We start from the raw sequence: 144,179 nt of genomic DNA, 5'->3' as shown, positions 1-144,179 counted from the left end.
ACACCTTCCCGAACCCCATGAGGCTACACACCACTCTATATACCCCCTGTGCGGCTACTGCGGCAAACGCGCTTCTCTATACCATATGGTGTGGTTGTGCCAAAATAACCAAGACTTCAGACCAATTCGTAGTCCTACATACGAGCAGTGGGAAAGTGAGCTTGGCAGCTCTCACCCGAATAGACAGTTATGGCTGACGGAAAGGGCGAAGACAGGAGGTATGGCGAACGAAGTTCTGGACTGAGGACGGCGCCCACCTACCAGCTCTTCTGTTGAATTAAGTTTCTCCTCCTCCACTCAACTCAGACACAGTCTGCCTGGAACCCTGCAACAGTACCCTAAATAGAAAAGTGCGGTCGGGGAAACGTATCTAGAGCTTCTAGCACGTAGAATAGTGCTATCTGCGCTAAACGTTTTATATCGTCAGTTATTTATCACGCCAAGCAACATCGAACGCGGTTGGAAAGTAAAAGGAGCTGACAAAGATTCTACAAGAAATGTGTTACCAAAAAAACTTAACTAATGTGTTTTTTCAAACAGGGTTTTTCACAATTTTTTACTGAAAAGCGAAAGCCCATTTCTTCCTACTATAAGCTGAAGGAATTCTGGCAACGAATCTTTGTTCTTAACGGCTTTTGTCGATGCTGCTGGGCCTAGCGATAATAGACCAGCAATTCGCTTATGTGCACCCGGAGCACAATACCAAACACAACAGAATCAAAACCACCTCATCAGGTTTCTGATGATCATGATGATTGTTGGATTTATTTGGCGCAAGGCCACCGGGGGCACAGAGCGGCAAACAAAAGTATATAACAGAAAATAGTAGCTACTAATATGTGTAAGCCACAATAACAGTAAAATCAATTAAAAGCAATGGTGATGGCTGGTGTATAGGGTCTGTTTTGATTACGCATGATAGGAAATGAGGCTTAAAAAGTTAACATCAGACACATATTTAAAAACGCGTTGCACAGAAACCAGGGCATTGCCACCCAAAAACAAGGAAGGGTGTAGCGTAATGTGTTGTCTGTATAGTTCCTTGAAGTGTCGGTGTCTTGTTGTGTCGAGTGCCTTGGATGTGATTAAGATGTGGACTACGGATAGGCCCTCCCCACACCTGCTACACCCAGGTCTTGGAGAGCTAGTGAGCAGGTGTGAGTGTGTTACATGTCTGTGGCCTATCCGCAACCTAGCTAAGGTAACTTCAATGCTTCTTTTGTATGAGTCAGTAGTGTATGATCCCAAGTGTGGTTTTATTAATTGTAACTTGTTACCTGTGTGTTCACTCCAGTGTATTTGCCATGTGTTGCCAGGTTGGTGTCTGAGGTGTGGCTTCATATCTGTGTACGGCACTGTTGCTATGTCCACTGTACGCAAGAGTGTAGCAGTAGTGGCCATTTGATCTTCGGTTTTATACCTGGATATTCCACAGTGGCCAGAAACCAAACATATTGTGATTTCAAAAATTGAGGCGTATGCCGACATAAAGACCTTGAAACCAAGATTGATTACATAATTTTGGGAACGTTTTCTTGTGAAACGTGCACGTACAAAGCTAAGAAAATCCGTGTACACTATGGACTCGAAAAGTTGATGTTGGACAATGTAATGTAAAACAAGTAAAGTGCCGTGTGCTTCACCCGTAAAAATGCTGTTGTGGGAGTTCATTTTTTTTCTCACGTTAAAGTTCGGTCCGTCCGCAGCACAAGACACAGTATCAGCTGTATTTGATGCATCGCAGTAAAACTATGCACACTGGTGCTTCTCCTGCAGGAAGAGAAAATTTTGCATAATAGCTGCCCTTGGTGCCCTGTTTTTGTCGGATTGCACAAAGGACAGATCACAAGAAACAGACCTGAGGTGCCATGGTGCAATAAAATCAATCATGGGTGTCTTGTGGATGTGTGAAAATGACACTGCTCGATCAGAGGCTTCTGCTCTCACTCTGAGAGGGTACGGCATGGGAATAGATGGACGGTTTGAAAAGAGCTGTTGTGAGGATGCGTCATGAATGGATGAGTAAAAAGGGTGATTCGTCATACACATGATTTTAAAGGCATACAACAAGTCAGTGTACATCCTATAGTGATACAGGAAACATTTGTGACAGTCTGCATAGAGCCTTTCAACAGGGCTGGTGCGAAAGGCGCCACAAGCAAGGCGAAGCCCCATATGCCGAACAGGGTCAAGCATTTTACGAGACGCTGCCATAGTCCAAGCTAGATCCTACCAGTGCACTACAAAGACGCAAGAGGAGCTGCTTGTCTGCAACGTACTATTGGTGAGATGACTTTAAGGATATTCATAGTTTTTAAGCATTCTTGCTTAAGCATTTTAGATGTTGGGCAAATGTTAGTTTATTGTCAAATAGTAGGCCTAAAAACGTGCGCTTCTTTTTAACAGGAATCGACAGGCTGTTTAGAGTAATGTCAGTGTCCACATGGATCCCGTGCACACGGGTGAACACAATACAAGTACTTTTTATGGGGTTCGGTTTAAAACCTTTTCTGTCCAGCTAGCCAGCAATTTTGTTAACGCCGAGCTGGTCTTGACGTTCACAGATTGACATATTAAATGATTTAAAAGATATTTAAACACCATCTACATAAACTGAACAAGAAATGGTTGGTGGCAATGCCTTACGGAGCGAGTTCGCCACCTTGAGGCACGCCATTCTCCTGATCACGTACATTACAAAGAGACTACCGATTCTTACACAGAAAGTTCGTTCAGAAATGCAGCTAGAAATGGTGTTAAATGTTGCCCGAACCACCCAATGACTTCAAGTCTCTCAAGATGCCGTTCCGCCATGCCGTGTCGTACGCCTTTTTCATATAAAAGAAGATTGTAATGCAGAACTGTTTGTAAATGAAGGCATCTTTTATGTAGGATTCAAACGCAACAAGTTGATCTTTGGTGGAGCACCCCGCCCTGACGCCTGCTTGGGAGCTCTCGAGAAGACCATTGTACTTCAGGAAGTACACAAGGCTCCGGTTAATCATCTTATCAAAAAGCTTGCACAACCACTTTGTCGCTGCCCCGAAGACTTTTTAAGCTGCCCCGAAAGCCAGACTTTGTTGTATAAATGAAGGGGTGCTTCAAGTGTGTGGGCGTCTCAGTGTTGTATTATTGTGTACGTAAGTTTGTTTGGGCCTGTAGCTGAGTGTTTACATGTGTTCAGAGCAGACCGCAGCTCATGTAGTGAAAACAGGGAGTTGTAAGAAGTCTGTGATTTGTTGTTGTGGCGTAGGAACTTCTTTTTACAAGAGGCTTTATGCTTCAGGAAGGCGTTCGTGTAGTGTGCTGAAGTGGACACGTGTTGGAAGTGTTGTGCGAGTGTGTTAGCCTGATCTTCCAGTGTGTTCCCTGTTGTACTAACCCCGGGCAGGCGATTTGTCTGTTGTGAATTCAGTTTGCGTATACTTGTCCACACCTTACGTATGTCCGTGTATGAGTTTATGGATGTTATGAATGAACGCTAACTATTACTTTTTGCCTCATGGCGCACACGTTTTCCAAACGCCTTTGCCCGTTTGAACAAGAGGAGGTTACCCGACGTGGGGTACCGAAGAAGGATATCCCACACCTTGCTCTGGGCCTCTCGGGCCCGCCTAAAGTCCTCATTCCACCACGGCCTCATCTGGGTGCGTGGGGAATGGAATTTTCCGTGGCGTTGAGGATATGCGCCGTGAGTAGTTCGGAAGCTTCTTCAATGTGTAGGTGTTCTATTGTTGGGCAGTAGAGTTTAGATGTTTCTGCAAATGTATCCCAGTTAGCTCTTGCTTCCTTGAACCTGTTTTGGGAAGGTGGACTGCTTGGGCTTTTTCTATATATGTTAGTGAGCTGGGAAAGTGGTCGCTACCATATGGGTCAGTGCCCACACCCCACTCCAGAGAAGGAAACAGAACTGCAGAGTGAATAGCCAAGTCAAGAAATGAGTGTGTGTTCGGTCCTATGTTATGGAATGTAGGCTGTTTTTTGTTAAAAAGGCATGCTCTAGAGGATGTTAAAAATTCCTCTATCAGGCGACCTCGGGCATCCGTGCAAGAAGACTCCTAAAGAGAATGGTGTGCATTTAGGTCGCCTGTGAGGATGTATGGTTCGGGCTGCTGGTCAACCAGCGCCTTGAAGTCAGAGCTTGAAAGTACGAGATCAGGAGGAATGTATATGAAGCATAGCGTTATCAACCTAGTAAATATTATTTTTCGAATTGCTACAGCCTCAACGACAGTATTCAGAGTGACAGGACGGCATGCTAAGGATTTCTGGTTCTGGGTTATTATGGCCACACCGCCAGAAGATGTGTGCAGCCATACTTGTCCTTTCTGAACACCAGGTAACTCTTCAAGAAATTTCTGTGATTGGAATTGACATGTTTCCTGCACACGAATTACACTTGGCTGATTAGCTTCCAGTATCTCGTATACATCGTCAAGATTATTAAGAAGGTCTCTGCAGTTCCATTGAACAATATTTTCTCTTCCCAGTATGATGTGTTAGAGCTACTGTTGTGTGAGATTTATGTAAGGTCTTTCGGGACTTGCACTCCTCGGAGGGGTTTTTTAACCTTCTCTTGAGGTTTAGATGAAGGGACCCGCTCCTTCCGCTGCGAAGCAGACAGGAAAGGTCCCACATCTATGTCATCGACAGATTTGGAAGGGTTACCTGGCGGACCAGACCCCCAACACTTGGCACCTTATCCGGTGCTCTTCGTTCGAGCCGCGACCACCGAGGGCGTCAGGACCGCCCCGGGAGGAAGAGGCGGTGCGGGGGGGGGGTGTGAACTGCTGCGGTTACCTCCGTATTTATCTCCTCCGGGCCCTCGCGTGTGCTTTAGGCCGGTGGAGAGGAGGAAACGGTGGGTGCAGCAGGATCCCCACTGGGCGTGGATGCCACCACAGCCGCTGCTGGCTCAGCGAGCGGTTCGGAGGGGGGTTGGGCTACAAGAGGCAACCCAGGGGGGGCGGGGTCGGGAACAAGTTCGACTCTCTTTACTGGGTCCCCGCCGAAACAAGACGCCGCTCCGCCACCGGCGAGCTGCGTCGGCGTACTTCCCCAAGGGGAAAGAGGTGAACATCTTTCGCACCTCCGAGAAGGTGATGATCTCTGTGACCTTGATGTTTATTATTTTCTTTTCTAGCTTGAACTTCTCGCATTTTCTCGAGTACGCCGCGTGTGGGCCCTCACAGTTAATACAGAGGAGTTGTTCTGAACTATGATTATCTGAGGGATGACCTTGTTGCGCAAATTTGGCGCATGTTAGTTGGCCCCGACACGAGTTGGTACCATGCCCGAACCGCTGGCACTTGAAACAGCGCCGCTGGTTCGGGATGTACGCTCGGACGGAGCGCCGGATGAAATCAGCATTGATGTGGTCTGGAAGTAGAGAACGATCAAATGTCAGGATGATATGTTTTGTGGGTAATAGCTAATCGTCTCTCCTTATTGTTATGCGCCTGACAGCCGTCACACCTTTACTTCTGAGGTCTTCAAAAAGATCGGCCTCGGTCTGGTTTGCAAGATCTGGCTCAGAGACCACGCCCCGCGAGCTGTTGAGGCTGTGGTGTGGCGTGACCCTGATTTCAAGATCGGCAATATGGGTCTGCTTCAAGCGTTTTGTGGCCTGCTGCTCACTGTGTACCTCGACCAAGATTTAGCCGGTTCTTTGTTTCTTAGCTTGATGGGATTCACCTACAATACTTTCCAAACACTTCGAAATCAAGAACACAGACTGTGAAGCGAGATAGGCCTGGCCTGTTCAAGAGATTCAGTTACCAAGACGTGGGGGTAGTCATCAGGTTTTCGGATTTTCATGGTCGGAAGGGGTGGAAGTGATTCTTCGATGCGGCCCCTTTTAGGGCGCCGCCCATTGGGTCTGGGGAATAAAAAAACAGTACAGAGCATGTATACAAGGAGGAGACAGGGGTACTTTCTTCGCTCTGGGTACCCTAATACCGAGAGAGGTCCCGGAGCTACCTGCCTGGTAAACAGACACGAAGCCCATCCGCCGGATCTTGACCTGGGCTCCGCCAGCCACCGTTTGAGGTTTCTACCCTTCACCTTAAAAACACATCGCGATGGTTGGTTCCAACTTATGTTGGGGGCTTGGGGTCCGCAGTGTCGCCAACACCGTCTCCAAGGTAACTCAAGGTGTCCCGTGCGGGACACCTCCGAAGAATCTTGAAACAGGAAAACTGCATTTCAAAGACTTCCTGGTTAGATCTCTACTTGTTTTGCTATGTAATCTTAGTTTTGTTGATTTGTGTACATAGCAAAAGCTATAAAAAGCTGTTGCTTAGCGTGAAATACACCGGCGAGAATGTCGCGCGGAGAGGGTTTCATGATGAAAAAAAATTACACCATCTTCTCGTGGGGAAACCTGATGAGGATGCGAAGCATCGTGGTGGTTCCGTGTGGTTCCATTGTGTTGCCTTTATGTTGAGTGATCTGGTTTTTACTAGCGCCAGAGGGAATTCCGCGTCCGGGTCCACACCGGTGGCAAAGGCACGCAAGTGCTGTTGTGTTACGGTGAGGAGGCGGTGGTTCTCGAGGCGCCGAAAGTCGTCCATCATGTTCTTGTCGATGTTGTCTCTGTGGTAGAATCGGCAGTCTCCGTCAGATTTGGTGAGGTAAAGGTTGTTGGCTTTGGTGCACCGGCTGAGAGCAATGTATGCGCCCTCCTCTTCGCAGCTTTGTCTTCTCGTTCTTCTTCTCCTTCGGCGGTTCCCCCACGGGAAGATGACGATGGTTGTTGAACGCAAACCTATCTCGTGATGGATATTCTTTGGTTGGCCAATCCCTAGGGGCATCCTGCTGCAATCAGCATCAGAGGCGCTGCGGACGGGCCTGGTTGAGCTGCAAGGCGCGTGGCGCTTCCCGCCACAGCTTTCCCACGGGAAATTCAGCATCCCCCTCTAAAGTTTTCAGTTCGTCGTTTCCGTTGACGTTCAGCTTCACGTGCCTTCGTTGTATCAGGAGCTTCTTGACGTAGTTTGAATGAGTCAAGGACATCAGGCGCGTTCGTAGCACTTGCTCCTGTCCCGGATTTGTAGCGTAGTGGGAAGAGCACCACGTACCTCCCGTTGCGGCCAGAGAGTCGTGGAATCGAAGCCGGGCTCCGCTAACTATTTCTTTTTTTTATATAGTGTAGTATCGCGCAGCTCTGGGTGTAAGGAGGAGAGTTGCGTATGCGCAGTGTGATCGTGGAGGGCGTCGCCATCAACGATGGAGGGCCAGGCGAGGCTAAGAAATGCTCCGCATTTAAAAGAATTATGTGCTCAAGCCGTCGTTCAAAGCGGGCAAGTGGCCCTGGTAACGCCAAACACAGGCGCTGCCGCATTTATCAGCCCATTGCGCAGCTTGTGAAGGAGGCATTGTGGTGTGGCGCTGGATAACAGTTAATAAAAGGTTGGTTCCAGCTTATGTTGGGGGCGCGGGGTCCGCGGTGTCGCCAATACCATCACCAAGATTATTCAAGGTGTCCCGTGCAGGGTCATTAGGTTTCTGTTCCCTTGAGTTGAGATAACGTTGTAGAACCATTTTACGTAACACGCCACATTTTGGTGGAGGGGAACCTTGAAATACTACAAACACGGTTTACTGCGAAGTAGTACATGTATTCCACCCCTCCCCCCGGTTTTATTTTGCTGAAGCCGATTTACTCGGCGCCGCTGCGGCGCTCCTTCTCGCCACCGGCGACACCTTGACACCTTTTCTTAACTATTATCCACCTCGACACCACCAATGCCTCCTTCACAAGCTGCGCAATCGGCTGATAAATGCGGCAGCGCCTGTGTTTGGCGTTACCCGGGCCACTTGCCCGCTTTGAACGCCGGCTTGAGCCCATAATTCTTTTAAATGCAGAGCATTTCTTTACCTCACGATGTCACCCGTTCTAGTTGTCCGTAGTAGTCCGCACCCCTCCCCCTACACTATATAAAAATAATACACCAGCGCCTGGTTTCGATTCCACGACCCTGCGGGCGGAACGCAAGGTACATGGTGCTCTACCCACTGCGCCACAAAGCCGGCACAGAATGGAGGACTACGAACGCGCCTTATTTCCTTGACTCATTCAAACTACGTCAAGAAGCTGCTGATACAACGCATTCAGTACCAGTGGGCGGAACGCGAGGTACATGGTGCTCTTCCCACTGCGCCACAATAATCATACCCACCTGCTAATAAATGATGTCACGTGACCACGTAATTACGTCTCCTCATTTAATTACAATACAACAACCAACAGCAACAAGTGCAACAACATTAACGTAACGCAAACTACTTAACGTCGTGCTCTCCCGGAAATGCTCTGCATTTGATCGTGCCCCTCGCGAGGGGGATGTTTAGTTTCCTGCCGCAGCAAGAACCAGGCGGCCTCCTGCGCTGACATTTTTACCGCGCCTTCGTCCTGGCGTCGTGCTTCCGAATTTAAACTTTCTCAACAGATAAATTTACAAGATGGGCCTGTGCGTCCGAGGAAGATATCGCAGCATTTTTGATGCGATGTAGTACTTGTTTTTTTTTCGGGAGGTTTCGGGAATTTATTGGGAGATAAATGGTCTAGTGCGTTGGATCAACTGTACAATAATACCTTTGTGGCTGGATAGAGTCGTTACATGAGCCTTGAAACTTTACCCTACAACTTGCAGGTAGTGTTTGTGAACTATTGATTTTAAACCTAGAAAAAAGAATATGAACGAAGTTGCAGCCAGAACCATCGCAGTTATATAATTTGAAAATGGGGTGTTTCATCGTAAAAGGCTCTCCGCGCGGCATTTTCGCCCGTGTATTCTACGCTAAGCAACAGCTTTTTATAGCTTTTGCTGTTTACACATACCAACAAAACCAAGGTTACACAGCACAACAAGTAGAGTGCTAACCAGGAATTCTTTGAAATGCAGTTTTTCTGTTTTAGGATTGTTAGGAATCTCAAAGAAGAGGAAGAAGTTGTGGGTTCTGACTCGAAGGCTCCCACTGCTTGGTTTCCTAGCGGCGACAGGCAACGAAGTGGCCGATCCGCAACATTTGGTTCCGAACCCCAAGGGCAAACGAGCGGCTCCCAACGACGTAGACAACGGGTGATGGCGACGACGAGTTTGACAGAAAAACGACCGCCGCAGGACTTCGTCCTCAGACAACGCGCCGACCGCGCTGCCTGCAAAGCGAGTAAGCCGGACTTTTTCGTTTAACAATGGACCGGCTGAAGGCGAAACGCGCTGCCAGGCGAGCCCGAGCAACAAAAGTTCGACCGAGGCGACAGCGCTCATCGAGAGTGGCTGCTCTGACCGGCTCGCGCTCCTAAAGGTGCTGGAGAAGCTTAAGGCTAGCCGCGAGGAGCTTAGCAAGATCGGCGCCCAGGTCGAGGACGCGGTTCCTGTCGAGGAGCTGGAAAGAGAGTACGAGTCGGTGGCCCATTACAGCGACCAGACGCTCGAGGCTCTGGCTCGCCTTACGTACCGGCTCGAGGAACTCAGCCTCAGCAGCACGGCGCAACCTGCCCCCTCGGCTGCGATTAACCCGCCACCCGCCCCAAAGACGGTTCCATCTTAGATCTCTGGATCCCGTCTGCCCATGCTCTCCATCCAGCCTTTTTATGGAGACGTGTGTTGCTGGACATCGTTTTGGGAGCAATTAAACGGCGCAGTCCACACAAACCATGCTCTAACAACCACCTACATGTTTCACTAACTCCGAAACTACCTGGAAGGTGACGCTGCAGCTGCCATCGCCGGACTGCCAATAACGGAAGCGTGCTATGAGAGTGCCATCCAGCAGCTCCAGAACAGGTTCAGGGACAAGAGCCGGATCGTAAAGCGGCATTTGAGAATGCTCCGCGGGATCCAGCACGTGCCATCTGCATCTGATACGAGAGAGCTGCGCAGTCTATATTACTCAGTTCAGCTGACCATCCGCTGCCTGAACGTGTTGGACGTCCCAACGAGCAGCTTCGCCGCGATGCTGTACGACATTTTGCTCGAGGTTTTGCCGGAAGAGATCGTCTTGGCGTTTCACAGGCACGTCCGCCTCCAGAAGATATCAACGTCCACGACATCATCTTCGTCTGCGGACGAAAACGTAACGGCTTTCAGGCAACTAGAGCACTCTTGCGGTACACGCAAACCGAGCTCGAGGCAAGAGAGCAATGTGCTCCAGTAGGGACTCCTACCGAACCGAGCAGCCCTCTCCAACGTAACGGCCAGTCAGCGTCGGTTCTTCACGCCTCGCAGGCTTCGATGCCCAAACAAAACGAGTGCTTTTTTTGCGGATCGGCTAAGCACTGTACCGAGGCTTGCGACGCTTCTCTGAGCATCTTAGAAAAGAAGAAGCGACTGGCAAAATCTATGCTGTGCTACCGATGTACGTGGAGGGGCCACCGATCGAAGGAGTGCCGAAGAAATTCAACATGCATAACATGCCAGGGAAGGCATGCAACTGTCATGTGCGACCTAGGCTATGCGTGACCAGTGAAAACGGACGAGGTGCACGCTGACCCCGCATGCAATGTCCCGGTGCAGACGCCAACTCAACATCAACTGCCCTCACTAGCTGCCAGTTGGACGAGGACGTTTACCTCCAGACCTTTTGGTCGTGGATTATCGGTCGTAAAGGTAGATGTTACATACGAGGCATTTTGGATGGTGGCGGCCAGCGAACGTTCATTAAATGGGCCCTGCCCTCCTGAAACGTTCCGTATATACGGAATTACGGGAATGCGGAGTACATTCCTAGCATGACACAAATCCGCCGCAAATCGAGAAAGATTTCTCAGAAGCCCAGGAAAATCAAACACTGCATGCCTATTGAAACATTTGACACCGGTTTTAGGTCTCTATGATCAATAGAACCGCGAAATCATTGTCCGTATGAATTCCGTATATACGGAGTATACGGAAATCATACGGAGAGTGATTTTGCTTATTATTGAAGATAAAAACACGAAAACAGTGTTAAACGTTCATATTGTGCAAACTCATATAATTTCCGTGTTTGTAGGACTAATATCTACATTCATTACGCTTGGGGCTTAACACTAAGTATGAACTCCGTATTCCCATAATTCCGTATGTACGAAACTTTTCAGTAGGGTGAAAGGCGTTTTGAGCACACTAAATGAACTAGCGCAATCGTTAGATTGAGTCGTCAACGTCATCTGTGCCACGTATTATTCTTTCACGCGCAGCGGAAAGCTCACACTTTTGTTGCAAAGTTTGTCGCTTTTTTCTCACCCTTTCCTTCGTGTTTTTGGACGTCGCCGTCTTCACATGTCTACATCATCGATTCCCAGATGTTCGTCATGACCTAGACATCCTGCTATTGGGCGGCTTTTTCACGCACTTCGGCAAAGAGATGAGTCGTCTGCTCAGCGTCGGCTCACCGGCTGATCTGCCGGCGGAGTGCCGGAGTGCTTGGACATTTTACGACAAACGAAACAAGTGTAAACAAGCGTTTAACCGTTTGTATTAAATGCAGCACGGCCATAACACGACATGGATATTCTCTTACCTGAGTACGTTCCATAAATAAAGCGTTGAAGCACCGTGGCCCTTCTTTCGTGCAATTGCACTAACGCCCTGAGCCGAATGCCGGGTTTGACGCATACATTTTATTCTACTTCAAAATAATCCAGAGATGGGTTTCGAACGAACACAACGCCACAACATGCGTTGCAAGTCTGAACCCCAATTGAAAGACGATGGGTTGTCTCCTCCTGCCAGTCGTAAATTCGGCACTCACCTCGCGCGCGGTTTGCGGGGACGAAGAGCAAGTCACTTAACTCCTGCGCACAAGCCGAGATGGCTTTTAGCCACGCACACTGCACATACCCCAGGAGAAGTTGAGTCGTACGTCGCTCGAGAAAGATAATCCAGACCATGGGAAGCACTATCCACCCGCAGAAGCATCACATCGCATTGCATCGCGAAACAAAGGACAAAGGCGTCCACAACACACACACACCATCGCCTCCTGTAATGTGAAACGCATCTCGCACTTCCCAATGGGAGTGCGTAGTACGCCTGCAGTACCAATATGTTGCGAGGTGGGGCCCCGAGCTGAACCGGGAACACGCAACCGTAACTGAGTTCTACAGTGGTTTGTGCCTTGTTGCCAAGGCAACCGATGTTTGAGGTACTGAAAGAAGTGGCGCTCGCTCCAGCGCTAGAAAGCTCAGAGCCGCGGTGGAGCACGTTTTGCCAACGTTGCCGCTCTCCACCACGCGTCGCCCGAAGCTGAACTGGTCGCATGATTGAAGGGTTTTGTGCACGGGTTTAAAATGTCTTTTTCACATGCCGCCGGCAGGAATTACGACCGCCGCAAAATAAGACCCGGCACGAGCGAGGTCACATCTGATACGGCACTTTTTGGATAAACAGTGTCGGTGCATCAAAGGGAACGAGCGCACGATGTTCCCCGTACGGCTGCGACTTCGCCGCCGATAAAAAGTCGCGTGCTGCCGATAGCAACTGGACCAACAAACACCGCGAAAGGGCAAGGTCAGGCCGCTGCACACATGCGGCCAGATTTTTCTTTCGCTTTTCCATCCTTGAGCGGAGTGCGGTATTCACGGTGCCAACAAAGCTTGCTCGTAGCAGACGCCAGTCGGAGGAGCGTAATAGCGGAAGTACGTCACCGCTGAGGAGCGCAGCATCATGGGAGGGAGTGCTTGCGCGCCGTCCACAGCGAAGAATGAGTAGAAAGGAGAAGAAAACGCGGCGCGACGATAATGCTCGGTTCTTTGATTTACGATTTCTCAGCTAATACTCATCGCTTTGACAAAATTCTTGCGGGAGGAGATTGCTAATACATTGCTTTATTTGGTTACATGTACACCCATGCATCGGCGGAAGGTATTTCAGGACCCCTTTAAGGAAGACCTCGTGGCCAAATTGCGACTAAAAGTCGTTGGAGAGACGAGCCTAGCTGTAACTTCATTTGCGCCGACCGTCCCTCCAGAAGTACGACGTTATGGAATAGTCGAACTGCGACTGCGTAGCCAGTTTGGCGACGCAGAGCATCCTCTCCAGGCAATTTCTCTACCAACGATTTGCCCAAACGTCCAAAATACAGAAATGAACATTGATTTCGTTAAGCATCTACGGAAGATGGGCTACCGACTTGCGGACGAACAAACCGTTCCCGAGGGAAGTGCGGACGGAGACATCGACCTGCTCATAGGAGCCGACCAACTGTGGACAGTAGTGGCAGGAGAATTTATTAGAAGCGAGCAACATAAAGAATTCTTGGCGATAAAGACTTCGCTTGGGTGGACGCTGCAATGCCCTGCCAGCGAACCGAGTCGTGCGCTTCAGAGGACGGGAGTGACTTGTGTGCTGAGTGCCCAAGTATCACTAAACAACGAATCAAGACTGAACTCTGCGCAGCATCCAAGGATCGACAAAGCAGTACTGCTGCCTTATCGCCTGATGTTGCATCCGTCACAAAGTGCTCCACAAGAAGTGCGGGAGCAAAGGCACTAGACGGACTCAAGAGATATCCGCCTATCAAAGAGATTACTTGGTCAGCGGCAACACTCCAGACTTCGCAGGCCACAGACATATACGATGTGCAGAAGACTTCGACTGGTAATGGTGTAGCCAGTGATGGACCGCAATATTTGCCAAAGACAGGAGATCATTGGCTAACCCATAGAGCAGCGCGGAAATACCTGAGCGGCTACCTGAACGCCTGCAGGCACTGTTTAATGATAATCTGATCCCGTCAGAGGATACGTGGTTACCAACCTGGGTACACCGAAAGAAAAGAAGAAACCGCATCGAAGGGAAAGTTACCGGAAAAAAAGAACGGTCTGGACGGAACTGGCATGCACGTTAGATTTTTACCGATTATGATAATGCGATGCTTAGGCCAGGAGCCGCTTGGTACATGTGGACGTTGTTCCACTTTTTTGTGGCCGGGAGAATGTTGGGAAGTGCGAAGATGAGGAAGAAGGTGTGGCTCCTGGCTCGAGGGCTCTCACGGCTTCGTTTCCTAGCAGCGCACCCGCAACGATGTGGCCGATCCGCAATGAGGATCTTGGGTGCACGCTCTCTAAGAATCCAGCGTAAGTGAGCATCTACCACATCAGAGAAAGGTACCTGCGAAATTAAAAGCCTCTAGGTGTTCCGCTTTCGACTGGGCGTTGGTGAATACGCGCGTGGGTAAGGGAATGGGCCAGTGAGTGAGTGAATCAATCAGTCAGCCAGTCTGTCAGTGAATGAGCCAGTCAGTCAAAAACATCACGTTATAAATTCACTAGACTCGTGATAATTCGCACGATCCGGAGGATTTGGTCTGAATTATCAGAAATATTACTTATCAGTAGTGCTCATAAATATGATTCGTGGAAACATACCAACTTGAGCTATAATGAAACATTCACATATATTTAATGATGTCATATTCACACACAGTACTGATGCGCTATTCAGAATTGGATGACTGCTTTCTCTTCGAAAAATGTGTAGAAAACAAAGTTTTTGTTGCAAGCAGAAAGTTAAAGTGTATACAGGTAATCGGATTTATTTGTCACTGTTAGTTAAATAAGGCTGTAATTGTGCTGCTAGAAGTGTCATATGCGGCGGCTGTTTTCTGGCGAGGACAAGAAAAAATGCCAATTAGGCAAATATATGCAATAGAGCTGCTAAAACGAAGCGGCTTTGAAATAAATTGTAAACGTACTAGGCCAACAAAAATTTTGAAATTTGTTTGAACTAACCGAAAGTCTGAATTGTCCAAGTTCATTTTGCCTCGAGTCTAGTTTATAGACATAGCGCCCTGCGAGTTCTCAATAAAAATTACAACTGTGGTGCGCAGCAGGCACCTGTTCAATCGATTGTGTTCTTAGGAAACGAATGTGATAAAGGACGAAAATAAAACAAGTTCATATTGATTGCCTGGAAGCTTCCGTCAGGTCATGTTTCACTATAGCTTGCTGCTGTTCCAATCTTGTCACTCTAAATCTGTAACTGTGCTCCGCGATAAAAAATTCAATGAACCATTAGTGTAATCTTTACTAACCTTAAACAACTTTACATTACAACTTAGGAGAAGATTTCGAAGCTGTTTACCTTTCAAGTGGATGAAAGGGCTCGAAACAGATGATTCAGCAGGCAATGTTGCTGGTCGTGTAAAAAGAACGCCCTGTTTTGCGACGTAGTCACGCACAAGTGTGCTCACGGTGCTTTCTGCGGGGACGTTATATCGCCGTGAGCGGTGCAGCGGGATCTCATATCAGGCTCTTGTGTGTTATCAACGGCTCAAATATCTACAAAGGAAAAATGCGCAATATTGTAACGGTTTTCTGGCTTAGATGTTTGGGCAAAACCGTCAATGTGAAGCAACCAATTTCAGGCCCATAATTGTTTCTCACCATATTTTACCTCCGGAAATAGCTCCTCACCAGTCGTGTTACGCTATAATTTCTTGTTTAGTGTGTCGGTAAGGAGCCGCCGTCAACAAGCTTGGTGCGTTTGGTTATTTATTTATTTATTTGTTTATTTATTTTTATTTAATTAATTAATTTGTGTTTGTTTATGTAGTAAGTTATTCATTATACCGTACCTAATTATTTATTATTTATTACCCGTGTCTGGGACGAAGAAGCTTAACCTAATGAACATGCTGGTTTTTACTACGCTTTAGGTACCATGAACAGGCTGTCAAGTTCACAAAAGCGACCATAAAGGTATGATATACGCACAAGACGACTTACCCATACGCGCCACAATCAGCGAAAAATGTCGGCCTGCCCTTTCGCGCTTGTCTTGTGCTTATGATTTTACAAAACAAATGGAATGTACAATGTGCAGTATGAGCTTTTGGGATTATGTTTTGGCAATGAGTATTGCGTCTATAGAGCGGACCGAACTCTCCACCACCATTTGCTCGCACTTCTACTCAAATTGAATCGAAATCAATATTTCTTATCTCCCACTTCATTAAAAGTTTCACAGGTTGGACCTACAAACCATTGGCTAGTTAATGTCGACGGAAATACGCGTTTAGGAGATACCGTAACAGTCAGACTGACCTCAATGTGTACAGTATCGGTAAAACGCAATGAAGTCAAACCCCCCGTTTTCTTAACGCATCAACGTATAATGTTGAAATTTTATCTTAACAATAATGTCACGCTCGCCACCTCCAGCGTCTCCGCGATTAGGGCTTAATCCCATGTATAGAGCGCATAACCCGGAAGAAACCGACGAATTCCAACAAAAAACATATTTGAGGTATCCGGCCGGAGTCGCCACATTACCCTCTGAATAGTTGAACGCACGCTTCATCCGCTAGCCTCTATAGCTTAAGCTCCAAGAGCATGTTATGGCTACGGCTTTAACAATCGCTTTCCACGAACATTATCTTAGAGGCTCTAAACCAACAAAGCGAAAGACAATGGCTACATTGATAACTTCAATTGCCAGCATTGCAACAGCGCGTGCCCAGTGTACTCAGTAGACGAGTAAAAAAAGGAAGGAAAAAAATTATGAAAAAGGAAATATTCACGGACGTAAAACGTTGCAGAGGACATCTACGTTTTATCTTAACACGTATGACGCGCATAGCCTTACTTCAACTCCCAGAAAGCATTTCGGAACTATATTGCTGCATTTACGATGTATGCTTAACGAGAACTGAAGGACGGCGAAGACAGGACTATCAAGAAGGGTGTTTAATTGCCGTGTGCCAGAAGAGAGTGAGACGCTCCATGCTTTTGTGTCTTAAAATGTCACCGTGAAAGGATGCGGCTGCAAGGTTTTGGTAAGTGTGAGGGAGAAGGCAGCAGTCAAAGTTTTTCGAGGTGTTTAATTTTTTTGCCGGTCTAGGCGTTTTTGCTTTTTTTTTGCGAATTGAGAGACAGAAAAATTGGAGATTTTTGTTGTGGAAGAAATACTAGACGGGTTTCAGAAAAGGGGGTAAACAAATATGAGAGTCCTCAGAGGTTTCACCTGATTTCTAAGCCATGGGTGCAAAAGGTCCTTTCCTGGCCCTTCCAAACAGCTCTCGCTAATCCTTAGGTAATGAGCTCGTCAAAACTGCCCCCAATGTTTCAATGAAACTAGAACGTGTGATTTTCAGTTGTGCGACCGTGAGCATACCCCTGTACATGCCTAGGTTACAGAGAAGAGGGTAAATGTTTCCCCGAATTAAGGACAGTTTAAAGTTAATGTCTGATGTTAAAAGGCTGATGTTGAAAATGGGATGTTGAAAATAGGTAAAGGCACGGCTTCCACGTTATCGCAATCCCTACTAACGCCTTGACATCTGAGAACATTTTGTTGCCTTTAGACTTTGCGCAGGCAAAGTGGAAAAGTGCTGCACTGCGCAATGCATACTTTGTCTCGCCAGGTGAGGCCAAAGCGTTACGAATTATTGCCAAGAAAAGTTTTCCGACGCGCCTTTTCCAAATGAGAAAAGGAAGAACAAGCAGGGCCGTCCTTTGTGACCAGATGCTCTTGTCTCTGTTTTGCTTAAATGGTTGTTACAATACCTCCTCTATGAGCATGGTTCTATTTCTTATCATTTCAAACACGCGATGCATCAAACGAACTGCTTATCTCATCAAAAACACTCTTCGACAACTAAATGCCGCTGGTTTTGCTTATGCTTTCATGACGTGAACCACCACGTGTGCATTGTGCTAAGAAAACAGGCATTGTTATTTGCTGCTTCTCCATGCCCCCTTTTAGTCACAAGGTACGCTGCAGTTACCGTATAGTGGTTTGGCAGCAAGTAGGTGGCGCCTACTTTCATTGTGTCAAATTATATATAACTTAGGCATGACATTTTTAACTTGGAACTATACTGCAATTCGTTCCCTCCTTCAAGCTCGAGAAGCACATCGACCTGTTCAAAAGAAACGATTGCTTTGATGTTTTGTTTTTTCGCTACATCTGCCCTCATCTCTATCTTGTGGCCGTTTTTCAGGTACCTTCTGAGATTATACAAAACCTGTGACCCGCGTGCGAAAAAATTCGAATGCCCCAAGACCTGTATATGTTTTGTTATGAGAGCTTTTCTGCCACTGAACCAGTCTATCGGGAAAAGCCTGCTTTTGGCAGGACACCATCAGTCTCAGTGACAAAGCTTCTGCTTTAAAAAAACAAGACAAACTACGTTCCCTGCAAAGCGTCCGCCACCGCAGACGCGCATTTATAACAGTGACGCCGGCTCTCGCGCGCATGCTTATTGCAGCCCTTACTATGCTATTTGAAAGGGAATAGCCCTTTTTGGTCTACTGAAACGCAAAACATGGCCCAGCTTGCCCTAGCGGTGCAAGGCTGGAGAATGAGAGGAGCTGGGAATGGGCCTAGCTTCTTTCGCCCTGTGATCCGCAGTCAGTATCGGGGAACGACGACAACGGCTTTGTAAAATACGACTAAACTTGTCTTCGCTCCTCAACACTTAGGGTAGCCTAGCAAGAACATCGCAAAGCCTAAACAAACTTATGGAAAGCCTAGCAAAACCAAGCAAAACTTCGCAATACCGGAAGGAGCTAGGTCGACCCCGAGGTAACTTTTTCCTCGAGCCTTGCACCCCATGTGCACGATGCGCCATTTTTTCAGGGTTAGGGATATTTTATTAACCATTTTAATATTCGAAACAGATATAAAAGCGATTTGGTCAACTGTTTGGTCAATATGCCTATACATGATACCAGTTATATTGCACACAAGATGAGACCCACACATCTTACGAATGAAAAAAGATTGCAGCAAGTGGAATATTGCAGCTAGTGCAAAGGGGACACCATTATAAGAAAAGCCTACACGCAGGCTCTGAACCTACCATTCAGCACTTCGACAGACAAGTTGCTTGGTTTCGGACTCAACACCGCAGCTGATGAAATCATCGAGGCACATCTATCCCACCAGAGGGTAAGATTAGGCACTACAGAAACCGGCAGATCCTTTCTTTCGAGACTTGGTCTATCGATTCCGCTTCAACACCCGACACCCCAAGTCACAGACATCCCGCATGATATCAGGCTCCACATTAAAGCACCTGTACTGCCGCGAAACATCCACCCAGTGCATCACGCCGACCGCAGAGAAGCAAGAGCCCGTGCTATATCAAAGCGGTATGGAAGCCATCATGCCATGGTGTACACGGACGCGGCCCTCTATCACGAAAGGCGGATCTCAGTAGCAACAGTTATTGTAGGCCAAGAGCATTGTACTAGCGTATCACTGAACCGAGCCAACCCTCTACTCGCCGAGGAAGCGGCCATTGCCTTGGCGACTACGCGAACTCAAGTAAAGACCATAATTACCGACTATCAATAGGTTTGTCATAACGTTTCCTGCAGGAGAATACACAAAACTACACTTAAAATACTGCAACAGAAGCCACTATCAATACCCGCCAAGATATTATGGGTGCCTGCGCACATTGGAGTTTCAGGGAACGAGATTGCCCATCTCACAGCTCGAGGATTGACCGGCCGAGCACCTGAAGACGAAGATCTGCGTCCGCTTCCTCTAGTCTCGTTTCATAAGATTACCGCGCACTATCGGCTACAGAGACAAGCGTATGCCCCACCGCAGAAACAACTAAGCAGGTGCCACGATATAATACTTCGTGCCCTGCAAACTAATACTTACCCCCACCATAACAGAAACCACTACATAGCCCCAACCCTGTATCCCCGTTCGTGCTGCTTCTGTGGGGAATTCCGAACACTTTTTCATATGGTCGACGGCTGTACACAAAACCCACTTGACCAGCAAAATTCCTTCCACACTTATGAGCTTTGGGAGAGCGGCTTGGCCAGCTCTTCCCTCGACGTCCAGCGCAAGTTGGTGGAGAGGGCAGAATACGCTGCCCCTGCCAATGGACTCCGGGAATGGGGAGGCCACCCTAAAGGCCCTTTACTAGGAAAAAATAAATATGTTGACACTCTCACTTTAGTCGGATGGCTGTTTGCTGAAACAGACAGAGAAACATCGCCTTTTAAATTCCTGGCACTTAAAGCTTGATTGATAAGTCGTGTGCCGCAGCACAAATACATAACACCACGTTATACATTTCGCTTGATCTGCTACACGTTAACTAAGCTAATATTAGAGCCATTTTTTTAATTTGAAGTTGTGCACGTCAGTGCAGTGTAGTGCAGGTCAGAGATGGCAAAATACTTTTAAAAAGTAGTTAAATTACATTACTCATTACTTTCCCTAAATTTGTTAAAATATAAATAATTTCATTAGAAATTACAGGTTGCCGAAAGTAGTGGCATTACATTACCATTACTTTCCAAAAGTAATAAAATTACTTTGAAATTACATCCACAAAAATTCATCACTCATACACTACCAACTCATATACACTTATATATACCAACTCACTACCACTATATACACTACCAACTTATATATACCAACTCACTACTCACTATATACACTACAAACTCGTATACACTCATATATACTCATATCTCAAAAATACGTGTACATACACCAGTTTATGTTTAGTTTTTAATAGCACTATACATTGATATGTTAGCTATCTTTATTACATCTCAGAAGGAGCTGCGATTCAGAATGGGCATCGGAAACGTGTCCCCTTTTGTACGACAGAGTGTGTTTTGCTATGCTAAAAATACGCTTCGCCGGCGCGGATGAGGGAAGGGTTGTGTTGCACACAAATAAGAACCTTTTCATTTTCGGGTACCCTTCGCAAACAGTAATATCATCGATGCTGCTGCTTCCCCAATGCTCGAGTTCATCGCTTGACAACTGAATGAACATGGTCCTCCTGATCTTCCTAGCAGCGGGCTTACACCAGTGACCAGTGCAACGAAGCCTTGAACACAATCAGCATGTTTTTGTTTAACACGACCGACGGTCGCCACGGCATTCCCGGAACGCATGGAAAGAGAACGAAGAGGCACGAGAAAACAGGCAGAGCTCCCATCGAAGCGTTGTTTCCTTCGCGTTTGTGCAGTTCCAATGCCCAGAAACTCTCTGGGCATTGGAACTCTACTTGGTCAACTTTGCTTGGTCAACTTTTTATGCCGTAAGACAAGTGACCAGCTATATCGTAGTCAAAGTTATTTCGGAAGTAATGAGTACTTTCCATAAAATTATTGGCCTGAAGTAATTTATTAGATTATAAATTGTCAACAGACATAGGTAATTCATTACATTATTAATTACAGCAAAAAGTTATTTAATTACTGGCTTTTATTTACTGTAATTTCACCACTGCCAAGTATGGTGCAGACCACTCCGGTAAGGTCGTGACGTGATGCTTCACTCGGAGCTTGTCCAATCAAATGAAAGAAAGCGCCCTCTCGTAAAACATAGACGACGGCAATAAATTTTGCCACCGCAGTCAATTTTCTTCAAATAAATAAAAAATGCAACCATTTTAAAATTGTTTGTTGCTTGTGATTAACGAAATACACGCACAAAACACACAACACACATTTAGAGACGTCACCCTTATCTCGCGTATTAAAAAACCGAGTGTGTCATCTCAGAGACAAACATGGATGCTGTAACCGCCCTCGCTGCAGAAATTGTCGACGACAGTTCCTCTTCTGACGAAGAGTCGGGCTCGGAAACAGCTATGCTCATTCATAAGCTTTTGATGTTGCTGTACAGGATGCAGCGCAACCGAGTGCCCCTGTACATGGAAACGATGGTACAGCGATACATGGGCTTTGAATTCCAGCGACTTTTCCGGTTACCTCGCGACGCGGCCAGTCACGTCATCAAATGTTTCGAGGCGCCTCCTTTTAATCCCAAGGCAGTGCATGGAAGACCACGAATGTCGCTTGGGAAAACTTGTTTGTTTGGGCTGATGTATTTGGACACGCAGATGACGATGAACCAGATTGCCGTCAAGTTTGATGTGGCCGATTCGTCGGTGCGCAACAGCCTCGACCGCCTGCTGGACTTCCTCTTCGGCATTTCAGAGGAAGTTATCCGCTGGGCGAAAGAGACCGAGCGCGAGCGCAGCCCTCGAGCTGTCTGAACCATTGCAAAGACGAAAAGCGGCAAGCAGGGGTTGCCGAACGTCATCGGCTGCATTGATGGCTGTCACATGTAAATACCGAAGCCAGCGGTGTCCGAACATTCCTACTACAATCGTAAGAAATACCACTAGATCCATCTGCAAGGAATATCTAGCGAACAGAGCGAGTTCATCGATGTGTTTCTCGGCTATCCCGGATCGGCGAATGATGCCCTCGTCCTAAGGAAACGTTTGTTCTATGAGGATGCTGCTGCGAAGTGTGCAGGTGAGCGCTAAAAATTTCTCTGTTCAATTGAAGAAAAGTTTAGAAATTAAAACGACTAAGTTGAATTGTGTACGTACGTGCGTCTGCCCATTCTCGTCTGCCCATTTTAGAAGCCCGCCAAAGGCCGGCGTATAAAGTGGGCTCACGAAAAATGCCTTTAAGGTAAATCCTCAAAAGAGCACGTGTGTCTTATTTTCGAAAAGGCGTAGTATTCACCCTGAGCCCATCGTCCACCTTAGTGGAATAGCTGTGCCTGTGACGAAGGACCACAAGTTTTTAGGCATTGTGCTAGATGAAAAGCTGTAATCCGTTACACATATAAAACTACTCAAAATAAATGAGAGGCAATGGATATCCCAAACGTCCTAGCCCACCACTCCTACGGCGCAGGTAAGATGTGCCTGCTGTGTCTCTACAACAGTTTAGTAAAGTTGCGTTTGGACTTTGGGGGCGTAGTATACGGCTGAGCATCGAAAACTGCTTTAGAAACGCTGGAACCTGCACTGCACCTGGGAATTTGCCTTTCGTCAGGAGCCTTCCGAACAAGTCCTGCACAAAGCTTATACGTTGAATGTGACCAGTGGTGCTTGGAAGACCAAGGCTTATATACAGAGCTATCGTATGCCGTGAAGACAATATTCATAAAAATCCCCTTCCTTCGTATATAATCAATGACACATGTCCCATGCACTTGTTTTTCAATTGGCCCTCTATATCTATGCCCTCTTCGTTGAGGAGATTGAAATGCACGGTGCGTGGCGAAAGCTGAGCACCACCAAACTAGGTGTGTGAGGTCTGATGGTGTTGTGGTACGGCAGTAAGGACATCGAGGGGGCAGGTGAGGGGTATACCACTTGCGAAGCGTTTCAGGTGTGTACGCTGAATTTGCAATATATTTGTTAATAAAAATTTCGCCTGAGCGGGGAATAGGAGGTAGGCGGCTGAGGTAGCCAGCTGGAGTTAGGGCTTTTAGACGTGTGCGTCGGTCCTTCTTGTGCTGGTGAATACGCATCGCTGGGGAGGGAGAGGGGGACCGCGACGGCCTTACCCCAGGCACCAGTGGAGGATAAGAGGGGGAACTCTCCTGAGCGGCCATATGAGCCGCCTGGTTGCCTGAAGAAAATGGTTCGTGGCCAGGTACCCAGTCGACGCGGATGTTGGTGTTGTTCCATCCCGATCCACAACAAACTGATGCACAACTATTATCTGACATAGCGGTTTATTCAATCAAAAGCGGTCTGGCACGGGTTGTTTGAGCGGGTCCTCCCCCGAACGAACTGGTGCATGTGCACAAACCCTATTGCGATCACCATGAACTGGCCCATGAATTGCAGGTTCCAAGAACTGGCCCAGTTATTGACTACTGAGACCGACCAGCATTAATTTGTTTATTTTCTCTTACCCTCCCTCCCCATTCCTTTCCCCACCGTGACCAGTGGTCATCCTTTTCTATTAAAGGTTGTCTCTCTCTCTCTTCGTTGAGAGTCAAAGGGGAAACTGAGGAGATTGGGATTTCTCTCCGCAAGACTTGCAAAACTTCGATCACGGACCTTGTTGCTTCTTGGGAAATGTCTCCGGATTCTTGTGATTTTTTTAGAGTTATTAACAAAGGAACTGAACCAAGAGAATGGAACCTACAGCCCCTTCTACACATACGACACAAATATCCTCACACAACGTTTTAAATAGGTGCCTTGAAATCCACCACTTCTGTGTCATGTGCTGCACATGACCCAAACTTTACCATCACAAAGGCAGTGAAAAAAATACAAGACGTTTTGCAGGAGAGGCACACGGCCTTTTAACCACTGTGGAACACACTACAGAAAGCAGAATACACAGTCCCGTTATTTTTACAGACTCCCTAAGCGTAGTACTAGCTCTTCATTCAGGAAACCCAAGGAAGAACTTCATTTCAAATCATCTTTGAAATATATAGTGTCTACCTGCGCTAAAAATTGACTTTATTAGTTTTCTGGGTACCTGTTCACAGCGGTATTTCGGGAAATGAAATCGCAGACAACAATGCCGCTATGGCGGCTCTCCGCAGTGTTGTAGATATCCCTCATGTTCTCTACATAGACGTGAAGCCGGATTACCCTTCTACAAAAATCGAAAACAAACTGTCCATTACAAAAACACAAATAGGAAAATACAAAACAGACAAACGGAACGGGTTCACAAAAATATCAATATGCAGATTAAGAATAGGTCACACACACGCTACACACTCATATCTTTTTCAACAGAACCCCACAACCAGCTTGCAAGAAGTGCGGACAACGACTTACAGTTCTCCACGTACTGATTGAACGTCTGGCATTCCATGATATAAGGAAACGATCCTTCCCCGAACTATAGGCCTACACGATACCTTTACACCCTCCATTGTTTGTATCTGATCAACTGCCGGTTAGATGTAAACGCCGTTTAGCCTACCTCGCTCACGTTCCATTTTTAGCACTCATCTCATACCTTGTGTGACATCAGAACCACCCGATGTGAGTTGTTACCCCTCATTTGAAACATATCCACTTTTTAGAGTAAGGGAGCTTTACAGCTAAAGATACACTATCTTTAGCAAGTACAGAGGGCAACACCCTTGTCTATAACACAGGTTTCGAACTTATAGCCTTACCTTGCCTCTGCCGAAAAACATTTGAAGAAAACTATTGCGTCCTTCTGAAGTCTTAACCATATATTTTGACCTCAATGTGTTTTGTGACAAGTTTGAGTCCGCAGTTTTGAGAGGTAACCATTTGAAGTTGAACTCAGTGTTATAGACAAGGGTGTTGCGCACTGTACATCACAATATACGTCATTGCATTTTAACGACAAACGTAAGAAAAATAACATTTTTTTGGCGCTCTTTGTCCTCAGACGCCCTTGCGCCAATAAAACACACGTAGTAGTAGCAGTCCATTTCCCCGGTTTTTTCTTACGAACGAACGGGACGCGTCTGTCCATAGGGTGTTAAAACAATGAAGGACTCGAGCTTTATTCTATTGGACAAACATGTGGCTGTCCATTTCAGCCCTGCGTCGTAGGCATGTCACTGTCTGGTAACAAACCAACCCAAACTCGAACCGCTCGACCATTGAGGACAGCTGACAGGGCGCATGAAGTCGCCAGACTTCCACGTTTAAATTTCCCGCCAGCACAAGGCGCATGTCATCGGTAGCGGCATGAAGACTAGCTGTGCTTGCGCGCATAGAGTTTCTTAGTAAGTATACCAGAGAGGACAGTGCGCCTGGGAATCCATGTCGGCCTGGGGGTTACGGTAATGCGCCAGCTTCTGGCTTGGGCTTGGCGTGACAATTGGATTTTTAAGTGTTTTGGGGGATTTGCTTTCTTCACTACGCATTAACACGTCTACGAGCTACGAGGAAACCGAAATCCTCCCTGTCGTGTGCTAGCCATGTAAGCCGTGTTCGCTGAAAAGGCAGGCAGTGCGTGACCATACTTGACGTTGGTCATGCCGTAGTCGAAGAGCGTATGACTGAGCGGGTAATATGCCTCCTAGAGATTTGTACCTGACGAAAAAAAGAAACAAAACGTACTTCGAAGAAGACAAGATACGACAGATAAGGGCGCCTGTGTCAGTCCTCTCTTTTCGTTCGCGACTGTGTAACGCCACGTTTTTTTCTTCAAGTATGAACCAACTGTATTAGCAACAAGTTTTGTTAAACTGTAGCTGACGGCCGGTGCACCGGTTCACCCCGAAAACGACGTTTTCTTAGGCACGCTCAAAAAGCTTTCCATACTCTGAAACCTACTTATTCTCTGAAATACTGGTAAAAGTAATAGAATAATACTCTCTAATGAGTTTCCCCAAAAAGATTAACATCGTTGTTAACTACCAGCTTGGCCTGCAGAATAGTAGGCACCAGTGCTTCTGTAAAAATACGCTTTACTTCCTTTTTCCTTATGTTTAAAACAGCGTGTTTTATTTTGCACTTATATAATAGCTCCCCATTCTTTTTATTTTTTTGTGCAACTGTGTTCGAATATAGGGCCACTAAAGGGCTTACTTGCAAGCCAATGATGAAACTAAGGCGAGCGCATGATATAATGGCGGTCTATGACTACACAGATGACCTTGATGTGAGCCGCATAGACGGTAGCGCCAGATTCCTCTCTAGTGTGTATTGTAAGAAACTCTATGCTTGCACGCACGCCTGCGCTCCACCCCTCAACAGTGCACGTGTAAACTGGCAACTGGTGATGAGCTCGTGCTTAGGCGTGAAATACACTAGCGAAACTGTGGCGCGCGGATTCTTTTTTCTTGAAAAAGAATTGTGGGCTCACGTCTGCGTTGAAAGCGGGCACGTTCTCTGGTAACGCCTGATAAGGTCGCTACCCCCATTATCAGCTGATTGCGAAGCTTGTGAAAGATTGATTGTTTGCTGGATCAATGCGCCGACGCAACGCAGGCGATGAGGTGCGCCGTAGTGGAGGGCTGCGGATTAATTTTGACCTCTTGGGGATCTTTAATGTGCGCCGAAATCTGGTACGCCACGGGCGTTTTTGCTTTTCACCTCCATTAGAAAAGTGGCCGCCGGGACCTGGAATCCAATCCGCGTCGTCGTGCTCAGCAGTACAACGCTTTAGCTACTGAGCCACCGCGGCGGTTGAAATAACAGTTTTTAAAGCGTTGTCGGCGGTGGCGAGGAGGCACACTTCAGCGGTGCCGCGAAAACCTGGGAGAGAGGGCGGCCGGGGTAAGACATACACTGCTTTGCAGTAAAGTATAACGCGTCGCGGTGTTAGAGTCGTCGTACCAGCTATTTCCGTATGATTAGTTGCGGGATAATTTTGATAAAACTATAAATCGCCTCCTCCTGCCATGCTCAATCCGTAGATGGCCATTCAACGTTTAGAACTTTACTGTGAAATAATTATGACAAGTGAACACAAATCGTTGTAATAAGACACTCGCCCTTGCAGTCATTTTTAGCATCATTTCAAGATGCGTGCACTGTAGTCAGCCCTACAGAGCACTTACGACAAAGTTAACTTTGCCGTAAAATGTGTCGCCGCAACTTGCGTAGACGCACGCAGTCTTGGTCACAGACGCGGTGGTCAGAACAAAGCCTATAAAAGATATAATCTGAGGTTACACCACGTGGTCGGTACGCAAGGTTTTCTTATGTTAAAGCTTGCCCGGTGGCACTGAAAACCGACTTTGTTCATACGGTACAAGAAGGTGGACTTGAACAGCCTCTGTAGCATCACGAACAAGTAAAAAAAAAGATGGCAACTCGCAACTTCACCACAGCATCGATAAAAATAACTTTAGTGGGAACGACTTATCGTTCATTCTTTCGCAACGTCCACAACTGTGCGGTGCAATCCGCTTATCGCTCAAGGTTACTGCAACACTTAATGTGCGCCGCACGTGCGATATGATTAGACCTTGGCGGCAGGCTTCTATTGTGATTACAGAAGCGCTTTAGATAGATACGGGCACAGTGTGAGGCAGTCTATCCTGCTGTTCCATAATACATTATCAGCTTGAGTCCCTTGGAAGCAGAGTTATTGCCCTTCATGGCGTTTGCTATGTATGAAGAAACGTAGGCAGCCAGCCACACGTTTTTCTCTGGTGTATATTACCAAAGGTCCTTGGTAGCACACAATATCCCCGCTTTTGAGTTTCATGAAACCTTCTCCACTTCCTCCAACTTCATTTAACCCTCCAATATTCCACCTAATGAGAGCTTCCCTTTTAGTACAGCTAAGCTTCCTTCGTTAGACAGGGTTCACTCGGTGAACATTGCCATGTTCACGTTACAAAAGCGGCTTGTCCGCCGTCACCGTGGTCCGGTGCTCTACAGCTGCTGGGGGCTGAGATCCGGGAGTTGCATTGGTTAGGCATGGGAGGTGGGGGCTAACTACTACACCAGGACAGCCTGAGTGTTCCGTGGTGACAGAGATTTCTTTATGCACGAAACAGGATTTCTGCGGTGGTTGCGGCTATCTAGTTTCGCATCCTACGTGTCCGGGATGACGGTTACTTCAGGAGCAGACAGCACACCGCTCGCGCAAACTTTTTTCTCTTGCGGCCACGAGAGAAAAAGAGAAGCAAGATGTGGAAAGAGAGAGCAAGAAAAAGAAACAAACATGTACCCACCGCGAATTCATGAAAGACACGTTTGAATTAATTCGCGTGTTCTGCACCTTTCAGTCTCTCTCCCGCGCAAAACGGCCACTCACGCAATGAAATAACAACGTAAGATTCGAAGCTCCGTTACCTCTCATGTTTGCCTTTCATTGCTATGATCGCGGAGAGAGAAGCCACTGCGCGATTGCAGCAGCTGTATATGTATGCGTCAAAAATGCGGGTCTGTTCGCAGTTGATGCTCGCTTTGTCCCCACATCTAATACGGCAAGCAGGAGGAACGCTTTGACCTTTTTTACCCGGCTGCATAAAGGGAGACAGAAGTTGAACACGGAAATAAAAATTTCTCCATCTTCCCGTAGGGGAACCCTGAGTAGTATGCGAACCAGCCATGGGGTCGACTCAAGTTCCCATTAGTTATCAGTTCGACCGCGTCGTTGCAAGAGGAGAATGAGGGGAGCGTAGCTCGCGCGTGCGTCATTTATAGCGCGGAGCTACAGTGGAGCCCCCAACGGCGTATGCAGCGGCTACCATCTCGTCTCTGACACTAAGCTGCTTCGCATTATCGTGGGCGGAGCGGCAGGTCTTGCCATTCGTCGCGCAATCCCGAAGAGGAGAGGAACTTCGGAGAGGAAAGGAAGAATGCCGAAGAGGAGAGGAGCGTCGAAGAGGGGAGGAGGAATGCCTCGTATACTACACAGGGTTCCACTACGGGACGATGACGACAGTGGTTAAACGCAAAGCTATCTCGTGATGGATTCTTTGGTAGGTCAATTCCTAAAGGCATCCTGCCACAATCATCATCAGCGCTGCCTGGCCAGGCATGCGCAATGGGGGGGCGGGCGCCGCACAACGGCGCCCACACAACAGGGGGGGAAACAGGCTCGACCATAAGCTTCTTCGCATCTAAAAAGTAAATAACAGCTGTACTCGTTGACAGTGTTCCGTCACGTTGCGCCACTCATTCATTTATGCGTATACTACTCTTGCGTATACTACTCTTGCATTATACAGATGTATGTCAACAAGACAGGTCTTTTCACTTATAAAAGAGGCCTAAAAACAATTGCGGTGCGTCTATCTTCACCATACAAGGGCTCCTAAATGGCCCTTTCAAATCGCAGGAGGTGCCTGTTGCTGCTTGTACCAGGGAGGCGTCACGCTGTACGAAGAAACCTTTCTGGATTCCTTTGGCAATTTCAGGTCAGCGTGGGCTGCAGACGTGCTTTGCGTTCGCCCCCGCACGGAAGGGGCGGTTCCTGATTTTGTCGGCCACACGTCGCAGGCCATGGGTGTTTGTTTTGGGCGTCGGGCGCTCTGATGCGTGGGGCCGTCGAGCGCAAGCTCCGGCTCACCACTATCCCCGCGTCTGCTTGCACTTTCACCCAGGAAGTTTTCCTGACTTTGGACTGCCGTTGACAGTTCATCACAGCACAGCCTCCCCTCTACGCTACACCGTTCCTGTCGAATTCTTCTTCCGGACGCAGCATCGGGCCAGGATACTGTGTTTGTGATCTGTTTTGTGCGCGGTGGTTCCAGTCACAGTGGCGACTGTTTTTTCTTCTTCCGCGGCGGGGGAACTTTTTCTCTGTCCTCTCTTTGCCTATCTCTACTTTTTACTCTACCCTCCTATTTTCCAGTCCTATTATCCCCTACCTCCACCGGACTGGGTTGAATGCAGGTTAGTGCCCAAATGGGCTAAATAATATCCCCAGTTCATTTTTTTTCTTTTTCTCAACTGAATCACTCACCACCACCACCATCATTGTAATATTTTAAGCGGTCGCTGCGCGTAAATAAGCAGCAAGAGCGGGCAAGAAATAAACAGCCAAAAGTGGTGTCCGCAAATAAAGCGAACTCGCAGAAAGAGCGCTGCGGAAACCGCTCTTACATAATATAAATTGGCTGACAGCTATTGTTACTGCCTTGGAGGGCGATGAAGGCAAAAGGTCATTTCAGGAGCACTCATTTATTGCCGGTGGCGGGACAGACGCACCCGTAGCGGAGGGTGATACTATATGGCATTTATGCGCGAGGCTTTCTTTTTTTTTCGAGTATTGGAGGCTGACCGCCGAAACTTAAAAAAAATTCTCTCATCAGTATCGAACAATGATATCCATAGGAGAAGAGGTGGGGAATGCCCGCGCCGGGAAAGTGTGGCCGCGGCTACTCCTTCGGGTGCAGGCCAATGCCCTACCGCGGATACGACTGCCCAAGGTATGTGGCAGGAACCCCCTACCACACTAGAGCTTCTCTTTTGGCGGATTTGCTTGAGGTCACTCACTTTCGCATCCAGAAGGCCACATTAGCCGCTAAGAAACTAAAAAACAGAGATTGACTGCTTTTGTTGCAGTGATGATGTTTCAAAAGCCAGCTTGGCTGTAGGTATGCGCTGACGATCCGTACAGCGTGTCTAAAGATCTAGATCATTCCATTCCTCTTCCATTCCGGACCATGGCGTGTAATTCTATTCTCATTCTATTTGTCCTAGTCTTGCTCTCATTCCAATCCCATTCCATTTCGGGATATCGAAAGAGTGAACTGATTGTAGAGTCCTTCAAATTCCGAAGTGGTAGCTGCTCAACAGTGGGTGGGCTGTATATAACTCAACGAGTGCGGTGACGCTTGCGGGCTGTGAGTTGTACGTTCAGTGTGGAGCTAAAAGCATAGAATCAGCCGTAAGACAAATGACGCACCACACCAGCCTAGTGTGTAAAACGTTACTGCTAATTTTGAGGCAAAACATAGAAATTTATGAGAGTTCTACGCACCAAACCTGCTCCTGGGATATGATGCGCGCCGCCGCGTATTCATTTCAACGGCGCAAAGACATTTAACGAGCATCGCGCATCTCAACGCCCTGGTGTTCTTGTTTTTTGTGCCTCAATGAGAAAAACGGCCGCGAGGCATGGATCTCCCACGCTCCGCTGTGCAGCACATTACCAGCCCAGATATTGCGGCAGAGGAAGGTGTCAGGCAAGATAGCCTATATGGCGGTGTTATAGGGACCGGGCGGCCGTTGTATGGCACCACCTTCGCTTCAGCCAAGAGCGCCGCCGTGAGGAACCACTCGCCAGTGGAATGCCGGTCGTGTTCAGCGCAGCGTAGTTGCGCATGGCTTTTTGCAGCTCTGCTATTTCGCGGTTTGCAAAGTGGATTGCCACAAGGTCCTTCTTCAGATTTGTAAATCCTAAAAGTTGAGGCGACCTTTACGAGGCATGTCATTTGTGTGATTTACGCCCATACTCAGTAATTACAAATAGCAGACGACGCTCAATGCGCCAAGCTGGAAGTGAAACTGGAAATGAAACTCCGTTCGTTCGAGGCAATTGTTTATGCCTGCTTGCAGTTTGGCGCATCGAGGAATATGTTGCAGCTGAATGCTCCTACACAGCCCGTGTGTGCAGCCGATTAAAGAACGCTGGGGTGTTGGCCTTTGGCAGTTGATGACAAAATGGCGTCATGCACAAGCGAAAGACAAAGTTAGGGGGTGTCGTCTAAGATTTACCTCAGAACAGAAATGGTGATGGACGACACTTTCGTAGTTTCATTACCTACGGTAGAAACGAGTTTAATTTCACAGAAATACGTTTACTACAGCCATCGGGAATCGCTTACAGAATAAATTCCATATGATAGTAGAACGTTATTGCTTGTAGTAGAAAAGCATTGTTTTATTAGGCTTGCAATTGTTGCTGGCTAGTTGGTAAATGGTTTAAAAAAAACAATTCCTGCTTGGGTGAAGGACTAGATACAGGAGGGTGCCAAATACCTGCCCTCAGTTTCACAACTTAATGTTGCGGTGGAGCTTTACAAGCTGCCACGTACGCTTGAAAAATAATGCACTCCTCCGTCTAACGACTATGATGGCTTATCGCAAAGCTTTCTCGTGTGAGCTTCTTTGGTTGCCTTCTGGATTTAAACTTTGGCTACTTGAGCTTTGAATTTGACCAGCACTCAGTTTGCTCTTTTGATTGCAAAGTCTTTGACTTTGAATTTTCTCATTCTATCTCGCTCGAAGAAAGCTTCGCGTTCAACCATCGTCGTCCTTACACGGAGGGGTGGATGATTTTAATGTTTAATTTTGCACTTCAATTACACCTCTCCAAATCGTAACTGCTTCCAACGTGTCATGAAATGCGTATGTGCTGGAGGACTCGGGCTCATGCTCCCCTATTTGAGGCGACTAGTCGCGCGTTTTGGTTTTCTTCACAGGGCATTGCCCGATTTTCTAGGTACTCCGCCAAAATGGTTAAGCAATAAAAAACACTGGCTGAAGTTAAAACTGCCACATTTTTCAACTGTCGGTACCACCCTTTATTCCCCGCAGGTAGTAAAATGGGAAGGGAGGGGGATTGTTTGCAGCTTGGGCCGTTGAATGGTTGAATAACTTTGCCTCTTGATAAAATTACCACTACGAACGTGGGAGCTCCGCTTCAGCTCCCAGGCTGCCGTGCTCTCCCTCTCGAAAACCGAAGGCATAAAACTCACCGTTACAGAAAGAAAGCGTAAACTACGGCGACGTTTCCACGGCCACTCGGTAATAGATCTCGTGCGTAAGTGCCTTTCTGTTCAAAGCACCCTTATGGTGGTATTCCACACGTTAGGGTTGGCGCAGAAACCATAGTCGCTGAAACCAGGGAAGACAATTTAAGTGGTAGAAATGAATACTAATGATAACAAAAGTAGCCCCGCCGGTAGCGTAGTGGTCATCGCACCAGACCGGTATTCTGGAGGTCGTGGGTTCGGATCCCAGCTGGCGGGCATTTTTTCTCAACTTTCTTATTTTCCAAATTCTTTATCTTCAGCTACTACATCCTCCCCTTTGCTTTCCGAGGTCTTCTTGATTGCCAATTCTTGTTTTTGTCTTGTTTTCAACGAGCCCCTCATTTCCTATTTTGATTCGCTACATGCATAGCGAGGGCCTCTACTCTGGCAGTCTTGGTACCATAGGGAGATTAAGAGGGTTCTACGCTGGTCGACCACTCTCGACATGTCGTAGACGCTCGAGTCACGGCCCGGGGGTTAAATAGAAGGTCCCCTTCACCCCGAGTAGTCCGAGTGGCGCTGGCTACCACCCCCAAGCTCAGGAAACAAAAACACGTGAACATAAATACCCCAGAAAGTGGAGGCTAAAGTAGACCCGCGGGTAGCGTAGTGGTCATCGCACCAGACAGGTATTCTGGAGGTGGTGGGTTCGGATCCCAGCTGGCGGGCATTTTTTCTCAACTTTCTTATTTTCCAAATTCTTTATCTTCAGCTACTACATCCTCCCCTTTGCTTTCCGAGGTCTTCTTGATTGCCAATTCTTGTTTTTGTCTTGTTTTCAACGAGCCCCTCATTTCCTATTCTGATTCGCTACATGCATAGCGAGGGCCTCTATTCTGGCAGTCTTGGTACCATAGGGAGATTAAGAGGGTTCTACGCTGGTCGACCACTCTCGACATGTCGTAGACGCTCGAGTCACGGCCCGGGGGTTAAATAGAAGGTCCCCTTCACCCCGAGTAGTCCGAGTGGCGCTGGCTACCACCCCCAAGCTCAGGAAACAAAAACACGTGAACATAAATACCCCAGAAAGTGGAGGCTAAAGTAGACCCGCGGGTAGCGTAGTGGTCATCGCACCAGACAGGTATTCTGGAGGTCGTGGGTTCGGATCCCAGCTGGCGGGCATTTTTTCTCAACTTTCTTATTTTCCAAATTCTTTATCTTCAGCTACTACATCCTCCCCTTTGCTTTCCGAGGTCTTCTTGATTTCCAATTCTTGTTTTTGTCTTGTTTTCAACGAGCCCCTCATTTCCTATTCTGATTCGCTACATGCATAGCGAGGGCCTCTATTCTGGCAGTCTTGGTACCATAGGGAGATTAAGAGGGTTCTACGCTGGTCGACCACTCTCGACATGTCGTAGACGCTCGAGTCACGGCCCGGGGGTTAAATAGAAGGTCCCCTTCACCCCGAGTAGTCCGAGTGGCGCTGGCTACCACCCCCAAGCGCAGGAAACAAAAACACCTGAACATAAATTCCTCAGAAAGTGGAGGCTAAAGTAGACCCGCGGGTAGCGTAGTGGTCATCGCACCAGACAGGTATTCTGGAGGTGGTGGGTTCGGATCCCACCTGGCGGGCATTTTTTCTCCCCTTTCTTATTTTCCAAATTCTTTGTTTTGAGCTACTACATCCTCCTCTTTGCTTTCCGAGGTCTTCTTAACTGCCAAATCTTGTTTCTGTCTTATTTTCAACAAGCCCCTCATTTCCTATTCTGATTCGCTATATATATATATATATATATATATATATATATATTGCAATTGAGATTGCTTGAAGTGCTCTCGCCGTCCAATCCCTCTTCACCCACCGGTCAATCCCCGAATGAGCATGTAGCAAGGATCAACGGCTGTCATAACCTGTGCGTGATCGCGCGGCTCGAGTCGAATCCTCTGGCTGGTTCACCTTGGACGGTTTTGCGTCTTGATCCCTGTCCAGCGGACTCTGTCTTCCTTCCAATAAACCCCTTTGCAATTGGTGGAGGAGCCGGGGTTTGAGGAAAACCGTCTACAGCCTGGAACTCCGCAGCCGGAAGCTACCAATGCCCGTCACCCCCATGGCCGCTGCCGACCAACCGCCTCAACAGGTGCCATCGGTCATCTGCGCTGGGGCGCTCCGTCAGCGCGACCTGCCGTTTTTCAGCGGTAAAGGTGACTATGACGTTGAAGATTGGTTGTCTTTTTACGAGCGAGTTAGCGCTTACAACAAATGGGACGACCCTACCAAGCTGCACAAGGTCGCATTTTCACTCGAAAAACCCGCGATCTTGTGGTATAACAACAACGCAGCGACCATGAAGACCTGGTCTGATTTCAAGAACAACTTAACTCGCGACTTTGATCGACCCGCCGTACGGAAACTGCACGCTGAACAACGCCTGCGTACACGTGCGCAACTACCGGGTGAGAACTTCACCAGTTACATTGAAGACGTTGTGGATCTTTGTCGGCGCGTCAACTCGTCCATGTCCGATGATGACAAAATCAAACACATCGTGAAAGGAGTGGACTACGACACGTTCCACATGCTTGTATCCAAGAACCCTCGATCCGTGACTGAAGTGATTGGCCTGTGCCAGAGTTTTGAGTAACTGCGCCGGCAAAGGGCCTTGGTTCGCCATTCATTGCCGACGACGGAATCTCTCTCGAGCCTCACGTTCTCTTCGAACCAATTGCAGCTCGAGGCGAAAATCAAAGAATTTGTCCGCGAGGAGGTAGCACGTCAGCTATCGCTGGTGCCGTTTACTGAGCAGGCTTCGTCCAGCCTGCCTTTTGCTCTGCAGGCGACCATCCGCGAACAGGTTGCCGAGGCACTCCCGCCTGCTAACGTCGCTACCGCAGCGGTCGCACCCCTGGCCGTTCCGCTGGTGGCAGCTACAGTCGCGGCGCCGCTCACAGCTACAGTCGCTGCAGCTCCAGCAGTCATGCCAATGACGTACGCCGACTGTCTCGCGCAGCCAGTGCACCCATCTTTCCGGTCGTTTCGGCCAGCGATACCGGCAGTGGCACCTCCCACTTTACAGCCCGCTCCCCAGTTTCCACCGACCAGACCCCGAGCTGTGCCGTACGGTAATCCCTGGCGCACTCCCGACAACCGGCCTATATGTTTTTCTTGCTGCTGCCCCGGTCACGTTGCCCGTTACTGCCGCCGCGTCGCTTCATCTCCTCGTGTGCCCCAGACGTCCGCCTACGCCGCACGACCACCACATCATAACGTGTCCTCAGGGCCACCTCCAACCTCGTTTTCCGCCGACTGTCAGATCTTCGAAGGCCGCCGATCGCCGTCACCCCGTCGCCGCTCCCTATCCCCCATGCGCCGCCACTCCGCCCCCACTCCAGAGGGAAACTGATTCGCGCAGTTCCTGAGGCAGGAACTGCGTACCCGTCGAAATACTGAAGCCCTCACCAACCTCCGCAAAATGTAATTGACGTGTTAATAGATGGACTACCTGCGCTGGCGCTTGTTGTTACCGGAGCAGCCGTGTCAGTCATCAGTGCTAAACTATGTCGGTCGCTGAAGAAAGTCACGACGCCACTTCTGGGACTTTCTCTCCAAACTGCAAGCTCAGAACATCTTGCACCTTTGGCTGCGTGTACTGCTCGGGTCGCCATTCAAAATATTCTCTACACGATTGAGTTCGCCGTCTTGCCCATGTGCTCACACGACGTTAATCTTGGGTGGGACTTTTTGTCGAACCAGAACGCCGTAATTGACTGCGCCCGCGCCGAAGTCGAATTGTGTTCGCAAAATGACGCTCCGACCCCGAACAATTCCTCTACTAGCGGAGAAAAGCTGGCCGTAGACGAAGACGTGGATATCCCGCCGCAAAGCTCAGTTCTTGTCGCCTTTTCCGGCAGTACTCTGGCGGATGGACCTGTTTCATTTACGCCATCAAGCGTTTTCGTTCCTCGCAAGGGTTTGCCGCTTCCGTTTGCTGTGCTGATAATTCTATCTAGCCGCACAGCGATGTTTGTTTGCAACCAGACGACCAGCCCTTTCAGCTTGCTTCGTGGGGAAACTGTCGGCAATATTGAACTTGTCGAATCCGTCTTCAGCCTCGACGTTTCCGACAACGCACCTTCACAGCAGCTACATTCGCTGAACTCGATTGGTCCCACCGATACGCCCACCTCTAACGACATCTTCCAGAAGTCCATCGTTTCCGATTTAGACCCCCCGCAACGCAAAGGCCTTCTGGCTCTTTTTAGGAAGTTTCAGTCTTCCTTTGACTGCAAGCAAGCTCCTTTGGGCAGAACATCGAAAGAAACACCCTTTCGATTAGATCTCGAATGCCTTACCAATTCGGCCGAATTGGTAAAGCATTCGAGATCTAATCGAAAGGCGTGGGTTCGGTCCTTACTCTGGGCGCGTGTTTTTCTTTCTTTCTTTCTTTCTCGCTTCAATAATTATGAAAAAAAAATATAACTTCACTAACGATAAAAAAATATAGTCCAACCATTCCCCTATGCCTTCTTTGGTGTTGTAGACTGCCCGCATTTCTTTCTGTATTTTCCTAACGAGCCCCTCATTTCCCAACTATATATATATATATATATATATATATATATTTATATATATATATATATATATATATATATATATATATATATATATATATATATATATATATATATATATATATATATATATATGGAGGAACATGAGCAACGGAAGATGGACACTTTTCTAGTGGCTCTGTGCTAACATAGGATAGGTGGACAGTCCTTCGTGAAGGGTATGATCAATGCAGTGCTTTTTGAAGAAGACGAAGTGTGTTCTCGCTCATGTCGAACCTCAGGCCCGGTTTTCTACGCTCGCTCCGACTATGGCCTAGCTAGAAGACGTGACCGTTTGCAGGTGAACCTGTCAAAAAACGTCACCACGTTTTTGGTAGAGGTTGCAGGATTGCGATCCCCCCAAGACCTGACGGCCTGAAATTTCTAAGGAGGCAACCGGTCAGCGACGCATAGGCGCCTGCACCCCAGCAAGCCATCATCTTCTCCAGTGAGCTCCAGCAATGATACCCGCCCTTCTTTTGCGCCACCGTTAACCGCAATGCGGAAGCCTGGCTTTCGATCTTCGAACGGGTGTACACCTACAATATATGGAACGACACGCCGAAGCTCAATAACGTAAAATTCTATTTACACAAGTGGCCGAGATGTGGTTTAACAACAACGGATCAACCTTCAGTATTCGGCCTGCCTTGAAATCTGCCTTCACGAAAGTTTTCGGACGTCCAGCAGTTTGTAAGCTGCAGGCGGAGCATCGGCTGTGTGGGTGAGAGCAGCAGACACGTCAATCATTCCCAAGTGCAGAGAGGACCTCGTCGGCCTCTGCAGACGTGCAAATCCAGCCATGAGCGGAAGTGACAAGATCAAGCACACTCTCAAGGGCATTGAGCACGATGCGTTTCAAATGCTGCTGAGCAAAAAGGGCCGCATCTTCACTCTGTGGATTATTGCGAGTGTGCGGAGTACTGGGACACGAAAGGACACCCTAGTTGTGTCCCGACCGTCATTCGATTTGAGCGGTGACTTGCACCTTGATTATTCCCTAGATGAAACTGCAACTCACTGCTCAAATTTCGCTTCATTTTTTCTAGATGGTGGTGTGCGTACGGATGTATGCGGACGGACATTGGGAGGTCCTAAGGTACTCCGCACCGTTACAGGCCAGGGAGTAAGCCGTTTCACTCTCGGGTACTAACTCACGGTCGCGTACTACCTCACGGGTACTAACTTACCAAATGGGTAAGATGACTGACACTAACTCTCTCTGGTATACCAGACACAGGCTCGAATACTGCCAGTGTCTGTGTGATTTTTTGCGATTGTAAATGCTTTGGGCTTGAACGCGGACTGACAATGTGCGGTCTTAAGGTACTCCGCACCTAAGACCCGCAGGCTGTTAGTGAAGTCATCCACTGGCGTCAGTGATTTGATGAGCTCCTCAAGCAACGCATTTTCCCCCGCCAACGCCGTTTGCTTGAAGAACCGCAACGTGGGTCGCTGTCGGCATTGGCTGCTGCTCCTGACCTCTCGCCTCTTCTACCTGGGTTTCGTGTCGGGACAGCTGTCCCTGCTTCCCTGCTTACCTGCGCTCCACAGCCCCATTGCACGCTGTCGCAGGACCATGTTGCCGAGACGATCCCTTCAGTACGCCAGCCGCCAGTTGTGACCGCATACATTCTTTCGCCAGTGGCCCCGGCATTCGCACCCCCTGTCGTGTCGCCTATTCAACCACCCGTCGTCGCCCTGATCACCCACTCTTCCGTCGTCCCAAGGCCATTGCTATCATCATTGCCATCAGTTGTATGGAATAGCCAGCGGCGCCGTATCCTCGAATGGCAACTCCCGGACTGCGAATCTGCGCCGCACCCTTGACAACCGCCTAATCGTTTTTGCTTGCCAACTTCCGCGGCATGTGGCGCGTTTAGTTCATCGTCGACCCCGCCTCTGGGTGACGCCTACCAATTTCCAGCCTGTAGATGCCAACCCCTCTTCGCTCCCGCTACTTCTAGCGCAACCCCAATTCGTACTCTGCTGACCAGTGGACCTCGACGTCTTCAAGCCGCCGTTCCTTTCTCCGTTTCGCCGCTCAGTTTCCCCGATGCGCCAACGTGTCAACCCAGCAGCGGACGGAAGCTACTTTCTGCAGTTCCGCAGGGAAGAACAGCGCCTGCGTCTAATTGCTCAAGTCCTCCGCTTTCGCCTAACAACGTGATTGACGTTACCACATAATGTGTTCCCGCATTTGCTCTTACCGTTACTAGTGCCGCTGTGCTTGTAATACGTGAAAGTCTGTCGCTTTTTTAAAAAAGTGACTGCTCTGCTTTCTGGCCTCATTTTCGGGAGCATGAATACTCAAGACTTAAAACCACTGGCCCCGTGCACCTCCCGACTTACACTCCAAGAAACCGTGTATATCATTCAGTTCACGGTTTTGCCTTTGAGTGCGTGCAATATCAACCTCGGTGGGGACTTTTTGTCACGACATCACGCTATCATTCGCTGTGCTCGCGCTGAGGTCGAAATTTTCCCGTTTGATGATAGCGCTGCACCGTAACCTACCGCCAAAGTGTTTGCTACCGGTGATATCGACATCCCACCCGTCCGCTCAGTGCCTGTTTCGTGTCTTATGTCTGTCTGTGGGAAACCACCGTTTTCTAACGCCATCGACACACTTCAGCAAGCGGAAATGTTTGCCTCTAGCCTTCGCCGTCCTTGAAATTCACTCTGGTCTCCGTAAGATACTCATTTTCAAGCACGTCGTCATGCCCCGCCACAATGGTTCGCAGTGACACTCTTGGCCACGTCGAGCACGTTGAAGATCATCTCATTGTCGACGTATCCGAGAAATTTGCATCTCTGCTCCTCGCTGCTTTTGGTCCTACTCTGGAATGTGACCCCGATGTCTTTTTACGTTACCTTTTACGTTAACGAAACGAGCTTCTGGTCCTTGTACACCGATTCCGAGAGTCTTTCGATGGCCAACACGCCTTTTTGGGCTGGGACCCCAGTGTGTCGCACCATACTGACACGGGTTCCCACGCACCTCTGAGACAGCGACCATACCGGGTATCGCCCACTGAGCGACAAGTCATTGATGAGCACGTGACGAACATGCTCAATCGCGACGTCGTACGCCCTTCCCAAAGCCCCTGCGCCTCTCCCGGGGTACTTGCCCCGAAAAAAGACGGCTCATTTCACTCTTCCATGGACTACCGGCGTCTCAAGAAGATCCCACAAAAAGATGCATATCCGCTTCTTTGCATACATGACGCCCTCGATTGCTTGAAATGAGGTGAGCTCTTCTCTTTATGGGATTTAGGATATGGCTATTGGCAAGACCCTATGGCAGAAGGGGATAGTCTGAAACAGCCTCTGTCACACCTGATGGGCTGTGCGAATTCAATGTCATGCCCTTTGGGCTGTGCAATGCGCCAGCGACCTTCGAAAGGATGATAGGCAACATATTGCGCATAGAACTGTGTTGCCATAGTGGGCCTGCAGTTAAACTTGAAGAAATGTCGGTTTACACTTCGACAACTTACTATTTTAGGGAACGTAGTTTCAAAAGTCGCTGTCCTTCCGGACCAAGAAAAACTTGGCGTCACGGCGGAATTTCCAAAAAGACGACACTTAAACAACTTTGCAGCTTTTTTGGACTTGGGCAGCAATTTGGCCACCATGATTGCGCTTTTACGAAGCTCCTTGGTGGTAACAACCAGATTGGCGATTGGTCACCCGCCTGCGACGAAGCCTTCAATATGCTGCGCCAACTTCTTATCTCGACCCCGGTACTACGACATTTCGATCTAAACGCTCCCACGTAAATTCATACAGATACCATCGGTGTTAGCCTAGACGCAGTACCAGCACAACCAAGACAGGATTTCAGTAGTGCGTCGTCGCTTATCTCAGCCGCACCCTTAAAAAAACCAGAGGTCAACTACTCTGTGACTGAGAAGGAATGTTTAGCGATTCTTTGGGCAATTAGGAAATTTTGTTCGTACCTCTGCGCACACCCTTTTGATGTAGTGACGGACCACTACGCCATTTGCTTGCTCTCTTCGCTAAAGGATCCCTCTATCCGCCTCGGTCGATGGGCTCAAGGGCTGCACGAACATGACATAAGTGTTGTACACCGGTCCGGCCGCAAGGACACATACGCAGACGCCCTTTCTCGGTCTCCTCTAGTGCCCGCCACCGACGATTTATCTTCTGTGGAGTGCACTCTGCCGCCCCCCCCCCCTTGATACTACCGACATGGCTGCTGAACAGTAAAAGGATCCGTGGAGCACTTCCAGTGTGTGATGTTTATCCCGACCGACGGCAGCAGTCACGCCCCGCTCTCGCCGCTGTCAAGCTGTCCATTTTGCTGTACGTGACCAACTCCTGTACCACCGAAACTATTTGTCCGAAGGTCGCAAATGGCTCCATGTCGTCCCTCGCCGTTTACATCTGCTCTTTTTTCTACAGGGACGCGCAGTTTGCCCATGGAGGTGTCCTGATGACATACTAAAGGCATCGCCTTCACTTTTCCTGGAGAGGAATGTACATTTTCGTCACGAAATATGTTCGCTCCTGCACAGACTGCCAGAGCCGTAAGTCTCCTCCGCGACCAACAACGAACGAACTCCAGCCTCCGCCGTGCCCTGCGGGCACCTTCGATAGATTGGGCATCAACCTCCACGTGCCGCTACCGCCACATACAGTGAAGGGAGGTTCCCGTTTGAACCCGTTCACATTTCAACCTTCTCGTTTGTTCCTTCCCATTTCAACCCGAGGCGAAAGAACCTTCCCGTTTCGCATTTTCCCGTTTAGCCCTTTCCCGGAATAACGTACCCAGTTTATGAAACGTTATAAAAAACATTTTCATATTGTTTGTTCTTTATTTCCGTTTGTTCGCAGCCGCTGCGATAGCATGCTCAGTACAGCCAGAGTCTTTGACGGCTTTTCAAACCTGGGCTTCACTTTTTGAATCTACAGACGACGACAGTTGGTTACAATTCAAGTCATACCAATTAACAAATATTTAATTCTTTTAAATTAACAAACCCTAACAAACAAATTAACAATTATCAAAAATCTTTTAAATTAACAAACCAATTAACAAATTAACAACGAATTCACAAAATACAAACACGTCGCTTATGAAAACGAAAAAGGCGAAATACCTAAATGCACTCAACTAAAGGTATTTAGGTCGCGAGGGTCGCCCTGCGTCTGCCCTCGTTAGCTCTTGTTCGGTCGACTGACTCTCGTCTGTAGATTCTTTAGATCCACCCCCAAATCACCGGGCACTAAGGTTTTATTACATTAAAACGACGCCATCAAGGCCGTGTCCCGAAAGGGTGTGAGGAGGAGCTACTAACACACACGATCAACCACAGGTTTATACACAAACATATATTTTATCCACACCCTAGAGCTAACTCTACCTCAAGCTTCAAGATATTCATCAAAGGACGAGTAAATAACTAATAAAAACCAACCGACCCATAGCAACTCCGAGCGCTGGCCATCGACCCTCGGGCGGCCTCTATAAGTATTGTTCCTACGACGCGCGCCTAAAATATGCTCAGCGCCGAAGGAATTTCGGCCTTTGTCAACCAGGCGTGTCCATTTCAAAAGGAGCTGTCAGTCCCTCGTCACATATGCCACATCTTGCTATAAAAAATCGCCGTCATGAGAAGCGGCGAAAATTATAAACTTAGCTTTGCGTTTTATTGATTCTGTTTACTCCCGTCACTCTAGTGTACTCAATTTGCATAATAGGACAAACCTTCAGAAAATTAAGCAGCGCAGGCTTGTCTCTAGCCTAAATTTTCTTTACTACAGAAACTTAAAAATTGTCGCGGGTATACAACCTCCACGGGCCTTTCAGACGTTCAGCGAGAAGACATCATAGTAAAATAATTAGGAAGCCAATCAGCTTAATTACTACTCGAAAGTTCTCTTTGTTTCCTCGTGCAATTTCTTACTGGAATAAGTTAACTGAACAAACAGTGAACTCGGTATCGTTAGAAGTATTTTCCACACGTATTGGAAATATGTGTTCCGGTTGAATCGTAGTGTTTTAAAATTGGAATACATTACGAATGCATATCCTTGTTCGGACCCCTTGGCGTCTATTACAATTTATGTTTTTTACTTATTTGTGTTGGGCGTTTTTAAATTACGATAACGAATACTGAGGTGTTTTATGTTCACTCCGGCATGAACCCGACCAGGGCGTAAAGTATCGGTAAATAAATAAAAAAATATGCGGACTACTCACGTAGGAAAGGCATTAGTAACCAATTCTCAGATTTCTGCAAATGGTTTTTCGTTTTTTAAAGTCTCTCTTACGGACATCTTTGATCTATAGATCTCTCGAACCCGAAGACAAAGCTACGCTCCAAACAATGAGCATAAGCGTGGCTGATAAACAAATTTCAGCCGCACGTACGAACACCAACTGCAGAAAAATCCAATGCGTGCATTACTCAGGATATTGGGTATCTTTCTAGTACAGTTTCGCCGCTACAAATTTTGTGTCAAGAGGGCAGTATCGGCCTAAGGTATTCGGAAACTTTTATCGGCCGGAAATATTGGTCGATTCTGGAAAATTTGGTGCATACAAGTTTTTAGTGCATGACCCGTTGCTCTATGCACATTTTGGGGAAAAGTTTCGAAGACAGTAACGCATGTTTTAGAAATTTAAATGGGTTGGAACGATTCGCGTTCAAATGAGAAGGGGGCTTTGGGAGCGGGTTGTAACGGGAAGGGCGTTTAGGGAACCGGCTGAAACAAGAAGCGCCAAAACAGGAAGGTCATTTCGGGGACGGGCGCACACGGGATGGGTCAAGAGGGAAGGGCGTTTCGAGAATGGGTTCAAACGGGAAGAGGTCAAACGGGAATGGGTTCTTTCGGGCTACACCCACAGTGAACACCACTGGATTATCGTTGCGGTCGACCATCTCCCGCGACATGCCGATACAGCAGCCCTATCACCCGCCACAGTGAGGGACGTGGCATCCTTCCTTCTCCGTCGTTTCTTCCTTCGACACGGAGCGCCACGAGAGCTGCTGTAGGACAGAGGTCGCGTCTTTTTATCTGAAGTTCTCACAGCGCTCTTGGCCGAGTGAAACATCGTTCATCGCACCACCACAGCGTACCACCCGCAAACTGACGGTCTAACCGAACGCTTCAACCTCACTCTTGGAAATATGCTATCTATGCATATTTCATCAGATAATTCAAACGGGGATCAGGTCCTTCCGTTCATCACAAACGCGTACAATACCGCGACACCGAGGACTAACCATATTTTCAACGCTTTTTCTCCTCTACGTACCACAGTCAACCTTTACGCTCCACACAGTGCTTCCATACTGCCCTAACACCTCCGAGTGCACACCGAGTTCCTTGATTTCGCAGTTTGCCGAGGAATGCTGCCAGCTCGCTCGTTCATTTATTTCTGAACACTCGCAGCTACAGAAATCTCGCCATGACGCGTCCAGTGCGCCACGCCATTTCTCACGGGGCTCCCTTGTTTGGCATTGGGTGCCACGATCCACGTCAGGTATATTACATCATAATACGCTTTCACATATTTATGAAATTATTTCTGGCATTCGACACGATTGTAATGCGCATTGCGGTGGTCGACAGAAGAGGTTTACGTGCAATATAACCGTCAGGACAATACCTGGATAAATCAGATCCCTATCCTAATATTCTCAAATTTAAAGCCACGTGTAGGTCCGAGATTGTTACAAACAGAAGTAATCTTGTCATTGTTTTTTCACTAAGGTGTTCCGCAGTACCTGAAAACCCACAATTCTCAGGTTTTGACATCTCGACGTGTTGTGAATAAGGGCGAGCCAATGAAGTTAAGTACTTGGCTAGGCAAAAACCTAATCCACCTCGAAAACCAGCAACCTTGATGGCACAATGTCGCAACCTGCAACACAAAGCCAGCTCGAAAACGTCGTCCATGTCATCCATACAGAACTGAGTTTGGTAATCGGGAAATAGCCGACCGTTACATAAAAATCGCCTGCATAACTGGCGCTTATTGGTTTACGGTTAAGAAAAACAATGCTCCAAGTGGAGCGAGTGTGCATTGTTTAGGTCGCAAGTGCAAAACAGCCGGTAACTATACAATCGCACAAATCATACAGAAGGGGGGAACCAGGCTTGAACAATGACTTTCAGAAAACGGCAGATAAAAGCTTTTGTGTACTTCTCCTCTCTGAAATACATTAGTTGTATATTTTTAACATACATTTTTTTTTTTAGAAAGGGCCGGTCACGAGATCAAACCAAGACAGAGCGTATAGAAGAGGCTGGAAGACTGACGTTAGGAGATCAGTTTCTCGGTGTAACAAGTCAGTGTACCTCCTTCCAAATGAACTGTATTTTCTCTCCGATTATAGCTGACAGAAGTAGATAAGACGGGGGTTCGCAAGACCAATATATAGGGTTTTTCTTTGAGCGAACACTTTCTCTGTGGGACCGACGGCGTTCTGTCAGAAAAACTAACGCATTTTCACATAGACCGGCTGGTCAAACAAAAAGCTCGATGAGATCTGTCGACCCACGGCGCGTGCGTGAAACAGCGCTTCTATTGTTTAAAAACGGTTACTTGAAAAATCATAAAAAGTAACAGATTTAAATAAGCAATATTCGATCATGAAAAAAAGAGTAACAATATACCTTTATCTCTTAAACCACATATCGGAATGCATTTAGAGCGTTCTTAGTAGATGCGTCTACTTAAAACGCTAAAAATAGTCGCATGTGTTCGTTTGTTTAGGTTTGGCTCTTCGAGAGTTTCACGATCTACTGGATGCACTTTCAGCCAAGTTCGGACGCACTTTTAGCCGAGGTTTCGACGCCCTTTTGATGGGAGAAATCTCTCGCGCTACTCTCAACTTTGTGAAGAAAGCAACGATAACGTTTCTCGTATCATTTCTGAATTACAAAGTACGTGCCAGTGTTTATACAATTTCTGTACCCCGAAAATATTCAACTGTTAGTAGCGCAATTTATCCTAACCCTCCAGAGTTGATTTTTCCGTCGACACTGAGCGCTTTTCAGTGTCATCAAGCCGTAACGTTTTTGCATTTACAGTACGAATGCAAGCTTAACTGGCGCAAATTTTTTTTTAGTTCCGTTAATTCGCCTTGCTACACCACTCCTACTTAGTACCTTGCTCCACGCTCGAACATTGCTTTGGGAAGTACTTTTCACAACGCAGTTTAAACCAATAAATCATTCTCTGATACGTTGTGGGCAATACACGTTTTCAATTTAAGCGGCTAAACATTATGGAGATTCGTTAGATCTGGTGCCGTAAATTTAATAATGCTTCGTGTATTTTATGAGACCTTCAAACACATGAATGAGTTTTCATTGCGACAGCAGAGCAGGTCGTTGACACATTACCAATACGATATGACCGTTCTACAGTTATGAGGGAAAATCCCAGTGATATCTCATTTTTTTTGTATAGCTGTTAGTACGGGCAAAAATACGTTTAATATGCAATAGAAAATGGCGTAAGCAGCATTTTTAGATAGGATAATATTTCACTAAGCTTATGAGAGGAACTAACCAACCAAAGATGTTACGATGGTCCACTGAACGTTTTTGCACGGTGCGAGTGGCGCTTACGTCGGACTGCATTGTCGAATATGCGTGCAGGTTAGGTCGTTGTTTATAAACTCTTTTCTCGTTTTTAAAACTGTGTCGATGCAACAGTTAGTTGCTTTATAGTATTAGGTGTGTCCAGGGCAAGCGGTTCATGTTTTTAGACATTCTGTCAGTGTTCTTGTCTCTTTCAATTATTCCGTTTGTACAGCGACATCAAACAATCACGTTATTTTTAATGAACAACGCTTAGTGACGTTTGATCTAATGACAGACCATGAAGAAGGCACGAGAAACGTCAATTTGCGCCGTGCCTCACACAGAGGCGTGTAGCTGTGGGCAGAAAACTTGCAGGCGCACGCTGTCCTATTTGCGCTGTGTATACTTTCTCTAATAATGAAACTACACTGGTGGAAATTATCGAAAACAATTTCCTTTTCCAATACCGGCTCTTCGAATCAAGGACATCGGATAGACAACTTTACCTGAAATAACTCGTGTTCGTTCACGCAACAACAAACAACGGAGGTGAATTGTGCCATACCTGCCCTCAATACTCACAATGGTTTGCTACTCGCCAGCAACAACCCTAACAACACAGATCACTGCTTAAAAAGCAAAAACCAGCGCTGATTGAGAATTTCTTGGAAAATAACGTTAGGTTGAATAAAGCTGACTCACCTTGCCTGAGTGAACGCTTTTCCCACCGCTGTTGTCGTTGTCCTTCACGGCGAAGCTACTGAGAAGTGCTGGCTTAGCGGTACTTGTTTGGGGGACTCTACTTGGCGGGGTATTGGGTTGTTGGAGAAAGACGGAGGGACCGAGAGGGAATGATATCGAAAAAATGTGAGGCAATACGCTCCAGATAAAGAAGCGTACAAGAGCGCTTAGCTGGCGTACGCGCCGACGGGCGCTTGGTCACGGATGGTAATAACACGTGGGCTCTCAGCGCATCCAGCTCAGAAACGCTTTCGAAAGTCCTCTCGCTGCACTCATGATATATCAAGGCGGAGTTCTATTCCTACGTGCTAGTTCCTCTTTTAGTCATGTCTCCTACTTGCCTCTTCCCTTTGGAACTTTTTTCGCAGCTTTTTTTTTTAGTCTAGCCATGGACGGTTCTCGACCGCACTTATCACTCGAAAGATGTCTTGCCAGGCGCCGTTGCAACAAAGAGCTCCTGGCGGTGGTGATCGGACGGATCGAGCAGATCACTCCCCGCTGATGAGCCTTACCGGCACCGCCATCACTTGAACGGCAATCGGAGCTTGGAGGAGACCGCAATGGTGATTTCACCCTGTCGTCCACCCTTCTATGTGAACGCATACAATGTGTTTTCCAAGGGCGTGGCACGCTGTTGCAACAAGAGGCGTGAGCGCTCCTTGGTTTCTTAGTTTGTCATCATACAGGCTCTTCCGCGCAAGGAATCCGTCTTGGCGTTAACAGGGTCTTGAAAAAGGAGGCGCACGCACGCAGACCACGTCACGAGTTAAACCGAAGACCACAACTAAAAAAACAGCATAGAAAAGAAGCTACACTGAAAACCTTGTCCTTCGCGACAAGTGAGTTTAGGTCACTGGATGAGCCCCGGTTTTGTGGGCAAACAAATACCTGAGCCACGGCCGCTCGATGGAACCTGAGCGTTAGTAGGTCGATGTAATGAACATATTGGTGAAGGCATCCACCTTTGGCATTGGGATAGATAATCCGCAAGGCGGTCAACGGGTTAATTGCTCAGCGCTGCGGAAGGTCAATCAATGCCTCAAACGAGGCCCTCGAGCCTTTTAAACATGTGGGAATCGGGCAGACCGCAACCCATGATCCCGACACGGTGCGCACTCCGGGGGGAGAAGCAATTCGCTGAAAACCGGTCCAGCGCTCCGCTATGTCTAGTTATGGTTTCCTCGTAGTCTGTGTCCATGACGTTATGAATGACGCCTTTCACAGTACCCTCGGGAAGTGTTCTGTACGCAATGATACGCACTGATTCCATGCGCAGAGGTGTCGAATCGTTATCTGCGTGATCCTGTCGTATATCTTCGCTTTGGTAATGCTTGGGGTGCTCGCCACATGCGCCTTCCGGGGAGTGTTGATACGTGGAGCGTCCCCTGGCGCCGCCCGACGAGGGATACCAGCTGTGTAGCAGATGCTATCGAAGAGCATCACCTGGCTGGTCTTGTTAATGTCAAGAATATTCTTGGGGCGCATAACTACATTTATATCAGTAGGAGGGAGCTCTAGGGCCTTGCCAACTCGGCCGCACCCTCTGTTGAGTGATGGGGGAACGCCACCTGGGCCCTTCCTGGCAACAGCTGTGGTGCTGGCAACATGTTTCTCTTTGTTGTCAGCTGTTATGTTTAGCTCAAGACGAGCTTGTTGTCTTCGCCGGGTGAAGCAGTCCAACCAACCACGCCATTGGGATACTCTTCGGGAGAAATGGACTCACCGGGAACATCAACGGTACTCATGTTGCTGCAGGTAGAAGTGAAGCCGCCGGCAGCTGCGCGTCCCGCCGCGCCAGATCGCCCGGTGTGCCCAACTCCTGGCGAGTCTTAGCGGTGGGATGTTGGCGTGTCCAAGGAGATAACTGGATGGTGGCGTTTGGAGAGGCACAGAAACATGAAACTGTCATACCATGAAAACAGAAAAGTTCACGGAGCCGATACTGAGGTGATTTACCTCGGTGGAGCAGTTATAAAACCGGATGGTCGATAAAATGTGTAGCCGACGTAGAATGCATTTCTATTGCTCCGCCCTCTAGCAGCCGTTTCCTCTTGCCTGACATTGTTACATAAAAGCCACTGCGCATGGTTGGTCGTGTTTGCAATTTCCTTAAAATGTTTTTCTTTTGGTCTGAGAGCGTGTAGGGTCATGATTTTGTCGCTTCCCTACTCACCTCTCATGCTATTCCTTTCCCCTCCCGCTCCTACCAAGATAAACACGCTAGAGGTTTGCTCAAGTCAAATTAAATATACCGAGTTGCACTGCTCCAGGCCGGGTAACCTGACGCCAGCGCTGCCGTACGGAGACGCGTGTGAATCGGGGAGCCCTACTCCAAAGTTAATAAAACCATGTTGCCGTACTGCACGTGCGTTCCAGCCGGAACGTGGAACCTATGTAGTGGACCCTTTCGTTACTCTTACCATTTTATTTGTTAAATTGCGGCCAGGAGCTATAGAGGCCCGGACAAAAGAATCCGACGTAGTGAATTTTTTCTGCAGTGGATGGAGTATTTCATTTGCGATTTTAAAAATCAAGCGTCGACGACTTTGTTTTAATATAGCTGTCTCTCTCAGATTTCATTTCTGTCTCATATTTGCGTAATGCTTTGTTCTTGTTCAATAATGGTGACAGGCGTGAACATTTCCACCTGAACAAGACGTTTAGATTTAGCTGTAGGTATATAAACCCACAGCTATGTGGGGGAAGTAACTTGGAGGCTCACTAAAAGGGTTCAACTGAAATTGAGGGTGACTCACGTAGCAATGGAACGGAAGATGACAGACGTACCATTAAGAGACAAAGAGAGAGCGGACTGGGCCAGGGAACAAACATTTGTTACTGACATTATAGTTGAAATCAATAAGTAATAGGTGTAGGCAGGACAAGTACCGTGAAGGTAAGATAACCGTTGGTCATTAAGGGTAACATAGTGGATCCCTAGAGAAAGCAGGCGCGGCAGGGGGCGTCAGAAAGTTAGATGGGCAGATGAGATGAAAGTTTGCGGGGATAAATTGGTCGCAGTTTGCACAGGACGGGGATAATTGTATATCTATGGGAGAGGCATTTGCCCTGCAGTGGTCGTAGATGGGCTAATGATGATGATGATGAAGATGATGGTGATGATGATACAAACCTGTTCTGCAGCTGCTATTTCATTTTGGCTGGGTGGCTGAATCGAGGGGCAAAGAGACAGACAGGCCGATAGACCAAACGTTTTGCGTTACGGTAGCCCAAGAAAGACTGTCGTCTTTAAAAATAATGCCATATAAGAACGCGATTGAAAAGTCGCTTGCCGCAACATAAATACCTACACCACCGTGATACGTCGTAGAGCGTGGCGTAGGGATATATGCTGCGGCAAACATTTATCCTCTACACATGCACTAAGATAATATTGTTGTAAGTAGTGTCACCAAATAAAGTATCATGGTAACACCACTTAGGCAAGCATCTGAGCAATGTTGGCCATTTTGTTGTTGATCAATGTTTGCACATTGCCGCTTCTGTGCCTCACCACTAAGTTTGACGAGGTTGTTGGTTAACAATACTGCCGATTACTCAGCACAACTGTATCTTTAGACACACTTCTGCAGATGATATGCTGGATGCGTTACCTTTGACTTGCCTACGGAATGAAGGAAGTGGCGCGCCGCCGCAGAGCACAGATGACAAGCTAAGTCTACCCGAGTTGACCGACTAAAACGTATAAACAACAAAGTGGCGGCACCCATGAACCGTCGCAGTGTAGACAAATGTCATGTGATGCGAAGTGACCAATGATCATTGCGGCGGCACTGAACGATAGAAGAATGCCGATACTCTGCACTTTTTTGTGGTGACACTAGTTGCACCTTGCTAAACAGAAATGCAGGATGCCTGCACGCAGGAAGAGTGCTATGTATTAGGTAATGCGCCTAACTGGAGATCAGAGGTACGGCGGTACATCAGAGAGGTGCCTGGGAAGATTGCGTACAGCCCTAAGCACGAGCCACAAGGCAACGCGTTTCGTTGTCGTCTCCTGTACCATATAACATGGCAGATACCTGCACAGGGAGTAGAATGTTTCATAATCTTAGCGGTATTATGGTTTTGGAGGGTCACAGTTACACGCGTGACAAAACTGACAAGAACAATCCTGCAGCGGGATGCTTTTGTGACATACGTATGCACATACTAATTGCCGTTGTGTGGCATTTATTGTATTATGTTACTTACAGAACATAATCAATAGCCACCAGCAGCAGAACACCGATAAAATGACGTCTTTATGTTCTGAAATATTGATTTTATTTCCTCCTGCACAAGATTTCCATGAGTCGCGTATTTGTGCCGCCACTTCCGTCTAGCCCTCTTGTTCTTCAAGTCTTCCTTCACCTGAAAGATATTTGAAATAATAAAGGGCGATCGCAGGTTTAGGGCAAGTTTACGTTGCGAAATTTCTGGAGGCCCCTTTTGCATGTAGTAGCCGCAGATCAAGAATATACTAAAGCGCACAAAATAATCTGGGGTTGTTGCAATCTGTTCATATGTACAAATCAGACAGATGGAACGACACACAAGCAAAGGCTAAAGAACTGCTCAAAGCCAGCGGAAGACGCAATTTTCTGGGAGGTAAAAGATGTATTGGGGCGAACGTGTGCTCCGCCATGAACCTAAACCTAAAAACTGCACAATATCCAACAACAAGTCGACAAAGTGACGCGCGCACATCAGCGTCGCCGCATCGAATGCCGCGGTGCTTCTTCTGCATGCAATTCTATCGGAGCGTTCCACTTTTTAGACTAATCTAAAATCAACCAAAAACACTTAAGTTAGTTACAGCAAGGTCACACCAGTTCCTATAAAATAAAATTGTACGTCATGGCATACTTTAGAATCAGTCAAAGGGCGTCCCGATTAAAACCCCGGAGAAGATAACTAGTCGCGGCCTCGCGCCGTTAACAAAACAAAAGTAATTTCACAGAAATTGTTCACCGAAATAGAATTTCCGAATTAGGACTTTAAGTAGCTTTACAACTTGACCGGTGATGTAGCGGAGACTATAAATATCACCACCTTTTCCGTTCTTTGTGTTGCTTGTGAAGGTTGGCATTGGCGGGATAGCCCAGTCGCTTCCTCGTGAGCGCACGTCGGATGGTCGCACGAACGCAACCTTGTTTGATCGCGTTGCACAGTGAAATGGTCGTAAATACTATTTTGGAGAATATTTCCAATCCACCAGAGGGTTTTCTGTACGAAGTGTGTAATGCAGCGGCAAGCTAACATCGCTGGTATGCCTCAGAGTCGTCGGAACACAAGCTGGCTGTTATTTGTTCTACAGCAGGAACCGCATACCGCCCAGCAGGCAATAACCATCAGCAATGGATCAATCTCGGCAATGTTGACATATCATTTCAAGTTAATGTAAACTACTAACAACCAGGTACTGAGAAAGGTGATATATTGTTTTTTAAAATAAATATCGCTACGCCAATCATTTTGAAACAAAAATAGGGTAATGCTTTGGTGGTTGTGAAACTAGTTCACGAACGCATGACTGTTGAAACTGCAAACGGCATGAAAGGACTATGTAAGAATTTCAGGCAAATATTTTTACGAAGTCTATGTTGGGATCATCATCAGCTAAACCTCCCATTGTCGTCCAACCACTCCTGATTAGTGCCGCTCCAGTCCACAGTTTACCCCCCAATTTCTCTATTTCATACCTCCATCGGGATAATTAATGGCCTTCCCCTCTTTTTAAGCCCATCTCTTGGTATTCACTCTGTTACCCGAAATGTTCTCCGGTTGTGAATTCATCTAAGTGGCCAGCCCAAGTTCATTCTTTGTCTTTATTTAAGGCATGATATCTTCTACTCCTGTTCGCTCTCTGATGCAGGTAGCTCGTGTGCTGTCCAAGAGTGTTGTTCCCAACATTATTGGCTCCACAGCGTGTTGAGTCGACATAGGTTTGCTTCCTAGTTGTTTAGTAAAGGGCCAAGTTTCAGCTCTGTAAGTCATCACCGGCAGCATGCACTGGCTGTAGATTTTTTCTTTTGAATGACAGAGGTACTTTACTTTTGATTCTTCGGGAGTGCTCGCCGAGTGCTCCCGAACCCATACATGTACTGCGCCGGATTTATCTCCCGTGGTTGGGGTCAGCGTCAGCCCTAACCATTAGGTCTGAACAAACCATTTGTTGGGAGGACGAGAATAGTGGTGATTATGTGAAGCTCCATCAAATTTTTGTAACTACGCGACAATGTCGAGCCAGTTTAGAGCAGAGCTGCCTAAGGTGGACATGCAGGCAAATACAAGTTGTTTTATTCGAACGATTTTGTGTTTTATATTGCCCCCAGACCTTGTCCAGAAGCAAACGATGCTTTATTCTCTGAACAAATATCCAATTGAAGTTAAAGTTTTGGTTCTCCCGCAAATCATGTGTTTTTATGACGTCTGCAATGACACCACACGAACAGGCCTTCAAGCTAATCCTAGTGTGTTGCGTAGCCTTGTTTACCGTTAGTCAACTTACACGGCACCACCAAACCGCGGCGGGTCATTCTCTGCGTTTCCTTTGTTTTTCACCGTAACACACTGATTCACAACTATTATATGAAATAGCAGTTAATTCAATTAGAAGCGGTCTGGCACGGGTTGTTTGTGCGGGTCCTCCCCCTAACGAACAGGTGAACGTGCACAAACGTGATGGGTGAACTGGCCCATCAATTGCAGGTTTCAAGAACTGTCCCAGTTATTGAGTCTACTGAGAACGACCAGCATTTGTTTATTTTCTCTAACCCTCCCTCCCCAATCCTTTCCCCCATCTTGACTACAAGGTCATCCTTTTCTATTAAAGCTTGTCTCTCTTTTTCTCACCGTATTTGTACCTGGCGTGTTCTTGTTAATGTAGAAAATATTTGTTTTCCGACACACGGTGTTCGCTAGGCAATCATGATATCGTAAAACACCATGGCCTCCGCCAATCGGCCAGTATCGTCTGAGGAAACACCAAAGCGCCGCAGTACTGTGCAGCTAAAACAAGCATACCACGCGCAGTACCATCACCAGTACGCGTCGGCACATCTAAGTTTATGTGCACGTTCGTAACTTCCACTGCTTACCCCACCATTCTTACTTACTTGCTTTTTCCAGCCTCAGCCAATCGCTGAGCTCTCACATTGACATCATAGGTTCTGCTGTGACAGATGAGCTGGTGACTCACATGGCCAGCCTCTGTTTTCCTAATCATGCAGCTTATTCGAGCGATGTTTATGTTCAAAATTATGTTAGTACTATTCAAACGAGGCAATCTTTAGAATGAACCAAACGTGCGTTTTGTCTGTCCCTTCAATATTTATTCTAGCCGTGAGGGGCGCTGCTCAGAATTGGTGCAGAAAGTGAAATGCAGATAAACGCTAGGCTAAGAAGTGTGAGAGGAAGTGGCGAGGAGGCAAGGAGCTGACAATAGGTGGAGGGTCAGTTGTGCGTTGCGGCGATGTTCGGGGGGGGGGGGGAGCGGCAGGCGCGCATTGGCGATTGGCTATGCTAAGTGATGACGTAAGCTCCGACGTGCTGGGGTTCTTCTAGTTGAGAGAGACGGCGTGCGCTCGTCAGCATCAGTATACAATCTACGGATGAAATAGGCAGCCCGTAGGGTGGATATAAAAAAGCCAAGTTAACCGCCTTAAGAAAGGCCACGTTAACGCTAAGAAGAACAAAGTTGGAGGTAGACAAAAGCAAAGTCATAGCTATGAAAAGCCCAGTTAAGCCCACAAAAAATCCAGCTCAGCTACAAACATGCAAAGATAATGCTATAGCAAACGCCAATTTGATGCTAGTGAAGACCACAAGCTCCGCGGCCTCTTTAGTTTTGGCATCTCGATAGCGAAGGAGACCGAATTTAGTTCTTATGAAGTAACATCACAAGTTTATAATTCTCTTCTCTTCTCTCTTGTGACATTTATTTTGAATGAAACCAGGCGCAAACGTAACAGGACGCAGAAAGGAGTACACAGGACAAGCGCTGGTCTAACAACTGAAAAATTTATTAGGCAGAAAAGAAATATATAGGCAGAAGATACCACACCCCCAAACACCAAAAAACAAACAAAAAGCGCAGAACACTGCGCAAACAAGATGAAACATTGCCATGCCAAAATGGAAAAACAAACATGCGCCAAAATCAACTCACGAGCCCCTGAGATACATGATCTCTTTTGCATGAAGCATTACACTTGCTTGGCTAACGCACTTATCTGCGTCCTGTTACGTTTGCGCCTGGTCTCATTCAAGATGCATTTCCAACTCGCCCAGCTTGCAACTCTTCTGTGACATTTATTGTAGGGATCTGGGGCGTTTTTTAATTGTTAGCCTTTTTGCTTTGAAATTTTTGTCAAACGCTATTTTGCGCTACTCCTTAATGAAAAACAAAGACGTGAATCACAGAAGAGTATTTTTTTACGCAATTATTTTGTTGGCCAGAAAAATAAAGTTTCCAGTGTTCTTATACAACGGGAAAAGTATTGTTGGGGTAAAACTTGTCGCCCGCATTCTCTTTTGCGCCATATCAGATAAAAGAAGCAGGCACAGGATAATACTTTGGCTCCCTGGGTGCTGGTGTAACTGACCCGTCTTCTAGGGAAATACTGTGGCGGCGAAGACACAGGATGGAACAATTAAGTGACGTCCAAGTGATTTCCCGCAGAAACGTTATTGTTTGTTACAGCAGCAATAAGGCAAATTTGACACTATAGGGACATTTTTACACGAGCGATAAGTTTATATTCACTGAGCGAAACTTACATACATGAGCCCAGTTTCGAATTATGCTTCCGTGGCATGTCTGGGCGACTTTGTCTACGCAGCTTCTGTGCACGTTGAAGTTGCACTGGGAGCACTGCAGGCCTTGCCAGAACAGCCCGACAAGCAAGCGCTTGCATTAGAGGCACACTGTCGGCCGGCCGTACGAGTGTACCTGAAAAGTGTGCGGGGTGCAGGTGCGCCCGGCCAACTCCCGCTCCACCCATGCCGGGCGCCCCGCAGGCGGGAAGGGAGCTGCCTCACGCTGCACACCAGTCGCCCCTCTGTTCCCCCGATGAAGCAGCTGCATAGAAGAACCCTGTTAGTGAACTGTATGCAGCAGCATATGGGTTGGCAAGCATTCTCACACCCCCCACACCGAAGTTTTTAACTGCGCACGAATCTTCACGTCAAGTTTTCCGCTATGCGCTGCATTCATTTGAAGCTGTAGTGAGTAGGGAGATCTCTGTTGCGTGAATGGGAAAATTGTTGGCTCCTCCCTCGTGGCTTAGTCACACAGGGGCGGTGTATTTGTGTTCTTTTGTTTTTTCTTTTGTTTCAACATATTATTTAGCTCTGCGTTTTCCCACGAATTTCCTCTTTTTTAGGAGGTGTAATTGCCCAAGAGAAAGGGTGTCGCAGAAGTAGATTATCAATCCACCAATTAATACTCCCAGTCCAGAAGTGGAGCACACAAAAAACTGTCAGATTTGCCACTCATTCCGAACAACGACCCTAAGCTACATCGCTCGATCATGTCGCGCTGTACAACCAATCATTTCAAGCATTTCCCACCGTCCTGCCGGTAGAAAATGACCAAACGCTATAAGGCTGTGTTCGGTTTCGGCTTTATTTGGCTCAAACATCATTGCCGAACATAAAAACGGCAGGTTGGCCCTTCGAAATTGAGTTGCTGCCTTTTGTTCCTAAGTACCTGTGATCTCTCCTTTTTTTGTCTACAGCACGGCAGACCCTGAGAATACTCAAGCCGCAGTTGGAAAAGGACGTCACATAGCATTCTGCTGGTATAAGAAAGCCCCCAAATACCTCGTCTTGTATATGCGACAACGTCAGTGTCAGCAATGCAGTTTCCCCACAGTCATTACAGGAGGCAAATGTTTCATCCAAATCGTGTTCCGTCTTTGTAATGATGTGTGGTCTGTGAATGAAGTTGAAAGCTGCTGCCTGGGCATTATACTAGAGAATGGACCGGTCGTCCTGCAATGATTGCTATTTTGATTAGTGACCTTCGTTTACCATGAATTGGCTGACGGATGTCTTCCTATCTCCCTGTCCGTTAATTCGAAGCCGCAGTGTCCAGTGTGTAGAATACAAGTGAGCTAAACCAAGGTGTCTCCGTTAGCCCCAAAAAAGGCATGCTCGTGCCTTTCAACACGAGTTGTTTAGCGATGGTTAGCCGTTTGGCAGCATGTACACATCTAATTGGTGGAGCACAGGAGCATGCACAATCTTCATCAGGTATTTGTGCACCTATATATTTTGTTACTACGGATGATACCTTGTCTGCCGGCGTAGGTTAGAAGAAATGAGAACCTTTGCCAACGCCGAGCATTACACCAGGTCAAACAAATTCCAGCTGCATAAAGCTGCTATGCCTAATTCTCCGCGGACAAAATAGTTCATACTGAAGGAAAGAAGAAAACGCGGCGCACAATAGACGTGGACGAAGAAAACAAGGTAAGACAGATGCAGGCGCCATCTTCCAACTGCTTATTCAAAGGTAGCCACACGAATGTATACATGACTTATCCAAACAGAAACAACAACCACAATAAAAAACAACACAAAAATATCAACCAAGGTATAATCATGCTAGCTAGTGTAGAAGGTGATGGCAATGGCCAGAATGAATAAGTACAACAATGCTGAAAGCATGAGAACATATCTACTCCAGCCTCAAGAGGAATCAAGACGGTACTAAAGCGCGTGCGTGCATTCCAGGCGCAGACCAAACAGAAAAGACGGAAGGACAACTGCGCGTCTTAATCTACACACTGTGATTTAGAATGACATTGCTTTGTAACTTAACGCTAGTTACGGCGTGCTCACGCACTTGTCACCTGGTCTTTCGATAAAAACCACCTCAACCACCTACCTGTCCGTTTTGTTCCTTGCTCTCCTCTTGGTTGTCTTGTCCTGGAGTGGGTCACAACCACAGCGCTTGCAGTGGTCTGCAAGGTGCACACCCATGTTGCTGCTGACGGCCAACCGGTGTTCTCTGGCACGTTCGTTGAAGTAACGTCCAGTATGACTCATATACACCCTTTCGCACATAAAGGGGATGCTGTATATTACGTGGTTAACACACTCGGTGTAGAGGGTAGCGTGCTTCTTTGACCTTGACTCCGGTATCTTATTGGCCATCATAGGGAAAACTTTAGCCAGCTTGCACGAGGCGGAACGCACAGCGCGCACTTTATAACTGGATGCAACCTTCTTGGCGTTGTGCGAAAGTCTGTGGATGTACGGTATAACGTGCGTCTACATTTTTTTCTTCTCCTCCTGCACTTTTTTACGTGTTTTCATCTTCGGCAGGATGCTTTCAAACACACTTGTGATAACGGTGGCTGGAAATCGTGCGGCTTCCAAACTGCTGATCTCATTGCTAAAACTTGCAATCAGATTTTGCCCGCAAGATTTTGTTAAAGCCGAATTAAAGCATGTGGTGCCTATTCCCCTCTTTATCGACTTGAAATGCGCGCTTTCGTATAATGTCAGTAAGTGAACAAGAAATGTCACTCTGAAATCACAGCGTGTAGTTAAGCACGCGCAGTTGTCCTTCCCTCTTTTCGGTTTCGTCTGCGCCTGGCATGCACGCACGCGCTTTAGGACCATCTTGATTGCTCCTGAGGCTGGGCTAGATAGGTTGTCATACTTTCAGCAGTGTTGTACTTAATAATTCTACAATTGCCACCACCTTCTACACTTGTAAGCACGATTATACCTTGTTTGATAATTTTTTGTTTGTGGTGTTTTTGTTTAGAGAGGTCATGTATGAATTCGTGTGGTTACGTTTGAATAAACAGTTGGATGTGGGCGTCTGTATCTGTCTTACCTAGTTTTCTTCGTCCACGTCGAGTTTACGCCACGTTTTCTTCCTTTCAGCATGAACCAACTAGATCAGAAACAATTTTTGTAAAAATAGTTCCCTCACGCTAAAACAGTAAACGACTGTCGTCGTCTGCTTAGTGTTCGGCGGTTTGCTTGAGGAGTTAAGCGCCAACCGCCTTAATTGTAGCCGTCTTACTCCACGCGGAGACACCTGGCTGAATTCTGTGGCATTATTCTTCCAAGGCATTTCTCTCATTGAATCTGTCACTAACAGGAGGAAAATCCGGTGGCCACATTTTTACAGCCTTTATTTCCTTCCTAGCTGTTTTGGGCGAGGGTTAACAGATGTAATACGCCTTCTCTTTCAAAACTCGACCACTATTTTGTTTTCAAGCAGGTCAAAGAAATTGTTACCTTTTCAGAATATCAATTTTTAAAGGCAAAATTATTGTCCCTGTTTTCGGAACAACAAAATGATTTCCGTAGCTTTACAACCTTCGCCAGCCTTGCAAAATCGCAACTAGAAAGTATTTATTGTTCTCCTCAGAGCACACACCCTCTTCGCAGTCACGTATTTTCTCAGGGCGGATTCTTTTTGATGTAGTGAGAAGACGGTCACCATCAGCACTGGCCTATCTCTAAGAAACGAAACAGCGATCGAAATGCTTCTTACACATGAAGTCGAGGGTATGACGGAAACGCGACTGGCCGGGAGACATGTTGAAGCAAAAGGGGGACTGTAAAAGATTGTGAACAAGGCTTCCGTATCGAAGCTGAAACATCTTGTTTGTCGTTGTTTTAAAGCTTGAAAGTTTTTAACAGATTCTTTTGGTCGGTGTCTCCCTTTTGCTTCAGCTCCTTGCACATCTATTGTTGTTTTATTGTCTGGAGTGACATTAGAGTTAACTGATGCCATTCTTCTTACCTGATTGTTAACTGATTATTAAGGTACTTAACTGATTATTCGCTACAAATGTTTCTAACCTGACTTAAAGTGACAACGTCAAAATGGAAAGCAGCCACCTTCACGCAGCAGCCGCGAGCGCCAGACCATGCGATGGGTTTTCTAAATTTTGGCTACCGATGTACACCGCATTCATGTGAGAACACTGGCCTCATGAACGCGTCTGTAAGAATTACGAGTAATGCGAGAGAAGCCGCCGAATGTTCTTTTGCACCTTCTGTTGCACCTTTGCACCTCCTTTTGCATATTTTGCACCATTGCTTACTGTAAAGACGATAACACATATATAGAAATCCCCAGCTGAAATTTATTTATTTCTATTTTCAGTAACACAATCTTGCAGCCCCTATTTCAGGGCGTAGACTTAGAGAGGCATATGAAAATATAGAGCCCCAGAAAAGTACCAATTTCTGGCCAAAACAACGCTACAACAAAATATGGGCTGTGAAGTGGTTCAAGGTACAAATTTTATTTAGTATCTAATTGAAAAGTGTTGTCAGGTAGTAAGCAAGCCCGTTTCGCCACTGATCGCATATACGTCTGTGCGCATGCTTCCCTTAGATGCCGGAATCCCTACGAAGCTGCATACAATTAAAACAGGCCGATATATTCATGGGCAACGAAGGCCATTAGGGGCTGCATAAATGACCATTGAATGAAGAGTGCCTATGGCTTGTATGACGCAAGCATATGGAGCACATTTTGCCGCGCCTATCTATCAGGGGGCAGTCGCTAAAATTGATCACCCTTTAAAGCGCCGCACGGCTGTTAAGAGTTCTTTTCATCTCTGTTCTTCCGCAGTTGGCGTATTCGACGTCTCCTCAAAGATGTAGGTGAAAACTCACTTGCTACGCCAGCCCGCACCGTAAACGTACCTTTTCGATACACCCATAATCCATTCTTTTCAAGCGTTTGTTTGATCTGTTCACTGGTGCGACATTTCATGCCAGTGTCATGTCGCAAGCTTCACGTGGTCGCGTTGCAAAATAACGTTAGGCAGCATACTCACCGCATTGTCGTCACCCAGTGCACAACCTCTCTGATGATTTCTCTGTTGTACATGGCTACAGTTGTTGGGAATAAGATGGGCGCAACGCTTGTGGAAGTTCAGGCCGCATCCTGCGGGAGTAAAGGGACATAATATGTGGTTCCTCAGCGAACCTGTTTTCCGTAAACTGTTTTTTCGTGGCGTTGGTGTTTGTGAAGTTGTCTTTTACAGGGACATTATATTTGGGACAAACAAAAGTATGTCTGTGATAAGAATGAGCTGCTTCGTACAAAAGTGAGGTGGCTCGTACCAGAACATCACGTCGGTAACCATACAGAAGTAGTAACCTCTCCACCTATCATGTGTAACCGAAGAGTGGGAAATCTCGAAAATGGACACTCTTGTACGGTACATTTTTCTCCACAATAACAGGCAAAGTGAGGAAATGTTAACTGTGAACTAGCAGAACGTGTCTTATCTCTTTTTCCTTATCAGTAAGATGGGAAGGGGGGAATGCAAAGTAGGCGTATATGCAAATTTCATTAGGCACACCTTGCCAAACCAGCAGTCTCAGGTTCTGGGCGAACGGGATATCTCGCTTAAAAACTGTGAAAGAGCATTGCCTTTGCATAATTGAACCCTGGGCGTGTTGAAATGGATGCACGAAGAAATTCCAAATGCGCAACGGGACGAAGACAAGAAAGGGCATAAACGAGCGCTCGTTCGTGCCTCTCTTGTTTTCGTCCCGTTGCAAAGTTAAAATTTCGTCAACATTCCCTTCTTGCACGTACAACACCAACGCGAACTTTTACAAAGGGTAATGCGCAGAATATCTCGTGTCTTTTTACGGCAAGAGATACATACGATAGCAAGGGCAAAAATACTGCAGTAAGCTGCGCCCAATTACCCAACTATGCGGCATACATTATTCAGGACAAAGGTAGAGTACGCTTTAACTTTAACGCTGTTGGCATTTTGTAAGCCTGGTCACTGTTCTTTTGGAAACATATTTTTTTGTTCCCCAAAGGGATGTGAACGAGAAGCAGTACCGACCACTTTTGTTTAATTATTCCGAAAGATGCAAATTGTTGTTAATGCAAATCTCGAACTGCCCCATTAATAAATAAACCCGTTCCACCTCCGTGTAGCCGAAAGATGGTCATAAAATAAGAGGGGGATTCAGTATACATACAAAATTTAAAGAATAATTTTAGTAATGTGGGGTCGTAATGCAAATCTTCGCAGGGAAGCACAACGTATCACTGACTGTAGTATGTCAATTCAAAGTAATTTTTTTGTTCGTTGAAAGACATTTCTAAACACTGCAGACCCTTGCCAGTTGAGGCTGACTGCAGCAGGGTTGCAGTGATAACTTCTACGTAGCGCTAACTACGGCGATTGATAATACCCCTTATTGGTTTACCGAAACAAATACAGCAATATACTCGTATTACTAGGGGACTCTAACTAAAACACAAAAACAAGTGACAACTTTTCAACCAAGATTTACGATAATCTTCGAATTTGCTACCAACATCACGAAGACCTAACAGCCCACACAGGGGAACACGCATCGGCCTTTTATTCCACCAATGAATACGGGGAAATGCGGAGTCTTCAACGCACTTCACAATCTATGCGACAATGGTCGTTTTACTCGACCTCAATCCGGTTCGGCCGACACATTCCATTGCTCGAGTAATATTCAATTATTGTATAGTATCTGAACTCCCTCACTTTTTCAAGCTTGCGTTACGATTAGCGGGTGTTGGAAAATGCAATAAGCTATCTGTTTTTGTCAGCTAGGGACCACCCGCTGACCTGGTCTCGTTTACTTTGTAATTCGGTGGCGATATACATATAGCGTAAACACCCATTGTGCTCTCCCATTGTTATAGTTAAAAATTTGCAGACAAATAAGGGCTGGGAGCTTCAGGAAGGAAAGAAGCAGAAAGGCACGCAATATAACTAGTCACAACCGTGGAGGAGTTATCGAAGATGTAGCAAAATTTTGTCTTTGGAATACGTAGCACCGTTTCGTTATTTGGTTTTGTGTGTACCTCCCTTCGGTGCACGTATGCACTCGCAAAATCAGCAGAGGCGACTAAGCAAGCTAAGGGATTTTTTTCGGTGTTTCTGACGTTTAACGATATTTTATTTGCTTTCATTTTATAGCTAGTATTGTTTTTTTGCAGTACAGAAGCTTGGAGGATATCTTTCAAAAGCGCTGGCCTTAAATTTTTACTTACGGTCACACATCAGCCCCTGTCGTACAAAGCCAAAGAGCATTTCACCGCAGTGGTCGCAGAAAGCGGGTGACTTGTATGAAAACACCGTAAGATGGTGAGGACGAATCTGCACGTCGCAACCGATGTATTCGGCTACAGAGGAGAGAAGAGAGAGAGTTGTTTTATCAGTCATTCCTTTTGGCAAAACAACTATTGCAGGGATTCACAAGCCTGTTAAAATACTGCAATTAAATACCTAAAATACAATTCTTCAAATATAAATATACTTCACAAGCACGCTATATTATTTCAAACGTTAATTAGGAACTCAAAAAATATGAAGTAATTCGTGTGGTCCCTTTACGGGACCTTTATGGGACCACACATTGGTAGAGTAAAAATTCCCGGCGAAAAGGAGCAGAAATTTTGGCGGCCTGGCCATGACCCGAACACCCATTGTCTAAGAAACGCGCCTTAAACTTTACTGATTGCATTGCAGAAGCGGTGGTATTCGAACTTATGCGCTTTCCCAACGATATCTATTTGACGCATCCTGTGTTTTAGAAGTGGCAAATAGCGCCGTTCCTGCACTTCACGTTGGAATCATTGGTTTTCAGGTCGTGCCCATGACGAGAGAGCAGAAGAAATTATGGAAATGGGTCCGGCCACATTTTACCAGCAGCTTTCTCTGTAAAACTGGCCATTTTTTTACAGTGTAGGGGTATTATGCAGGTCTCCTCTATTACCTTGTCATTTAACGCTTTCAGCACCGCTGTGACGTCTATTGAAGCAGACTCTTTTTATAGTCTCTAAATGCTATGTAAAGGGATTAGTGCAACCTGGCAATTTCAATTACATGATTGACGAGATGTTTAAATTCGACTCTTGAGTATCCTTTCTGTAAACCCGCTTGCCTTCGTGCTTGATTGGGGTTCTAGGCTGTCACTTATGCGGTTAACTACTGCTATGCCAAATACCTTGTATACAAATGAGAGCAGGCTGATGGTCTGTAATTCTTAAGGTCGTTGGCATCTATCTTCCGGCGAATTAGAATTACGTCGGCGGGTTTTCAGGCTATGGGCATAAGTAATCTAGAATTACGAAAATAGTGCAGCGAGCTTTTGTGGTCCAATGTCTCCTTTCTCCCTTTAAAGATCCACGGTTATGCCGTCCTGGCTTGCAGTTTTTCCTCTTTCCAAGCCCATAACAGGCTTTTCGACTTCCTCTTTAGTTACTAGTTGGACATCATAAACTACGCTTCTCTGCTCAATTGTTTCCCGCGGTCTAACGTCTTTGGCGTATCACCTTGTGTACAATCGTTCCACTACTTTATCTCGTCAATGATGTTGTTCGTAATGTTACCCTGCTCCTTTATGAGTGCGCACATATTGTCTTGCCCGATAGCTAGCTTCCTCTAAATTGCTTTTAAGCCCCCTCCTACTTCATGCGTTTGCTCGACCACTGCCATTCTGTACGCACGAATGTCGTTCGTGTTGCCTCTGTTATTCCATTTTGACAGGTCTTCTGATGATGTTGATATGCGGCACTCGATACTCCCATGCTCGTGTTCCATAGCTATTTCTTTTGTGGGTTATTTTTCCAGTTTGATTTCTACATGCAGCGTCTCCCACAGTTGCGGTTTGTAAAATTGGCGTTAATAGGTTTTATCTCCTAAATAAGCACGATCTTCTTTCCAGTGGTAATTTTATATTGCTGCGCCCCCCCTCTGACTTACGTGATACGTGGTTTCTTACTTTTCAGGAGGTTTCTTCTCTCCCGTATTAGATTTAGCCTTACTCTGTACCTAACCATGGTATGATCACTGATGGCAACCTTGCCTGGAAACCCTGGTGGCTTTTTCTACAAATTGAACGGCTGTCTATTATACCCTGTGCCTGTACCTAATTTGACCGCACACATTCTTTAAAAATCAGGCATTTTAAGCGCAGTTGCACAAAACTTCCACCATCAATCCCACAAGAAATTTCATTTCTACTTTTCGTGCAAGAATCTCTTGTACTTTCCTGAGATGACGGCCTCCACCAGGCATCCCTCCGTGACGTCGGCAGCCGAGGTTACAGGAAGGAGTATGTTCGCGTTGCCGTAGTCATGCCGAAACAAAATTAACCGCTCTTGTAGGCGGCTGAGGCCGTGCTGTGGTAGCTGCGTAAGAAACCAGAACGCCAATGGAGAGCTACTCAAAGTCTTTTGAGAGAAGCCAGTACCGCTTTGAATGCAGTGTACGCAAGTTTCAGTTTCATCGCTTGGCGTTGCCCGCCACCTTTCTATGCCTCAGTGATGGCGATGCTGAGAGAGAAAGAGAGAGAGAGAGAGAACTCTTTAGTGTGGGCTGGAGAGGTCAGCTCTGCTAGCGGCAGTGCTTGCTACGCCAGATGGGGATGATTGCAATGCAGTGAAGTGAATGTGAGACATCAGGATAAAGCAATAGAGAGAAAACAAAAGTTGAATAAAAATGGCACGGAATGTAGTGCAAGAAAATAACTCGAAATAAAGTTAAGGAAAAGAAACAAAATTCAGCGAATGGAGCCCAGGAAGCGCAGAGCGCCTAACAAAAAAAAAAGGCGTCAAAGCGTACAAGATGACGCAAACGCGTACAGACGTAGCCATGCGCACAATGGAAGAATTACAATGTTTGTCTAGTCCTGAATCTCGCAAAAAACGGAGAATATTCGTCCCTAAATATGAGTCATTGTTGTTGTCCCAGGGTACAAGAAAGTGACACAACTGAAGGCTTGCTCGACATCGAACGCGAGACAGGCAGCAACAGTCACGCCAAAACGCTCTGTAGGAAAGCCAAGTGTACACGATGGCTATCCACAAAAAAAGCTTCCTGCGGTCACACGCAATCTGGAACGTTTGCGTTCTGCAGCCGACGTCCATCAGTTTGCAGCATCATCGCATTCGCGTCACTCAGCATTTCTATTGGGTTGCGTTGCGCGGGCGTTGGCTGTGGACAATGGCTGAGTTGAAGTAAACTTTGCCATTAGGCTTCAGCAGTTTGGTTTATGAACTTCGCGAGCGTGGATTTTTGATACTGATTCGACTCAGTTTGCATGGAGAAATCTTGGCGCTTCAACAATATTTTTCGTAAAAAAATGGCTCTGGATATTTTTTTTGTTTTTTGCTTCACTGTTTCCTGGAAGCTCTAAAATCATTTTAGCCATTTTGATAAACGCTTGGTTTTGGTCTATTTTTGTGAAATCATATACCCAATATTACGTCAAAGGTAGCGGCGCACACTATCTATAAACGTTTTGACCTACTCCTCTGCCATTGGAGTGGGATGACATAGGTACCGCATTGTTTTTTCTATATCTCCTTTTCGTAGCTCAGTTTGTTTGAGCTTTTCTCGGCATATTGTCGAAAATAAACAGAAAAGAAGTATATTTCATGATGTTCTCAAGATATGATGGGGCGACAAAAAAAGCTGCTATGGACAGCTCGGCGAGCTCGCGCGCTGACGTATGTACGTGCAGCAGATGGCGCGTGACGGTATACATCCTGTAGAATTCGCGTATAATTAATACAACGTAATCTCAATAACACCGTGTTTTTAGTAGTATGCATTGAATATTTGTAAAATATACTGTTACAACAAAAGTGAATAAATGAAAAAGAAATTAGAAGGCACAAATTTATAGAACTTCCAGCTTGACATTGCTTACACGGACACAAAGAACAAGTTAACTTTGGTTAAAATAAAAAAAAAAATATTAGAATCCATCATTATTGCAGGTACATACGTAAAAGCTCAGGAATTCTAACAGAATTTGTGTCTAAGTCATGTTCAATAAACTGAGTTAGAAGATTGGGGTGAGTGTGTGACAAAATTTGATTACCGTAGTTGGTCCTGCAAAAGCGAGCTGTCTGATGTTCAACATCTCGATGGTTTTCCGCAGGTGCATTGAAAATGATTTGCGCAGAACTAGTGAAGCGTTTTCTGTTCCGCCTTGCCTGGCCTCTTAAAGCCCTGCTTAGGCGATATTAATAAACATTGTCTAGATTAATAAGGTTGAACTTTTTAAGAGGAGGAACGGCTGAAGTTTCGAAAGGGGTGTTTGAAATTAGGCGAGTGATTTTATTTTCAAGACGCTAGAGTTTGGTCATCGTTGAAGAAGACGTGGCGCCCCGTACAAGGAAGCAATAACGTATGTAAGACAAAAACAATGAATTGTATAATAGTATAATAGAAGATTGGTCTGCGTAGGAAGTAAGTCCCGAGTTCGATAGAATATGCCAACGGTTCGGGCTAGTTAGGTAACTGTATGATTTATTTATTTAATTATTTATTATTTTTTTAATATATATTTATTTATTTATTCACGTTGCCACTACTCACATTACAGTGTAGAGGTATATCTATGGAAAACTGTAATGTAAGCAAAAACAAAGAGAGCAACAAATTACAATTTACATTAATACATGCATGCGGACATACATCTTCACAAAGCCTTCACAAACGCCTCGTTATCAACAATGTTTACTCTTGCAGTAGGCAGGCGTTTCATTCCCGGATAGTCTTTGGAAAGAAAGGTAACTTAAACAGCTCAGGTTTGCTGCGCTATTCATCTACTTTGTGGTTGTGGTCAAGTCGCTGTGATATGTAGTGTAGTGTAAGCAAGAACTTCTCGCGGGGTCTCGTGACTTTAGTCTAGTATGTATTAGGAGATTGTGAATATATTTAGTAAATGCTATGATTTATCAGGAAATCACAGAACATATGTTCAGAGAATGTAATACGTAGTGTTTCAATCCTGTCGACTACCTCGATTCTACTTCTGTTCAGAAACAGCGCATCGGTCGTTAAGCGCTCGCCTGTTGCTCTAAAACTTCCCGCTTTCGTTTTCCTGTATTATTGGTTAGGCCGTTAGCTGAGAACCACCAGCCTAACTTTGCTACAAATTCGCTGCCCCGCTCAAACACTTTTTCGCATTCAGTATCGGTAGGAAATAAGCTGGTTTCGTGAGCGTAGGTAATAAATTTTGCTGACTGATTGATTCGCACAATGTATATGTTCAATAGATAAGCTCCAGTATGCTTTTCTGAGGGACGCCATACAGGTAAAAAATGGCAGCATCTCCACTCCGTGGATGATGGCGAGGGTGCGGAGAACGGCGACTCGAAATGACGACCAAGATGCGCCCCTAATGACATCCGATTTGAGCCCCAACCATCATTCGATTTGAGGTGAGTTGCACCTTCATTATTCTCTAAATGAAGCTGCAACTCACGGATCAAATCGAATGTCGCTTGATTTTCGCTTGATGGTGGTGTGCGCAGGGATGAACGCGGACGGACATTGGGAGGTCCTAAGGTACTCCGCACCATTACAAGGGAGGGAGTAAGCCGTTTGACTCTACGGTAATTACTCACGGTCGTGGCCTAATTGGTAAGACTACTGACACTACCTCTTACTGGTCTACCCGACACACGCTCGAATCCTGCCGGTGCCTGTGCGATTTTTTACGATTGTAAATGCTATGCGCACGGTCACTGACGGACATTTTGTGGTCCTACGTTGCTCCGCACCTAATATGCACAGGTATTGATTGATACATAGTGGTTACGGCAACCGAAATATTTTTATAAGTTCAAACTGTGTCCCACGCATTGTATAATGCTTTAATTCCGGTAAAAACAACCTTCACTAAAGCAAACCAAACGCTTTTGAGAAATCGATGAAGATTCCTAGTACAAAGTTTTTCGGTTCAGTATTATGCAGAGAATATTCTTTCCTATTTAACAGAGTGATTTTTGTGGAATGACCTTTCTGAAACCCATATTACGATTCTCTAAATATATTGTGTTGGTCTGTAAAAGCTGTAAAGATTGTGGGAAGGAGTCCATCATGTGCTTTAGAAAATGCACAATATAGAAATTGACCTGTAATTGGATGTCAACGCATCAAAAGGCACGGAGGGTGAAATATGCTTGTGTTGCAAGTTTTCACTCGATGCTGTTGTGCCAGGCTGCTCTTGGTCCATGCTACACCTTATTTTAGCCATAACTACTTTTTTACTCGTTCCCTTTCGTTAAAACCACCCAAGCGGCCGTTTTCTGAAGTCACTGACGGTGTTGGCTAGAAACTATCTCACTAGGAAACAGTGTGAAAAAGGTGTGGCCAGCGTCATACTGCTAAGAGAAGTTCTATCTAGACAGTCTGCAGGGAATTTTTAATTCTATTTTATAGGTAGGGGTCATGGCATCGCAATTACTGGAATTGTGAAGCAGTTTACAATGGTGTCACAGGACCGATGGCTTTCGTAACCACTACGACATGAAAGCCAGAAGCGCGACATTTTCCACATGCCACAACCCGTTCAGGGCCCAGTGCGAACATGACGTAAGAACAAAATCATCATGGTTCACCGTTAAAAAAAGCATGGTTGAAATAACAGCTGGAGATAGAGAAGACTACGGTTCCGAGTCAGCGGCAGCGAAACATCACGTGACCGCGGCAAAGGTAAAAGCAGCAATATAGCACACTGCATACGATGTTTGGGTGCGTGGAGGGTAGAGCACTACACTAGCCTGATTTTAAGGCCCGAGCCCTGCCGGAGCCTGCTTTGTGAAGCCCGAGGCCAACCTGGGCCCATTACACCTTGCCCGGGCCCGGCCCGGGCCTGGGCATTCATAGGAGAGCCTAGCCAGGGCCCAGGCCCGGTCATTCATTGTTGACCCTAGGGACGGCCCGCGTGTGTATGACCAGGCCCGGTCGTAGACGCTGAAGAAAATTGTTTATTATATTATTTGGTCCAGTGTCTTCACAGCGGGAAATCAGACAGAGCATCTAGTCTGTACAAGCACGTCCTGAATTGAAACGCAAAAATTACGGGTTTAATTGTGCATATAGTTTAGCTAACACCATCTACAGTTCACGCCACATCGGCGTAATATTAGCTCGTATTCTTACACGAGAGAAACCATCACCTTTGATGACCAGACTCTTGGCAATTTCACGTGGTTGTCTCGGTCACAAGTTAGTAGTGCTGAATTTTCTTGCTCCCCGTATGAATCCAAGAGTATGTGCGCGCGTTGAAATATTGTTCCGAGGATGATGTGGTGAAACCTCATGGTTGCCGCCTGAGAGACCATAGGGCTATGTGCCTATCGCTGACAGGGAACGAAGAGGAAGACGAGGACTTGTCTCTCGCTCGGATTGCAGCCATCTTGCCGGACTGGTGACTATTTCTACTGGGACTGATTTTGTGTAAATACCTGCGAATACACCAGTATCCCTTGCGCCTTCCTCGTAACATCTTATGGTGGAGGTTGCGGTCTGATCCCTATCAGTCAAATTCACCCGACACGGAGCTGCGTAGCGGTCGCCACATCGGTCTACAGACCATGTCATCGACTCAAGCGCCAGTTGGCACGGCACCGGTCGTCATCGTTTCCCATCCAAGAGAACCCGGTACGTTCAACGGAACAGATGGCCTCGACGTTGAAGACTGGCTCCGCCGGTATGAGCGAGTTAGTTCTCACAACCGCTGGGACGACACTTTGATGCTGGCGAACGTCTCCTATTCTTTGAGGGGCGCAGCAGAGACTTGGTTCGACACCAATGAGGCCACGGTAACAAGCTGGGACGACTTCAAGCAGAAGCTCCGCGCCATTTTCGGCCAGCCCGAAGCTAACCGCCTTGCTGCCAAAAACAAGTTGGCCTCCCGTGCACAAACGTCTACTGAATCGTATGTGGCGTACATTCAGGACGTTCTCGCACTGTGTCAAAAGGTCGACAACCAGATGTCTGAAGACGACAAAGTAGCGAATGTGTTGAAGGGCATCGCCGACGACGCTTTCCACCTGCTTGTCTGAGAGGACTGCACGAGTGTCGACGCAATAATTAAAGAGTGCCGTCGCTTCGAGCAGGCAAAAAGTCGCCGCATCGCACCGCAGTACGCCCGCCTCCCCAACACTGCCGCGACTTCGTCGTGTGAGGACCTTACCCCACGCCCTGCTTCGGCAGCTGAGGTTAGTCCTACCCGAACTGCAAGTATAACTCAGGTCGTACGTCGGGAGCTGGAGGCAATGGCCCCGGCACTTTCCAACCAAGCGCCTGATAGCGGCATGCATATGCTGCCCCTCATTCAGGCCGTCGTGCGCCAAGAAATTGCGACCATGGGAATTCCTACCACCTGCGCCGCGAATTGCCGCAATGTCCGCCCCAACTCCGCCTTCTCCGAACCGCGGGCTGATTTTGGCTTTCCTCGCTCTCGGACAAGAAACCTCGCTGAATGGCGCACAGCAGATGATAGGCCCATTTGCTTTAACTGCCGTCGGGTCGGTCATGTGGCCCGTTACTGCCGGTCCCGCTGGTTTTCGTCGCGCCCTGTTGATTCTTCTCCCGTCGACGCCAGACCTCGCCGCTTCATGAATCCCGATTCGTCGCCGTATGCCGAAACTTCCGTCCACGCTCCCCGATTCAGCCGTTCTCCATCTCCGCAGCGCCGCCAGTCCCGCTCGCCGCAGCCTCGCCGTTTCCAGTCACCGGTTCCGGGCGGACGCACCTCCTCGGAAAACTGAGAAATGCAGCTCCCGGAGGTGACGCTGCATTTTCGACCCCTGACCGAAATCCTCTTCTTACGATACCGGCTCAACATAGCTTACTGGAAGTACAGGTAGACGGTATGCCCGTCAAGGCCCTCATTGACACTGGTGCGCAAATTTCTATTATGAGTGCTGCCCTTCGTCGTCGTCTTCGTAAAGTACTGACCCCTGCCCCTTCTTGTGCTGTGCGTGTCGCTGACGGAGGTACGCCTTTGGTTGCAGGAGTATGTGCTGCCCGTGTCAACATCGCTGACCAACAAACTGTTGTTCTTTTCACAGTGTTGGACCAATGCCCATATGACCTTATACTCGGTCTTGATTTCCTTTCCGCCCACTCTGCCCTAATTGACTGTTCCGAAGGCCTACTCCATCTTGAGCTACCGTGTTCCGACGCCGCGATTGACGAAATTCAGCAGAAGGCACGGTTCGTATCCGCAGACCACACCCGATTATTACCGTATACTGCCGCTTATGTCCCATTGACGCCGAGCCCTCCTGTTGCAGACGGCGTATACGAGGTTTCGCCCATTGTTGAAGTGCTCCTCACGCGGAATGTGGCGCTGCCTCACACCCTGGTCACTATAACTGACAACCACGTTGAACTACCGTTCATTAACTTCGGCCCCTCTGCGCAGCTACTACCGGAGGGCATGTCTCTCGCAACGATTTCCCTTCTCGAAGACTACCACGTTGCCGCCCTGACCGTCGATGATAACCTTGATCATTCCAACGATGAATCACGAACTCCAAAACCCGACCACCATTACGCTGCGATGATTTCCACCGACCTACCACCCGCACACGCCGATGTGCTCCTCAATCTCCTATACTCTTACCGAGACATTTTTGACCTTGACAACCGTCCACTCGGCAAGGCAACCGCTGTGAAGCATCGCATCAACACCGGCGATGCCAGCCCTATTACCCGAAGGCCTTGCCGCGTATCCCACACTGAGCGTAAAATCATCCAGGAGGAAGTGGACACCATGCTCAGCAGAGATATAGTAGAGCCTTCTTCGAGTCCTTGGGCTTCCCCCGTCGTCTTAGTAAAGAAGAAAGATGGCAGCTGGCGTTTTTGTGTCGATTACCGCCACTTAAACAAGATTACCAAGAAAGACGTGTACCCTCTGCCTCGTATAGATGATGCCCTTGATTGTCTCCATGGTGCCAAATACTTCTCCTCCATCGACCTCCGATCTGGATACTGGCAGATTGCGATTGACGACCTTGACCGAGAGAAGACAGCCTTTGTAACACCAGATGGCCTCTATCAATTCAAAGTCATGCCGTTCGGCCTCTGCAATGCGCCCGCCACATTCGAACGCATGATGGACTCTCTATTACATGGCTTAAAGTGGTCCACATGCCTCTGTTACCTAGATGATGTCGTCGTATTTTCCCCCGATTTCGACACTCACCTTCACCGACTTGCCGACGTACTTGACGTGTTCCGACGGGCGGGTCTTCAGTTAAACTCGAAGAAATGTCGCTTTGCGCACCGCGAAATAACCATTCTTGGCCACCTTGTTGACGCCAATGGAGTCAGACCTGATCCTGAGAAAATTCGCGCCGTCCAGCACTTTCCTAAGCCGCAGTCAACCAAAGATGTGCGCAGCTTTGTCGGCCTGTGCTCATACTTTCGCCGCTTTATAGCGGACTTCGCCACTATCGCCCGTCCCCTCACCGAGCTTCTCCGAAAAAACGCGACTTTTTCTTGGGGCCCCGATCAAGCGGAAGCATTCTCAACCTTGGTTTCTCTGCTTACAGCATCCCCTATATTGGGGCACTTCGACCCATCCGCAGAAACGGAGGTCCGGACAGACGCCAGTGGCCACGGCATAGGTGCCGTTCTAGCACAAAAACAACATGGTCGCGAGCGCGTTATCGCATATGCGAGTCGTCTCCTGTCCACATCCGAGCAAAATTACTCGATCACAGAGCGCGAGTGTCTCGCCTTGGTATGGGCAGTTGCCAAATTTCGCGCCTACCTCTACGGCCGACCTTTCTCTGTTGTAACGGACCACCACGCACTATGCTGGCTTTCCTCGTTGAAGGATCCGACAGGACGTCTGGGCCGCTGGGCTTTAAGCCTTCAAGAATACACCTTCTCCGTCGCGTACAAGTCTGGCCGTCTACACCAAGATGCCGACTGTCTCTCCCGCCTCCCCGTCGACCCACCTGATACGTGCACATTTGATTCTGACGCGTGTGTCATGGCCTTATCTGATTTCCTGCACATAGGGAAGGAGCAACGCCGCGACCCTTCATTGCGACGCATAATTGAACAGATTGAGTCTGCAAATGCCGACCCGTCGCTTCACGCCTTCTTACTCCAGGATGGCGTGCTGTACCGCCGGAACTTTCGCTCTGATGGTCCCGCCTTGCTCCTTGCTGTTCCCGAGCACATGCAGTTGTCGGTACTACAGCAGCTCCATGACGTTCCCACAGCTGGTCACCTTGGTTTAACTCGCACCTATGACCGCACACGCAGGCGCTTCTACTGGCCTGGCCTGTACAAGTCAGTGCGCCGCTACGTCCAAGCATGTGACTCCTGTCAACGGCGCAAGACCCCGCCTGTGCCGCCAGCAGGGCTGCTACAACCGATAGACGTCCCCAATGAACCGTTCCATCGGGTTGGCGTGGACTTACTAGGTCCCTTTCCTGAATCTACCTCGGGCAACAAATGGGTTGCGGTTGCAACGGACTACACCACGCGTTTTGCCATTACCCGTGCCCTTCCGACAAGCTGTGCGACTGACGTTGCAGATTTTCTACTCCGTGACGTCATTCTCCAGCATGGCGCCCCTCGACAGCTTCTTACCGACCGAGGTCGGTACTTTCTGTCCCGAGTTGTCAGCGACATTCTTCGTTCCTGTTCTACCGCCCACAAGATTTCGACCGCCTACCATCCTCAAACAAATGGTCTTACGGAACGCCTTAACCGAACACTCACGGACATGCTTTCGATGTACGTGTCAGCTGACCATCGAGACTGGGACAATGCGTTACCGTATGTAACATTTGCCTACAACTCTTCCCGGCATGACACGACTGGATTTTCACCCTTTTATCTTCTTTACGGACGTGAGCCGACATTACCGATGGACACATTGCTTCCTTCCTGCCCGGTTGCTACGGAATACGCAAACGAAGCAATCACACGGGCACATCTCGCACGCGAAGTGGCTCGTGCAAAACTCTCAGCGTCTCAAACGTCACAAAAGATTCGGTATGATCGCAGCCACAGGAGTGTTAGCTATTCACCTGGAACACTCGTTTTGTTGTGGTCACCGAGTCGTCGTTTGGGCCTGTCCCAGAAACTTCTGTGGTGCTACAACGGTCCGTACCGTGTTTTGCGCCAGGTAACAGATGTGACCTACGAGATTTCGCCAGTACTTCCAACGTATTCACCAAGTGGCCGTCCATCAGATATCGTCCATGTGACACGACTCAAGCCCTACCACGCGCCCACACCTCTACCTGCTACCTAGCACCGGGACGGTGCTTTTCGTCCCGGGGGTTGTGTTCCGAGGATGATGTGGTGAAACCTCATGGTTGCCGCCTGAGAGACCATAGGGCTATGTGCCTATCGCTGACAGGGAACGAAGAGGAAGACGAGGACTTGTCTCTCGCTCGGATTGCAGCCATCTTGCCGGACTGGTGACTATTTCTACTGGGACTGATTTTGTGTAAATACCTGCGAATACACCAGTATCCCTTGCGCCTTCCTCGTAACAATATTTTCCCTGAAGTGGTTTTTAGGCGGTGGTGCTTCTCTAGCACGCAAGTTTGATTTCCAGACACGGGAGCCGAATTTATATTGGTTCGACATCTAAAACACAAGCACAGTGCTCACGGATTGAAACGCGTCACTGCGAGCGCGTGGCCGCCGGTACATGCAGCGCCGCCCGTGGACGCCCGTGGAAGCAAGGTGTTGCATTGTGGTATACCGCGAGGATGAGAGCGCGTTGACCGTAGGCTTATCGCTTTCGGTTGCCAATGAGCGGGAGTGCGGTTCCCTGCAGCGACAGTGGGGCGCTGCGACCCTGGAGCGCTGGAACGCGTTTGTGCGCCGACGGTAGTAGCCCCGCTATGCGCGCAGCTGATTTTGCGACATCGTGTGCGCGTGCCCTTCCAATGCGGCACAGTAATGTTCAGTTAATGAACAGTCACGCTCATCTGAATGAAAAAAAGCTTGTGTACGAAGGAACCGAAAACTTTACTCAAGAATGTAAACTAAAAGGGCTCATCGCCCCGCGAGGGGGACTCGAGTAAATGCGTCGCAAAGGGGGTGGGTGTATTGCGTTAACGTTTAGTGTTTGGGGAGTTGGTGGTAGTGAATGCGTTGTATCAGCAGCTTCTTGACGTAGTTTGAATGAGTGAAGGATATAAGGCTTGTTCGTAGCCTTTCATTCTGTGTCGGTTTAGTGGTGCAGTGGGAAGAGCACTATGTACCTCGCGTACCGCCCACAGGTAGTGAATGCGTTGTAGCAGCAGCTTCTTGACGTAGTTTGAATGAGTCAAGGATATAAGGGGCGTTCGTAGCCTTCCATTCTGTGTCGGCTTTGTGGCGCAGTGGGTAGATCACCATGTACCTTGCGTTCCGCCTGCAGGGTCGTGGGATCGAAACCAGGCGCCGGTAAGTATTATTTTTTTATATAGTGTAGGGGGAGGGGTGCGGACCTGTTGTTGAGAGCGAGGAGGGTAGCGTGATGCGGGAGAGGAGGAGTGGGGGAGAGGGCGCACCTGGAACGGCTGTTGCGGACGCCGAGGCACGCCGACAACGCCGGGTGACATCGTGAGGTAAAGAAATGCTCTGCATTTAAAAAAAGAAGAAAAGACGCATTTGCAAGCACGTTCATGTGTAGTGCGGTGCATTAGTTTTTGTCGGCTCTCCTGTTTTTTAAGTTTATATCAAGGAATAAAGTTGGCTGTTCCTTCGTGCCGACGCTCGTTTTATTCAGATAGGCGTGACTGAGCCTTACATGCACATTATCTGTGTCGCATCGGAAGGGCACGCGTAAGAAGAGCGCCCGAGCAGACGATGTCGCGAAATTGGCTGCGCCAGGCGGCTACCAAAAGCGCACAAACGCGCCCCAGGCTCGCAGCACACCGCTGTCGCTGCGGGGAACGACCGCCGCGCTTATTGCCAACCAGAAGCAACACGCCTACGGATAAAACGCTCTCACCCTCGTGGTATACCACAATGCAACACCTAGCTTCCACGGGCGTCCACGGGCGGTACTGCACGTACCACAGGCCACGCGCTCGCAGTGTCGCGTTTCAATCCGTGAGCACTGAATATAGGCGTAGGTGCACAGCTCTAGGGTGTCTTCATTGATCTCTTCCCCGCTAGGGCATTCCTTGTAACGGTATCTTTGATATGTAATGCACCAAAACATAAAATCTTGATGCACTACATAAAAATGTCATTAAAATTACAGTACAGTGAATATCAAACCTAGCGAAAAACGTTTTAAAACAATGTGTACCACTAACATCAAGAAGCGCATAAAAGTAAACTCAGAATATTCGTTTTTATGCTCTTTTCTTCATTTCACGTCGAAACTATTAACAGCCGGGCCTATGAATTCAAGCCTGTGCCCGCCCCGGGCCCATGGCGTCGGGCCCGAGCCTGGCCCAGGCCCGCGGCACTGAGCCTGGGCCCAGCCCGGGCCCTCCGATAATCGACTTCGGGCCTGGGCTTTCGGGCCAGCCCGGGCTCGTGCAGCGCTCCAGCGGAGGGTGCCTCAAATGTAAGTCTGAGAACATTAACAAGCGATCTTTCACTAGAGAAGGCAGCTTGCTAGGGCTATTAGATAATAATTCGCATTTTAACTCGGGCATCACAGAATTACCCAAGTCTACTACAGAGAGGGCGGACTGATTTGAATACTCGACTTATTATTTGCTGTAGAGAACGTTGAGTGGAGAGGGAGCTGGGTATTTAAATGTTTATCCATAAATAAAAGGGTGCTAATGCGGAGCAATATTCAGTGTTAGCAAAAACGTCGCAGAAATTGCAACTAAGCTACAGAACATGCAAGGGTGAAAGACCGTTCAAGCACATCTTCGAAGGTGAAAACTATGCCGGTTGTGCCAAACACTAATTCTTCGTACCTCAAAACCCTGAACATATTCAGAAAGCCTATACGAAATCGAATAAAGAGACACACTCTGCGAATAAAACTTACTTCCTCGACGTGTTGTTAGCAAGAAACCGCAGAATTGGCCATTTAGAGCATCTTAGTGAACGGAAATGTAAGGAGGCACTCCGTTTATGAAACCCCAGTTGTCTACTCTTCCCCCAGTCAAGAGGGAATTTTCTATTGAACCTTACTTTGGCGCCGGTGCAGTTTTTAGCGGGGGTAGCTGCGGCGGCCACGGCGATATCTGCGTAGCCGAGTGAGTTAACGAGACGCTGAAGGCAGAAAGAAAATGGAGGAAAACGGAAGAAGAGCGTCTGTGGAAAGTGCGACAGGGAGGGCGGAACGCGCTGCTAGGGCTCCATCTCTCTTACTTCTCCCCCCCACATTTTCGCCGCGCTTCCTCGCGTTGGAGCACCCTCCCCCTCACACTTTCGCCCGACGCTCTTCCTCCACTAGTTCCGCATCCGAACCACGTGACATTTGCACGAGACGTCTGAACGAGGTTTCCAACGACATGCTCGGCGCCGGCGACGCGCTGCGCGATAACGGCAGAATAGCGCGCGCTGCCGTTCGTTCGCTGATCACGAGAGCGGACGGAACATTCGCTGATTACGACAACCTGAGACGGAGCAGATATGCGCTGTAGCCTAGAAGGCTGGAGTTCGCTTTGCGCAGAAATTTAGCTTTAGGGAGTGCTGTAATTACCAGCTTGTTTTTTTTTTTGCAAGACCTGTTTGTGGGAGTAAGTTGTTTATATTTTGTGAAGTAAGAAATGTCTGAGCATTGGTATTTTATTATTATAAAAAAGCAGAACTAGGCGGCAGCACTGACAGACCTGTTTAAGGGCGACAAAATTTCTGATCGTCCCTTTAATGTTGGTTTTCATTGTTGGAGGCTGTAGTATCCCCCTTGGCTATAGCAGGCATAAGGTGGTCCCAATTTCAACCGTGCTCACCTTACTTTCAAAGCAAGAACCACTGGGGTTCAACATACCCTTAAGAAATCTTTGGCTGCCCACAGTGGCAGATAAAGTATCGCATATCTATAAAAAATGCTAGACTTACTGATTTGAGTGTCATTACCTTTGTCAGGATCATGTTGCACGCTACTTCTTTGAGCGAATCGATATTCGCGTTTGTGGAGTCAATGGTCACCATTTCACGAACAACGCCTGCTTGCATCAGGAACGTCACGTTCCTAGCCTTTGCCTGGACACAAGACAAATGCAAGCACGTGAAGTCTGCTAGGAGTAACGTTTAGCGCAATTCCAGGAAACACAGTTACAGCGTCTGTATCAAGCTTCAAAAAAGAACAAAGAAAAGAATATAAAAATTTGTCACTGATTCTGCGACCACCAGGTGTCTTCGCTAACCCTAAGATTTCCAGCTCTAGTTTTTACAACCAGCTGCTAGCGCACGCAGCGTTAAGAGTAGTGCCATTTTCGCATGACCATTTGTGCATGACAACCATGATCATTTGTGGATGAGGAATAAGTTAATAGTTCTGGACCGTGCAGTTCAGGTTCAGACTTATCCCCTAATTCCTCTTGCACAAAACGTGGCCGCACTGGCTTAGGTTTCATTAACCACCAGGGTCACTGCCCCACTAGCAGTCGGAGCAATGCTCACGTTTAGTGGAAAGCAGGCTACTTATAACTTGTGCCGAATTAGATTATTCGAACGAAGGGAACATTGTGAATGATTTGTGCTACCGCTTGAGTAAGTTACGTTGTAATAAATGGACAGAAGCAAGAAATAAGAAAGATGTCACTGACTTCAAAAAAATTATTCAAAATGGCTTCATTTATTTATGTAAAATACGCATGTACAAGTGTTTAAAATATCCGCGTTTTTCGTGGTGCCAATTTGCGTCTTGTATGCAGTGTCCGTTTAAAGACCTCACAGTTCCTCATACATTTCGCGTGCAAGTGAGGAGCAGAAAGATAACGTAGGCTATTGCTTACCGTGCCACGTTTTGCATCCTTTGTCAAGTCGGTGCTTTCCAATGCGACTTGACGTTTCGAGCAAGCTTGGAGGTGCCGCTGCATGTTCGACACTTTGACGATTTTCTTGCAATATAAGCAGGTGGTCGTTCGCGGCACGTCGACATTTCCCCGCTGCGTTGGAAGAAAAAAAGGAAAGCGGTATGCTTTAGCCTTTTTTAGTATTCAGGTGATGGTGAAGTTACAAACCCCAGAAACAACAATGGGAATACTATGTTAATATTTTGGTTTGGCTTGTTAAGGACATCGAGCGGAGCATGACAGTGAGACAGAGAGAAAGATAGAAGCAGACAGACAGACAGACAGACAGACAGACAGACAGACAGACAGACAGACAGACAGACAGACAGACAGACAGACGGACAGACAGACAGACAGACAGATCGACGGACGGTGGGACAACTTTGGTAAAGACGATTGACGTGCAAATCGTGGAAGCTTGTCGATTAAGGGGGGGAGGTTTAGCTAGGATATAAAAACGTGGCACTGGCTTGCGACCATAAGCGCCGCTGTGTTACGGGCAGCTGTGCAGCTGTGAAGTTACACGCTCCAAGAGTTGGGACCATAACGTCGCACAGAAATTCACAGAGGAGTGACCCGGTTCACAGAGCAATAGAGTGCGGTGAAGTTGAGGGTGTCGGGAAAAGGTAGTGTGATGAATGAGTGGCACGAGGACACGGCTAATCTAGTAAAAGCTCGGTAATTCGAACCGCACAGGGTATCGTTTAAAACAGCGTGGAAGACAGGACTACTGAAGGAACAGACGACACAAGCGCTGTTTCTTCGCTGTGTCGTCTGTTCCTTCCTTAGTTCCGTCTTCCGCGCTGGTTTTACACGATATTATGTACCAACAAGCCCTTAAATACGGACTTTCACACAGGGTAGCCCTTTAAGTTCGATATAATGAAAGCTGCATGTAGCGCATCTGACGAACGAAAAGACATGCTTTTGGAAAGCGGTAAGGAATAAGAACATTTTTTCTAGGGAAAGTCCATGATGGAGGTCTCCCCTTCGTCCTTGCTTGCAACAGTTGGCACATTTACATAACCAGCCAGTTTTCTGGAATGCCTTTTGTTCTCGATGCATGCGGATTTAGGGGTTCGCGTGCATTATTGGTGTAAATATCGCTGATTTGTTTGTATTATTTTGCGGAGAGGGAGAGGGGCACGGGCGGCATCCATTACTGCTTTAACTTTCGGTGTGGAGTACGCAGAGTGCTTGGTCCTCCACTTCCTCATCGGTCGTCGCTGGCTAGAACACACTGTGAGCATCTGCGGTAGAAAATGATGTCATCATCACTTAGCGCACCAGTGCACTTGCGTGCACATCGGGTTGTCCAGAAAGAAAGTATCTTCCAAAGCTTCTAATCTTCGAGCGCAGGTCGCTTGCTTCCTTTAACAGCTTGCATTGTGAAGCCCTAGTACTCACAGCACTTTACAATCATGTAGGCTGCCACTTTCCCCCAAGCACGCTGTAAGAGCGGCGGGGCGCTTTTCTTACTTTTTGCCAGGTGCTCTTGCAAATTGCACACGAAAAACATGTGGTTTCCGGAAAATAGTGCACCAGTGTAATCACAATTGTTTTTTTTTGAGATCTGTTCTCATCGCACGCCATTAAAGGGGTTCGATCAGGGCCTCGCAGCTTCGTTGCCTGGCGGTGCAGCCTTTACGATGTCGCCGTTTGGTGACGGGCTCCAACTCTTCGAGCCTTGGAGCGTAGTTAGAATTTTACTTGCCCGAAATTATTCGCAGTACGAATTGGGTGGATTTTTACATATACTTCTACGGAGATTGGCTGGCAAACTACTACAGTTGAAATTATCTTATCGATTCCAGTTATTGATTCACCGAGCAGACTCCCTATGCGCATGGCATGTTGGGTACACACCGCTTACCGGACACCATAGAAGGTCTGGATGGCTGGGCTGGTCTTCGCTGGGGCAAAAAATGGTCGCACGGCATAGTTGGTTTGTCCTTGATGAATGTAGGTGGCTTGACAGCTTGCAAAGTGCGTTGAGGGTAGACTAGAAGGCGGCGTAATTACCTGAGCTGTTTCAATTTCCGGCGAATGTCACGCAGAAACCCTTTGTCCAAGGAGCGGGGTTGCTCGGTTAACGGTAGCAAACATGAGCGTAAGCGTTTTCGCTACCCTCTCTGCCCTGCTTGTCGGGGATCCAACCCATTACAGAAATACGTAGAGTCGGAGATGCTTGTTGAAGTATGGGTGAAGTTGTTCATGATTGTGTGGACTGTGTTGGTCGTAAACTCATGGAGGGCACCATGGCTGTCTATCCGTACTCTAATGGTGTCCTTCTGGCGGGGTGGTGTGGGATGACCTTAGCGATTGCTCGAGCCTAGCCCGGGTGGGGAAGCAATATCACTTAGAATGGCGAACTTCTAGGGGGCGACGCGGCTTGATACAGTCGTGGGGTTGAAGTTGAAGAAAGTGGTGTTTGTGTAGTACATGTCCCAGTCCTTGTGGAGTACCGGAGGTGGCTGAAGCTGATCAGTTTTGGCTTGTGTTGGTGCTGAATATTTTATGGGTTCCATGCTACAGAGTATGGAGAGAAGTAACTGTGGTCCGATGAGGATTAATCCAGGGGACTGGGGGGGCTGGGTCAGTAACGTGGAGTAGGAATGAAGTGGTGTATCCTGGTGTCTCATAATTGCACCACCCTTCTGGGAGGTGCTGAGGCTGTAGTGCTGAGCCTTGTGTTTAGCTGCGGGTTTCTTCTAGAGGGCAGTACGTCATGCGCTTCATTCAATTAAGCATTGGAAGGCATACGGAGGGACCAGATTTCGATGCTAATGATTTACATATGAAGGCTTCAGGTAAAGACATCTGGGCTTCCGTAAAGCGGACGTAGGGGTCTGCGTGCATTATTAGTGTAAATATTGCGCATTCGTTTGCTTGATATTACGGAGTACATAGTCTTTCCGTCTGTGATTTTGTCTGGTAATGCTTTGGGTCACGTGATTGGGTTGTCTAATTTGCCCGCGTATTATGTTTGGTGTCCTGGATGAGCTTTTTCTGTTTTGTTGCCACCTACGACCGAGGATACTAAGGCGGGTTCGACGAGGGAGTAGTAGGTTTCTAATATTCATGGAAATGAGGGGCTGGTATGAGTCAACTCGTTGTTTTGGAGCGTGGTATACTCGGCCGCTTTTGTACATATTTCAAGCCGCATTTCCTGGCGTAACTTCAAAAGACTGAAACCACCTGACGGTTCAATCATCCAAAGCTACGGCAAACCTAGGAAAAACGTAAGATTTAGGAACCGGCTCGGCAGTGATTGCGGCCACCGGGTTGATGCGCTTTGTAGAGTCGCCAGCGCGGGCAGTCTCCGAACAAACTGTCCCAACGGAAGGGAGCCTGTGCATGCGAGGACTTCCTAATGTACTAACATCTTGTTTTAAACGGGCCCTCAACTGTTCCTTCAACCTTTTTTGAAATCTTAAATGCTTGCAGAACGTAGCCACCCAGCACACCCAGTACTTAGGTGTAGCGGGTCCCAAAGTATATCAGCCAAGAATTACTGCTCTATGCCCATCAGACAACCTGAAAACTCGCTCGAAAGATTTTAGCGGCGAAGCTCCTCTTGCTCGGGCCCTGTCCCGGCCGTACACGGCAGAATGATGATGATTGTGGTAGGATCCTCCTAGGGATTGGCCAACCAAAGAGCGGCCGAAGAGGTTAAAATGTTCAACGCGTTCGTTGCTACCAAACAAGGAGGAGAGGAAGAAGAAGAGGTTGCCGTTTGTCGCCTCTGAGCTCAAGACTCTTGCTCGGGCCCTGTCCCGTCCCTCGTTGCTGCCATACATTGCGGAATGATGATGATTGTGGCGGGATCCCCCTAGGGAGTGGCCAACCAAAGATTGGCCGAAGACGTCAAAACGCTCAACGTGTTCGTTGCTACCCAACAAGGAGGAGAGGAAAAAGAAGGGATTGTCGTTCGTCGCCTGCGAGCTCAAGACACGTACCGGAGGTACGCGACACAAGACGCTTTGCAGAAGGCGACGGCCAAGGTGGCTGAAATGTCACACACCGAATTCGCCAACTTACCCATGGAGATTCTCATCGTCCCAAAAAAGGCCTACATAATCAACACAAATATCGACGTCGTCGACGGGCTTGTCAACGGAGCGGTGGAAAGCTTGACGTGTCGAGTCTTTATATGATGTGTGGTCGAAGGTTTGACGGTTTTACCGATAAGCATTTTGGCTTCGCCCCTCTCATCATCATTCACTTTGTGGGAATGGTGGGAGTTTTTTCTCTCTTTCCCCCTCTTGACGTTCTTCGACGCTCGAATTACGTCACTGAGGCCATGTAGCGGCTTTTGTCTGGTTTTCCTTCAGTTGCATTACTGAACGCTTTTCAATAGCAACTTTAAAAATAAAGCCACAAAGGCAAAGCAGAAACTGAAGGCGTATCTGGGGCGACGACCAAACCACGCAGTAGCGCTCCGTGTTGGCAATAAAAGTAGCTTCCGCAGTGCTCCAAGACGCGAAGGAAAGGGTGAAAGCGTTTATTGAAAGTGTACAGGTTCCCTTTGGGTTCTCGAGCCTGTTAGAGTTGCAGTGTTTTCCATTTATAAATGGCGTACTATCATGGATCGAGCTGTGTTTTAGGGAGGGTCTTTCTAGCCCTTTAATGCCTGAATTATGAAATAGGCCACAAAAAAAATTTTTTTTTGTGTGTTTCGGCTTTAATCAGGGACCGTGATCACATTCCACATTTGTTTTATCTGGGGTGCAACTATATCGCCGACTTTTAGGTTTGTCGCGAATTCGCGACAACAGGCACTTAAGCCCATATCTCGAAAAGAACTTCATCACCTGCTTTTAGGTTTGTCCTGAATTCGCGACAACTGGCACTTGGGTCAATATGAGGAAGTTTTGCCGCAAGAATAAAGGGGATGTCTGCAGGCAGGGGATGTCTGCAGATCACGTGACATAGTATCAGCCACCGTGGGGACCCTGCACTCTGCCATCCAGTATAGCCGACTTCTTGGGAGCCTACAGAGCGACATGAATGTGATCGTGCCAAGAAACTGTTCCAGCTCCTCACGAGTCAGTGCCAGCCCTTTGTTTGGGTTTTTTTGCGTTGCAAACAGATTTGTCTGCTGGACGATTTGATCCAGTAAGCAGTCATCAAAAAAGTCTCTGAAATATTCAATAGGTTCTCGCACAGTGTCATTTTCAGGAAGAGTGGTATTCCAGGACGGTATTTCCCGCTGTTCTCGACAGTCTGTTTTTTTCCACTTCACGGTCTGTTTTGCACAGGCAGTTGGCAAAGCCACCACGTCACCGTTTTCATCTTCACTGCTAGACGAAGACTCTCCCAAGGGCGCAGCCCGTGCTTGTGCATACGGATTGTAGTCAACATCGTCGTCATCACTGTCACTAAGACAGCTATCGTCACTCTTATCCTCAGGTGGCAGTCGTGTGCGAAGCCCTTTTCTTCCATAGAACGATCCAACGTCCATCCTCTGCCAAAAATAACAAAAAACGTCATACCTGCAGTCACCGCGAAGTGCCAAAATGGCCGAGTGTCACGAATTCGCGACATACCACGAAAGGAAGAAGCATGCAACAAAAAACACAGTTTTAGAGAATGTAGCAGCTTATGGGCAGTCTCTTGAATGCGTGCCAATAGGGTAAAAGATTTGGGGAGCTTGTACTCACTTTGGTTAGGCAGAAACCGACGAAGAAGTGAGAGCTGTCTCACGTGGCTCGCGCTTCCCGCCAACCGATAGCACAGAACTGGCAGGATGCCGATAGATCTACTGGGTTCTAATTTTCAACATCTTGTACTAGATGGCGATACATGCCTGGAGCGCAACCACCCCCTCTTTGAATGAAACACATGACAGCCGCCGCTGAAGTGCCTAAATGGCCGAGTGTCGCGAATTCGCGACATACCAGAAAAGCATGAAGCCTGCAACAAAAAACGTATTTTGATTCAATGTAACACCTTATGGACAGCCTCTGGAATTCGTGCAAATAGAAAAAAAAAATTCGGAGAGCTTGTGCTCACTTTGGTTAGGCAGAAAACGACGAAGAAGTGGAAGCTGTCACACGTGGCTCGCCCTGTCCGCCAACCGACAGACATTCTGGGTTCTTATTTTCAACAACTTATACCAGATGGCGCTACATGTCTGGAACGCAACCACCACATCTGCTGCAAACACACGACAGCCGCCGCTGATGGCAGCAAAGGTTGCGCGAGTTGCCTGGCCAGCTTATTCAGTATGTCGCGAATTCGCGACAACCGGCATTAAAGGGCTAGCGTGAACACCACTGATATAACTTGCTGATAGCCTTTCGAATAGTGGTGATCAAGTGCGTAATGTAGGCATGGCACTTGTACATCTTAAAACTCTTTCGAAAACTTTTTTCCAAACTAATTCGCCGGCTAAATCATATTGCTCAAAGTATCGTTTAATAAATTCAGGCGCAAGATGCGTGTGAAACCGACATAGAAATGTGGTTAATATACACTATGTTCGAACCAGCTCCCCTCTACCGGAGGTGTCCCACAAAAACGCACCCCGGGTCACTGGCGTCACCTATTCACATTTCTAACTTCGCAAATGGGGTCAATACTCTTTTAAAAATTGGGTCCGCCCATTACTTTATTTTGTTTACTGAAGTTACACGCCATGACACTCCGCCCCTTTTGAACGCTAACCTTCAGAATATTTACACAAGGTTAACGCAGTAGGACGTTCATCATAATTTTATCAAACCTGTATATTTGAAAACATCTAATAAAGAAATGATTTATGGTTGCAGGATATTGTTCGAGATGTATCTTTCTCTGAAGCAGCCAAATAAACAGATGCAGACATCAGAATGTCATTATTTTTAATAAGTAACTTTTACAGCCTTTGTTACATTTAATTGAAATACTGTTCAATAGCTGCGATCCGTTCAAAAAATCTAACCACTCATACAGAAGATGCAATACGCATGTACAGAAGATCACCTAGTCGAAAGCTTTTGGTTCGTTTTTTTAGATATAAAAGAAATAGCTCCCCAACGGGCATTGTTTAAAGGCATAAAAACACTACGTAAAGTTCGCAGAGTAAATATTGCTCCCCCATCTAGAATGAATATCTAAAAAACATTTCCGTAAAATTGAACTGGACGGCCCGCCAAATTTTAAACAACACACATCGGCTCCTTTATCCTGGTATATTGGATATTTTTATACTGCCATAACATGCTTAAACGGCCATTTTTTTGTGACAACACCGCTGATACCCACCAGCCGCACACTCCGGCAAGTATCGGCGTTATGCCGAATGCATCGCCAAATTTCTTGTTGTAATATTCCAAGCGTCCTTGTTAATTGCAACACTACCACGGGACTGGAGGATAGCTAGAGTCATCCCTATCTTTAGAAAAGGGGATTGATTAATTCCGGATAATTACCGTCCTATATCTTTAACTTCAACATGCTGCAAATTAATTGAACATATCATAGCCAACCGTATTCTTGAATTCCTTGAAAGACACTCGATTCTAACAAGCTTCCAACATGGTTTTAGGAAAGGCTATTCGACTGTGACTCAACTGGTCACTGTCACAGACGAGTTTGCAAAGGCCCTTGATAATAATGTTCAGGTAGACACAATTTTTCTTGATCTTAGCAAAGCACTTGACAAAGTTCCTAATGACAAATTAATTAAAAAATTAAAAAATATAAATCTTCCGGAAAGATTGGTAGCGTGGGTGTCTAGGTATTTGATGAATAGAGAGCAGTATGTTTTGATTGATGGTCATGCCTCGAGCTGTCTTCCTGTCACATCCGGAGTGCCTCAAGGTAATGTTCTGAGGCCGTTGCTTTTTCTTTTATACATCAATGATATCGTCACTGTAGTTACACCCACCACTCATGTCCGGCTGTTTGCAGATGACTGTATTTTATTCCGTGAAATCTCCAGCATGCAAGCTCAAATAGAACTTAACACAAACCTGGACAATATATACAGTTGGTGCAAGGAATGGGGCATGGTTGTCAACGCAAAGAAAACTGTTTCCCTCCGCATAACGCGTAAAAAATCTCCATTCGAATTTCAGTACACACTGGGATCGTGCGCGGTGAACCAAGTTAACAGCTTCAAATACTTTGGCGTAACGTTCACTAATAATCTTTCCTGGAACTTGCACATAGACAACATCTGCTCCTCCGCTTTTCGAAAACTGTGTTTCTTGAGACACAAACTTCGTAATTCGCCTCCAAGTGTTAAACTTCTTTGCTACCATTCATACGTTAGACCAAAACTTGAGTATGCTGCTGTAGTATGGGACCCGTATACCAAAAATAACATTGATAAATTGGAAAAGATTCAAAGGAAAGCTGTTAGGTTCATTTTTTCAAAATTTCGTCGCAGGGATTCTCCCTCTGAATTAATGATTGCCAATAACATTCCCACGCTTCAGTTAAGAAGACAAAAATTTCGTCTCGATTTCCTCTGCTCACTTACTAACCATGAATTGCCTATCGGCCCCTCTCTGTATACATCCGCCCTGACCACAAGACACACGCGGCACATCACCCTAGATCGCTAACACCATACCAAGCGCATACTGATACTTACAAATTTTCATTTTTCCCGCGTACCGTGGCTGAATGGAATTCCATTGCTGAGCCATACTTATTAGATACTGTATAGCCCCGTTTCTTGTTATTGTTGTTGTTGTTTGTGTCTTGGATTGACAATGCAATATCTGCCATTTCATTTTTTTTTCCCTTTTGCTCTTTTTGTGTTATTGTGCTATTCAAGTGCTCGTCCTTCCAGGACCACAACTGTGGTCTGCAGTATGTATTAAATAAATAAATAAAATACTCAGAATGAATTGACCAAAGCAATTTGGCCATTGCCTTGTTTAAAAGTGAACGTGTTTTGTCATATTTTTTTTCTTTCATCGCAAGTAATCTCGGCTCATCAAACAACGATCCCTCAGCCGACATGAAATGCTCTTTCTAAACCTAAACATAGACATTTATCTGTTAAATTGTAAAGTGGTACACGTGGAACCAAAATCGTCGGTACATGGTGTGCGCGAACCCATAAAAGATGGTGGCCACGGTGCCTGGAAGCTGATGGCATGGCTGGCTGCTTTGCCGGGATGGCAGTGGTTACAGCGCAACCTGCAGCAATGCCATCTATGATTGGACAAGAGTTTGGCTTGAAACTGACCGACAGGTATTTATTGCGCGGGCATCAAATAACCAGAGGAAAAACGAATGCGTCGGCATTGGCTTCTGCGCCAAAAGCCCAGAAAATGCCGGTACACAATTGCGACGTATTCCCTCACGCGAGCTTATTAAAAATAAATCACAAAAGGCCGCGATGCTAGACTAGAGTCTCGTGGCTGTAAGCTCGCTGTTTCGCACCATCTATAGGTCATATGTCATATCTACCACATCTCCCCTCATCTCATACAACAGCGCTATAGCCACAATTACTTACAGCGGATGCCGTGAGGGGCCTAAACGGCGTGCCACTGGTCATTAATTCTTTTGCATTCACAATTCATAAGGTGTGCCTAAGTGTTCTGGAAGTTTTTTATTTTTTTAAACTTGGATGTCATAATGGCTTGTCCTGCCCCTGGTCGACAGCACAATACATAACAGAAACATATATAAAACATCTCTAAAAGCCTTCGTGATACCCGATGACTGGTGCGTTGCAAGAATAGTTCCGATTCACATGTATGGATCCCCTTTAAAATTAAATAATTACAGGCAAGTTTCCCTACCATCCACAACTTGTAAACTGCTCGAGCAAATTTCATTTGAGACAATTATGACACACCTAGAGAACAATAATTTACTTCACGCAAATCAGCATGGCTTTAGGACTGGTTTATCCACCACAACACAGTTAGCTGAGATAACGGATGATTTCGTAAATGCACTGAATATGAGGGGTCAAATTGGCGAAGGGTTTTTGGTCTTTTTCAAAGCGTTTGATGTAGTTCCGCATGGCGACTTAGTAACCAAAACACTCTCTATGGGCGTTAAGCGCAATATTTTCCGTTGGATAGCAGATTACTTGTCCTAACAAAAACAACATGTGGCCATTACTGACTGCGTTTCCGATACATCGGATGTGTACTCAGGAGTGTCATAAGGATCAGTGCTCGTTTCTTTATTGTTCTTAGTCTATATAAATGATACCTATTTATCTGTTTATTCACCTGTGAAGATCCGGCTGTTTGCGGAGGATGGTGTTGTTTGTGCCAATGTAACTCAACATTCCGATCAAGTAAGACTCAATGATGCGTTGCACTCTATCAGTGTATGGTGTGAAACATGGGGCTTCAAACTTAATACTTCTAAGACGGTGGCTATTACATTTACTAACAAAAAAGAAAGCTTGGAATTTGATTATATTAAATTATATTGCTTATATAAATTAAACACAGCTAGTGAAGTATTTTGGTGTTACACTGGCAAGCAATTTAAGTTGTGAACCCCACATAGAAAGAGGTGGCGGAAATGCGCTAAAAAAGCGGGCATTTTGGACACTGAAATGGCGTCGTACCTCATCGACAGTAAAGTTAAAAGCGTACAAAGCTCTGGTCAGACCAAAATTAAAATATGCGGATCTGATATGGAACGCGCGCCAGAAATACATAATCAAGAAAATAGAAAGACTGCAAAATTTAGCCGTTCAGTTTATATACTCCAAATACTCGCGTTTTGCCAGCGCCTCCGTTCTTCCCGATATGGCAAAATTGAAAAAAAAAAGCTCACCGCAGAACTGTATCTCGCACTAAGTTTTTATACCAGCTGTACCACGGTCACTACACAATACCTCGAGAAAGTTACTAAACTGAGCCCCCATGCGGTTGGATAGTACAAACCACAAGAAAAGAGTTAAGCAACGATTTAGTAATATTAACATACAATAATATTCTCTTCTTCTGCATGCAATTTCAGTGTGTAATAAATTACACGAAGAAGTAGTTAACGCTAACGCAACAGAAGTGTTCATTCAGCTTAAAAACAACCTTTCCTTTGACCACTAAAATTGTTTTTTTACTGTGCCGCAATGAAGGCCGCTGCTTCTCGCGTTCGCTTTTCATTTTATGTACAGTTCGTAATTTTCTTTATGTATTGCATCGCTATACGTACATGTTTATTACCCCTATATTTCTGTTGTGTATTGGGTTTCATTTTATGAGTTTGGATATTTATTTATTGCTATATTGCGGTTGTATTCCGAATTGCGAAGCACATTTTTCTTTTTATTCTACTAAAATATGTGTTACCCGTAGTTGTAACTAATGTTACAGTACATTGTATGCACTCTCTCCTGCTTGGGCCCGAATAGGGCCTGCAGTGTTTGTAAAAAAATAAATAAATATAAATGACAGCTGAAGAGCCCTAGGCCCCCGCCTTACTTGACTGAAAGGGATTCGTGAATCCTCTTCTTCACTCCCCAAGCCGACAGCGTCTGGTCGCGGTCTGTAAGCGGTCAAAAGTAAACGGCCTGAATGCTTTGATGAAAAGCTGCGACTGTGGGAAATAGTTCGCAGTGCTGTAAAAAAATTTCAAAAACGCCTGTATTTCGCGCAAAACACATACCATAAATTGGAAGCAAAGAATAAAGCAAGGGGTTTGCTTATAGCAGTGGACGACGAGTATACGCCTGCGTGGACACCGTGGCCACGAAACAGCCGAACTGTTTGTGAGTAACAAATCAGCGAAGGGTTTGATTGCCTGCTGATAGGACGGCAGCTTTGATTGCGCTGTACAGCGAGCACGGGATGGTCATGGTAACCGCTTCCATTGCTCACCTGCTTTCCATGGCTAAGACAGACGAACAAAACTTTTAATGTTGGTGGGGCTTTTTGCCATGTAGTCATGGACGAATGAAACGCGAACACGGCAATATGAAGCGGAACATCAAAGAAACGCGGTTTTATTCCGTGCAATCCTAATTGTTGCGCTTCATTGTTATAGTACAAAGCGTAAAACTGTATCTTTCCAAATAATACCACTAGTGGGCAGTTATTTTGCAACAACTATCCATGTTCGATAATGTTGCATGATGTAGTTAGTCCTTCTGAGTTCTCATTTGATTTTTCCGTGAATGAACCTTTCCATGAGCGCAGCTGCGGAAGTTTCAATGAAGTTTAAATAAAATAAACTCAAGTTTGGAACTGGCCGTGGTTGGTAACAATTGTACAGTTCCCTTGGTCAGCCACCGCCACTGTACTACCTACCCAAAAAAAAACCAACGTCGGGTTTTGTTCACCAGAGCGCATCTCAGTCTATATATGAATACTTACAATGAGATATGTAGCGGCAAAAAATGATAAATGCAGGTGTTACTACATTGAAATAATGAGACAAAATATTATGCGTCAAGTGTCTTGACAGGTACCACATGAAGTGCAAACAGTTTATGACCCAGAGTAAAATAAATGATTCAGCCAAATGGCAAGCGGAATTTTAACCACCCGACGGTGGACACAAAAATATTTGCAAAAGAGGAAGGAGTCCCCCACAACCACGTAAAACTTGAAGGTAGCGAAGCTGGACGCAACAGTACTGTGTTTCCTATTTTTCGCCTAACGGCGTTGTTTAAGCGTCGCCAGCGTACGAGCAACCACAGCTGGATCATCGACCTACTCCATCGCACATGGCTCTGCGCGCACGTCGCCTTCCTTTCTTCGCGCGCACTTATCGCTGCGGCGGCGGCGTCATCGCCTTCCTCGGCCATGTGGCGGCACGGGTCCTGCGCGCATTTCCGTTCCCTCCTAGCCTATCTCTCTCCGCCATCGGGCGCTGCTCCAATCCGGGCGCTTGCGGAAGGGGGTGTGGTTTGACATCTAGCTCTCAAGGTCAGAACTGGTCACCACGCGAAGACTGTCCGAGGTGGTGTAATATAGCTTTCGCTACAACAGTAATCAGCGACCCACAGACAGGAGTACAGGCTTGAAGTGACCCCCTGATATACCCTAAGACGTAGCGGAAAGGGTTGGGTTGAAGGCAAAGGGGAAAGACACAAGCGAATAGATTTTGGGAAATTCGAAAAGAATGGGGACAAAAAAGTTTAATCTGATCCAAGATGTCTGGTTCCTTTTCAGGCCTGATATCTCACCTCAGAGAGGGCACCAGATGGTGCCAATTCACCAATTTTACAACCACCGCAACGCGTTTACCGCTTACCCGAAAGCTTGCTTTCTGGCCAGCGATTTGTCGGAGGCAGAGAAAACATATTAGAGCGGGTGGGGGGGGGGGGGGATAGCACGTGCCCTACCTGTGGCAGTCGGCTTCACAGCCCGTGACTCCGGGTGGTCCCGATTAGTGGTAATGACGATACATCAAGAGTTCTACTAATACGGGTGCTTCTCCACTCCTGCCTTTCGCGGGCTCCGGGTACCGGTAGTAGGTCTGGGAAACACTGTTCAACCATTTGGATAGCCTCAGTCCTGTCGACCTGTTTTATGTCCTCCTCGAGGCAACTCTTTCGTTCACAGGAACAAGCGTCGTGTGGCTGCTTGCTGGAAACCCAGTGGAGATACGTCCGGCCCTACAAGTTTGTACTAGGCAAGGAGGGTTTTCCTGGTCAGTGTACTAATCCCTCTGTCCTCGTTTTCCTCAGGAGATCAAAACCAGGATTTTCGCACCTGCCACAGCGTCCCCAAGTGACAATTCGAGATCTGGCCACAATGAGACCCCCGCGTGCGACCAGGTTCTTCGGACCAGGAACCTCCGCGTAGGCAGCCAGGCGCGCGTTCCCTATGCGTTAGGCTGCCGCAAAGATTATTCCTCTCGGCAAATATGCGCAGATTATTCCTCTCGGAAAATGAAACGAGCATGCCTCCATGTTTGTTTCTAGAATTACACCAAATTTCCCTACAGCATGCGACCCCATCTTTGGTACCCTTATGTTTGCATTGAAGTCACCCATAATAACTCTACGGAGCTTTTACTTGTGTAATTGCTAATTCAATGTATTCGTAAAATACGTCCACAGCCTCATTACATTGAGTGCATGTAGGCGCATAGACCTGCACCACAGGCGACGTGTCCTAATAACGAGAGAAGCAACATCTTAGTTAATGCTGTAAAGTTTGACATTCCCTGCTATATGCCTATGAACCAGAAACCGTACACCTGAGCGGTGTGTTCCGGAATGCCCGGAATAATGTAAAATATCACCAGTGTGAAGCTCCAGAAATCCCTCCATATCCCGCCTTACCTCGCCTAACCCTACTACGTCCCATCGAACATCACATAATTTATGCAGAAGCACTGATAAACTTGCTTCGCTTGAATAGTTCCAGCATTAAATGCACAAATAAACAAATCCCATTGGCGACCTGCCCGCCCGGACCCAGAGATTCTTAGCACCTCCAGCTGTATTGCTTGCCTTCCCGCCGCCTTGGGTAGGGGCAATGCAGCTGCTGGGGACTGGCTCTACATACATACATACATACATACATACATACATACATACATACATACATACATACATACATACATACATACATACATACATACATACATACATACATGCATACATACATACATACAGACGTACGTAAATACATACATACATACATACATACATACATACATACATACATACATACATACATACATACATACATACATACATACATACATAAATGCATACATACATGCATACATACATTCATACATACATCCATACATACATACATACAAACATACATACACGTATACAGTGCCAGTCGGATCACATCCGTCGTCACTGCGATTCAAATGCTCATCAAAGGCAGGTAAGAACAATAAACGCAGCTCTCGCTTCGCATACCCCTTTATAAACCTGACTAATTTGTAATTCACGTTCCGCTAGGCGGAGGCAATACTGAGCACCTGATTTTTCATTTGCGGCGTCATATCACACCGCGAAAGTCACGCTACGTCTATTCAACAGCCACCGTAGAGAGGACGTTAACGCGGAACTTCCTTACCACCCCGGAACCCTTTCCGACAACAATGAGCCACACCTTAAAACCGTTCACGTGGGTGTGCAAAAAACTCCACAGGTTGGTCTGCGACAAGCAAATTAGCATAAAGCAAAGGTAAAAAAAATTGCAACGCACCGTCCATGCCTTGAGCTCTCCATCTCGTTGTGACGCATAGGAGGGAAGTTCTCCGCGTTATTTGCTTTGGATTGCAAGGGTGCGACGCTTGTGCCGTGCGGAAAACTCGCATTGTGCCTTTCTGTTTCATTTTTTCATTCTTTTTTGAAGCCTTTTCCATTCTGTGACCGATATGCCGTGGCTCAGTGCTCTTCGTAGCGCGGTGGCGATAACTCCGCGGCGTGGGGCTTCCTTATCCACTCAAATAAATGCACGGCAGACGACTGAAGCGAGCAAGACTCATGACATGTATCAGTAACACCGATAGCTTTGTCCAGTTTTCGTTAACCGCACGATGACGAGCATTAAACAGATTTTTTTCAACAACTTTCTACGAGCAGCAGCGAACACCCACAGACAACATACTGCAGACAGCGCGGGCCGATTGAGGGCCTTATCAGTGTGCGGGGCCAAAGATGGATACGTCTGCGCAGGATTCATTTCCGCAGCGGTGTTGCCTCGGTGATGCGTCCGAACCACCTGTCCCAGCGTAGGAGCGAAGATAAACGCTAAATAAATTCTAGGTGGCAGCAATGCTGTTACAAAAATGTCGGAGACGCGAAAATTTTAACAATCAACCATTGACTGGAAATATCTTTGAAAGGTATTCAACCTTCTAATAGCCCCATTGTTGTAGCTCCAGGGATCTGTCGTGCATGGTCTTGAATTCAGATAATACCGAAGCATCTGCCTTATGGAGGTGTAATGCTTACCTTAGCGCTACTTGTTTTTGGAGACGAAAAGTTACTCACCCCTTCCCCCCTCTTTATTCTCCCAGTTTCCTACTTCCGGTGTTTACGTACTGGCGTGTACAAATAGATGGAAAACCCCCCTCGAAAAGGCCATTATCCTTTTTCTGGCGCTAATTTTCATTTGGTCAGTAATATTGCAACATTTCGCGGCTGGGTTGTAATACGCGCGACACCAGTAAGAACCTTGCGAACCCCGCAATGATGTATACCGGAGGATAAAATTACAGATCGCTGCATAGGTGTCTACGTGCAGACCCCCAGCTTGCGTCGGCGGACGCCAGGGAGGGCAATAAAACTGCTATTAGAAAGGCACGCTTATAAGTCATAACAGAATACCTGGATACTGTGTCTCAAACTGTCTGCGCGACCTATATAAAGTTATCATGCCAAGAAGAATGGACTCGTCCCACCGCGTTCTGATCTTATCGCTCTACCTTGAAGACTGGACTCGTGCCGCCAAGTTCTAATCTTATCGCTCCAGCGTCCCGCATAGAGTGCTCGAGAAAGGAACGCATAGGAGCGGTGGGCGCACTGCGCCGTACACATCCAAACGGTTCTGCCAAAAAGAGGAATAAGCCGTTATCTCTTAAGTTTTTTTTTATTTATTATTTGGTACAGCTGCGGATTACGACTGTTTTATTTACTATTTTTGAGGTCACTTAAAATTGTCGGCATCTGACGTGTAAAAAACGCCACTTTAAAAAACCGCCAAGGCCAGGTTTGCTGCGTGAAGAGACGTTGTATAGCGGCTAGGACGTGTGAATCTAGATTTAGAACAAGGGCTTTGTGCACTCTGCACATATCGTGAGTTCATTTGGCGCGTTTATTATCTTAAACATTGTAGCAAATATTTAGGGTTAGTAAATGAGCGCGGCTCAAAATTTGAGTGAATTATATTACAAATCGTATAGGTAACTGCTATAAGCTGTTCTTGAAAGCGGCATCGTCCCTAAATGCTGCTTTTGTATATCATTGCAAAATATAGGATACGTTTTCGCTCAATCACCACGACAGACCAAGCACCAATGTCATAGAACAAAATGCTCTTTTTAACACGCAATTTAGGAACAGATTTAGCTGAACAATAAAGCAAAACGTACAAATAAGCAGTTAAAAGATAGTGCTAGGAAATATTCGCGGTCTTCCCAATTGATGTCAAAAATAGAGACCAAAAACATATCTTTTCACCGTCTGGGCAATATTGCAAGTAGAGTAAAATAACAGCGTCATTCCACAACGTCTGAGATACTTTTGAGTTATATGCTTTACAGCGCAAAACGTGACGCCTCAGGCAAATATTTTGTAACATAAATACTACGCTACAACTTTCCCAAAGAGGGGTTTGGTTAGTTTTAGTTAGTAGTTTAGTTTAGTTAAAAGGAGACAGCTAATTGGGGTTCGCTGTATGCCGGAGGGCGAAAGTAAAGCAGTTATAGCCCTCGAAATACACGACCAGCTCTTCAGCAGCAACAACGACCTTATCAGAATCTAGGATGAACTCGCAGAAATTATACGATGAATGCAGAGATCAAAGCTGTAGCTGTGCACAACGACCTGGTCATCCGGAAAGTAATCGCACTTAATTCTAAGATGAACTTGTTGGTACAAAACCTACACTCGCCAAAGTGCTAAAAACAATAGGTAAAACAAATGACGTTTCGGGGCCCGTACGGGTCCCTTGTTCACATATGAAGCGAAAAATGGCTCGGCCGTAATTATACATGCTTAGAACGGTGCAAAGCGCATGCGTATGTTGTAGGCATAGGCCCACGTGTCCGATTAAGAGCGTGCGGGGTTGATTGGATGTGGAATGATTCTCGGAGTAGGCGGGTTGATAGTATTTTCTCGGTGGCAATGATGCTGGCCGAATCCCAAGCGATGACGTGGTCGGTTACGTTTTGGTGTTCTGCCAAGGCGTTTAGCTGGGTGCGGCCGTTAGCAACGTCGTTTTTGTGCTCCTTTAGTCGCCTCTTGAAGTTCCCAGTTTCACCAATGTAGGCTGCGTCGCAAGTCTGGCAAGGAATCTTATAGATCACCCCGGGGTACCTTTCGCGTTCTAGCGCATCTTTGGCATCTACGAGTTGCTTTCGGAGCTTACTTGTGGGCACGTGGCAAACCTGGACTCCGTAGTTATCGAATATTCGTGAAAGCATTTCGCTTACACCAACAGCGTAAGGAATGGCGGCGCGCTTTCGCTCCTTCCTCGGTGATGTGGGTGGGTTTGCCGATCTGCGTTGCTGAGCGTTTAGTATATGGCTGGGGTATCCGTTGCTAGCGAGGTCCTCTCTTATCTTCTTTTCTTCCGCCCTCCGCGCCATGGTAGAAGAGCACAGGGGTTGCGCGCGTGTGAAGAGTGCCGAGGCCACACAGCGCTTGTGTCCGATCGGGTGCGCAGAAGCGAAGTCCAGGTACTGGCCGGTATGCGTGGGCTTCCGGTAGACCGTAGTCACAAAGCCGGTATTCTTGCGCTGCACTTCCACATCCAGAAAAGCGATACGACCGGCAGCCTCCTCTTCCATCGTGAACTGGATTGTTGGCTGGACGGAGTTCAGGTGTTCCAAAAGTACTGGCGCGTCTTCCCGCTTTAACACACAGAAACAGTCATCCACGTAGCGTACGAATATTTTTGGACGACGACTTAAGAGGCTTAGTGCGGTCTTCTCGACGGCTTCCAAAGCGAGGTTCGCACAAGTCACAGAAATTGAAGCGCCCATCGCAGTACCAAACACCTGCTTGTAAAACTCCTCCTTGAAAACAAAATACGTGCTCCGCAAGCAGAAGCCCAAGAGGCGGCAGAGGTCGGCATCTTCAATCGGAGTGCGGCTGGCTAGCGTCTCGTCGTTCTTGAGCACCTTCTTACAGCACTGGACCGCGAAGTTCACAGGTACACAAGTAAACATAGATTTAACGTCAAAGGACACCATAACGTCGTCGTCCTGGATGTTGACGTCGCGTAGCATCGTTACGAAATGGCCAGAATCCTTCACATAAGTCTCTGTCGTCCCAACGAGAGGCCGCAGGATGCTGTGCAGATACTTGGACAGGTTATACAGAGGGGAACGGGTGAAGTCGACAATCGGCCGTAAAGGAACATTTGGATTGTGAATCTTGGATTGTGAATCTTGGGTCGAAACTCCCAAAAGCAAGAAAATCTGTCCTGCCACAGGCGGAAAGGGAAGCCATCAAGAGCCTCAAAAAGGCTGAGGATATTGTAATCTTGCCGGCTGATAAAGGTAACGCCACCGTAGTACTGGACCGCAAAGACTACCTGGCAAAAATGGCCGAACTACTGCAAGACAGGTCTACGTATGAAAAAGTAAAACGTGACCCAACAAGGAAAATCGAGAGCGAACTGAAAGATCTTTTGACGGATGTTTTCAAATATGTTCCGCCTCAGAGCAAGGGTCTGTACTACAGGCTCTTATGTCACAACGGCTCAGCTCCAGCCATCTACGGTGTTCCCAAGATTCACAAGCCAAATGTTCCTTTACGGCCGATTGTCGACTTCACCCGTTCCCCTCTGTATAACCTGTCCAAGTATCTGCACAGCATCCTGCGGCCTCTCGTTGGGACGACAGAGACTTATGTGAAGGATTCTGGCCATTTCGTAACGATGCTACGCGACGTCAACATCCAGGACGACGACGTTATGGTGTCCTTTGACGTTAAATCTATGTTTACTTGTGTACCTGTGAACTTCGCGGTCCAGTGCTCTAAGAAGGTGCTCGAGAACGACGAGACGCTAGCCAGCCGCACTCCGATTGAAGATGCCGACCTCTGCCGCCTCTTGGGCTTCTGCTTGCGGAGCACGTATTTTGTTTTCAAGGAGGGTTTTACAAGCAGGTGTTTGGTACTGCGATGGGCGCTTCAATTTCTGTGACTTGTGCGAACCTCGCTTTGGAAGCCGTCGAGAAGACCGCACTAAGCCTCTTAAGTCGTCGTCCAAAAATATTCGTACGCTACGTGGATGACTGTTTCTGTGTGTTAAAGCGGGAAGACGCGCCAGTACTTTTGGAACACCTGAACTCCGTCCAGCCAACAATCCAGTTCACGATGGAAGAGGAGGCTGCCGGTCGTATCGCTTTTCTGGATGTGGAAGTGCAGCGCAAGAATACCGGCTTTGTGACTACGGTCTACCGGAAGCCCACGCATACCGGCCAGTACCTGGACTTCGCTTCTGCGCACCCGATCGGACACAAGCGCTCTGTGGCCTCGGCACTCTTCACACGCGCGCAACGCCTGTGCTCTTCTACCATGGTGCGGAGGGCGGAAAAAAAGAAGATAAGAGAGGACCTCGCTAGCTACGGATACCCCAGTCATATACTAAACGCTCAGCAACGCAGATCGGCAAACCCACCCACATCACCGAGGAAGGAGCGAAAGCGCGCCGCCATTCCTTACGCTGTTGGTGTAAGCGAAATGCTTTCACGAATATTCGATAACTACGGAGTCCAGGTTTGCCACGTGCCCACAAGTAAGCTCCGACAGCAACTCGTAGATGCCAAAGATGCGCTAGAACGCGAAAGGTACCCCGGGGTGATCTATAAGATTCCTTGCCAGACTTGCGACGCAGCCTACATTGGTGAAACTGGGAACTTCAAGAGGCGACTAAAGGAGCACAAAAACGACGTTGCTAACGGCCGCACCCAGCTAAACGCCTTGGCAGAACACCAAAACGTAACCGACCACGTCATCGCTTGGGATTCGGCCAGCATCATTGCCACCGAGAAAATACTATCAACCCGCCTACTCCGAGAATCATTCCACATCCAATCAACCCCGCACGCTCTTAATCGGACACGTGGGCCTATGCCTACAACATACGCATGCGCTTTGCACCGTTCTAAGCATGTATAATTACGGCCGAGCCATTTTTCGCTTCATATGTGAACAAGGGACCCGTACGGGCCCCGAAACGTCATTTGTTTTACCTATTGTTTTTAGCACTTTGGCGAGTGTAGGTTTTGTACCAACAATGTTATTTCCTCGCCAGACGAGTTTTCGTCGAACCTTGGACTAAGATGAACTTGCTGGAATTCCATGTCAAACACTTACTGCAAGCGCCAGGCGCAAAAATCGGCCAGTTAAATCTAAAAACGATGCTAACGACCGGTGAGCCCAGGCTGCTCTCCTTTCAGTCGCCGCCAAAAACGCTGCCCATTTGCACTGGACTTCTGGAGGGACACGTTGCAGCCGACTCGCCAGCCAACGCCCCGTATTCGTCCCCTTTTCTACGGGAAGCGCTGGGCAAAGAATAAGGGATGACGGGAAATGATTAAATCACGAGCCAACTCCATAGGATTCGTCCCTTTTGAGGGTACGGTTAAAACTTTACGCAGCACTCATACATCAGAAAGATACAGCTCCGTCATGAAGTACGCACCTCTAGCATGAACGCGTACACCCGATCGCTGACAGACAAGACGCCTTATGTACCACCTCTTATGATCATCGCTGAAGCGCTACCGTTTGCTAAGTCTTTGTAGGGCTCAATTTTATAGCAAGGAATGATGCCTGTCATGATTAACGTGAACGAGCCACTTCAGACTACGCAGTCAGCAAGCGAAACGTACCGGCTCATGAGGGGAAAACGTTTATACAACCGACCAACGGCCCCGACGGAACAGCACTGGCAAAGGGATGTCCACGTTACACTAAAAAAGAACCGCCACCCGCTAGTGAGGCCAACATCAAAGCGGGTGCCAAATATGTGTCAGAAACAAAGGCCGCGGCAAAACCTGAACCAGAAAAAGTTTTTGGAAGCTGCAGGATTACGAGAAACCTATGTGAACCGACGCTGCTACTAGCGTAAGATAGAGGAGGTGTCTCTAGTAGGAGTAGAAGCAAGTTTGACGTACCGCCGCTGTTGTCCCGCCTACTGCGTGAGGCAGCTAACCTAACATCCTCCTCCTTGTTGCGCCGCACCGAGGCCTTGGCAAAGAAGGCGCGGGCTGCCATTCTTCTACTACTAAACCAAAATCACATTGAAGGTTTTCTGTCGAGCACGAGACCAGCTTAGGTGCCTGGATGGAGCGGCACGAAATGCCTACTTTTTTGAAGGGCGGAAAACTGATTGAATCGCTCTCCGCGGAATCAGGACAGACGCACGATAATGAAGACAAAATGACCAGCTGGGCTCTCCAGACGCAATCATAAATAAAGGCGAGCACTTCATGTCCTATTACTGGATTCGATACACTTCATAATTAGTCACACCACAAGCTCGGTTATTCGGTACCTAATGGCTAGACCAAAGCTCACAAAAAACAAAAAACGGAAAGAAGGCACACAAACAAGACGTTATAGGTGTTCCTTGTTTCCGTCTGCCTATCCTTATCGAGTTTGACCTTCCAGTTTATAGATTGTACAAGACACGTTGTAGTAGAAATAAACAAGAAAATTACCGGAGATGTTATATCGTGCTGTATATTCATGAGCGGTAGTATATTGCGCGCGCACACACACGCACACACACACACACACACACACACACACACACACACACACACACACACACACACACACACACACACACACACACACACACAGATATACATATAAACCGCCTCTTAATCTGTCCCATCTTACAATTCTTTAAATTGTATTGCACATAACTTGCTACGGAAGCCGCAATCCCATCATCCAACTCATATTTTTTCTCGGACAACTATAGCAGACTGGAATGCCTTACCAGCGTCATTAAATATGTTCGCCAGTAATGGCAGCCTTGAAGTAGCCCAACCAGCCGTTTCAAATGTCTATAATTGCTTTCTTTTTTGCTTCTATCTATTGGCCTGGGAGGAACTACATCAGTCCTGATAAGTATAAATTCATGCTGTTTCCGGCACACCAGTGTGCAATTGTCACGTCTTTAATGTAAATGTTTGCTACATTCCACCACAGATTTGCCTGATTGTAACTGACCTGCCTGTGGTGTCAAAGGCTTCCGGGCGCTTCGAAAGTAAACACGATTACCTTACTCTTTTTGTGTTGAAACTTGTCATAAATAGAGAAACATATTTATCATGTCCTGTGCCGTCATATTAGTTTTTTTTCTGTGGTCACACAGCATACATGTGCACCGGTGGTGTCTAGTAATAATAAAACTAGTCACTCCGGCCATTTTAGTCACACAATTATCACGTCATAAAACAGGCCACCCAGAATATACGTGTGACATGGTAGGAAGCAAAGCGCCATGCCTTGGCGGTAGGCCTAAATCTCTCGCGCTGGCACGGAAAGGGACCGAGCCATACGCAAATAATGAAAGAAATGCCCGATGCGGCAAGACACCTGTTGCTGTCTCTCCCTTCTGTGACGTTAGCTCTGCACAGTCTTCTCGATGCTCTGATGAGTATCAGGATTGTCTAATGGAGTTTTGAGAATTATACAGTGCATTAGCCTGCTCATCCCGCATTGTGATAACGCAACAGGCAATAAAAAGAGAAAGAAACTAGGTTTTATTGAAGCCTTTACTGGGCGGCTGTAAAAACCTGAAAAATAGATATCACTATACAAGGGCTCGTAAACGTCGTCTGTTACCGTCTTTCTGAGGGCTTGGAGCTCAAAATACTTTTTAATTTGAAGAAACTCGTGAGGATGACCCATGTGAGATAATATCTATGGTGATAGACGGTCAGCATCACGTTTTTTTTTCTGTAGGGCAGCCGCTGCCGACCGGCAATAATATATCGGCGTTGCCTTATTGCTCTAGCTCGGATACCACTGTGGGAGAGATGGGCTGCTGACAATGCGATTCGGGCCTGCCATTTATGGACAACTTTCAGCAGCACGTTCCGAGAGCCATGTTCCGTGCACACGCCTGGCCTCCTATAAAAAAAGAGGCGACCCCAGCTCTGCTGTTTATGGAGCCTTGCACCGCTAATGCAAGCTGCACCAATTGTTGTTCTTCTATAATCAACACGTGCAGCTGAACAATTATCGCGCATGATTACTGTTTTTGTTTCAGCGCGCTAAAAGAAACATACTCGCAGGAGAAATGGTCGTACACAACACATCCATGCAGAAAAAAGTCAATTCCCAATACTGCAGAGCTGGCGGTACTTCTCATTTCTACTTGCCGCACACAATCATCATTTTAGGCTTCTCCTCTTTCATGCGCAGTCGTACGTAAAGGGCATTGGGAAACTTTACTATATTAAATAAATGCAGAGTATAATCGAGTGAGAAACTTTTTTTATGTAATGATAAAATTCTAGATTTTCTGGAAGTAGCTGTTTTTGCAAGCAGGCATCACCTGTAATTTCGCTGCCTGGGTAGAAGTAATCGGCTGATAGAGGATAAGGGGAAGACGTAACGGACACATCAATATCTCACTCCAAGCACGCCGTGTATCCTTTGCCTACAGTGGGATAATAAGGATGGCAAGTCCGTAGGCTGTGGCTGTGACGTAGGCTGTGACACATAGGCTGTGGCTGCTTTAGACAATTTCTGGTTGAATGTATGGCTCATCGAGTGCAAAGAAGTGTTTCGAAACTCCAATTGCGGATTTTCAATAAAACAGCATCCGTCCGCATTATCACGACACCAAGCGAGAAACTGAAAGGACTCGTCATGGTTGGTGAACACGATCCACCAGAATGGTTTCATCTGCCGGAATGCAATTTGAACAGATGAACCTTTCAATCTAGACTTCACTAGCCTGCCATGCAATAGAAATTCTGTATTTTTAAAGTTTCTTAAAATGCAGTACTACAAACAGTACAAAACAGAACAAAGAAAACATGCCTACACTGATCTCTGCCCGAAATATTTCTCGCAGGAACTGAAAATCTTCTAAAAGAGAAGTATTCATTTGGCGCTGCTCTTTAAGACATCAATTACAAAATTTAAGAAGATTTTATCCGTTTGTAGATACATGCAAGTTCCGATTTAAATGAAGCTGGAGGTAAAGCAGAGCCTAACTCCCGAGGAGACCAGACCTTTACCTGAACCAAGTGGGTGATAGATCAGTTACCTATGAAAAAAAAAACGGCAACAGGCGTACGCATATATATGGGTGCCCTTTACTTTTATTGGTGGCAACAGCAAGAAGGGCACATTTCAGGTTCGCTGTCGAATACTTCGGCTCAAATTGGCTGGCGATAAATCTTTCGTTCAGACTCCGTTGGTACGCGTCGAATATAAATGGTGCTTTGCGCAGCATAAATGAGCGTGAATGGGTAACTTTAAAGCCATTTGTTTGCAGCCTTTTGTATAAAAAACGGTAGTTCGAAAATTACGCTACTGGGAGTTGTAGAAAACTTCACAACCGCCAGTACTCGTGCTCTGGATTTCAATCTACAATCCGCTTCCAGGGATTGTCGTCTAGATCAGCCAGCCGCACTAGTCGGCTGATGTCCCCCGCTTCCAAGACCTCGAGGGCAGTGCTGGGGTAGTTCGTGATCACAGCATCCAGTCCAAGCCTGTAAAGTCGACAAAAAAAAAGATCGCACTGAGCATTGTGAACTGCCTTGCATTCTTCGTTCGACAGGGCTATCGGACGCAGAAAGCATTGCTATTCACATCCTGTTTGAAGTGCCATTAAAATGCGATCCCTACGAGGGAATAATGTGTCTAGCTTGTGCTCGGAGCAAAAACACTTTGCGGTATGAAAGAACTTTCACTATCGCGCTTGAATCACTGGTGCTACGACACTGACGCTACGGCCACTTTCACAGGGGAGCGGAGGTTGCCTCAATTAAGGCACGTCCCCCGTACAGGAAGGCGCCGGCATCGAGGCGCCCACTGTTGGCGCTCATCAGCGTCATGGTATGCTACTTCGCTTCGCCTCTTCTTGACGCGCGCATCATCTTAATGAGTCATAGGGAAGTTAATAAGGCGCGTTTTCAGCGTATGCTCATGTCGCGGTTCGTAGCGCAGTGGGAAGAGCGCCACGTACCTCCCTTTGCGGCCAGAGAGTCGTGGGATCGAAACCGGGCGCCGCCGCATCAATGGCACTTTTTCTGGCGACGTCACTTCTGTGGCGGATATCACGTCGCCAAAATATTTGTGTAGGCGCGAATAAAACACTTTTGTGTTAAAATGTGTCGACATAACCATGGGAAAACAGCTATTTACTCCATCCTATTAGTCACTGTACCACCTGAAACAGTGAACTAGGGCAGCCGCATAAAAACGCATCCACTCACCTGATCTCTCTTCCGATAGAGCGCTGCGTGTCCAGGTTATACGCGTAGCCCTTGTCGACAAAATCGCACCCACGAATCTTCCCTTCGCGGCAGTCTACAATAGACTCCAGGCGCCCGTATCGGCCGTACTGGTACGGCAGGCAGTTCGTGTTTCCACTCCCCAGCCATCGACCCGTGGTTATGTTGAGCTCGGCGAATGCCTCGCCGATTTTGTGTAAAGGTTCCATTCCGCCGAAATCAAATCCTGCGGAAAATATTGCACAAATGAAACTTTTTGCAAGACACAAGGTAGATGTTGGTATTTCGATAAATTTACACTCCGCTGCATTCAATCTGAACACTTAAACATGCAACACGCCAACAGATATCTATGGTTTTTACCCAAAAGCCCGTTATGCCACGAGAAATTGCGTCCCCGACTAACACGTCCAGCAAAATGTTTCATTGGTGGGCTTGAAGGTATATACCGCATTTTCGCGCGCAAAACCCGCCCATAAAATGCGAAAATTTGGAGGGTAAAGTTGAGGTGCAGATTATATCCGACATACTATCCTGAAGTGCAGCTTCAGGGTAATGCGTGTTGTGCCTTGATCCACCTATAGCAGCAATAGCGACTATGCCACTCTTATCTCATTGAAAGTGCTCAGTTTGCACACACAGCTTAACACTATAGCAACCTAAGAAAAAATATTGGACAAGTCAGTTAGTTACCAATAGTCGTCGGCTATGTTAGATTTTCGCATCAACAGATGCGCGATTTTGCTTGATTAGTAGCTTTGGTTAAGCATTTCGTGCATAAAATGTGCTGGCGATATGCTGGGATACATATTTCTTTATTTGTCGGCTGTGTAGTGGTTTAGTGGTTATTTGTAGTGCTTGTGCGGGTAATGTTCGGGGGCTGGTTATAGGCGCGAAAATGCGGTAATTCAAAAACGTTTGAAGACTGCCTTTGGAGACCCTATCTCCAAGATTCCGTCATGTGCGAGAAAAATTAATTCCTCATAGAAGGAAGCGATTATTCTGACCGGAATTACGTCAGTGTATGCTTAGAATCAAGTACGAACGGCACAAATGCGGCTTCATTGCCTCACAAATGAAAGCGTGTTGCTCACTGTTCATACAAAGTTGTCTTAAGCTTCGATGGATTTTGGTGCTGCAAGTCTTCAGCTTTGCAGTTATCAAGGTGTTCTCGACATCACTACTGCCACCCTAGAATACACGAGGTGCCACGTGCGGGTACGTGAAAAGTCTATGTAAACAAGTATATTATGCGTCAGCGCAAGCTGTCACACAAAAAATAGGGAAAAAAACGGGACTAGAAGAGGTTACACTAAAAGGAAGCGAGGGAAACGCCATAGTTATGTGATTCGGACATGGTATAAAATCAAAATATATTAGGCATTTTGAATCGCACGTCGTTACAGCCCGTACGATGATAACAACTGCGCAATATTGTATCCTAAGGAATATTATAGAACAGTTCACTAAGATTTGATAGAGTACGCGGAGCCAGAACGTTCTTCAGATATTTTACGTTCAACCTGGTAATAATAATTGTATAACCCTTCATTATTTTTACATCCTCTTGGCCATCGCAGTTACTTTATTTGCAGGGTTCGTCATTGGAGTGAAAACAACGGCGTCCTCAGCTCAGGTAATACGGACCGAAGGAAAGCTATGCGCCAGGTACTAACCTACGTGATCCCTCCAGGAATCGGAGATGGTGTCTAAGACGCCTTTGAAAACTTTCTTCTCATTGGTGCTGCTGACGTACAGCAGCACGGGAACTGCTTTTGATGGAGAAACTGCAACAGATGTACGAGAAATGTTTTCGTGTGACCACATGAGCACCAACAACAATAATACATTTCTAGGTTCAAAGGGTACTTCATTCTCGGGTACTTCATTCTGAAATGTCACGTATAGAATAAGACGAAATCTGCAACAACCGAACATACCCAACCGAAATACCCGTAGTTCTACAGGTTTCGTTAAGGTGATGCGACCAGAACCTTATAAATTTAACTTAACCTCCATGGTGACGCACCGGTTTATGCCACAAGTCAGTGAAGAGTGCTGAGACGAACACAGGGCGGCCGTATGTATTCAAATCCACAAAAATTGGAAGCGCGACGTGTACAATCCCCTTTCTCCTGAGAAAAGGTCGTTTTATAATCGACTCGCAAAAAAAGGTAGCGAAACACTTTGGCGGTTTGTTAGCCTGTGCGCGCTGGTGTCCAAAAAGGAAATTTTAAATGTTGACAGTTCAAGTATTGTCATGTGGCTGCGAAGTAACATACGCGTTGAGTGGATTTCAGGAACCCAAGGAATATTCGCGATTCATTTTATTTAAAATGCATGTTGGTGAAGTTGTAATATTGTCAGCGACAATAATAAGGGGTGCGAGTGTACTAACAGAAATCTTTGTTATTCAGTCACTAAAAAACGCTTTACAGCAGCATAAAACCTGTTTCAGGGGCGATGCCCCTTAGGGGCTCGGGCTGTCGGCGTCTCATGTCGTCGTGGCCGTCGCAATCGGCGTCTTATATGGTAACGGTACCAAAACACCGGCACACTCGTTTACGCCCTGTGCTAGAACTCTTCTGGCTTCAGTCACGAGACATGTACAGCAAAGCTGTATACCTGTACCCCCCAATAGGTTCATCTACGTTCCCAAAAACGTCAAAGCGCCGAGGAAACGTACACTGACACACTGCATACTTCCCCCTTCCCCCGGATTCGCGTTTGTGGAGATGGCCCCGGATACTTTTTGTTTCTACCCTGAACCTCGTTTTTTATAACTGTGTCACTTGCGCACTTTTTTTCTTTTACCTAATGCTCCCGCATTCTGGTACACCAGGTACTTAAAGCCCCTCTCGAACAAGAAGAAATGCCTGCACCATGTTGCAAAATGTTCTTCTTGTGCTGCCAAATGGGATGATTACAAGGCGGCTAACCTTGACTAAGTATCAAAGGTAAAAGAAGCGAAAAAACATTTCTTCCAAAAACCTTTACTTAACGTGTTCTTAAACGATCCGAAAAAGCTCTGGCGAGTCTTAACCCCAACACTATTGATTCAATCAACCTACTCGATCAGCATGACTCGTTCATTCCTGATTGAGTATGCCCAGTGATTTTAAACGATGTTTTTGTAGTAGTTTTTTTACTTCTGGTCCCTGCATTCTGATTCCAATCATACCCACTAATGAATTCCTACAAATGGAACCACTATTATCGAACCCAAACGAATAGAAAAAATATTTCAAAAACTAAAGGTTTCCTTGAGTCCGGGTATTGACACAATTAACCCGATATTTTAAAATGTACTAAAATATATTGTTCTCTTATTTTGTCAAAGATTTTTCCAGGAATCTATTGACACCTGCACTCTTCCTGAGGACCGGAATGTCGAGAATGTGGTGGCCATTCATAGGTAAGGTCATAAAAATTCACCTTTCAACTTCCGTCCAATCTCTTGCAAACTCTACCATTCCTTGCAAAATACTCGAGCACATTCCTTACTCGCAGTGTAAAATTTTCCGAATCTAACTCTTTTCTTACCAGCGCCAAACATGGCTTCCGCAGAACCTTCTCTTGCGAAAACCAACTTATTTTCTTTACATATAAATTTAACAGCATCCCTGATCGTTGTTCACAAACAGACTGCATCTTCTCATAATTTTCAAAGCATTTGAAAAGGTATGAGAGAAGGTATTCTTAAAATAAGCAAATTAAATATTGGTCGCGATCTTTTAACATGACTGGAGCACTTTTTTTGCATCCGAACGCAGATTGTCACTGCTAACAATTTCTACTCTACTCTCCCTTTATTACGGTTCATTCAAGCGTCCCTGGGGGTTCAGTTTTAGGTCCGCTTTCGTTGTTAATATGTATTAACGACCTCCTTCCTTCTTGTGTTTCTCCTAAGATACTTATTCGGGACGACTGGATAATATTTCGCGAGATTAATGATATAAACTACGTGCACACTCTGCACACTGATATGAACGCAATTTTAAACTGCTCTGTGCGTGGCTAGTGGTCCTTACCAATACCAAATGTAAAGAAATGCGAGTTTCTTGTTCCATATCTAGCCCTATTGGGTACTATCGTAATACTTCTCCTCTCCAGTGAGGCTCTTCTTACCGCTATCTTAGTGTTCAAATTACTTGCTGCCTCACCTGGTCACTTCATAATAAATCGTTTATCAACAGTGCTAACAGAAGGTTAGGGAAATCTCGCCGAGATTTTTTTTCAGAACCAATATCCTTAAAACTAACTCTCTATGAAACACTAGTCCTTAGTAATCTAGATTACGCCTCTTCCATATGGGATCCCAGTACTAATAACTTAATTAGCTCCTTAGAATTTGTACCGAATAACTCCTCTCGTTTCATACTGCATCACTACAGCCATGCCGCTACATAACGTTCATAAAAAACACATTACACCTTCTTTCCCTTGCATCCCGTCGTCAGTCTTCTCGCATATGTCAATTTATTAACATATTCAAGCACAGTTGTCATTTGCGCACCGAGCTCATTCTTCCACCAATCTACATTTTCCCACGAGTTGATCACGTTCATAAAGTTGAAATCCAGCCCTGCCGAACAAGAGCTTGCCTTCAGTCCTTCATACCACGCACTTCAAAAGGATGGAACCACCTTCCAGGACCAATAGCCACCATTGTGAACCACCAACGTTTTGTACCGCACCAGCTAATATTGTATACCCAGGAACCTAACAAGCCTGTACCCATCTAAACAATTTTATATTTGACCTGTATCTTTGTATCTAATCCTTTCTTTAATTCCTGTGAACTTGAGAGTAAATGGGAATAAATAAAAAAATAAAAGCGTGCTTCAACCTAAAACTCGGTTTCGTACTACAGTAAGACACACCCCAATTTCGTTCCACCACTGTTAAGCTGTAACGTACAATTCTAAACGTCAATCGACTTGCGGCAATCTGTGAGAAACGTGCATTTTCTAGGGTCACTTTCTTGTGTCATTATTTTCTGGTTTTTCTTATAGTTCCTTGCTATCCACCATCACTTGGCTGTTCAGGCACGCCTCACTCCGTCAAGCGTCCACTTCACTCGCCATATCAGACGTATATAGCTGGTTGAATTCAGTCTGAAGTCTTTTATGAAAGCAAGCCTGACGTGGCGTATTATATTCAGCCAGGTCTGTCCTGGTTTACCGTAAATATATATATATATATATATATATATATATATATATATATATATATATATATATATATATATATATTAAACTTTCTACGTCTCTTGCGGTGGTGAAGGGGTGGCGCTAGTTGACCGACCTCAGAGCACTTGTAAATATAAACCCCCACGGTAAAGTGTAGAGAGGAGCCGCTGCGGGATAGCATAATGAGCCAGTGCACCGCAGGCGTTATGCAGACATGTGGGTTCGACTCCCGCTCCCGGAAAAAACGGCAGATTTTTTCTCGACCTATAATTCTCGCCTATGTATCACTGTATCAAAGAAACATGACAAACACACATCATTCGGCACTATTAAATATTTTCGGAAAACAGACGAATAGCACTGGCCATGACGACTGCAACCTTGATATGTGTCCTTACCGAGTCCCTCGTCCCGTATCTTTCTGTTCTGCTACATGCATTACGAGGGCTCTGGCTCCACAGTTCGGATATGCCGATTGCTAACCCCGACCTCCGACCAAGTCTTACGTGGCGGCCGCTGGGAAAAAAAGACGTTCTACGACTCCCGCGGTGGTCGAGGGGAGGAGCTAGTTGACCGTCCTCAGAGCACTTGTAAATATAAACCCCCGCGGTAAAGTCGAGAGAGGAGCCGCTGCGGGATAGCATAATTGGTCAGTGCACCGCACGCTTTATGCGGAGATGTGGGTTCGATAGCCGCTCCCGGAAAAAACTGCGGATTTTTTCTCGACGTATATTTTCGCCTATTTATCACTGTATCAAAGAAACATGACAAAAACACGTCATTCGGCACTACTAAATATTTTCGGAAAACAGCCGAATAGCACTGGCAATGACGACTGAAACCTTGATATGTATATATATATATATATATATATATATATATATATATATATATATATATATATATATATATATATATATATATACAGTCAAACCCGACTATATCGAACCCGTTTACATCGAATTATCCTCTATATCGAACTCTTTCTGCGCACAGAATGTATTCTATGAGAATGTATAGCAAAAATTACGCTTATATCGAACAGAAATAGCAGCAACTACCGATATATCGAACGCCAGCGGCGCAAAAGTGCCCCCTTGACACCTCGCTTAACCACCTGCAGTCCATCGTTTGTAATGAAGGGATTTCAGCTGCTCCCCGCCAAGTAGAATGGCCCTCCAATGACGCTTTTCTCCTCAGAGGTTTCACCTACAACCCCCAAGTTGGCTTTCCCTCGCGGCAGAGGGGAAACCCGCCGCACACCCTCGAAAAGTGGTTTAGCCCTGCGGTTCCTGTGGAGCTCCTTCACCTCGCTCTTTGTTGTGGAAGTGTTTACAGAGCTCTCGGAGTTTCCGGACGCCGTTGATGGATCAACGGCCGACGAGTTCGTAAGCGTGGATGACGGTGTCTCGACCACGGGTGAGCTCGAAAACGAAGATTACGTTTCAGTCGGTGCACCGAACTCAAGCGGCTACGAGGAAAACGACGAAGAGCCTTTTACCACAGCCTCAGAAGTTATTGATGCGCTCGCGCTAGTTCGTCGTTTCTGCGCGAACGTGGAAGGTTGCGAGCTCAGCTGCTCCGACTCCTTGGACAATGTAGAAATGTGCGTGCTTTCGCAGGCAGCGAAGCTGCCTAAACAGAAGAAACTTTAGGACTACTTCGTGCGGAAGTGAGTTTGTTTCATTAATAAAGTGCTTTCATAAACGGTAGGTGCTTTTATGCTGTTCAATTCTTCAGAATGCATATATCGAATTATGCCATATATCGAACTCGCGGGCGTTTTTTTGCGAGTTCGATATAACCGGGTTTGACTGTATATATATACATATATATACAGTAGCAGACTGTTTTATTTTTCAGATGTACATACTTGGAATTTGCTGACTGGCTGGATATTGTAAACTTTCCCGACGAACCGCAGGTAGTCCCACAGGAGTAATGTATGGGCAAAAAGAATATTTCGAACAAAATAAATCCAAAAGTTCGACTTTTGGGACAAAATATTTCGTGGTAGCAGAGCCACGGTGGACTCCAGGTCGACCGACGCCATTTTGAATCCTAAGCACCTGGTCAGCGGCGGACTGTATGGCGCTTGGCTCGACTCCCGCCAGGGTAACCTTCTTAGATCTTTCGCCATATTTCGAGAGTTTTCTACAGTGCGCAGTGACTTATTGTTGTGCTGGGAGCTAACGGACGACGAGATCGTGCGCATAAAGACCGCGGCGCCGCAAAGCGACTGTGACTCCGACGAAGACACTCCCGACCGCCCATAACCGTCAACGTAAGACATTGCCAACGCTTTGGGGTTATTCTCCAAAGTTTACGAAGGCAACGTGACGCTTGCAGAGATGCAAGCATGTTTTCTGCACGCGGAAACGCTCCACGCACACGCGGGACCTTCTCGCACGAATGGCCAACGAATCGGCTCGAAGCGGCGCGGGTTGAGGCAGCAACAGCTTGTCGCCGCTATGCAAAATAGCACTGATCGCCAAAAACGAGTTCCACATTTGACAAAGTAGGTGTTATTGTGAAGAAAAATGGTGCTAGAGATTATCATTAGGTGTTATCTTGAAAGCGAACATAAATTTAATATCTGCTTCGATGGTAAGTCTACATTCCTTTGCGCCGACCGACCCCGGCGGCTGGTGAACGACTGGGCACTGGCGGCAACAAGCACCTGCCTACTTGTGCGCGGTGCGGCGAGCGGACGAAGAATAACGCTAACTGCGCGCAAGAATCGACACAGGACGCGGAAGATATCTTCATCACTAATCGCTAAAGGCAATCCCCGCGCAAATAGTTTTATTTGCGAAAAGGGGGATGATGCTGTGGTGAAAAATTGTGTTAGTGATTGCCATTCCGTACTGTAATACTAGCTGCGATCTAATATTTTCTGCGACGCTAAGCCTAAAATACCCAACACCCGAGAAAACCAGGCCGGCGGCGACATTTTGTTGTAGACCCCCTTCTAAAATTAGTCGTGCGCTAGCATGTTGCGTTTGGGCTCCCCTAACTTTTTTGGGGTCCCAAATGCAGTGTTTCCCTATTCTAAATATGGCTTTTACCCCAATTAATTACACCACGACGCGTTCCGCCTCGCACAGAGCCTCGCCTCCTGTGAGCAGTCGTGAGTTGTTCAACTGTTGGTCAATTTACTTGATGATGCTAGAGAAAGGCCGACTCACTGTAAACAGTATAAAATAAGAAAATTCCACGTTTCGAATAAAATCTTCCATGGTGAGTTTTTATTAAACGAAAACTCAGGCACGTGTAAACCAGCCAGGAAGGCGTTGACAACTCTCGTTCATACATTGCGGACTAGTTGTTGCAAAAACCCACTACACTGCAGGTAAATCCGCTATTTCGCCCAAATTTGACAACCAATACAAAAATAAGGTTTTCCTGTTATCTGTAAAACTTTCGAACATCGAAGCTCGGGTCGTTCTTAATCACATATTTGTAAAATATGTTGCATTAGTTCTGTATTCTTGCAGGTACGAAGCAAGAAATAAGACCTTGTCACCTTTACTGAAGCGACATGCAAAAGTGGTTCGTAACAAACTTTTGACGTCAACGTATTAGGAGAATTGCTGGTGAAAACTTCTTTGCGGTATTAAACCTTATAAAGTAGCTATACACAACGCATTTATGTGGTGAAAACAAGCTTGATGATGTGAAAGTTCTTGCAAAGCAGAAGACGTCTGCGGAAAAATCTACCTTAATGTTTGTGCTTCTAGAACAGCTAAATGAAGCGCGAAAAACATTGGTGTATGAAGTTTGTGCGTAAGGATTTACGACGTATGGCTTTACGGATTTACGGCTTTTTCTTTTTGTTCTTTCGCCGAAATACACTGATAAAAATATTGCCGCGTTTGATGTTCCGAAGGTACGCCGGAGGTATAAAGCGCACCATACATTGCAGGACGGGAAAAAATTAGGCCACCTGGATATAACACTTGTCAAGAATTTACACTTCCAGGTGTGCGGCATTTATAAGCCAGTTTCACAAAGCAAGACGAAAACATTTTTGGCCTTCGCATTTCGCGGTGCAGCAATAGTGCAGCCTGAATACAGAGAGGGCAGAACAAAGTCCACGTTTCATATTTGCGTGTAGAATGCAAAATGGGCGTCATGAATTTCTCTCAGCTTTGAAATTTGCGCGCGCCGCCAGCTAATCTATACCATACCAACATTGGTGCACATCCCTAAGTTCACAGCACGTAACGTGTGCAGATAGAGATGTGATTTGTTAGAAGGGGAAAATTGTGTGAGAGGTTATGAACTTCATCTTGCCTTAAAAAAGCCCCTAATGCCATTAACTGGCAATATACACAAGGTGGCGGGGAGCCATTTCTGCGTGAACCGGTAACCGTTATTTAATTTTTTGGTTCAGTTCTGGCAAGATGAGAAATAGGGGTTCAGGTCGGGGTTCGCCTTTTGGACAATTGCTGGGGTTCGGGATTGGCATCTTGATAATATTGCCGCGAACCATATACGGGTTTGTTTATTTATTGTTTGTTTTTAATACCCGGCCGCTCCCGGATGTGTTATCTATGTCCCATGTGAATCGCGTGTTCCATTCTTTATTTTTATGCCGCACGGGCTATCTCATTCAGATAAGCAGAGTGTTTCGCCCTAACGCCGCTAGCCCAGAATAAACTTCTGTGACTTACAATGTTCTGGATGTGAATCGACGGTTGCAGAAACTCTCGCGCCGAAAGATAAAAGCCCGCACAGCAGACGCCACGGCATTCGATTCTGCGACGCTCGCCGACGCAAGTCATTTTGTTGACCGCTGCTTCGCCGCCTCTGTATTCTTTTGAGTTGTTAGGGGAGCACAAGTTCACTCCAATAAACTTGTTTCTCCTTCAAGACAACTGCGTCGTCCTTGGCTTCGTGACATCTGGTGGAGGGGCTGGGTAGCACCCTTCATGCCCACTACAACCTCTGAAAGCCGCCAAGCCAGTCCAACAAGAGCCAGCCTCCGCCGGCAAGATTTACCACCCGAGTTTGGTCTGCTACCGGAGGATGCGAAGAAGAAAGACCTCGCAACCAGCACCATGGTCAACCAAGCCGATCGTCCCGTCGTTCTGCAGCAGCCAAGGGATCCGCCATCATTCCGAGGAGCCCCCACAGAAGACCCAGAATAATGGTTGGAGAAACTGGAGCGCGTCCGGAAATTCAACAGGTGGGACGACGAAGAAACGTTCCGGAATGTTTTCTTTTACTTGGAAGATTCGGCTCGCACTTGGTTCGAGAACCACGAAAGCTTCTTGACAAACTGGGCTCAGTTCAAACGCGAGTTCCTGAAGACCTTTACTACCGTGGTCAGAAAAGAACGCGCAGCGCTTTTGCTGGAAACTCGAACGCAGCACCCCAACGAAGGGGTCATGATCTTTGTCGAGGAGATGAAGCGACTTTTTCGCCGTGCGAACCCAGAAATGACGAAAGAAAAGAAACTACGGTTTCTCATGAGAGGTGTGAAGCAAGAGCTCTTCGCGTGCCTTGTTCGCAACCCCCCCAAAACTGTGTCCAAATTCGCGTCTGAGGCCGCCGCGATGGAGAAGACGCTCGAAATCCGAACGAGGCAGTACGACCGCCCAATCAATTCGCTGGTTTCGGAGACGATTGGTGCCGGCGCTATTAACTCCGACTCACTACGCGACACCATCCGTGCAGTGGTGAGGGAGGAGCTGCGGAAACTTTTCCCGACTACGACGCCACACCCTCAAGTCGCCTCCCTGACTGAGGTGATCCGGGAAGAAGTACAGCAGGCTTTGGGAACTTCTATGCCGTCCGAAGCACCCCGCGAGCCAGAGGCTATGACCTACTCCGCGGCTGTTCGTCGACACCGCCCTGTTCCAACACGACGTCACGAGGCCCCGCCCTACCGCCGCCCACTGTCGCCCACCCGACCTCCTGTAGTACGAAACCAGACGCCAAGGAAGACTGACGTATGGCGAACACCGGATAATCGTCCTCTGTGCTACCACTGCGGAGAGGCCGACCACGTCTACCATCGCTGCCCATACAAGAGACTCGGACTTCGTGGTTTCTCCGTCGACGCACCACGCCGCCAACCCGGCCAGCACCCATCTGACATTTAAGAATACCTGTCCAACACCAGCCGTGGACCAGCCCGTTTCAACCGTTCGCCGTCGCCCTACCCGTACCAGTCGCAGGACAGCCGTAGCAGGGCCGACTTCGCAAGTGGAAGGTCCCCCAGCCCACGCGGGGGAAACTAAAGGCGGCAACTTCTGGAGGTGAAGTTGCTCTACGGCGAAAAACCGGAAACCCTCCAACGACGCAAGGACGCGCCAAAGATAGTGATTCATGACATGCCTTCATCCCGACGACCCGACCTAACCCTGACGAGACTCCCGAACACGACGACAGCTATACGGCGCGACGCGTACCCGACCTGACCGAGACGTCCGCTGAGAAGACGACGACAACGACGACGCACAGTGCCCGACCGTCAACACGCACAAGCCGAGATGCGACGCCCCGCCGACGCACCCGGAACTTGCGGAAGGCGGCATCCGACGTCAAGGTATCCATCTACGGCTTTGATGTAGTCGCCCTCGTAGACACGGGAGCCGACTACTCCGTAATCAGCTGACCATTTGCGTCTAAGCTGAAGAAAGTTATGACCAGATGGGACGGTCCGCACATACGCACAGCAGGAGGCCATCTGCATGTTCCACTTGGCCACCTCGTGCCGCCAAGTGGAACGTGCACAACGTGCGTCACCATCGACGGCACGACGTGCCCTGCAGTGTTCGTCGATTTTCCCATTCTGCTCCCGCGACGTAATTCTCGGAATGGACTTTTTGACAGACAACGGCGCAATAATTGATCTGCAGACCAAGTCGATAACGTTTTCCTCCGATCACTCTATGACGCCGGAACCGAACCCCGAACACCATGCAGCTGTAAGGATCGCCGATGATCATGTCACCCTGCCACCCCGCGCAATCTTGATGATCACCGTCTACTGTGAAAATGCTGCTCCTGATGCCGACGCTATCGTGGAGAGTGACCAAAGGTTTCTTCTCGACCTCGGTGTGTCTGTCGCAAGAGGCATTCTGCGGTGTAAGCAACGCAAATCCCACGTTTTGGTCACTAATTTCACCGAGGAGTACCAGCATTTAAACAAGTGCGCTGCAATTGCATTCCTCGAAGAAACGCAACAAGCAAGTGACGTGATCGCAGTTGCCGACTTTGAACGCACACCCGAAGATACCTTCCAGTTTCCGCATTCCTTCGACGTGAACCCGGTGCTACCGCAAGAACAACGGAACAAACTATTGGCTTTGCTGCGTCGCTACAGCGAGTGTTTTTCGTCGAACTCGAAACTACGTCAGACACCTCTAGCGAAGCACCGAATAATAACCGAAGATGGAGCCCGACCTACGCGACAGTCACCGAACCGCGTCTCTTCCCACGAGCGGGAAGCCATCCGGACTCAAGTCGACGACATGCTCAGCGACGACATAATACATACTGAACAAATTTGAGGCGCTATTTATTTTTCAAATTTATTCAGTATGCTCAACCAACTAGCCCTGATCAAGCTTTTGTGACATAATACAGCCATCGAAAAGTCCGTGGGCTGCGCCGGTCGTACTCGTGAAGACAGAGGACGGCACTTTAAGGTTCTGCGTTGACTACCGGAGACTGAACAAAATCACCAAAAAGGACGTGTACCTCCTGCCACGAATCGACGACGCCCTCGACCACCTCTGCCACGCAAAGTATTTCTCATCGATGAATCTGAACAGCGGCTACTGGCAAATTGAAGTGGACGAGAGAGACCGAGAGAAGACTGCATTTATAACCCGAACGGTCTGTACGAGTTCAAGGTGATGCCGTTTGGGCTGTGCACGGCGCCAGCAACGTTTCAAAGAGTCATGGACAGTGTGCTAGCTGGCCTGAACTGGCACACCTTCCTCGTCTACGTCAACGACGTTGTGGTATTCGCCCGGACTTTCGATGAGCATCTTGCAAGGTTGGAGTCTGTACTCGAGGCTATTCGCTCGTCGGGGTAACGCTGAAGCCCGAAAAGTGCCGCTTCGCTTACGAGGAACTCAAGTTTTTGGGACACGTCGTCAACGCCGCGGGAGTCCTGCCTGACCCAGCGAAAACATCAGCCATAGCGAACTTCCCAAGACCGAAAGACAAAAAGAGCGTGCGAAGATTTCTCGGACAGAGCGTGCGAAGATTTCTCGCAGAGCCACTCACGCGCCTGACAAAAGATAGCACCCCTTTCGCCTGGGAAAACGCTCAAGAAAAAGCATTCTGCGAGCTGAAACAACGCCTCCAAAACACGCCCGTGCTCGCTAATTTCGACAAAAACGCCGAAACGGAAATGCACACGGACGCCAGCGATATAGGTTTGGGGGCCGTCCTAGTCCAAAAGCAAAGCGGGTGCGAAAAGGTAATCGCCTATGCAAGCCGTGGTCTGTCGAAGGAGGAGAAAAACTACTCTGCCTCCGAAAAAGAGTGCCTGGCAATCATATGGGCCATTTTAAAATTTCGCCCATATGTGTATGGTAGACCGTTCAAGGTTGTGACAGACCACCATGCGCTGTTATGGCTCACCAATTTGAAGTACCCCTCTGGCTGTCTTGGGCAGTGGAGTTTGCGTCTGCAAGAGTTCGACGTTACGATCGTCTACAAATCCGGCAGGAAACATTCCGACGCCGACTGCCTGTCCCGCACCCCTGTCGACCCACCAACACAAGACTCCGATGAAGACAGCGCGTGCTTTTGGATTGTTAGGAGAGCGACCTAGCCGTCCAGCAGCGTGTCGACCCCGACTTGCGCGTAATGATCGACTACCTCAAAGGACGAAACGTCGCCGTGCCTAGAGCGTTGAAGCGGAACTTACCAGCATTCAGCCTCAAAAACTCCGTCCTAGTGAAGAAGAATTTCAGCCACGGAACGGGAACGAATTATCTACTTGTCATTCCCGCAAACCTTCGTGACGAAATTTTGGAAGCGTCCCACGACGACCCGTCTTCCGGACATCTCGGCACAGCTCGTACTATTGCAAAAATTAAGGCGAACTACTTCTGGCCCCGCCTTACATCCGACGTCACCCACTACATTCGGAGTTGCCGTGACTGCCAGCGACGAAAAACGCCGCCGACAAGACCCGCCGGATTTCTGCAACCGATCGCCATCCCGTCGAGGCCCTTTCAACAAATTGGAATGGACCTTCTAGGCCCGTTCCCTACGTCACGATCAGAGAACAAGTGGATTGTCGTTGCGACAGACTACGTGACGCGCTACGCAGAGACCGCCGGTCTTCCGAGGGGTCTGCACAAGAAGTCGCCAAGTTCTTTATAAACCAAGTTGTGCTGCGATATGGAGCCCCTGAAGTCCTAATCACGGACCGCGGAACGGCCTTTACCGCAGAGCTGATGCAAGGAATCTTACGCTACAGCAACACGGATCAGCGAAGAACGATGGCGTACCACCCCCAAACGAACGGTCTAACGGAACGTCTCAACAAGACGATTGCGGATATGCTGTCCATGTACGTCGACGTTGAACATAAGACTTTGGACGAAGTCCTCCCGTATGTCACGTTTGCGTACAATACAGCGACGCAGGAAACTACGCAGATGACACCGTTCGAGCTTGTCTACGGAAGACGGCCGACTACGATGCTCGACGCCATGCTTCCGCATGTAGAAGACGACGACCTCAACGCCGACGTCCAAGGATACCTTCAACGTGCGGAGGAGGCCCGCCAGCTCGCTCGAGTTCGTATAACGGACCAGCAGATGGTTGATGCCGGCCGCTACAACCTCCGCCGCCGAGATGCCGAGTACCAACCAGGGGATCGTGTGTGGGTTTGGACTCCCATTCGACGACGCGGACTCAGTGAAAAGCTTCTGCGATGGTATTTCGGACCCTACCAGATTCTACGACGTGTTGGCCAATTAACGTACGAAGTGATCTCCAGTGGTGATTCCGGCACATCACGACGACCCGAAGTCGTCCACGTGGTTCGCCTCAAACGGTACTTCGCAAGATGACGAACTTTTTTGTTGTTGTTTTGTTGTTGCTATTTGTTCCGACTGTCGTTTTATTTTAGCATCGGGTCGATGCACACTTAGAGGGGGGTAAGGCCGCGAACCATATACGGCTTTGTTTATTTATTGTTTGTTTTTAATGCCCGGCCGCGCCTGGATCTGTTATCTGTTTCCCATGCGAATCGCGTGTTCCATTCTTTATTTTTATGCCGCACAGGCTATCTCATTCAGATAAGCAGAGTGTTTCGCCCTAACGCCGCTAGCCCAGAATAATCTTTTGTGATCTACAATGTTCTGGATGTGAATCGACGGTTCCAGAAACTCTCGCACCGAAAGATAAAAGGCTGCACAGCAGACGCCATGGCATTCGATTCTGCGACGCTCGCCGACGCAAGTCATTTTGTTGACCGCTGCTTCGCCGCCTCTGTATTCTTTTATTCTCTTGAGTTGTTAGGGGAGCACAAGTTCGCTCCAATAAACTTGTTTCTCCTTCAAGACAACTGTGTCGTCCTTGGCTTCGTGACAATAATATACATATATATATATATATATATATATATATATATATATATATATATATATATATATATATATACATACAGTATTCTCCGGTAAACTCGACTTTGTACATCTCGAAATAACGATTCAGTCGAAACTTTTTTTTGCCAGGAATTTACCTCACATATGCGCCGTGTATTTGCCCTCTTCCCCTTTACCTCGAAACGTTTTTGGGGAACTCCGGGAATATTTGAAAATATGGGCAGACACAGCAAAAGGTAAGGTTCACTACAAGCAGCCGCTAAGGTCTTCGTTCTAACGCTTTGCTCCCACTACGCGCCGAATGTGGTCGTAAACGGCAAATATACGTTTTTCGAGGTGTATGTCCCTGTTACCTGGACACTGTTTTACATCGTTCAGAGAGCTTGCACAATTTAGCTGATCGTGAGGACGAAGAGGAGCCTCTAGAAGTGCCCACAACATTAGAAACAACAAAGATGTTGCGACTGCTTCGCCACAAACTACGAAGTTGCGGTGGCCACCAACAATTAATGCGACGCGTGCAGCTCGAGAACGCTTTTCTGGGAGGAGACTCGGACGCGAAACAGGCGATAATAGCAAGGTTTTTTCTTCCGTAATAATACAAATTCGTTTTTCCCGCGAACTTGTTAGCCTTAATACAAAAGTTTTCATGTGAAGTGGAGCTTTTCTTATCAGCATTAGTTCTTATTTTGTTGACCTGGTCACAAATTTTTGGCATTTCGCTTAACTCAAAGCGCCGCTTATCTCAACTTTTTCAGCGAATTTTATGACTTCGAGTTAATGAGGGATTCCTGTATGTATACAGTGAACACTTTGGGGGATTGGTTACTATTTTGTTTCGCTAGGAACAGACCATATTCTTACCGTCTCTCCAGAGATATTTTTCCAGTTTTTTGGCGATATCTGCGCCAGCCTGGTGATGGTATTCTTCAGGAACACTTGAGGTATACAGCGCCAGATACAGGAGTGCAACTTGGCCCTGAAACTTGCCTACTGTAGAAGTGGGGACACGTAACACAAGAATTCAGTTGGTAAACACGAAATACGCTACACTCTCCAAATACAACTACTCTGACAGAAATACATGAGGAGAAGCCCTTGCTTACTGCCTTTGTATCGAAAACCTTCTTGCATATAGCGGCGCAAAATATTCACGTGCATCTTACGTTCTGCAGACCGCTCAACTAACCAACAAAAAAGTATTTCGAAAACGGTATTTCCGAATAAGCCACTTGGTATTTAAATTAAGCCTAATTGCGGCTATAGAATGAAATTGCACAGAGTCAGTTCCATTTATAATCTACTGCTTAACTGTTGTCTCTTCACTTCTTCCAACAAAAACTAAATACCTTAAATTATCATATCAATGAAAGCACATGGACCCATTCTGTAAAACTGAGAGTTATAGCAGAGTCCTTCAATGCTTCTCTGGTCATGAAACTTCCGGCCAAGTTTCGTACGGGGACAAATGATACCGCGAGTGGCGCCACCACAGATCAGAGGGCATCGAGCGGCCGCTGCTGCTCTGTCGGCAGGCAGGAACGTAGTAGCAGCATGCCCGTTCGCACTAACTTTTTTTACCACTCACAAAATGATAAGTTAATTTCAGCGGCCCACGACACGTAAAGCGATAGCGCACTGCTGATAAGGCGGCAAGCGTCTGTTTTATCTTACTCCGTGGTCCGTTCCCTGCCCAACGCGCTCTGGCCACGCCCCCAGCTGCCCTCCGATCAACACCAGCGCCACGGCGCGGCAGCGTACGAAGCTCTCCCATAGCGTGATGGTGACGTTTCATGACCAGCAAGGCATTGAAGGACTCTGGTTATAGTAACCACTGTTCAGTAACACCATATATTACCGCGCAATAAAGTTCCAGACCAAAACAGCGCCGTTTCTCCACACCGAATTTTAGAGGTACCACTGGTTTCCAACAGTTGCATAAATAGCGCTGTGTCATACATAAATCCTACATGCGAAGATACAAGAAACATATCAACTGGAAAATGCGGGATTCGTCATCAAGGAGACTCAACAAAAACACTTTATGAATGATGCTTTAGGAATTCCCCCCGCAGCACGCGAAGTAGTGCTGCTCGCCCTACAAAGTTGTTCTACTTTCGACACAATGATATTAAATACGCGATATCGCACAGTGACCTCCCTTATGTCAGCGGTAGCACACGGCGAAGCCACCACTTCGGACGGAACCTGCTTACAAGGTACACTGCTGACATTTGTTCTTGTGCCATAAAATGCGTCACGGCAACTTTTTATCATGAAGTTGCAATTCACGCTCGGTTCATGTACTGCGATGGGTCGGTACCACTTCTCTGGGCCCTTTGGTAAAAGCCGTAGACGTGATATCTTGACCGTTGATACAGGAAATATTTCTCTAAAAACCGGGCCGCGAAATCATGATGGCTATCAAACGACTGTGGGCTTACGGCCAGACGAGATCTTGGTGAGGTAATCCTGGATTGTCGAGTCTCTCGTGCAAGACCGGTAGCAGTCGCAAGGCGGGCCGTGGTACGTCTGTTGCGCTCTTCCATTTGGGCTAAATGTCACATCCGCCTGTAGCGCGTTGGCGCCATCTTCCAAGAAGACGTTCACATCGTACAGGGAGTTCACCATGTTTCCAATGATGTAAAATGGCCGCTGCGTTGCAACTGCAGTCTGCAAAAGAACGCCAATGAAATCTACATTAGAAAGCTCCTTATCAATGCACAAAGAGCGGAAGGTCAAGATAAATTTGGCAAAAAATCTTTGCTGTGTAGAGTCGCCTTAGGGGTTCGGCAGTAGCGTAAAGAAAGGTGGTAATTAGGTATGAGCATCATTGCAAATACGAATAATAAGACCAGCACATATACTATTTGCATTTAAACTGCACCCAGAGACATTTCTACTGCCGTGTTCGCTGCCATCTTAGACGGAAACTGCAACCGAATGTTTCCGCTGGAGTTCATCTAGGAAACATAACTTTTAAAATTTCCCTGCTTTGGCGCGAAAATACGATCGAATGTGAAAGCGCGGAATCCCTTGCGGAAACAACTAACGCCACAAGCGCCGAGTAGCTCATTGGAATAGCAATTGAGGGGGAAGAAAATGAATGATTTGAGGTAGAGGAGATTTGGTAACGACGTCAAACGCGCGAAATGTCCTGATAATGTTGGTTCTTGGTTTTTATATCGCGAGGCCTACCAAGGGCACAGAGCACCGAAGAATGCTGCAACTATACCAAAATGGTCAGGCGGTACATTTTTATCAAACGGTTTAAAAGTGTTTAAAGTACCAATAACATGGCTGCTGTATGGTGCCATTTTGTAGACTAATATTGAAAGTGCTGAAAAGACACATACAATTACCACTTTATTGTGCGAAGGTTGTGAATATGCGTGTTATGAATACAAGAGCAAAAACTATATATCTCTCAATTCACGCCTAATAGAATACCTGGTATCGTTGATCAGCGATATGATGAGCGCTTTGAAATGAGTTACAATTTTTGGAAATGTTTCTGGCGTGTTGTGTTCAGTGCCTTACATTAGAGTTGAATGTGAATGACTGATAGGTTTTCCACGCAGTTGTGACAGTGATATATTGAAGATCCTGTGAGCAGTGGCGATTGTGTTGCATGAGTGTGGCCTAGCCGTAACTAAGTAAACGATCTTCGATAAAAAAATAATTTCTTGGGTCAGCCGCCTCTGTGGAAAGTGTGCGTTTATTCAATTCAATTTGGTGTCTATCTGTGCACTCCATTCTGTTTCCCATGACATGAGAGGTTGTTTTTTGTGTGTGGCTTGAGAACACAGAACGAAATTGTTCTTTCCACCGTGTTCTTAAGAAAACAGTTTAGGCACATTCACTTCGCTCGCGAGGATGACAGAGTAGCCAGAAACCAGCATAATTATAACTCCACATTTCAGCAATATGCGGACATAATGGTCGTGAAAACGAAATTGTTAGCATGTTTTTTGGCAGGCTTTTTGTGCGACAGTTCACGTAACCCACTAATAGAATCAGTACAAATAATAGGCGCGTCGAATTGATTTTAAAAATGTTAGTTACAACGAGAAAACAGTGCATGCCTCCGTCGTAAAAATGCTGCTATATGCATAAAAATTACTAATTACACTAAATGTTTGTTAGTGTGCAGTACGGGGCCCTGTTCCGCCAGTGTTAAGAGCGTTACTGTAAAAGGTTGCACCCTGATATTCATCCTGCAGAGACTTGACATGCAGCACGGTGACACTTGTGGGGTCTCAGTTTATGTCGATATGGAAAAAGGACAAGTCACACATATACGTTCGCACCTTAAACGAGAGGCTCGCATCATTTGTGCCCATTATCGACATGCTGTCTAACAACGCTGCTGGATACGGCCTCAGCGCTCTGATAAGGCTACCTGACACCGTTTAGGAAGGGGGCGCTTCGGCTGGAGTTTCCAAGTGTTGACTCCTCGATCCAAACAAAATTGTAAGGAGCGAAAGGGACCACATAGACAAAATACTGCAAATCTGTTTTGGTTTTCCGAATACCACTTCTACTGCGGGGAGCACGAGAGGAAGAAGACGATTATCGCTCCCGCCTTCGGTCACTGTAACTATAGAGAGTTTCAGCAGTCCGTCTGTTCCGTCATGTACGTAGTTACCGTGTTGACCGGGACCCGTCTGGGCACTTGTACATTCAGTAAAATTCACAGTTGGGCTAGTTGGTGTTGATGCATCGTAAGTAGCGCTTAAAACGGGATGACAGAAGAGAAGACACACACGAATTCGGACAGTCTTGTAGAATTTTTGAGTACGAAAAACCCCGGTACGTACCAAATGTTCAGCATCGGTGTTGAGGATATGTATTACTCTATTCCTCACTATGAACTGATGTACTGTGTGAAGAGATGCATTACTGAGGAAAACGATGAAATGAAGTTTGCTAATAAATGCGGTGTTTCTACGAGTGGTGTTCTCGAAATCCTGTATTTTTACTTACAGTCCACCTTTGTAGAGTGGAATGGGGGGTTAAATTTTCAGAAAAGATGGATATGTAGTGGTTTCAGGGTGGCTCCTGTGCTTAGCAATATTTTCCTCAGTGCAATTGACTGATATATACAGCAAAACCTATGCGGATTGGCTTGCAAAGTAGTAAGATACGTGAATGACTTTTTTGTGTTTGTGGAGAAGTCCAATGTATCGCGCAAAGCCGTTGATGTGCTAAAATTGTTTAAAGAGTACAGTCTTGGACTCAATTTCACGTTTGAGGTGCCGGCAAAGGGATGCCTACAATTCCTTGATTTGCGCTTGTATTTGGAACCAGGGCATGTCTGCTGGGTGTATTGCCCAAGATCTGCGAAACCACTTATAAATTTCAGTTTGGGGCACTCTAAATTGGTGAAAAGTGGAAGAGCCCTTTCTGTATTAAGGTCTGCGGTGTTTAAGTCCTGTTTGCATAAAACTGGAAATAGTTTCCAGGCGGAGATTACCAGGCTGGACGCCTCCGGTTTTCCGGAGCACATAATACACATGACTGCCCAGAAGTTAATTAAAGTGGTGGGGGCGGCAGCGCAATCTAGGAAAGATGGTCTTGTGGCAGAAGAAATGAAAACCGCTGTGATTTTGTATATTCAACGTTTATCACATCGTTTGAAGAAAGGTTCCGGGCGCTACGGGGTTAGAGTCTATTTTTCTGCTCCGAATAAACTTGGTAAGTTGTGCAAAATGGTTGAAAGAAAGTTGTCCGGCCAGAAGAATGACAGATGTTGCAATGTTTAGCATGCTTCGCCATTTGTCCCGTGCAACACGGAAATTTTGTACTCATTGCCATTATCATGTGATAAAGTATATATTGGCCAGTCAGGCAGGTGCATCAATGAACGACTGATGGATTACCGGAGGTCGCTCAAGAACAACCCTCACGCACATATCACCCGACATTGCGCGACCCACAAAGAAAAGGGCCAGGCGCAATGCTGTTCATTTTTTTAAAATACCAGCGTGTTTTGGCGACACAATTCCCAATCGACACGTGAGATAATTGAAGCTTTTCATTTAAGACAGCATGATGATAAGTGTGTCAGCCACGCATCGGTGGCACTGCATGAAAAGAAATTTCTGTTCTTATCAAATGTTTTAACTTCGGTATTTTGCGTTTTGTTTGTTGACTATGTCAGTGTAATTTTTTGTTTTTCGAATCGTAAGCCTGTAACATTTGTGTTTATGAAACTGCATTTTCGGGGTTCACCTGGGCATGTGTTCATTCTGAGTACATATTTCTGTTTATGCGTAATAAAATCAGTTGCGAGTTAGCGCCGTCGTGTGTGTTTTCTCTCCTGTCGTGCCGTTCCAAGCGCTACTTACGATACTTGTACATTCGTCGCTATAGGGGGATTATTTCCGCGGGCGGGCCTTCGCCATGTCCGCGCATTCGTCACGGTGGGGTGCGCCTCCTCGCCCTTCCTCTTCGCCCCTCCGCGCGCGCAGGCGCAGTCAGGTCCCGCTCAACACGGTAACAACGTACACGACGGAACAGACGGACTGCTAAAACTCTCTAATGTCCCAAGCAACCGCGTCCTCTAATGAGGTACAGCAGGATTCCACTAGCTGTCACCTATATGTCCAAGGCGAACACGGCCCATTTCCACATACCCAAGCCCCACTCTTTTTAGCCACATCCTGGATGTTGCCTATAATATAAAAGCTACCTTTGTGCCTGGCTTTAAGCAAAAGACACACATAATAACCGCAGCCCCAAATTTCTTCGCTTGGAGTTTACTAAATTTAGGACACAGAGCCCACACGCGTGTGTTCTCTGATATTTTCGGTACGACTGCGGCTACATCACAGGCGGTCGGGATTTGGATCCCATCGACGAGAACTACCATTTGCTTCCTACTTAGTCACAAGACATAATGATGGCAAAAGAGCTGGCTGGGCTGAGGCACCTTATCACTATATCATAAACCGGCGAGACAAAAAAAGGACTTTATTAACTGATTTGTAGTCACCACTTGTGCGTTAAGCATAACGAGGGCCTCGAGAAATGTAGCTAGCATACAGTTTGAAGACATTAGGAGAATCATTTTTGTAATAAAAGCATCGGGAGAAAGCGCGTCGGTCTGCTTCAGAGCCTTCTGAGGTTTGTGGGTTTAATTCTACTCAGACATTTTTGTAAACACTTAATGGTCTTAATGGCTTTTTCTGTGCCTGTTTTTTCTTTGCATGGTTTCTCGCGCCACAGTAGATTTCTTTAGGAATTATAAAACTCTACACAGTGCTGCGCACCCCTGTCACCGTCTGCTCCCTCCAGACTTCACAAAATTACATATAAAAGCAGCAAAGAAGTCAAGAATGTTTCAGTCAAGAATGTTTCATTTCGAAACATTTTTTCTGCATTTTTTTTACCCTTTCGACCATATAGGGTTGTAACACAAGAACTTAGCTTGTAGCGCAAGTAATTAGCGGTTTACATGAACAGAAAAATGTTTTGCTAGTTTTCATAACTTTTGGAAAGTACTGTGCCCAAAAACGTTTTTTCAGATTGTTTTTACCCTTTGGACCCTATAAGGATACATGACAAGAACTTAGCTTGTAGTGCAAGTAATTAGCGGTTTACATGAACAATAAAGTTTGCTAGTTTTCATAACTTTTGAAAAGCGCTGTGCGGACACACAAAAAAATAAATGTGGTAGTGCAAGTATGTTTAGATTGAGGGATATATCATTAAAGTCGAACTTCAATCTTTCAGGTCTCCCCGTACGTGTGACTGGTCTCCAGTGCAACGCTGCCTTTTTCTATCGTTAATTAGTAGAAAAAAAACCAACGAACGGTGATTCGTATAGATGTCCCAAGAGGCACGCTTGAAGAAGTGTTTCCCAGAAGAATAGATGTCTCGGTTTCGTTGTCGATGTTATAGGGCTATTTTGAGTAATGTCCTAACTTTAGGAGACAGGGCCAAATGAAAAAGTCCTAAGAAAAATCATTCACGAGATAAAAGGTGAGCAAATGAATAATTTTATAATCAAAAGTTTGTAGAGCACTTATTCAATTTTTAAATTTTCCTTGATCGCAAACGAGGTGAAAGTGCTGAGATGGTGCTTCAGTCGACCGGTGTGTTGTTTATCGACCGTTCTCATAACTGCGACGACACGTAGTCGTAATGAAAAACTGGCCTGTACGGCACATTATCCGAATTTCTAGGTAATGTCGCATTACTACCGAAAGAACAGATAGGACAACTACATTTTCTGCATACGGAAGCAACACAAAAGTCGTTAAAAAGTTGTTATGTCAGAAACCACGCGCGCATGCCCTTATGAAGGCGTAGTACAAAACGCTTTTGCAACCTTCAGCGCGCGTTCTCGATCCCTGTAGAAACAACTGTTAGCATCCGTGCACTCACAAAATTTCTGATAAGTGTCGGCTGAGATAAATGTATGCGAGCTATGTTAAAAGGCGCTTTGCTGCCCCATTTGTCGTACTTATGTTGGAACATTTGTCGGTTATAGATTAACATCTTCTAATTTATTCAATTATTAAAAGGTCATTTAATGAGCACGAAAATAAAGCTTTATCCTGAAGTGAGACTACGAAGTTATGCAGGTTTGCCGTACTTTCTTATGTCGTCTCGAAAGAAGGCGCACTGCATGTGTGCATGTGACAGTCCGGTTTATGAAAGCGATCAACCTTGCGCATCACTCGCTGATTTATGTGGCACTGTCACTGTTGGCACTGGTTTAGTATAAAACGGCGTAGTTGATGCTCGCAGAGAAAGGACATATTGGCAAAGCACTTGTCGTAGAGATTTCTGAGCATGCTAACATACTTAGAACGGGAATTTGAAAACCCGGTTGTTATCCTGTTAATCTGCCATTGAACTCTCCGCTGCACTTGGTGGTCACTTTCTTCAGCCCGCGAGCAGCGCACTGGAGAGTACTTTTTAAAGATCGTTCCGCTCACCCACCATCAACAAAAGCATCAGGTTCGCCCCCGTCGGTATCTTCATTCCTCAAGGCGGCCCGTATTGCACATACGGCAGTGGCATACCATCCTGAGATGCTGTGTTTTCCTTACCCGGAGCGCAGCGTTGCCTTTTCTAAGCCTCCTCCCGCACTGTTGGTTCCCTTTCCCTGCGCAAGATCCCCGGTCGCACTTTGATTTTATTTGTTTGTATACCGTTCAGCTGAACCCTGCAACACATGTTCATGGCCCTTCCAAAGGTATACCCTCAGAAAGGGTCTTCTGAGTGGTGAATAAATGGCCAAATAAATAACTTGGGTTAGTAAACCGATAAATGAATCAATTTTTATTAATAGATGATTGCGATAACTAACATCTTCGGTGGTTTCAACTCATCTTTGTGACCGTCCGCGAACTGTTGTTGTCGAGTCACCAATGCATATTAAAACAGACGGTGCATGTGTAAGATATGTTCAGAGCCAACTATCCGACATACAAGTGGGGCGTTTGTGGAAGAAGCATCTAAATGCAGTTCCTAATTCACTCCGTGCCCGACGTAATCGGTTTGAGAATTATCTAACCCCTTTCTTACGTTTACGCACCAAAACATTGACAGAGGGAGTGTATTCCCCGGCAAATAACTTACCCGTCCGGAGCACAGGACTCGTGATACTGGCATCGCGAAACCAACACGCGGCATTTATTATTGAGTCTTATGGGTTAAACAGCTGCTCACTCGTCAAAAGTCGTAGTAGATGGCATCTAGTAATATAATTACGGGTCAATAGGCACGTAGAGCTCCAAACACAGTCATCGTTTCGATCGAGCTCACGTGACATTGCAGTCAGAGACTACTGCAACGTAGGAATCTCAAATGTCCCACCTCGAAGACCAAACTTCCGCACAATTGTTATCGGCTTTTCGTATTTCTTTGAGTTTATCACATGCTGACACACATTAAACCTAACACTCGTCAGTAACAATGGCTGTTGCCATTTTTCTGAGTAAGAAGTGGTAAAGTCGGAAGACCTTCATAGAAGCATAATGCAGAATATCAGTTACTCGGTTTCGGTCGCTTTTTGAGTCACCTGCGATTCATCGTAGCGCTGTGCGGGCTGCACATTCGGAAGGTTGGCCGGGGGGGGGGGGGTTGTGAACTCGTAAATGATTTTAATTTGTTTTGATGATGAAGATGATAGCTGGTGAATGGCGCTAACCAAACGAGGGCAAAGAGCGTCAAAACCAGTGGTTTAATTAAGAGGGTTATCAACATTAAAAGCAATCAGAAACCGAACACGTAAAATCACAGTGAAGATGGCTGGTGCAGAGGGCCTGGTTGTTAGTGTGCGGGATAAAATATCAGGGGTAAAATTTAAATCTACAAGGAAATGAAAAGTGCGCTAATGAGAAATCATGGGATACCCAGCTTAAGGTAGGATGGGTATAGTGATATATGTTTCTGTCCATTTGTAGGAAGCGTTTAATTCGTGCTGTGTGGAGCGTGTTGCACTGAATGGGGATTTGAATTACGAATAGGCCCTTTCCACACCTGCTACACAGGGGTCGGCAGGAGTCCTAAGCAGGAACGAGTGAGGTGCATGTGTACGGCCTATCTGTATTCTGGGTAAGGCGACCTCCGTTTGTCGGTTGCATGTGTCTGTGGGGTATCGCCCCAATCATCGCCTGATTACTTGTAGCTTGTCCTGTTTGTTGACTCTAGACTGCTACCACGTTTTTTGAAGGTTTTTTGACACGCTATATGTGCCGAAATTCGGTGTTAGCGTTAGTTATTTTCATCCTTAAAATTAACCCATTTGGCTCAACTACTTGTGAATATTTTCATCTGACCTTTTTTTCCTTGTAGGTTTTCCTTGTAAGAGACTCCCCGGCCTGGCACTTGGCCCTTGTGTTGGACTACAACGCTTGGGTAGTTCACCCGGCTTGCACGGAAAATTACCCCTATGGAAAGGGGCGCCTGCAAAAACGCAGGAATTTTTACCGCAGCCATGGCTCATAGATACAGCACTCGCCTCGTATGCCGGAGCTACTGAATTGAAAGCTTGGTACCGCCGGGCACCCACTGCTTTCTTTAATGGGTACAGGCTCCTTGGTCGAGAGCGGACCTTTGAAAGGGGAATTCACGCCTGGAAAGCTCCCGTTACCCTGGCGAGAGGCCCCTTACCCTTGTCCATCTGGCGGGGCCCCGGCCATCATGCCGCATTGCGCCATTGCCAGGGGTAAAAGAGTCTGGCGGGATGTCCTGCCACCGGCAGTTGCGAGTTGAGCGTCAACCGTGGCTGTGGAAGGCATCATGTGCATTCGTGTGCCTTGATGGCGCCGGGCACCAACCGGTGAAATAGGTAGAAGCGACTCCCTGGCTTGGCGCCCTGCCCTCGTGTGGGACTACAACGCTTCGGAAGTTCACCTGGCTTGCACGGGAAATCGCCAATATGAAAGGGGCGGCTGCAAAAAACGCAGGAACCTTTTTTTGCTTCACATGTTATTGTTCTCCCCCGCTACTAGTCCCGCATTACTCGGGCTTGTGGGGTGGTCCCGTGGATAGCGTTCCGGTTTCGTGGCGTAAAAGTCGAGGGTTCTATTACCGTGACCTGCCCAACCACATTTTTATTCTTGAGACGCGCACTCCCGTAACCAGCTCTCGGGAGCCTTTCATCCTCACCTCTTTCTCTTACACCTCAACATTTTTTAGTCCGACGGAGAGATAACTCTCGGCGTTAATAGCCCTGCTGTTAACAATATCCTTTACAGCCATGACTCACACCTCATCTGGCGACGCAGAGCAATTTATTTTCAACTGCGAAGTTTCTCAGGAAGCCTGTATTGCTTTCCTTTGTAGCCGTTTGGCTACATTCATGTGAAAGTCAAACTTTCCTTCGCAGAAACTTAGTCCACCTTGGGGATTTCCCCTAAATCTGGTCGAAGAGAACATTCCTGTACCTGTATGGCGCCACGTTGTGCTATACTTCGCGTAGAGTGGAAGCCAAATTAAACGCTTGCCCTCGACGTGATCTTAGCGTATTTCCAATGCAAATTTAGGCTTGCTTGACGAGCTCGCCCTCACTGATAACGCACCAAAACCAAACCACACGCCATGAAATCGCACGTTTTTTTTTCTGCTGACATTATTCCAACGTCTCCTAGGTAAGCCATCCATTTCTTTAACTTGTGGCTACATTTCAGGAGCATTTCAGTTTTCCCATAGTTGGGCTGTGATTCCGATGTGCAGATTTGTTCAGTTTCAATGAACTATCGTTTGGTAACTCAATACTACATTGAAAACAACAATACCACTTCACGGTGGGCATTCGAACAAGGAAATTGGGAAAAGCTGCTTGGAATTAGGGCAGCACATGAGGGTTTGCCACAAGAATCATAAAACTGCACACATAAGCAACTTGTCTGTATGCAGTTGCAAGGAAATCTGCAGCTTGAAATATGACGTAAGCAGGACACAAGGAATAAATTTTAGGCAGCTTAGCCAAGACACTTTTACCGAGTTCCAGGGGGAAAAGCAAGTTATGCGTTGCGTCGTTCAATAGCGGCTTCAGAAGGGTCATGTTCGGGAATAGGATTTTACATTTCCTGCATATGAATATCCTATCATTGACAACAGCACTCGAGTGCTCAACACAAAACTACTATGCATCAGTTTACAAAACGCTGAAGAGAGCTCCATTTCTTTGATGATATCAATTCTCGGGGAATATAAGCAAGCGGTCAGCGAAATTCCTCTGCGTAGTAGTCTCAAACTTTTGGAAATGCCAGCGCCGCAGAAAGGCGAGATAAGTGTGAAAAAGCTCGGTGCCGTTGGTACTCCAAGCGCACTTACAAATATAAAAAATAAAAAAAACGCTTGCTCGACTCGGTAGCCATTGTGACGCTAAGACGTTCGTGCTGTGTTACTCCGCATCATGTACGTTTCATTGAGAAAATGAAAGCAATTGAAGTGACCAGTGCTCTGGCAGATGAAAAAGCCACGTTGAAGACAAGGCGCTACCCAATACCACTTCGGCTGCTTTGCGATGTCTCACCGTTTAGGGGTTTGGGTGACGGCGGTGCCTTGGACATTTTGCTTACTTATATTCGCACATGCATTTTCATTCGCTTCGGTCAAAGATGCTTCACTCGTTTCACAAACCTAGCTGAAGGATTTCTCACGGAATGTCGTTTTACTTGCCTGATACTTTCTTCGGATGCACTCAGAAACACTCGTCGCATCACTTCTATGATGAGGATTGGTTTTAATGGTGCAAAGGCCAGAATAGCGAGAGAGCGCCAAAACTATTTTTGTTAGAATATGTGTAAATGCAAACAGCAATGAGCCAGAATAAAGGTGAATAAATTAAAAGCAATGAAAATGTACAGAGTAGAGGAGCAAACAGTGTTTGTGCCTGGTGAGGAATCGGCTGTAAAATAATTTCTAATAAATACTTAACACAAGGAATGAACAGCTAAGAGCACGAGAGGGGAGAATATGTTCTCTGCATAGTTCCGAGAAGTGTTTGTGCAGTGTTGTGTTGAATGCCTTACAATTTATCAGAATGCTCAGTGCATATTGATGTTCTTTACCCCTGCGTAACAGTGATCTTGGTGATCCTGGGAGCTGGTGTAAGTGTGTTGCATGTCAGTATTGCTATGTCAGCTGTTTTTTAAAGCAGCGGCCCCTGCCATTGCCTCCACCAGTCATGTGCGGCAATCAAAGCGTGGAATGGAACCCAGCGGAAGACCAATTGAAGTTTCTGAGCTTACGGAGACCTTATAGTGTGAAAACGAGGTTAACTACGCAGTTTTTGCGGGGCTTTTACGATGGCAATTAACGAGCAATGCTCAAGGAATATTTGTGATATGGCAGACCTGGGAACTTCATTTTGATGAATGAGCTGTTCAATGAGTAAAATATCGTGTGCTTCAGAACATAGGGGAGTACACGCTCACAGTTTGCGTGCTCGCATCTCTTATAAAGTTTATAGAGGCGCGATGCGCCTCGGACCCACCTATGTTTCCTAGGACAACGTCCCGTTCATCAGATCAATCCACCGCACCTATCAAGCTCAAAGTCGCGAGTATGAGAAAGTTTTGCCACACAAAAGCACTAAACTTACCGGAAGCAGCGTCATGTGCAGAAGAGCCATAAACACCACAACATGATTAAAGCATGGGGTGGTTGCTTTTGCAAAGGCCATTGCTTGGTAGGACCGATTGCAACCGTGTCGTTTAGTACTGTAGGAAGACCACAGCTGCCAGTGCACAGACTCTGGAACTCAGGATCTGAAATGCCTTGAACAAAGCAGTGACCTGGTGTATTTATATTCGATGTTGGAGTCTTTTTTGCTCTTCGCATTTTCCTCTGTCTAGGTCGATAAAAACCAGCCTGGAGCCTCATCAAGATAAACTATTGCATTTCAACAAAATCAGACAGGACTCGCGAACTGAAAACAGATATGACTACAGTAGCGCACACAATGGAAATTACCTGGCATTGTCTTTTCCCACGCTGATTTCGTATGCTTCAGAATTCTGAATATGTATGCGTTTCGCTTGCGTTTCGCTTTCGGATCTCGCGGCACTTAAAAGCACAAATGTACTCTTTTGTTTTCTGACAAATACCAGACATTGGTTGACAAAGCATCTTCTTATCGTCCTAAGGGTTTTTAGTGGGCATTATTACTTGTTATTTCAAACACCTGTCATTGAAATGCCCTCAAACAGACTACAGAGATCAGGCTCATTGCCAAATTATATTTAGAGTCCGGAAAGTAGGTTTATGTTTTCGGGATCTTGAAGCACTCATGGTTGCTGAATAAAAATGAATACCCTCTGTCACAATCGTTTTAATGGTCAAAGAACATGCTCATTGCGTTTGCTATGTGTAAGTAAATCCCATGGGCTGGAAAGATGTATCCTCAATTTTCATGCCTAGGCAAAGAGTTCATTAAAATGCAAATTTCTTAATCTATTCTTACACCCTTTAAAGACTTATGCCTCACATTCCTTTGCTGAGTGCAGAAGCGATTGTCGGCTAGATTTGCAGAATTTACTAATCACAATTTCTACCGCGCTGAAATACCAAAACGAGCGGCACTGAGCGCAGACATCACACTGTTTATTGTAGTTCGCTCAGTTTCGGTGTTAGCAGCTGGATATTTTTAAAACGAAGTTTCCTTAAAAATTCACAGTGGTTTTCGGTGGTCGCAACTTATATAATTACTAGGTTAAAGACCTGCTACAATTTAGACCAGCATAGCACGACCATATTTCTGCGTGGTGTTGCTTTCGATATGCATGACGTAAATCCGAGTCCTAGACTTGCTTGAATTTAGCATTAAACCTTTGAGTATTGCAAAGGAAGAATTGACAGGATTACGAAAATTTACGCGATTGAGCTGGGAATGAGATTTGAGCTTTAAATGCCTTCGTAGGTGCTGGAAAACACTACAGGCAGAATAATTATAATTCGCAATGTGTATTAGCAGCCTTCAACAGTACAAAGTCATCTACAAGTTAATTTTTAAGAGAAAGTGTAATATCGTAGCCCATTGTTACTGAGAATTCGATTTAAAAAATTATTTCTTACGTTTTTTGGAATACATAAGTGAAGACAAAACCTGTGGTTCGGCGACCGAGGAAACCCAGTTTATTGCCTTTAATTAGTGACAAGGAATTTAGGTATATAGGATAATATAGAACAAAGGGATGTTGGTCGACCTCTCAAATTTATTTGAAATTTCATTATATTACTTCTTGACTATTATAATGTCCGAATGCACTAACATTGTATCTTAATAAATTTTTGCCTTACTGAAAAAACTGCTAAACAAGGCGGACCCTCGCCATTGGCTGCCAGTGCGCCTCGGCCAACCTTAGCGACATCAATCTATGAAAATATTTATGTGGCAATCTGCAAATTTTGTTCTTCGTTTAGGCTGCTGTTCATTTTTTTTGAAAAAGCATTGCTGCTGCATAAAAAATTAACGCCAATACACTCTGTGAATGTGTTTGGAAAGCAAAGCGGTAAACGGCACCCACAGTGTTTACCAATGCGACGTCACATAATTCACTCACCTCGCTCCACAAATGTTGACACCAGAGAGAAGAGAAATTCACTTTGCATACCCTCTACCCTCTACTCCTTCAAACAGATATTCTTGGTAAGGTTAAATTAACGCATGAATCATGAACGGTGGTTCGTTGAGTTGTATTGGTATAGCACATGAGTGGAAACTTCTTTCACGAAATTAAAGCTCAAACCTGGTGTTAGACGATCTCACTTTTCCGTCTCTGCCGTCGTGAACAGAGGCGACGATATCAGCGGGAGAGACGGAGCAGGAGCCGGATGAGAAGTAGGAGATGCAGAAAGAGGAAATACAGATTCCTGAAAGACCCAGAGTGTGGTCCAGGGGAGTGGTTCCTCCTTCACTGTAGCCCATATTCAGTCCGCGCCACCTGTGCTCTCTCTACCAGCTGAAGCTGGGTAGGCAGAGAGGGACTGGACTGCAGCATCTCCCATGGCTCTTGTTCGGTAGTTGACGGATAGAGAGGAGGGTGCTCAGGGCTGAAGATGCACACCCCGATTATGTGGAAGAGTGTTCCTACTTCTGAGCAAAGTTTACATTCAGCATCGTAGCGATTCGGGTGCATTAAGTGAAGACGCGTCGGGTGTGGGAAGGAGCCGGATTGTATGAGCCGTAGGGTAGGTTGTTGTTTTATGGGAAGGTCAGGGTAAGGCCAAGGTAGGGTCTGTCTCAGAAGGTGATAATGCTGGGTTACGTCCCTGAACGAGACAAGCGGGTGACTGTCATCATGCAGCTTCATAGCAGGAGGGCTCAAAGTACGGCTTAGTGGACGTATTTGTTGCCTTCCATGGAAGCATGAGCGGGCGTCCAGATGAGCTGAACGGAACCATTTGGGGAGTGGTTTTTTTAGCACACGCAGTGCGGGTCGGGACACCAAACTCGACAGGTAATTCTGGTAGGCTTGTTGGGAATTGGTGACTACCTTACGAACCCGTGATTGAGTGAGAGCCAAGGGGATGGCTGCCTCTTCTGCTGCCGTCATGTCTTCGGTCTTGAGTGAGGCACAAGCAAGGAGGTTGGTTCTGATTGTAGCCACGATGATGGCGTACTGCTGCCCTCGATGTTGGGAGGCGTCTTTGTAGCTAACGGCATGATCCCCACCGAGGGTGGTGTTAGCGCTTGATCCCGTGCTTGTCGGCGACCCGCGTAGTCTGAGGGGTTCATATTTCGAAGCAAAGGGAGCAGCTTTGTTTCTTGTCGCCAAAAGTCTAGGAGTTCATCAAGCGGAGTGACATTCTGTGCTGCCCAGCGAACCTCATGAAAGATAAGGCGACGCGCCGCCATTCTGCTCATTCGGAGCTTCTGGATAGAAAAATGGCCCTCTATCAGCTCTTTCACCGTGTTGTAGAGCCCTGTGCTAAGCCGGGTCTCTGTGGACACACTCATTGGAAGACCAATGGCTTGCTCAACCGCCTTTCTAATCATTATATAGGGCATGTCTACGTCCTCCTTGCCGAGAACAAGACAGGGGGTTGACGTAAGTGATTCGCGAGAGGAATAATCGAACTAATCGAACGGTATGGGATTCCTTGAGGCCTCGCTTCTTGGTGGCAACTCGCCTGATCATCTGTATGGTTTATTGATGGTGTGTTTGAGCTGTTGCAAGGATACGCCACTCGTGATGTTTGCCTGAAGAAGGAGGCCCAAGATCTTGATGCTGGGGCTTGGAGTGATGGCCTGGCCATCAAGGAGTATTTGAATGTGTTCCTTGAGGTATCGATTGGCGTGAGGGGGCATGACAAGGAGCTAAAATTTTAACGTGAACACTGGAAGCCACAGGCGCATTGGCGTAGTAGAAATGAGATGACATGGGTTGGTGTGAGCTTCCTTTATTCGCTTTCGCGTGGCATGTAGCAAGAATGCAGGGGTTATATCCCTACATGTGCTTGGTGAGTGCACCACTTCTCTTACCCAAATGCGCGTGGGCTCGTAGCTTAAAGGGACACTGATGTGAATTTGTCAAGCTCCCGTTTTTGCTTGCACTGTGTAGACTGGCTCAAATTAGCACACTTTTCATCGTTTATCCGGTTGACAAATCGGTAATTATTTTACAAAGCGCGAAAGAAGAAAAACTACCATGCGCGGTTTGCGGCGGCCGCACAAACTGAGCTGTGACGTTGGGAGGAGGGGGCGCCGTGATTGTACGATGCCCGAGGTTAGCAATCAAACAAGTTTCGGTTTCGGTCTGTAAAACAACATGTTTGACATTCGATGGCGTCGTTGGATGGGCATTCTCAATATCCCCGTTATCGTAGTACCGCGCTTCTGCCATGTTCTCGGCTGTAAAATGCATAAGATAAGCCTCCCAGGACGGCTTGGAATCGTAGCATTCACTATCTGAGGACTACGCAGTGCATGAACGCCCTCCGCGTCCCCGCAGACGCTCAAATGCATGCGCTTTTCCCCCATATTTGGAGCTTGCCTCGCTCATGCCTGTATCGTAAAAAGCGTGTTCGCACCAGGCCAAGGGTCTGTTGATTCTGGCCTGTGCCCACTGCCCGCAAGCAGTCGGTGCTTATGGCAACAGCACGCCAATAAGAACTCGCTAGCGCGGCAGTGCCAGCCTGCGCGAGTTCTGTGGACTAGTTCGTGGAGCAATGAACGTTGCGGCCCAAAAAAAGGTGAACTCAGTATAGAAAACATCGGCGAAAAACAAAAAACTTAACTCATAAAAAAGCATGTAGCCGCGGCGATTCGAACTTGTGACTGGCAAAACACTTGCGATGACATACCCAGCACCCCAGACGACTAGGCCACAGGCGGCCGCCGGCAGCGATGGAAAAGATAAGGTATATAATGTATAACCAGTTTACACTTTTATTTAGTTTTATTATTCCAAGCAGCTTAGGTGACTATTTGTTGTATTGCGCTCGTGCAGTAAGCGTCCCTCGAGTTTCCACAATAGCTCACGTTTAGCAATTGCATTTCGTAGACGGGAAAGCGTTCGCAGATGCGCAGTCATGCTGCTGACCGCTCTGCTTGTTCGCCCAGCGCACAAAAGTGCTTCCCGCACCCTAGTTTTACGCTGTACGGTAAAAATATCAGTTGATTTTATTTCCTTAGTACCTATATTGACTTCGCTCACTCTTCTCCCCCTTCAAGAGGCCTTATATTTTCCTACTGGCGTACCAGTCAGCGAAGCGTCGCATGTGCGCTTGTGCAGCGCTTGTGTGAAGCGACCTTGACTTGGAGCTAGATACAGTGTACAAACTAACGAAGTAAATAAAGGCGCATTCTTCCATTCCCAAACGTGTTGTGGCTTAGTTTCAACTGATCGAGCGAATTGCGACGACCCGTTGGCGGCCGGCGGACTAAACGGTGGGCCGACTGACTAGGTGGCGGAAGGTCGGCGAGCCGTGCAGTAGCGCAGCCAATTGTCAGCTCCTCTCCTGCTGACGTCACACGAAAACGCCACAGAAAATGGGCGAGCGTAAAGAGAGGAGGACAGCATTTTCGAATTGATTTTTCTACTAAATAAATTCGCGTAAACGCGCACGGAGTGGTCGAAACAGGGCCCAGGGACTCCGGACTACAGTTTGCGCTCGTAATCCCGCATTGTTTACAAATCACTTCAGTGTCCCTTTAAGACAAATACAACAACATGATCGTACGCTTCAAACGTTTTTCGGTGAGGCCGGGAAAATGATGATGGTGAACTTGGCTGCTATCCAGTTTGAAATGGTAAATGGCGTTCTATACCGGCTGTACTGTTTACCCTCGAGAGAGGAAATAGAGCAGCTCGTTGTACCAGTCTAGCTTCGAGACATTGTTTTGACAATGGCTCACGAAGGAATCTTGGCTGGACACCAAGGAGTTAAACGAACTCTGGACCGCGTGCGTGAGGAATTCTACTGGCCTGGCATGCAGGGTGACATAACACGATTTGTGAAATCCTGCGACATTTGTCAGCGGACTATACCTAAATATCTAGTAGGCCGCGTGCCACTAGGGAACATGCCCGTGATCGAGATACCGTTCCAGCGGGTTGCCATCGACATAGTGGGGCCGCTCTCCCCCACTACAGAGAACGGCAACCGGTATGTGCTAACGATGGTGGACTTCGGGACCCGCTACCCCGATGCCGTGGCGTTACCAAGCATTGATACACAGAGGATCGCTGAAGCTCTTCTAGAGTTGTTTGCTCGAGTGGGATTTCCTCGAGAAATCGTCAGCGATCGGGGCAAGTCCTTCACACCTGGACTTATGAAGGAGCTCAGCCGTCTTCTTTCAGTTGCACAGCTGCCCACTACACCGTACCACCCAATGGCTAACCGGCTGGTTGAACGAATTAACGGCACGCTAAAGCAAATGATAAGGCGGATGTGCCAAGAAACTCCTAAACACTGGGACCGCTACTTGGCACCACTGCTGTTTGCATACCACGAGGTGCCCCAATCTAGCTTGGGTTTTGCACCGTTCGATCTCCTGTACGGCAGACATGTCCGAGGACCGATGGCTATACTGAAGGAGCTTTGGACAGGAGAGAACGTAAATCCTGAGGTCAAAACGTCGTATGCATACGTCGTCGAGCTTCGTCAGCGCCCGGAAGATACTTGCCGACTGGCACACGAAGAGCTCCAGAAGGCGAAGTTGGCGCAGAAAAGTATTACAACGGAAGGGCGAATAGACGTCACCTCGCCGTTGGTGACAAAGTTTTGCTTCTGCTCCCATCGGACAATAATAAGTTAATCCTCACATGGAAAGGTCCATTCGATGTTTTGGAAAGGCGCAACGAAGTCGATTATGTGATTGATCTTGGAACCCGGACGAGCCTTTTCCACATCAACATGTTGAAGAGATATGAAAAGCGAAAACCGTCTCAGCCAGATCCACAACACGTTTCCGTCGCCCTTAGATCCGACGAAACTGAAGGAGGCGACGTACCGTGTGTCCCTCTAAGACAAAAAGAGACCTACAGAGAAGTGGACGTTTCGGCGGCTATGACTCCTGAACAACACGCGCAGGCATGTACGCTTCTATCATCTTACCAGAAAATCTTTTCAGACCTCCCTGGGAAGACACACCTGGTTCACTGCAAGCTGCGCCTTACAACATACCAACCTATTCAATTGCTGCAGTACCCGATTCCATTTGCCATGCAAGAACCCGTGGAAAACGAGGTGCAGGAAATGCTGCGAATGGGTATTGTCGAGCCCTCAGAGTCGCCGTACCAGTTTCCCATCTTGCCAGTAGACAAAAAAGATGGAACGATAAGACTGCATTGACTTCAGACAACTCAACCTTGTCGTTGTCGCCGACAACGAGCCCATACCTAGAGTTGATATGATATTTGCAAAGTTGGGAAAGAGTCGGTTCTATTGGAAATTTGACTTCACTAAGGGCTATTGGCAAGTGCTTATGGATGCGGAATCGAAGCCATTCACTGCCTTCGCTTCTGCCTCGGGACTATACCAGTTTCGGTTTATGCCGTTCGGCATCAAGACCGCCCCAGCGGTTTTTACACGCCTTATGCGTAAGGTGGGTGGTGGGCTTCCACATATCTACCATTACTTCGATGGCGTTCTCGTCGCTACCGAGACTTGGGAGGAACACATAGAAGCACTCGAGACATTCCTCAGGAGGGTGCAGAAGGCGGGACTTACGATTCGACCTAGAAAAAGCGAAGTAGGCTTCTCCTCAGTAAAATTCCTGGGACACATCATTGGCTACGGGCTCCAATGCCCGCAAACAGAAACGCTCAAAAAGGTTCACGACGCCACACGACCGACGACAAACCGACAGATGCGGTCTTTC

At 46.9% G+C, this 144,179-nt stretch overlaps 2 protein-coding genes across 2 annotated transcripts; both read right to left on the bottom strand.

The window, feature by feature from the left end:
* Nucleotides 1-65,542: 65,542 nt before the first annotated feature.
* On the bottom strand, nt 65,543-92,002 carry LOC144139442 (serine/threonine-protein kinase D3-like). The gene is made up of 4 exons (XM_077671771.1): nt 91,944-92,002; nt 80,485-80,637; nt 79,604-79,729; nt 65,543-65,964 (listed from the first exon to the last, which is right to left on the bottom strand). The coding sequence occupies exons 2-4, from the start codon at nt 80,566-80,568 to the stop codon at nt 65,794-65,796; spliced, it is 381 nt and encodes a 126-aa protein (XP_077527897.1). The 5' UTR covers nt 80,569-80,637; nt 91,944-92,002; the 3' UTR covers nt 65,543-65,793.
* Nucleotides 92,003-105,447: 13,445 nt separating this feature from the next.
* LOC144138734 (dermonecrotic toxin StSicTox-betaIC1-like) lies at nt 105,448-136,643 on the bottom strand. The gene is made up of 6 exons (XM_077671154.1): nt 136,455-136,643; nt 124,828-125,056; nt 123,248-123,376; nt 108,279-108,389; nt 106,585-106,828; nt 105,448-105,858 (listed from the first exon to the last, which is right to left on the bottom strand). Exons 1-6 carry the CDS (start codon nt 136,533-136,535, stop codon nt 105,729-105,731), a joined length of 924 nt encoding a protein of 307 aa, XP_077527280.1. The 5' UTR covers nt 136,536-136,643; the 3' UTR covers nt 105,448-105,728.
* Nucleotides 136,644-144,179: the final 7,536 nt, after the last annotated feature.

Source organism: Haemaphysalis longicornis, unplaced genomic scaffold (assembly GCF_048455015.1).
Source record: "Haemaphysalis longicornis isolate Haplotype H1 unplaced genomic scaffold, Haemaphysalis longicornis Haplotype H1 scaffold_5, whole genome shotgun sequence".
In the NCBI taxonomy this organism is placed as follows: Eukaryota; Metazoa; Arthropoda; class Arachnida; order Ixodida; family Ixodidae; genus Haemaphysalis; species Haemaphysalis longicornis.
This window is presented reverse-complemented; position numbering and strand designations above follow the sequence as displayed.

Coding starts and splice junctions, on each gene's coding strand:
- LOC144138734 (XM_077671154.1), bottom strand. CDS start 136,535: ATGGCCTTTGCAAAAGCAACCACCCCATGCTTTAATCATGTTGTGGTG. Junction 125,057..136,454: donor TGCACATGACGCTGCTTCCG/GTAAGTTTAGTG, acceptor GTTCTTTTGCAG/ACTGCAGTTGCAACGCAGCG. Junction 123,377..124,827: donor CACCAAGATCTCGTCTGGCC/GTAAGCCCACAG, acceptor CCACTTCTACAG/TAGGCAAGTTTCAGGGCCAA.
- LOC144139442 (XM_077671771.1), bottom strand. CDS start 80,568: ATGCAGCGGCACCTCCAAGCTTGCTCGAAACGTCAAGTCGCATTGGAA. Junction 79,730..80,484: donor AGGATGCAAAACGTGGCACG/GTAAGCAATAGC, acceptor TCTTGTGTCCAG/GCAAAGGCTAGGAACGTGAC. Junction 65,965..79,603: donor GCAACATGATCCTGACAAAG/GTAATGACACTC, acceptor TTTCTTACGCAG/CTACCACAGCACGGCCTCAG.